Source organism: Lytechinus variegatus, chromosome 7, assembly GCF_018143015.1.
Source record: "Lytechinus variegatus isolate NC3 chromosome 7, Lvar_3.0, whole genome shotgun sequence".
Taxonomy (NCBI): Eukaryota; Metazoa; Echinodermata; class Echinoidea; order Temnopleuroida; family Toxopneustidae; genus Lytechinus; species Lytechinus variegatus.
Window position 1 is genome coordinate 4,576,145 of NC_054746.1, and position 137,882 is coordinate 4,714,026.

The 137,882-nt window shown below is 35.7% G+C and overlaps 1 protein-coding gene across 6 annotated transcripts; it reads left to right on the forward strand.

Moving 5' to 3' along the window:
- The first annotated feature begins 6,583 nt into the window (after positions 1–6,583).
- LOC121418260 (EH domain-binding protein 1-like) lies at positions 6,584–99,977 on the forward strand. Of its 6 annotated transcripts, XM_041612021.1 has the most exons (24): positions 6,584–6,835; positions 10,140–10,255; positions 34,099–34,358; positions 37,013–37,213; positions 52,912–52,969; positions 53,774–53,869; positions 54,207–54,263; positions 55,810–55,991; positions 57,969–58,189; positions 65,080–65,371; positions 65,631–65,904; positions 69,471–69,679; positions 72,525–72,573; positions 73,574–74,254; positions 74,952–75,071; positions 79,121–79,259; positions 82,385–82,423; positions 87,409–87,570; positions 88,793–88,926; positions 89,590–89,710; positions 93,341–93,434; positions 94,983–95,056; positions 97,914–98,028; positions 99,235–99,977. In XM_041612021.1, exons 4-24 carry the CDS (start codon positions 37,110–37,112, stop codon positions 99,323–99,325), a joined length of 3,312 nt encoding a protein of 1,103 aa, XP_041467955.1. In that variant the 5' UTR covers positions 6,584–6,835; positions 10,140–10,255; positions 34,099–34,358; positions 37,013–37,109; the 3' UTR covers positions 99,326–99,977. The 6 variants fall into 6 exon arrangements, with proteins under 6 accessions (XP_041467955.1, XP_041467954.1, XP_041467957.1 ...); XM_041612020.1 differs by lacking the exon at positions 10,140–10,255; XM_041612023.1 differs by lacking the exon at positions 10,140–10,255 and having other exon boundaries at positions 79,124–79,259.
- The last annotated feature ends 37,905 nt before the right edge of the window (positions 99,978–137,882 follow it).

Consider the following 137,882-nt stretch of genomic DNA (forward strand, 5'->3'; position numbering starts at 1 on the left):
GATCGCAAGCTCAATCCAACTTCCAGCCAACTGAGCCATGTGAGCCAAGTCAGTAGAGTTGCAGGACGTGTAAGTAAATGATAAACAATGCGCATAAGCAGTAGCAAAGCACACTTTCTCAGATGCTATATGGCAAAAAGTAAAAAGCGCATGCATGAGTCACAGATCGGATCGCAAGGTGTGCGATGTCGAGGCTTATGACTGCCTTGCGATTCATCTCCCCTCACTCAGTCGCAAGCCAGTCGCTGACCAGTCTTGTGATGCATGGCCTTAAGAGACAGAATTTAGTCAGATCAGCTGAGGCGGAGCTCAGCTAGGCTAGACAGCTGGCAGCCGTCTGTTTCGAGGAGTTTTTTAACATTTTTTTTTTTAATTTCTCCTCGTCCACAGACGGCTCGCTATCGTGCAGCCACCATAAGGGGACTTGCAATGCCAAATCCCCCTGTCGGGGCTCTTCAATTTTTGTCTTTAATGATTAAAAATATTGAGAAATAATGTGCCTAAAGTGTGAATTAATATTCCCTCTTGGCATTAATTGCCAAAAAACGGAGAAAAATAAAGTTAAAAGGAACAAAAACAGTGACTTACCTCGGCTGTCGCGCAAATTCACTTCCCCGTTTTATACAATCTTAAGTACGTAAACATATGGCCATTGAGTCCCCTGTACAGATCGCGCTAGAACTTCGGTCTCTGTATTTGGTGAGTGAAGCCAAGGGAGTTCATCTGAACAACCAACATAAGAGACCGAAGCTTTTGGTCTAAGCTAGGCTAGACAGCTGGCAGCCGTCTGTTTCAAGGACTTTTAAAAACATTTTTTAATCTTTTTAATTTCTCCTCGTACACAGATGGCTTGCTATATCGTGTAGACCAAAAGCTTCGGTCTCTGTTATGTTGGTTGTTCCGCTGAATTCGTTGGCTCCACTCACCAAATACAGAGACCGAAGTTATAGCGCGATCTGTAAGGGGGACTCAATGGCCATATGGTTATGTATTAAGTTCAGATAAAACAGGGAAGTGAAGTTGTGCGACAGCCGAAGTAAGTCACTGTTTTTCCCCTTTTGAATTTATTTCTTCCCGTTTTGGTACATTTCAGCCAATTAGGGGACTTATAATGGAAAATTCCCCCATCGGGGCTCGTCGATTTTTGTCTTTATTTTATAAATATCTAAAAAGAACTGTACCAAACTAAAGATTATTATTCCATTTTGGGCTGAAATGCACCAAAACAAGAAAAAATAAACTTAAAAGGGGAAAAAACAGTGACTTAATGTACTTCGGCTGTCGTGCAACTTAACTTCCCTGTTTTATCAGAACTTATCATACACATATATGGCCATTGAGTCCCCTGTACAGATCGAGCTAGAACTTTGGTCTCTGTATTTGGTGCATGGAGCCAACAGAGTTCAGCGGAATAACCAACGTAACAGAGACTGAAGCTTTTGGTCTAAGCCAGGCAAGAGTTCCATATGCACCCCCCACTAAAATTGAAAATAAAAACACGGAAAAGCTTCTGAATAATATATCCCGCCCTAATATAGAACATTTAGATGGGGGAGTGGAATACGGTACCGTAATATGGCTTTATTCCCTCAAATTTCGAGCAGGATCTAGTGCGTGTAATCATCCATAGTCATAGACATCGGTTTATTTAGTCAGTAATGCGTCTGTCAGTCGAAATAGTCGAACTATCGGCTGATAATCGTATACCCATTTCGGTATCAGCTCTTCTTGCTAGCATAGCGGGAAGAGGTCTTGACTACAGATAAAACGAGCAAAAGAAAAATGAAAGAAAAATCTGAAGTGAATGGGGGCAGGGGTACTCGACAAAAAAAGTGGTAGGTATTGTAAAAAGGAGGGTCCTCCAGCTTCAGAGCTACAAATGTTTGTGAAAACGGGGGTCCTTGGAACGGGTCGCCTGGGTGTGAAATGCGTATGCAATAATGCAACCCTATTGAACATGCATACATGTACATGCATGCAGCTAGCCCGGCGGCACAGACGGGGGTGTGCTCTGTGGCCCGGGGGGGGGGGGGGGGGGGGAGGGGGCTCCTAGAGAATAAAAATCATTTAATAATGTATGCTTATTCAACCTTATAAGGAGTATAAAGAATAAATATGTTGAACTTCAAGACTATTTGTATTATAAATTGACATTTGTGCCATAACAGAAACATTGTTAGATAATAGCATAATTAAGTAGTATGACTATGTTACCGTCGGGATCATAATCTTGACGAGGAAGGTACTTACACTGAGACTAGCAGAGGAGGTGTACTGCTACTTGTAAGAAGAAACTTAAACCCATCACCGTACTGGGAAGGAGAAACTGATGCAGAAATTTCTTGTACTTTCCATCCTAACCCCAAGACTGATATTCTGATTGGAGCTGTATATTGGCCTGAATGTGGTGGTGAATCTAACTTGGACAAAATATGTAATACTTTCTCTAAAATCAATACAAGCCATGTCATAATAGTTGGAGACTTCAACTTTAGAGATATTGATTGGGACAAAGGAGAAGCACATACCCCTCTTTCTTGTAAGTTTTTTTAAACTGTGGAAGAAAATCTTCTTTTCCAGATGGTGAAGGACCCACTATGAGGCCAAAATATTCTTGACCTGGCATATACTGGAAACCCAGATATGGTACATTCTGTAACTGTTGGTGACAAGCTGGGATCTAGTGACCACAACAGTGTTCTGTTGGATCTGAGGATACCTGTACCTCGTATAGCCTTGTTTGAATGCAAAATGTACTTGTACTCTAAGGGAGATTATAAATCTTTATCAAATGAAGTGAAATCTACAGACTGGACAAAGTTATTCAACTTCAAGAGGGTAAATGAATGCTGGACGATACTAAAACACAAATGCCATGAATGGATTGAAAAGTACATTCCAACAAAGACAATGAAGTCAGGTCAACGGCGTAAGCCTCCATGGATCTAGCCCTATCGAGCCCTAAATCATGTATGGGATAAAACTTCATTTCCGACATTTCTACAATGTTGATTTCATTTTTAAACAAGAATTTCATTTAAAAACAAGAAAAATATTATGAAAGATGGAGAAAAATTGCCATGATGTTTACGTCGCCATCTTGTTTCCTTTGCTTTTCGCCAAAGCGACAGGACGTATACATTATCCTTCTTCCAGCTGAAGGAAGTTTCGGCAAACATTGTAATGATGCGATATTTGCCAACTTCTCGGAAATCCTAATGGTTCGGTGTGTGAGGTTAGTACAGGAATAGCATACTAACTTCACACTAGTGTGAGGGGAGCTGAGCCTGAGTCCTGAAGTGAATGACAAAGTCACAGTAGAGAGATGGAGAGTAACATTCCAATCTGTCAAACTTGCGACGATTTGGCAATCTACACATATTGAGCAGGATCCTGGAGTCGGCAAATAATACTTACATGTAGTAGCCTGCACCTGCAGGAACAAAATTTTCAAGTGGACAGGGGCTCTAACTATTTTATCAGCATCTCTGGTTTTTATTTATCTGAATGACTGTATTAAAGTCTGTAACAATATAGCGACACAAGATGATGACGACACAGCAATAGAAGGAGTGAACAAGATTATGATATTCATGTAACCTTGTTCTCTGCTACTACTCCCTGTGTGGGGAAATAAGGTTGGCAATGTCTGGCTTATTTTCTCTTGTTCTTTGGACAAATGCTTGAGTTTTTGACTTTGTCTAGTTTCTATTTACCACTACTCATTGTATAACTTGACACTTAAGTAAATTGAATTCTTTGAATTATTTTTTCTAAATTAAAAATAGAGATTGAAAAATGACAATTTTCTTGAAAGATTACTTTTCACCAATAGAGGGCCTACACAAAAATATGTCCAAAATTCAAGTATATGGGCCTAGTTCATGAAACTTGGACATAAGGGTGATCAAGTATTACTGAACACCGTGCATGAGTTTAAGAGTCATATGACCAAGGTCAAAGGTCATTTAGGCTCAATGAACTTTGGCCATATTTGTTTTGGGTTTTTTGTTGATTTCCATCATAGTTTTGAAAATTTATGGATCTGGTTCATGAAACTTGGACATAAGAGTAATCAAGTATCACTGAACATCCTATGTGAGTTTCAGGTCACATGCCCAAGGTCAAAGGTCATTTAGGGTCAATGACCAAAGTTTTTTATTGTCCTATGAATTGTGTTTTTTTTTGTAAATAACTATTCAATAGTTCTTTTTCAAAGCCAGCACTGCTGTTATATTGAATGATGTAATGCATGTAAGACTGCCAGAGGTGATCCACTTGTTGAAATGTCATCATAACTTAGGAAGCATATGGATATAATTCATAAAACTTAGACATAAGGTAAATCAAGTATTACTAAACATCCTGCCCGAGTTCCAGGTCATATGACCAAGGTCAAAGGTTATAGGGTCAATGAAGTTTGGCCATGTTTGGGGTTTTTGTTGATTCCATCATTACTTTGAAAGTTTATGGATCTGGTTTTTTTTCAACTTGCTCTCTCATTTCTTTACATCATCGTCAATTTTGGTTCTTTCTACACGGTGCGGATAATCTTTGGGTAATACCACACGTCGCATTTCATAAGTTGGGTATGCAAAAAGGGTGGCGGATGAAATTTTTTCCACACGGTGCCATGGATAAATTGTTGCTACATCACAGCATCTTGACCAAATTTATTGAGTAAGATCTCATTTTGAAGCTATACTACATGTATATCAGGAACATAAACTATAGCACATTAAGTTTGAAGTTTAACAGGGGTGGCTGAGCCGATGGATACGGTGAATAATTGAATATTAATTATTGAAACTTAATTAACAACTTAATATAATATGTAAGTCTGACTTCCTACCACATACTGTATTTCTAGGCAGTTTAAAAGCAGGGATTAACTAAATATTATGTAAATTTGACAACTTTGAAAATATGCAGGAATGAAATACATGAGTATGTCAGCTCTGATATGCAACATAATCAATTAGTTACCTGGAGAAATTTGGTTAATTATCTATTTTATCTTAATTTTTAGTACAAATGTTTTGTATCATTGCAACAAACCCATGATGTAGTCGTTTTTCCAAAAATATACAGTGATAGGCATTTTGGGGGCAAAAATGTGAAATTAAATGTTATTGATTAGTGTAATTAATATGCATACAGATCTAAGTATCGATTACTAGATTAAAACTGCAAAATATGAGGGTGATCCAATGTTACATTAACTGTTGACAATATGTGCAGCAGGTCCTTTTTGAGAAAAAACACTTTTAAAAATTCATATTTACATTGACGTCTATGTAATGATCAGCTGTTACCTAGTCATTTTAAGAAAAAATAAAGGTATTTGAGTTGAGACTTAAAACACCTATAAGTATAACACATCATTTTTTTTTGGACGATTTTTTATCCTATTCGCGAAATTGGACCACCATATGACATGTGACCACTTGTGTTTCTGAGGATGATTACATGTAGGTCAAAAGTCATCTAGGGGTCAAAAGATCATACTGCATATTTCATTCCTTTTTTTGGGGGGGGGGAACCAATGTGCAACAAAAAACTGCAAAATAAATTTGTCTTTATTATGTTTTTCTATATTTTAGGGGACCAGTAAATTCTAGGTTTGAACCAGTAATAAAAAAAGAAAAACTGGGATTCTACTTGTGTGACATTGACATGAACAGGTTGAAACAGTAGGAAAAAAGGCTGAGTGTGGAGCCCTGGTATATATGAATTTAAAAATACAAAATAATTTTTAAACAATATGTTGTCAATTTAGTTTGTTTCGTTCAAAAATAACAAAATGCTTTTGCATTGAATTCGAGTTTTGTCCGAGAGCCGACAGCCTCTAGAGTCCATCTCTAATTGATCTTCCAGTCATGTCTGCCATTATCATAAGGGCACTTTCCCCATGGCTCATTACAATGAAAACACTTGTGACTCGTCCTCAGTTTGGCTCAGAGCAGTCATCTCCTGTGCTTTGCTCTCCTTTTATGTGATCATAATCTGTAGTGGAGTCACATTAATGCTAAGGCAGACATTCTATGATTCTTAACTAGCTATTATTGATAGTTCATCTTGAGATGAACATCACAATATTATATTCTGGTTTGGGATCTTGGATGGTTGGATCATTTGCATTTTTTATGCAGGGGACATGTTCTGTTTTCACATGTATATCGCCTGTATACAATGTTGATCAGGACTCGAGAGTGACCTGTTGTTTTGGGAATAACACTACATTCGTAGATAATATCTGTTATGAGCACAGTTCCTTGAAGTGGGCTGTGGCATATTCAGGAAACTACAAGTGATTTTTTTCCCTTAATTTCACACACTAACATATTGCATGAATAATGAATTCTCCAGGTATTGGTAATACTCTCGACGTCATCGTAGATCTGTAGATGGTATCAAAACTTCTCGATAGGCGTATTTCACTTTCAGCAAGCATTATTTCCTGTTATTCCCATACGCTGCTACCCATTTTACGTGTGTCTTCAAACTCGAGCAGCATGCCATTTTAGTTGGCCGAAAAGTTTTTTTTTTACTCCCTTTCTGTTCTCCTTTTCCCTACAGAGACTGGATTGCAGCTGTCACGTGCTCAGGTACAGCAGTAGAGTAAAGAGGAAGGGGACAATTTTCACTCTAGTCGACGCTGATGCTGTGTTGTTGAGGAGCTCATTTATCGCATGCGTGCTGAATACTGCCCTGAACATTTGACGTACACCCACTGTTGGACTAGCTGGATATTTTTTATGCTCTGTCCGAGACTGCTGGATAATAACCAGGCGATTGATACTAGATCCTGGAGGATCATGGGGAGTTAGATCAGGTATGTTTCTTCATTCTCCGTAGTCATGTGGCAAATATAATATTTAGTTCAAAATTGCAAGAGATGTTTAGATAGGTAAAACTATTAAAGCTTGTGTATAGTTTTGGTAAATCCACCAAAATGCACCTATCACTATTCCAATTCATTGCTAGCTAATATGAATGGATATGCCCTATAACAGTTATGATGTGGAGGATATGAAATCAAAATCTGTTTTACAGGATAAATTTTGCGATTTTACATGGAAATTTAACTTGATCGGGTCACCCGATCAAATTAAAATATCTGTGTGTTTTTGTTTTTCAATTAAATCCTATTCCAAATCATGGAATGGGCTGAAACTTTCAAGATATGTTCTTTGTCTGTAACTTTTGGATATTTAATCACTAAATTTATAAGATAAGTGCTTGAATGCCCATTTTTTAAATTTAAAACAAGCATCGCCGAGAGAGGGCGCTATATATCCAAGATTTGAATATTTGAAATTTTCTCAGAGAAGTGCAGTTGGAAAAATATCTAACGGTCTCTACGCTTCAGTAAGACTGTCATATTAGATGATATTCGATTATCAATCACATTATTGACCCTTTACCAAAGCTATACACAGGCTTTAACAACCAAGATTACATCTTGCGACATCGATGCCACCTCGTTTGTCTTGATTTCAAGAAAGTCTTGTCATTTCCTTTGCTACATTTATTTATAGGTATTTACATCATGTAATGTACTACATGTAGGCCTATATTGTTGATGGGAACTTGCCAGTTTTAAGCTGGAGGTTTATGTATGTGTCGAGTAGAAATAGGCAATAGCATACAATTTTCATGCAGATTTTGCTTTTATGCTCCTGGTCGTCCGTGGACTCTTCCTCATGGGATTATTTTTGTTTGGAGAGTTGCAGATTAAAATGCATATTGCTGCATGCATGTACATGTAGTATGTAATCATTGACTATATAAAAGGCATGAGGACCTGCACAGGTGATGCATTTCGTAGTTCATTGGTAGTGTTAGAAGGTGGTTTCAAACCGCCTCGATCACAAGAATCCCCGTTAAATTACGAGAACTTTTTAAGGCTAAAAAATACCCGTTAATTATTCCTGCATTCACACCGCCCCGAAACACATCCTTCGGGATAAGTTCCCGAAGTTACGAGCATGCGCAGTGTGGTCTGATAAGCAGGCAAGGCGGGAGATTCAAAATCACTAGCCCAGCAGCCACCCACGCCGCCGCGCCCAACGACACGCTGGGATAAAAGTTCCCGTAATTTGCTTTCACATCGCCAAAATACCTGCGACCTTGGAAAAATCCCCACGAAAGTTCTCGTAATTTCGCCAAGTACCTACTATTTAGCGGGTATTTTCTTTCGGGGAAATTACGCGTAGTTTGCTTTCACATTACCAAAATACCTGGTATTTTCTGATCGGGGTAAATTTCCCGATCAGAGAATACCTGGAACTGGCGAACTTCGAGGCGGTCTGAAACCGCCTAGAGTTATACTGCAGCTACATGTACAGTCGCACCAACAAAACTGACTGATGATAATGCTATTCAAAATAATGTAATAGCTTTGATTGGTCTACTGTCAGTTTTATGATACTTATATAGGCCTATATTTTTTATGGCTTTCATTTTGTACTTTAGGAGTGAAAAAAAATAGGAGGGAAGAGTAATTCATCTCTGTTCTTGCTCTTTCATTTGTAATTGAATGTGATGGTTGCAGTACCCATAATTCTGGTGCATTTCTTTGTGAACATACTGTAGTCTTGCAGAGGATAAGCAGTAGGAACGTTCATTAATTTTCCAATTGTAATTTTTAAAGTGTCTCTCGTGCATGACTAACTCTATTATTGTTTAATGTTTGCAGCTGTCTTTTGTTATGTCTGATGAATAGGTAGCTTTCTATTCTTTATTTTAAGTTCAACCATGGGTAGTGTTTCACAAAACATTTCTTCTTTGGGCTTCACTTACAAATTTTCTCTCAGCCAGTCAGATGCAAGAATTTCACTAGCCTAGGACAATTTTGTTTCTTGAAAGAAACCCAGACATAAGGATGCCTGCCCTGCTTGTAGTGTATGATATTCATAAGACAAATGATGGTTACAGGCAACTACTAGATGATTCTATATGATTCATAAGTGATGCATTAAATAAATGACTGCAGAGTCACATCCCTTTTTAGTTCGCCCTGCATGACTTAGTTGTAATAACATACTTCAAATTTTGCGACATTCTTGGTTTACCAGGAGGCAAATAGAAGTCTACGTAGCTCTAAGACCATTTCAAGTACTGAAATGACCATGACTGATATTTTTGTAATCTTCAATACATGTGTATTGTGCAGAGCTGGTAATAGAAAAAAAATAATAAATTGTAAGAGATGAATGGAATGTCATCTGGGGGCATTGGCATGTTCAACATCTTGGCTCCATATCACAATACTTTGCAATCAATCACTAAATGGCAATGGCGAATCAAGATCATTGTTGCATGCCCAGTTTGTTTTAAACACCAACCAGGAACCAACTTTTTTTCTTTCATATTCGCAATCAATCGCAAGTCTCTATGTTGTGGGGCCCTGAACTGATTTTGGATTGCTTCCGAATATGTAATTACAGTTAACTCTCAGATAGACTAATGAGAAATTAGACTATATAATTTGACCAATGTTAATTGTCATTATATCATTATGGATCTAGATCTGGAGCAGTCACATTAACTGAACTTATTAACTGAAAAAAAAAAATAAAAATAAAAAAAATAAGCTGAAAAACGATCACACTGAAGATCACTAACACAGATAAGCGCACATGTATGGGACAAGTGTATGTATGTATTATTCTTGCATGGAAAATGACTCGGCATCATACCAGATTTTTGTGCTTGTCTTAGCTAATTTTTCTAACCAATTATACCTACAAAATTTCTTCCAGAATGCTTAAATGGCACATTTTTTTAAAATTCAAATACCTACAAATGTACATGTACTGCACATACACCTGGGCGGTCATTTGATTGGATACTGTATGAACTAATTTTGAAATGGTGACCAGTGACCACAACTAGTTAAAGATAACTTGATATTTGCAATCATAAAATACAGCTGTATGCTGTTTAGTAGGCTTGAGTTGATGATATGAGATATATGACATTTCGGTAACTCGATGTTTTACCTTTAGGGCACATCCTCTTCACTTTATAAAATGAGGAACTAAAGAGTATTGGATTATTCCTGGCCAGTTTCATGTTACAGGATATTTGGAGCAGTCTTAATATCCCTTCCTGTCTTCTTCCATTCATGGCAGGGCATGATCTGAAAAATGAGATACAGTAGTGAGCTTCGTAATAACCTTCTTCCCTGTCTTGATGGTATCAGTAAAGGCCATTGTTTGGGATCATCGGTCAGGCTTGTGCAAGTGAGGTAGCATATTATTTATTGAATTTTAAGACTATTACTGTGACTACACAATTAGGTATATTTTTATATTGATGTAAGTTGACATTACATGACTTCTTACAGTGTATTTGTATGCCTGTATTATTGCATTATCAGTCAGATCAGGATCAAGCTACACTGCATTTGTAATTAGTGTGTAAAACACTTGTATGTGTTTTGGGGAACATTGTATGTACTTAATGTTTGTTTCTCTTGATCATGTTACTCAGTCTTGCATGTGTATGTATGTATAATAGGCCTACATGTACTATCAGTGGTAATGGCAAAAAATGTATGATCTCTAACATTCACATGCATGTTGTGACTCTAGCAGTGCTGAGACGTGGGGTGATTTCAAGTTCGGTGTTGGCCTTGGTGTTGGTGTCAGGGTGACCAGACGTCCCGTATTTCCCGGGATCGTCCCGTTTTTTGCTCCTTTGTCCCGGCGTCCCGACAAACCTTCTCGGGACGCCTATTTGTCCCGTATTTCAGAATAATGAACAAAATATAGTTAATACATTTAAAAGTGACGAATTTTCATCAAAATTACCAACATATGGCGAAGAAGAGGCAACAATTTTATAACATTGACAACTGTAAACTTTTGCAAGTTCTGCGGTAATTTTCTTGCTAATGCAGCCTACTAGCTATTGGCTTGTAGGATCGGAGCAGATTCTCAACGATGAAAACAATCTCACGTACATGATAAAAAGTTTTTCCACCAAAAAAAATCACACAATCGGCGGCAAATGATTTATATTTATATTATGGATTATCAGATTACTGATTTGGTGATGTATATCGGAGGTGCAACTTTTTGAGTTTTCATAAGTAGATCTAGCTGTTTCAGCTTTCGTTTAATTGAGCCGTGTGATCATGATGGGAGAGATGATATGCCTGTGTATGATGCAGCGATGTTTCATCTAATTTTTAAAGTTTGACAATATGTTTCACCTTGAAATTTTATTCATTTCTAAAACATTTAATTTTTTTTATTAAAAAATATATATTAAAAAACAACAATTATTATGATTTTTGTTTGATGATTGGATTTTTTTTTGTTTACTTGGAGTTTGAACTTTGGTCCCCTTTCTTTCTTTCTTTTTTTCTTTATTTAATAATCCTGTATCCTTCCTGATTGCCCTTTTCTTCCATCTACCTTTATTTCCTATCTTTCTTTCCTGATCCTTTCTCTCTCTCTCTCTGTTCATTTTTCTTTCTGTCGTTCATTCTCTAATTTCCTTCTTTTTAAAAATTTTCCTTTTCTTTGCTTCCTTTCCCTTCCTCTCCTTTTTCTTTATGTTATTTCTCAGTCTCCCGTTATTTTCTCTTTTTTCCATTTTAAATCTCATCCATTCTTTCCTCCCATGACCTCTCTTGGATCCTTTTAATTCTTTCATTCTTTATTTTATGTTTTCTTCTAATTCTTTTCCCTTATTTTCCCTTTCTTCCTGTTTTTCTTCTAGTTGTTTCTTTCAAAGAATGAAGGAATCATTTTTCTTTCCTTCATTCTTTCGTTCCTTCCTCATTTTTCTTACTTTTTTCCTTTCTCTCCTTTATTGTTTCTTTCACACATTTATTCATCCTCCCTTCCTTTCACTTTTTTCCTTTCCTTTATTTTTCTTTCACACATTTATTCATCCTCCCTTCCTTTCTTTCTTTCTTTCTATATTCATTCTTAAAGAATGATGGAAACCCCTTTTCTCTTTTATCCTTTCATTTTTCTTTTATTCTAACTTTCTTTTATTTTGTTTTATTTTTTCTTTCAATCATTTACCCCTTCATTTTTTCCTTTCTTTCTTCTCAATTCATTTCTTTTCTTTCGTCCTTTCTTTCTCTCCTTCATTCTTTCGTTCACTCTCCCTTCCAACTCTATACATTTTTTTTCACAAGTCTAATACCTTGGTCACATTTGCTCTACGGCGAGTCGAAAACAGCTGTTTTAAAATTTTTTGTCCACCGACATAATACAGGTGGTTCGAATTACAATTAATAAAACGGCTGTTTTCGACTCTTCGTACGGCCGCCGTAGAGCAAATGTGACCAAGGTATAACACTGTGTAGCCTTCTTTGTTGATCTTTTTTTTTGTTATAAGATCTGGCTAGCTCGTGCAGCGCGCTTTGTCGATTGTCCCGTATTTCATTTTGTAAAATCTGGTCACCCTGGTTGGTGTTGAAATTTTGATTGCTTCCCCTAGCTCCAAAACTTATTCAGAGTTTGTAAAACTGATCCAGGGCTCTGTAACACAAAGGTTTGCGATGAATAGCAAATATGAAAGAAAACTTCTGATTGGTTCCTAGTCAGTATTTTGCGCCAAACGCGCGTGTAACATTGATCTTGATTGGTCAGTTCATTTAGCGATTGATCGCTAATCTTTGTGTTACGGAGTCCAGATCACATTATTGACATCTAAACAACGAGTGAGTGACTTTTCGGGACCATCCTCATTTTATGTTTGGTGTTATAATCGTGTAAAAATTTACCCAACACCAACACCAAAAGGTCAACACTGAACTTGAAATCACCCATTGTTACCTTGGTTATTATACCAAGGTTTTTACCTGACTGCTAAGAAAGCATGAATGCCTGTGAGCAAGCAACCAGGGGACCAATGGCTTAAGGTCCTCTCCGAGGGACCTGGTAATGAGGATAAATGCCTCACCAAAGGGCCCTAGCACACCACTTGGGAATCAAACCTGGGTCACCGGAATCTGAAACCCCCGCTCTACTGACTGAGCTATTGCGTTATACTCAGATGAGATGTGAAATGCAAAGTTATGCATGATGGGTAACCATCCACCTGGGTGGAAAGTGGCAAATACAGTGCAAATGTCTTGTCAATGGACAATGGTATTATGTTATTATTTGACTTATCTTTTAGAAATTAATTTCTAATTCTATGCTAAAGTTCATCTTGGAAGCCACCCATTTACATATGATATTTCCATATGTTTGCTAGTGAAGTAGACCTTCTAAACAAGTGTAAACCCCTATGTAAATAAGCCAGAAAAAAATCTGTTTGTAGGGGGAGGGGTTGCTTTAAATGTTTGAACACATCACATGCCTCAACCAGCAAAGATTACCCTTTTGCATGTTTTTCTGGTTGCATGTGTCCAGCAATATAGTTTTTTGGGCATTCATGTTGCGAGAAAACAATCATAAACTTTATCTAAACTAAAAGCAGCATACAAGCATGTTTTCTGACATTTCAAAGAATCCTACCTACATTTACATGTAGACGTGTACATTAATACTCATGTACTACCAAGGAGTTACCCTGGGGAGGCCAGTCAAATATATTGCTGTACACACGTGTGACAAAAAAACGTATTTAAAGGGATGTTTTTTCAGTTTTGGACGTGGTCCGTGCTTGGACTCATTAAGGGTATCAAAACAACGATTTTCAAGAAAAGGGGTGGTTTTAAAGACTGGTCAATGGTCAATCGCGGGGTCAACATAATTAGGGTATATTTTTTCCCCCAAAGCTATTTTTTCTAAAGACTTGCCAAACGTGTTCAGGGTATGTTTTTTCCCTCGCCAAGCTTTTTTTCATATTTTGGCGACAACTTGTTTAGGGACCAAAATGTGTAAATAAAGCTTGGGAAAAACTTGTTTATTGGGGTTATTTCACACATAGAATAACCCGTTTAGGGGGTGTTTGGAAATTACTTGGTCATGCATGTGTACAGAAATTTATTTGACTGGCCCCGCCCCCCCCCCCCAACTCCCCGGGGAGTTAGGCCCACTCCTTGGTACTACTGTCTCTACTACCCACCCTGAACATTGCAAACAAGCAAAATCAATTCTCTTTCTCGTTTCAATACATTGTGAAGAAAGCTGACATCATCAAGATGTCCCAGATCACCTATAAATCTACATCAACTACATTATGATTGTTTCCTTTTTAACATGATAAGGCACAAGGGTTTTTAGACGATGACACATTGATGACATCCAATCATGTATTTTTACAAGTTCCATGATACACAACTGCAAGTGACCTTGTCATGACCCGAATGCTGGTGGACTTAAAAAGAGTTTATGAATCATCATCAATCAATAATGTGCTGCTCAATGGGAAGGCCATTTCATATCTGCATCTAATTTGCTTGATAAATCATATGTGTGTGTGTCTACCTGGCCTAAGCTACACTGTATATGTATGTATGTGCTCATCTCTCGGTGAGTGTCACTGTTTGTTCTTTATTTTGTGGGTAGGGAATAATCAGCACTTGAATCTGTCTCAGTCTACTGATAGTCTCGAGGATCAGACTTAGATTTCGCTCATTAATCAATGTATGAGCTTCATTACATAGCCAGCATGTTCAGTAGAGCTCCCCTATATTCCTGATGTCTCATCTTTGGAGTTGAGTATGGAGGTAATGCCTACCTACTTGTAGCCTCTCGTCGAGGCCCTGTCGGCTGCTATCCGAGCGAACATGGCAAAGCAAGGAATATAGCGAAGCAGAGCACCACGAGACAGGGGCTCTTGACATCTGAGCCGAAGTTCACCGACCTTCTTTTGTTATTTTATTGTTTTTACCAATATTCCAACCAAAAATCATCCAATGAGAGCGCGGGCTGCTATGATGTTATATTGAATATTCATGAGTTCATCTTGAATGGTGACTTGTGGATTCTTGGCGAAGAGTGATGACGAAATATCAAAGAGCATTGAATATGCCTCTAAAATGCTGAATATTGACCGATTTATGGATCTGCAAGTCGATGAAATTAGATCTGCACTGAAAGGACGAGATGTTTTTGTAAATCTACGCACAGGATATTGAGAAAAAATGTAATTTTTCATGCGATTCCACGATGCGTCGATTATCGATATCCACTGTGCAGTGAAGGAGTACTGGAGTGGAGTTGCTTCCCCTTGACTCGAGTCTGACCAGCAACTGACCAGTATCTCCCGGGAAGTTTCGGGGCGGTGATGGGTCAGTACTACATGTAGTACACGTAGTAGTAGTAGTACCAATACTTGTAACATTTTGCTGGTGATATCCCCCTTTAGTGTCCCGCAATTAAATGAATCCCCTGCAGAATAGTGGACTATGATATTATTCCAAATCCTGGACGAAACAGCTTTGACATTTCATTGGTTTACTAGGTGACCGGTAATATCATGACTCATGTATATTCATTAGGAAGACGTTCCTCATGAATATATAATTCAGCTTAGATGTCAAGAGGCCCTGGCTCGCGCCAGGCCTAATCCGCTCTGCGAAGTAGGGAATCCGTTGCTACGCTCGGGAAGCAGCTGCCAGGGCCTCGACAAGAGGCTAACCTACTTGTAGATCTGCATGTGCAGCATTATTAGCTTATTTTACTAGCTTCTGTGTTAGCTTAATTGCGCAGAGATCTAATGTTGTCAGTTAGAGTAATAACAGGATTGGATTTCAGTTCGGAAGTTTTGCTTCTAAAAAATTGAAATTGGTTCGGACATCGGATCGGCAGATATTCAAAAACAAAAAAATACATTAAATTTTGTGGTTGGCCGGCACGTGGACAAATGCTGCAAGCTACACTGATTGACAGAATTTGTTTTGATCTCCGACAAAAGCGGAGGAAGAAAATGATGATTTGTTTTGATCTTTTAAATAATCGGAGGAAGGAGAAGAAGATAATGATGATGCAGCGTGCGACACTATACCGCCAATCAACAATAGTCCTCTTCTCTACAACATTGTGGTGGTGGCAGAGGCAATCGTAAACTCTTAGAGGTCGCATTACTTCCAGAAATAGATGCACTACAATCTGAAGTTGCTTACGATATTCACCTTCTCTACAACATCATGGTGATGGCGGAGGCAATCGTAAACTCTTAGACGTTGCATTACTTCCGGAAATAGATGCACTACAATCTGAAGTTGCTTACGATATTCACCTTCTCTACAACATCGTGGTGGTGGCAGAGGCAATCGCAAACTCTTTGAGGTCGCATTACTTCCAGAAATAGATGCACTACAATCTGAAGTTGCTTACGATATTCACCTTCTCTACAACATCATGGTGATGGCGGAGGCAATCGTAAACTCTTAGAGGTTGCATTACTTCCGGAAATAGACACACTACAATCTGAAGTTGTTTCTGATGATATTCACCTTCTCTAACACTGTGGTGATGGTGGAGGCAATCGTAAACTCTTTAGAGGTAGCATGACTTACCGAAAAAGACTCGCTGCTATCTGAAGATGTTTAATGTGATATTCACCTACATGTAATCTGACAACATTGTGGTGATTGCGGCGGCAATCGTAAACACTAACTTGTCGCAGCTAGAGATCATTCCTAGAGAATATTGATATCTATTTTGAATCGCTAGCACCTAAATTCAAAATATTTTTTAAACATGATCCAGCGATCAGTTAACCTAAGGTTAAGATTTTGAAATGTCATAACTTAGCAAAATATGGACCTAGTTCCTGAAACTTGGACATAAAGGTAATCAGGTATTACTGAACATCTTGCGTAAGTTTCAAGTCACATGACCGAGGTCAAAGGTCACTTAGGGTCAATGAACTTTGGCCAAGTGGGGGGTATCTGTTGAATTACCATCATTACTTTGAATGTGTATGGATCTGATTCATGAAACTTGGACATTGATCATGTGACCTGAACTCACACAGGATGTTAAATGATACATGTACTTGATTACTATAAGATTGGCTATATGAAAAAAATGAGGGAATATAAGCAACTATTGGGTGCTGATATATATTTGAATCCTTTGTCATCATATATTCTAATATTGTACGATAATTTGAATTGGGACTGTATTGAAGATAACCATCATGTAGGGCATCAACACTAATGCAGCTGTATGGCAGTGCTGAATTTGTGCAATATTTATGTTGAGCGCAGCACCACGCAGCAACTGCATTGGCAATTCTCCATACAGTCGTAATGGATTAGAGTTTCATTCATTGTGTGTATAGTATTAACTCTACTGCTGTCTGTGAAAGAGATTAGGATTAATCCCACCTCAGCTTGGTGATATCACTCCCAGACATGGGTGCTGGCATACTAATATGACCCTTGACCTTGTCATAAGGGACCATGATTCATGTATTCTGCTTCCTGCTATAGCCATCACAACTTGTTGCCAGTGGCCAATATGCTGTCTTTCCGTTGCCAATATATCAAAACATAATACATGTACAGAGGTTATCAACAGTAGCTGTGTTTGCAAACTTTGCCCAAATCGTGTTTATTGTTTAGATTGTATTTTTTCACACCTGGGGATGGGTGAAGGGGGCGTCACCTTGCCTACCTCATAACTTTATGAATATTTGAAACCATAGACATTGGAATGATTATATAATGTTGACTGGTCCTTGAGGGGAACATCAAATATATTGCCCACAAAAGAATCATGTAAAACGAGGGCAATATGGTTCTTTTAAGGGCAATAAGTGAAAGGTCATGTAAGGTCATTGAACTTTGGCCATTTTAGAGGTAGGCCTAATTATTAGATTGCTGTGATAACTTTCAAAGTCTAAAGATATAGTGTATAAAATGTGGATATAAGGGTAATAAAGTATCACTGACAAGCTTAAGGTCATAAATCAGGGTCAAATATCAATGAACGTAGTATTGTATCATTATATGAATGGTGTTTTTTGTGAATACATATGTAATTATTTTATAGTAGTTTTCAGAGTCAGCACTGCTGCTGTATTGAATCGCTTGATGCAGGTGAGACCGCCAGAGGCATTCCACTTGTTTTTTTTTCTTTCGAGAAGATGCTTTTTTTTCTTTCCAGAAGATGCTTTTTTTTCTTTCCAGAAGATGCTTTTTTTTTCTACAGGCCTATTTGCTTCATCATGATTTTTTTACACCATCATTCTTACAACTGCAAAGAATTTTGCTCCTGAAATTTTACAGAAATGAAAATCAGGCCTGATGAAAATCAAAGAAAAAAAATCATAGGCACTGATAGATATTTAATGGGGAAATGTTAACATCTATCAAAAGAAATTGTGCTCTTTGCATTCTTTTATCCCATTCTTTTTTAAATAGAAAAGGCAGGTTCAATCCATTAGTGAATAATTTCTTGTGCTTGTTTCCTTGAGTGATGTCTCTAAAGTGATCTTGTCCTTGGTCCTTGAAAACCCAGAGGTCTTATCACTCTACCCTTGACAGTAATGGCTGTAGTGCTGATTTTAATGATACAAAGTTCACTGTGGGTTATCAGAGCTTCCTCATGCAATACCGGTGAACATTCAATTCAACAGTCATGGTGATGAGAGGACATGGTTTGTGAATTATCTGGATGATACTCAAATTGGCAATGTCACCATCTAGGTAATACAAGAGTTTTATGCTTTCTTGTGGTTTGTGAGAAAATTTATGTAGGTCCTGATATTGCATGTTTATGGGATACATGTAGGTAGCCTAAGGCCTAAGGGTGTGTTCAATGCTGATTTTCAAATTCAAACTGCAACATGAATCATGATTGAAAACTCAATTAGAAAACACAGAACACAAATACAATTAAGTGGTGGACTGTACAGTGCCCCTCAAAAAAAAGTTGTATATGTTGATCGTCTTTAAAAGTTTGTGTAGGCTTCCACTGCGAGAGCAAGTTCAAAGACATTTCGAAACTCAATTGTGTTCAATGTCTCATTCGCAATGCTTAAGGTCGTAAAATTTTCAGCTGATCGCGTTCACAAATGTGTGTTTTTCGACGTTAAATTTTACTCGGAATCATGATTAGAAAGACATTTTTACGACCGTGAATGGAGGACATTGAAAACATCCTTTGTTTCACATTATATCCGCATTTCGTAATCACGTTTCATGTTGCCGTTTGAATTCGGAAACCGACATTGAACACACCCTTAGTATTTTCTTATCAATGCTGATGTTGCTTCTTGTTGCATTTTTGTGTAGACTCTAGAATTGATAGGTAGAAGTGAGACAGAGGAGGTCTATTTCTAAAGAGACAATTTTCAGTATGATTTGAGATTGTAGATATTTAGTGAGTAAATGTGTATGTAGGGAAAGCGATTTGCCGAATCACAGAAAACGGACAGAATTCACGGAATCAGCCTTTTGAAATGGAAAGTGGCTTTTCAAACGGGAAATCACGGATAACATTTTTTTTTCTCAAAATGCACAGAATGCATGTGTGTTGCTGCCCTCTGCATTCAATTATAATATCATATCACAATATTCCTCAAACCTAAAATGGTGGATAGGCAAAAGTTGTCAACTGCTCAAAACAATGTCCAAAACAATGTCCAAAAAGTTCCCAAATCAGTGATAAAATCTCATTTAACCACAAAATATTTTTAATAATGTGTAAGGTAATGATGTATTAATTTTTATGTTTCTTTAAATAGTTTTTGTGCTGGATTGTTATTGATTTAAATCGATTTTAAAGCATTGCTAGTTCAGTGGCAGTTACAAAGTTTGACCAGTGTGAGCATTTTGACATAGCTACTCATTGCATACTGATTTTCTATGTAAATGGAATTGTCACTTTTTTATGTACACAAATCCGTTTTCAGACATGCTGAAACGGAATTTAAGATTTTTTTAAACGGAATAGGCAGTATTTTGAGATGGAAAATCACTATCCCTATACATGTACACCTAAGAAGCAAGTTAATATAGATTGTACCTTTGAAAGCAGAACTGAAGTAAATCGACACTTTGCAGAAGATAAATTCTACAAGATATCTATCTGATGGATGTTGCAATCATAAAGCTGTTTGTAAATTATAAACAAATGTAAATGCTACTGTTGACCCTTTTCTCTGGATCTTTAATCAGAAGCAGTGACAATTTGGGGTAGGCCTACATCCCGGGAGGGCCACTTCCATTCACGAGTGGATACCATGCGCGACCATGGGGTCTCGAAAAGCACCCTAAGCACGTAATTTCCATATTCTGAAAATGCACCCCTTAACAAGTATTGGCGTGTGAAACCCTACCCTTAACAAGTATTGGAAACAAAACGATACTCTTGGCAAATATTCCCTAAAATGAACCCCTTAACCAGTACAGGAATGTTTTATTGTTACGGTTCTTTCGGTCGTCGGCTTTACCTTATTTGATTTAGTACGACCCCACCTTCTACACCTCGCGCAAATCGGACTCTAAACACGTAGTGTTGGGGCAAAAAGGACATCCTTTATAAGACATTTTAATTTTGTCTCATCATCCCCGCAAATTCGACCCTATACACGTAATTTTCCTAGTGAAATAGATACCCTTTTTTCATTATTTTTGCGTTTTTGACACCCTTATCACGTTACGTACGTAACGTGCGCTATCGTGAAAAAGACATCCTTTTTACGTGTTTTTTTGGTCGCGCATGGTATCCACTCGTCAATGTAAGTGGCCCCCCCGTGCCTACATGTGGATATCATTTACCACAAGAAAGGGTCATTCTTGCGCAACGTTGCTTGTACACGTACACTTTAGTTTTAATGAAACATGGCTCCTTGATTCGCCATTCTAGAAAAATTCCAGGCCCAACAAATTAGAACCGGTTTAACTACATGTATGAAAGGATTAAATATTGAAAGAAGATACAGTACAATATATTTCTCCTCACATTCAATATTTGTGTTATTGTGGAATGCCTGTCAATTCTTTAGATGTGATTGCGAGATATAAGATACTTTGCAGATGAAATTTGGGTAAATACATGTGATAAGATTCACATATGTAATTTGACCATGTACAGTGTTAATTCTGTGTCAATCTTAAAATTTCAGGCTGCTAGATTTTCATTCTGGAGACACATGACACATGACTCATCACGAAGAATAGGTGATTGATTCATGTTTCCATCTACAACTTGATGCTTTATCACAGAAAGCCAGACACTGGTATGCCATTTGAGATGCTCAGTGATTCTGAAATGTGCCAATATTATTCAATGCTATGATATTACCCCAATTCATGGAGCTTGGCTTACTCCTAGGTGGAATGAGTAATTTTATGATTTTCTTACAGTGCTGTCAGATCAACCCTATCTAATCATGCCCAAGGGAGACCGATGATTGGCATGTTGATGTATATCTCCTTTAGAAATCTCATAATTTGAGGTGCGAAATGGGCAGTGAGGGAGAAAACCCCCGCTTGGGTTGGCTCGCAGACGTGTCTATCCCACCTTAGACGATCCAGCCGTTGTGGATGGATGATGGTAGCAGGAATCAATACAATCGATGTCATAATTGAAAAATAAAGATGAAAACTTCCTCCTAACTAGAGTCCTCTCTGGGGTGATCCATATCATATACTGCAGCCTGGTTCATGAAGCATCTTGTCAGTGATTTTCACTGGTGAATTCATTCTAAGCCAATCAAATACAAGGATTTCACTAGCTTATAACTGATGACAGTGAAAAACGGCTGATTTTTGTTTCATGAGACGATGCTCCCCTGGAGATTGGTTCAGATGGATCTGGGCGTGACTGGAATTGTGTAGTTGTCTCTTCAGGACTTGGAGTGTGATCAATTCAGAAAATGGGCTGCATCTTGTGTAATGATTAAATAGTCGATCAAATAGTTGAGATTTTGTGCATTCATATTTTGCACCATGACCCTTGTGGAATGTGAATGGCTGTATGATTGAAAGTGAAGAAGCCTGGATTTATGGAACTTATCTAATAATCATTGGAATCGTTACTTGCTTTGCTCTACTTGCATTAACCCCAACGTTTTTTGTACTTGAAAAAAATCTAGAACACTATTGGCTATGTTTTTAAGTTTTTGATGGAATTTCTTGAGAAAGGCAACATCAGTGTGCAACATTGAGTGGTACATGTACACACCACTATCTTTACATGTAAATCTGTTTGTTATTCAGTGCACTGTGATGTCAAAGAACTGAGTAAAACAAGAAAAGCATGGACTGAAAATTGGATTTAAAGGGTAGATGTAGTTTGAAAACATGATTTGAATGAAACATTGGTGGGCGGGGGAATGAAAAAGTGATATATATTTGTAAAGATGATGATGATGATGCTGATAATGACAATGACAACAGTTAACAAGATACATTTTGCTTCTCAGTGTGTTGTAACTGTAGTGGTTTGTCATTTGCTAATTTGGCCATTTTCTAAATATTACAAATTGAAAAATCAAAGCAATTGATTTATTGATTCCACAGAATACATTATTTAGATACTATACAATAGACATGCAAGGGATGTCTCGTTGCTGATGTCATAACAATAGCAATGAGTATGATGGGATATTATACTGATCAAGGACTCATTCTCTTTGAAAACAAATAAGCTTGAACCTTGAGACAATTGTTTACCTCAGAGATCAAAATCCCTTCAAACTATTATGTTCTCTTGATGGGATTGTTTGCTTTTCTTGAAATGAATCACATTGTGTATATTAACCTTCATGATGGTATAGTTTGTCAATGATACTATGGCAAGGGCTATGAGACTTGTAGTTCTAATGGATTCTGTTTTTTCAGGTTTTTATCATTTTTGCCCTTTTTACACAGGATTTTCTTAACCCCGGACTATCGCTAACCCCGTACTATCCTTAACCCCGTACTATTTTTGTTTCCTTTTCACACATGCCAAATTGTTATTGCTAACCCGGATAAGGAATGCTTGCTTTTTACACACGAAACTCGCTAACCCCGGACTAGTGGTTTTTGTCGATCATTCGTAGTACAAGTGCTTCACTCGTACACTTTTTACACACGCTACAATTTCCTTAACCCCGTACTATTGGTGGGGCCAAATTGCCATTTAGCCCCACCTATAGTACGGGGTTAAGCTTAGCCCACTTTCGTTTTACACATGCGATCTTAACCCCGTACTATTGCTCTTAGCACCGCAATTGGTGGGATAACCCTGCTTTTTTGCAGGGCCAAATAATCCCGTACTATAGGTGGGGTTAGCCCACTTTGCAAAAACGCTGTGTAAAACGAAAGTGGGCTAAGCTTAACCCCGTACTATAGGTGGGGCTAAATTGCCATTTAGCCCCACCAATAGTACGGGGTTAAGGAAATTTTAGCCTGTCTAAAAAGGGTATTTGAAAGGATACTGACAAATGCAAGGTTCAAAATGTTGGATGGCAACCAATAAAACTCACATGTACACACTACAGCTATATTACTTAGATCATGCATCCTACTAGAACGATGAAGTGAAGTATGTACTAAGAGCCAGGGTTTCTTGGATTGGAATTATCTGAACTTTGTACCCACTTTTCATTCATCCAGTCTTCAGTGTTTTGATCTACCACACACCTTTGTCTACCAGTAATAATAATATATTGATTAGTTTTTGCCAGCACACATGATTGACTGTTGTTATGCATGCATGTACAGTACATTGATAATATTACTCATACGTTGCCATATTAGGAAGAAATCACAATATCAAGTGCCCTCTTCCTGGTAATATAATTTTCACTCTGTATAGTTTTATTTATATCCCTTACTTAAGATTGTTGTATTGAGAGCGTACACAAGGAGAAAAAGAATAGTTTTACTACGATAAACGTTTGCCGTGTTATAGTTCATTTTCCTTGCTGACGTTACGCATAGTCCAGTTTTTCCCTTGGGAAAAAGTGAACTATACGTTTTTTTTTACCTCGCGAGGTGTGCGGTGCGATGCGAGCAGAGCGCTACTCAGCCAAACGGTACTCTCCGCTGCATGCCACGGGAAACTTTCGGCGAGCTGCACTAACCAGGTGCGCTCGCTGAACAGACGATCCATACTTCAAGACTTATTGTTTTCTCAACTTCTCGACGATTGTTCTATATCAACTTATTAAAAATCGTTTCGCTGTAAAATGGTATGAGTGGAAGGGATATAAAACAAATATACAATGACCCATTCTCGGAACCGGCTAAAACTATTCGCACTCAGGAACATCACATAATACTATTCTCCCTCGGGCCGATGGCCCTTCGATGCGAATAGTTTTAGCCAGATCCTCGAGTGTCATTGCATATTTGTATAATATATATTTTTTTAATTGTGAGGTGTTGCGATATTTTGCCCAGTGGATTAGTCTCCAGACTTTGAAACAGAGGGTCGTGGGTTTGAATCCCAGCCATGGCGTAATTTCCTTCGGCAAGAAATTTATCCACATTGTGCCGTACTCGACCCAGGTGAGGTGAATGGGTACCCTGTAGGATTTATTCCTTGAACGCTTTAGCGCCTATTAATATGGTGGCTTAGCTACAGCCGGGGAAAAAATATGATACCAAGTATCAAAACGCAGTTGAGTATTTGCACATAGTAACTACGCTATATAAATGGACATATTATTATTATCATATATTCTTCATGGGTGAAAAAGATATGATTCGCTGTGTGCTATTTTTCCTGCTTCCATTTATTCTATATTTCATGTACATATTCAACCTGACGATGTAACTTCATGTACAGGAGCTGTCTTTCAACATACATTTTTTTTATTCATAGGATATTTAAAGCTGAATCAACCTCTAGTTTGTTTGACATTATCAGATATTAGTAAGAATTTGTAATTGTATTTTTTGAAGGCAAGTCTATTTTATATAAACTCTGATATTCCTGAAATATTTTCCCATACATGTAAATCATAATCGCTTTCCCCTGTTCTTTAATCGCATATTCCCAAATAAATACTCATACACCAGTATTGATCGATCATTTGTGAAAAAAAAATACTAGGAAGAGTTTGTGGTACCTAGGATTTACATGCATAACCCACATGTTAGTCGTATCCCTGAATATATTTAGTGTCAGCTGGTAATTAAAAACATCCAGGGGCAATGATGTTCAGATATTTTGCGTGGGGGTGTTGAGACCTACAATATTATGTAGAGTAATTGTGACATAGTTTTTTTTCTTCATTGAATTTTAGGGTATTAAAGAGTTACTGAACCAGAATTCTCATTTTTATATCCTTTTTTTCTTTCTCTTCCTTTTAATTTTTATCTTTTTGTCTTTTTTCCACAAGAAAATCGTAGGATGGCACCCCCCATCTTGTGGCACTGCTCCTAAAGACAACTACATGTATTTACCCTCTCTTGAACTATTGAAATAAGACCAATAACTGGTGAAACCCAAGTCATGTAGGACCTGATATCTAAGCCTCATTTCCTTTTCTAGTGTGTCTTTGGCCGTGTATATGCTTCCATTTTTCAGGCCAGAATCAGCGTTTCCATACGTGATTAGTCCAAAACATGGTTGCGTCCATGCTTTCATTTAAATAACATTTCAAAACGCCGATCGTAAACTCACAAAAAGGTGCGTTTTAAAACGTTTCACCAGAATCAGGCTTTCTGGGGAAGTATGAACAAAACCACAATCGTAAAACGTGTTTAAATGACATCATTTGGTACATGCTTCAGGTGAGATGAAAATCCGTGGGCAAATGTCGCATTGCTCCATGGTCGCATGTTACATCCATGTAATAACAACACTCGGAAAAAAAATCGAAAAAAGGCGCGCACAATTTGACCTCGCTTTCCCGCTCAACAAAAATTACTATGCAAAGTCAGCTAGAGATCGCGATTTCGCCTCTGAAAAGTTAAACATAAACAGCTCTCCCAGAACCACGTTTACAATCAGCGTTTTGAATTGATGTTTAAAAACGCTGATTCTGTCCTTGCAATGGAAGCATAAACACACCCTTTAATAGGTGATCATGAATCTGTGATATTAAAACCCCATACCCTCCTTGACACAGAGCTCAGTGTTGCAGTTGTCTAGCTCAAAACGATAGATGGGTCAAGCACAATTCATGGTCATCTAGCTAGTTGCTCTATGTGTAATTTGCACACTGTCCCCCCAATTCCACCCCCTCCACATCAGTAATTAATTTGAAAGATGATACAGGTCATTGTCACATTTCTGAACTTCGGCTAAAACTATCAGGCCTGCAATGTTATTCCATTTCATTGGTTTCATATATAAAACCTCACTAATGGGCAACTCCAAAAGTGTCGTACATTTTGACAACAATTTCTGGTTTCCTAGCCGAATGCTTGAGCAATAAAATAGTCTTTTTTTGTCAATGATAAAGCGAATGTGGGTAGTCATGTGAAAGACTGATAACCAACACAAAAAAAAAATCATTATGGGTAAATTATGGCTGAAAATGTGTGTCATACGGGATGCAGAAATCATTATATCCCGTAAGACACGCAACATTTTGAGCTCTAATTCACCTATGGACAACATATTTTTGTTGGTTGTCAGTTCGAGGTTCGAGCCCTGGTCATGTTATTCAGATGGTGACATTAAAGATCAGTCCCAGACGTAAATTATATCTGATTGATACACGTCTGACAAAAACTCAAATACACACACACACTTCATTGACACCTGCAGACCGTTTCATCAACATTTTTGTCTGACAAGTTGTCAGATCTGACATATTTCCTTGATTCTGATTGGCTGAAAGGGAATTTTACTATAGTAACTGTCAGATAAAATGGGACTTGTCGGATAAAACGTCCGACAAGTCCTTTCATGAAATGCTCCCCTGGTCTGCACTTACTTCTGTTCAAGCGATTCGCCCATCGACATTTCGCTGGGTAAGAGATGTCAGTGTGAAAAGGTACATTTTTTTCTTCACCAGGTAATCTAGGAATGCGTGCCAAAGAAGTTTGTTGCATCAAAATGAAGAGAGGGGTATTACTTAAAGAGATTCTTGCATAACAACTTATTGCGGATTATGAGGAAGATGGTCTCATACTTGTATGGTCAATTATTCCAGACCTAGTCCTTTTGCCAAACATCTAAATCATGGTTTTTAAATTAACTTTGAAACTGATGACAGATTGATTTGTCTTAACATTGCTTAAATCACAGTGGGATTGAGTGGGGTAAATGGCTTTTGTATAGTAAATGTACATGTATTGTGCCTATTAAAGAAATAGACTTAATTCTATGAAATAGTGAGTTTGATATCAGGCCATCTAAATTAAACACTAGAATGTATCATTTTCAGACCATTGCTGAATGCTGATAAAGCTTAAAAATGGCCTTTAAGAGAATTTTTAATTGTATGTTCACTATTTGTTTAGTCTGCTGGGCAAACCCTTCACTTGAGTTACGGGTCTGAATGTGCAGCCTACTCATGCCTTGTGTGCCAAAGGCAACAGCAAGATTTGTATGTGCTAGTCTTTGCGTGGAGGCACACTTGTTGATCAAAGTTCCAATCAGGGTCTGTGCCTGCAGACTAGTATTTGTTTGCTGTGAGGAACATATTTGTAACAATCAAAAAGTGAACTAGTCTGACAGTGAGTTTATATCTGAATAAGATAAAATGGATTCCACCCCTTCTAAAAGTTGCATAGTACATAAGTACATATAAAATCCTTGACTATTAAATTACATTTTATTCATCTTGTATTTCTTTTTTTATCTTTCCTATTTGGCAAACACTTGTGGTGTGGTGATTGCTTTTGACTGTAATTTTAATGCAGATATATGTATCAAAATATATATTTTTTTTACTATCATAAACAGTAAATGAATAACAGATGAATAAAAATGTCAGATCTATGCTAAAGATGAAAATGAGAACTTCATATCTAATGGAGATAGTTTCCAAGTCACTGACAAACAAAAAAAATCAATACCGGTACACCATCTCTATAAATTGTAAGTTATTTGTTGAAAATGTAAGAGCTTCCGCGGCCTTGATTTCTGTTAGTTATTGAAGTCCCCCTTCCCCATTTACTTGATGAACCAAGAGAGATGATGTTTATCTCAGTTGAGTTTCTTCTCGGTTAACCCAGTTTCCTCTTGCTAATGTGCTCAGAAAGGGAGGGAGATGTGTATCTTCTCAATACTGTATGTTCCAGATGATAGCTCTAGGCATCCAAGAACACAACATGTTGACCCACTCTGGGGGCATACAGTAGTTTGAAGGTTGTGTTTGCAACTGACAGAGAAACACATCTTCATCAATAATAACAAAAACATTAAATATTTAGAATTGACGGGGGGGGGGGGGTGTACGAACATGTATCTCAAACTGTTGATTGTGTTACCGGTATATGATAAAAGAAACATCACTTTGTGTATGTAATTCACTTCAAAGTGCATATTGAGAGAATCTGAGAGAAACCGAAAACATTATTAAGGGATTCATATTAAATAGTTTTAAAAACACGAGTAAAGAAATATTGGTATTCACCTAAAAAAAAACAATATAAAAGAAAGTTACACGCATTGATGTGTAACAATTCCTACATGTACATGTACAATAAGTGAAGAAGATCATGTATATTGTACAGACACCTATCAAGTAAAGTTCTAATATGATTTTAGTAATTCTGCTGATGTGCTTTTAAGTGGAAGTTTTATGAGCCTGGGGGGGGGGCAGTTTCACGAAGATTTAAAAGTATGGCTTAGAGCCGCACTTAAATACCGAGTTGCATACGGTATAAAAGGCTTGACCGCATTGGTCAGATCGTGTGATGAGGACGTGCACTAATGTGAATCTATCAATGAGATTGCGTGTTGCATATCATGTAAGCGTCGGCATTTAAGTGCAACTTAAGTCATTCTTAAATCTTTGTGAAACACCCCCCAGAGTAGATGTATTTCTGTCAATAATGCTGTTGTGTACTGTACATACAAATTCTGTTGTAGATGGATCTGCATTCTGGCTGTATTTTTGGCTTTGCTGATAAATTCTTCTTATCTTCACTGAAATCTGCTAATTAATATTTATCACTATGCAATCATTAAAGTAGCCAGGGGGCTGTTTTATAAAGCTGTTAAGAGCGACTTCAAGAATGACTGGCGAACTTTTCTTACGTGCTTATCCATCGTTAATGAATTTACCATTTTCCCCCGCATTTTCCACAAGAAAGGATCACCAGTCGTTCTTCAAGTTTCTCTTAATTTATGAACAGCTTTATGAAACACCCACCAGGGTTGATGTGATTATATCATTTCTCCTTTCAATAGTTGCAACATATTTGACTTCTAATGACTAATCTAATGATATTGGTTACAGCGATTCTTTTTCCTCATTCACTTTCAGTGTAATACTTTCTCCAGGCATCTTAGTTTCTCTGTAAGTACTGTTTCAACCACCTTCTAAATTGGCTGTTGTTGATAGACAAGATATTTACAATCCAGATGCGTGTTTATGCTGGATAGGTTGAGTTCAGAGGTTGAATTTGCATGATCAATAAAGTCAGATGAGTTTTTACCTTCATTTGAATTTCAAACCTATTAGTTTTTCTTTGATTTAGGATGCATATTCTTTTCTGCTTAACTGGGAAGTGTGTCATAAAGCTGTCCATGTATACATGCACAACAGGTAACCTGTATTAAATGAGATACACCCCCTATTCAGTGGGAGTAATTCAAATTTCCAGTTACTCCAATGGTGGCAATATTTGAATTTATTTTCATACTTCACAAGATAGCAACAATAATGTAATACAAGAAATACATTTGATTACATACAAAATACAAAGATGATGGCAATAAATAAAGTGAAATATAAAGGAACCTGCATAAAAAGCAGAGCTTGTAATGTCTGCAGGTTCCTTAAAGTAATTATGTAATTAGTACTCAAGGAGATCGGACACTAAAAAAAAAATCAGACTACAAAGGAAAGGCCAAAATTAGCGTATAATCGCGGCGTAAAGAATTAGAGGGAAAGTGCAGAAAATGTGAAATTAGAGGGTATGAGCAAAGAATGAAAAAATTCAAAACTATACCGCATTATACCTTTAAAAAGGTACAAATCAAATGCATTATATACATGTATATCTAATATACATATTCAGCCAGTGCGTCATTACGGGGTCCATAACTGGACAAATGAAATGATTTCAGTTTACATTTAAACATACTAAAGGATAAACAGCTAGTTATTTTGATTGGAAGATGATTCCAAAACCTTGGTCCTTCAAATATGGGGGGGGGGGGCACATTGAAATTTGAATTATAATTTTGTACAGCAGCGAATGAGAGAGGGTCATGTTGTCCCACTCTAGAGGGACCAGATATCTCATAAAAATTACTCTGTGTAAATGTGTCCATTATTAAAGCATATCTTTAGCTTTAAAGGGTCAATAATTATACTCGAGTATCATTATACATTCCAATGTTAACAACTCGTAATAGCCATTTGATCTTTTTTTCGACCGCCGAATCTCTGTTAGCATTTGAATATTCAAATAAATCATACCTAGCACCCCCTCTGTGTGGTTTGTTTATCATTTGTATGTTAAGAATTTTATAGGGATGTTATATAAAGTTAATCGCATAAAATATATATTAAGAAGCTACAGGGAAATTGAATAAAAAAATTTTAAACATAAAAAAATGCAAACCCCCCTAAAATGTGAAGGTTGATAACCACATTCTTGAAAGAGTTCAAAATTTCAAATACTTGGGCAAGTGGATTGAGTAGTCGCTTACCTGGCAAAAACAAGTTGATGCAAATAGCAAGAAAATAGGTAGACTAAGAAAGTACGTAACTCGATAGTACTAAACTTCTACATGTAGCTAATTAGTTTTATAGCTAATGCCTTGAACACCTCACTATAACTATTGCAGCCTTTCCTGAACTTAAAGGAGAATGAAACCTTTGGAACAAGATCGCTTGTGTGAAAACAGAAAAATCAAAGAAACAGATCAACGAAAGTTTGAGAAAAATCGGACAAATAATGAGAAAGTTATGAGCATTTGAATATTGCGATCACTAATGCTATGGAGATAGCGAATTGGCAATGTGACAAAGATGTGTGATGTCACTTGTGAACAACTCTCCCCATTACTTTAGTATATATTTCTCTAGAATTGCCTCTTTTATCACATATATCCATAAATCATGTGTTCTGTCTACATGAGGGCATGTAATACATATTTTTTAAGAATACATCATGGATAAAGAGTTTGTATCATCATAACAAAAAGCAAAAGAGAGACATTTTGAGGGTATTTTATAGTCCACCAAAGGGAAAGTTGTTCATCAGTGACATCACACATCCTTGTCGCATTGCCAATGTGAGGATCTCCATAGCATTAGTGATTGCAATATTCAAATGCTAATAACTTTCTCACTATTTGTCCGAGTTTTCTCAAACTTTCTTTATTCTTATTCTTTGATTTTTCTGTTTCTACACAAGCCTATTTGTTCTAAAGGTTTCATTCCCCTTTAACTGTTCACAATACTTTTCAGTTCACCACTAATAAATATCCATATAGATTTAGTTTCCTTTTGACAGTATAACTACAGTTTGTCTCTAGTGGAACATTTTCATTTGACACCAGCAAACATGAATATAGATTGGTTTACGATGAGTCATTAATCATGTCATAACTTATCATGATATCAGGCCTGCCTATCCCTTGCCTGACAGCCTGCCAAACTGTCCCTTCTGTTATTTGCAAGGTGATACCATGGGATACCCATTTAAACTGAACGGTTGCCATGAATACGGACATCAGACGTAATCGTAGAGTCATAGCAAGTACACTCACTGTAATTCAATGAAATGCAATGTGATGGGGATCTGCCAGCCGTGATTATGTATGAACGTGAGGTTGGGTTTTCAAACCGTGAACGATAGAGCGTAGTTTGATGTCTCTTGCTGGGTGTACAGTGTGTATCATAAAAGAGTTACTTAGGTTGGGTTTTTAAATCATGTAGGATAGAGCAAAGTTATGTCTCTTGCTTAATGTACAGTGTGTATCATAAAAAAGTGTCACAGGTTGGGTTTTCAAATCATGAAGTAGAAAGCACAGTTATGTCCCTTGCTTAATGTACAGTGTGTATCAAAAAGGAACTTGGGTTTGGTTTTCAAGCCATGAAGAATAAGGCTTAGTTATTTCTCTTGTTTGATGACAGTGTGTATCATAAAAGAGTGAGTGAGGTTGTGGATAGATTTCAAATTCCTGTGCCTTTCTGAAACCATATAAGCTTTTAAAGGTCAAGTTCACACCAGAAAAATGTGTACTTAAATAGAGAAAAATCAAACTAGCATAATGCATAAACTTTCATCAAAATTGGATGTAAAATAAGAAAGATATGAAATGTTCAAAGTTTCGCTATTTTCACAAAATAGTGACATGCACCATTCAGCAACACACAAATGAGACAGTCGATATCCCTCACTCACTATTCCTTTTTTTTTTTAATCCACAATTTATTGTTCGAAATAGACCTGAAGTGAATGATCGTGGGCCCGGCAGCCGCTGTGCAGCGCTAGATCGACAAGGCTCTATCCCTTTAGTCGTTGAACGCCAAACAGGGTAGCAGCAACTCCCATCTTTTAACGTCTTTTGGTCTGATGCGGCCGTGTTTGAACCCCCGACCTCCCGGTTGTGAGACGGACGCTCTACCAACTGTTTGAATTTTAGAATATTTCATTCTTTCTACAACTTTCAAAAGGCCGATTCCGTGAATTCCGTCTGTTTTCTGCGATTGCAGAAAATCACTGTCCCTAGAAGGACCAACTAGACTCAACCATACAGTGCGTCCCGGAAAAACGAAACCGAGATTTAGCGATCATTTATCACTTAATCATAAATAAAATAGACAAATGACCTACCAATTTAAAGCTTAGAATCCCCTCTTTCATCTGATATTACCTAGATTATTTCTTATTCACGCATGAGTGAGCAAAAACAATTTGAAGAAAGGATACCAAAAACTCATTTGGCGGGGGGTATCTGGGTTTCAAAAAGAAAACCACATTTCTGAAAAGTTCAATATCTGCTCTTTAATTTGGTACCTAAATTACAGAAAATGGTCAAGAAATAACAAAGTTCTGGTCATTTGAAATAAGGCTTTAATTTCAATAATTTCATAAAATGAAGAGGTTCTCCAGGCTGGCTTTCTAACTCACTCGACACTCCGTTTTGTTGACTATCAGCCATGCATTAAATCTTTTGTTCACCATGCGAAAGCTTCTGTGGGAAACCGGTGAAAACACGTTTATCTCATGAAATTATGGAAATACAAGCCTTATTTCAAATGACCAGAACTTTTTTATTTCTTGATCAAGCAGGTGCCAAATTGACCTTTCATGTGATGGGTCAAACAGCGTACTAAAGCTGCACTAATGAAAGTGGGAAATCAACAAATAATCAGCTTTATTTTTGACAGTGAATAGTGCACCGCTAATCATGTTGTGTTTTGTGATTGAGTTTTCAATCATGATATATGTTGCCATTTCAATTTGAGACCCGACATTGAACACACCCTTAGGCGAATATAAAGGCATCCTATTCTGTGCAGATAATTACAGAATGAATTTGTGTGTACTTTCGTACTGTACGCCATAAATATTCACAATTATTGTGATTATCATCATTATTACGATTGTTCTTTTTATTATCATTATTATTTTTTAATATTCTACCATTGATTTCCATCTTAGTATATTTTCTCTTCACTCTCTATAATAGCCTATGTGGTTGAAAAATACTGTTCTCATTAGTTTCTTATTATTTTCAATCTTTATTTTTTATCATTATTTGTACGTTACTACACATTGGGTTTTTTGTAATTTTTAATTAATTTATGGGATCATTAGATTCACCCTTGGTTTCCTAAATTCTTTAATATAAAGTCAATCTCTCTTGGGTTTCAATTAACATACAAAAATTTCTTTTAATTGATTGGCAAAATAAGAGGTACATGGATTTTTTGAGTGCATTCATTGATGCAAGTTGTATATATATTAATCTAATATTGTGAATGCGTTCAATGACACTATTGATTTACCCTGAGGAATGGCCCTCACGCAGCCTCTCTAATCTCCATTCATATCATCTCCCAATGCATGCGGGCTCTATTGTATTAACCAATAACAAATTTTTCATTTGACTCCCATCTCGTGTATGCATACAGGACTGGCTTTGACTGAGAGGTTGGGGCTTATTACACAGTCAACGCCACATCCTTTCAATACATCCTCGCCGTCCTCACGAGGAGCTAATTAAGTGTGTGATCACAGGGGAGAGCCGTCACAGGTGTCCCGTCGCTTCACACGCTACCTGTGATAAAGACATGAGAGGGGTCATCGAGTGACCTGGTCATCTCTTGACGGATTGTGAGCCTCTTTGAGTCACCGCGGAGGAGGCCGGTCAGTCCAGTTCTCACACGTACAGGTAAGGGGTGCAGGCCGGGCAAGGAGGTTGTAACAAACATGTAGATTTATGCATGGTGTTACGCTAGCTATTGCCTTGAATCGTACTATGTAATTAGGTGTGGACACTGTCTGTTCAGTATTGATCTATTGCATACCTACATGTTGGAAAGCTCCCCTATGTTATCCAGGAATAATGAGTTTGATGAATTGCAGCAGTTACATTCTGTTGCCTTTGAGATTGTCAGTTGAATGCATCATTTGAAGACATTTTTTGGTCAGTTATAATTGATAATGTCGTGATCTGATGAAAAACAAATATTTGACAACAGGCTCAAAGTGAAGATACATGTATATTCAATGATCCAATATTCCCCCAAACTTAGCTCCCTTTGCAGAGCATGTTGAGCCCAGCGCACAAACATGATCAAACAATTTTCTAACAAAATCACATTTTGTATTTAAGTTCAAGAAGTAAAACCATTAAATTTGAGGTTCAGCTTAGTACGGTTAAAATCCGAATACTGCTTTGCTGCAAGCCTCATGGTCGAAGCAAATCCAAAATAGCTTTAAGACATCCAATCAGGAGGTCTTTATGTTTTAAAATTAATTTTGCTTTTATAACGTATAGAGAAACTAGAAAGACACTGGAAATTTTATTTCAATATTCGTACTATGAGGAGCTTTGATTGTTGGGTTAGAGCTTTTGTACCAAAGGTTATTACAATTTCTTTGAAAATTGCATCCCTGGGCTAATAAATCAAATTTGGCGCCATTCCACACCACCACGCGCCAGTTGGGAGGCAGTTTGAGCCTCTGCACACCACGAGGCACCTTATTGGCGACACTAGGCGCCACAGCCGCTTTGCAATGGCACAAAATGGTGCCGGCCCAGTGGACTCCTGGTATAAGAGAACTGAGAAGGGAATATGCAAAAATGGTGTAAAGGGGACGGAGACGGGGACATTTGGGAAGGTTTTTTTTTTAAACATCCTAGACAAGATCAGGACAGGATAGGTCTGTCCTCATGCCAGAGTAGCACAGGAAGTGGTTATTTCTACAGGACATACTTTCAGATTAGTCTTAATTACTTGTGAAAGGGATGAGGTAGAGAAATCCATAATATACTATCAGTCTCTGATGACCCTGGGTAGCGTTTCATCAATATTTTTGTCCGACAAGTTGTCGGATCTGACAACTTTCCTTTCTTTTGATTGGCTCAGAAGCACTGTTACCATGGTAACTGTCGGATAAAACAGGATTCGTCGGATAAAACGTCTGACAAATCCTTTCATGAAACACTCCTATCGTCAGTGTGGATAGTGATTGGGATGTCCATGGACACTGATTTTGTGAGATCTTTTGTCGGGGGGGGGGGGGGGGTTGGATGTGATTAGACTACATTCTCCCATAGGCTGCAGTAGAGCTCCCCCCCCTGTTTGCTCATTCTACAGGCGCACTGACAAAAATGACTCCAAATGATGGATGGTTACCTGTATGTCATTGGGTGATTCAAGTTCAGTGTTGGTGTTAGAAGCACTTTGGGATTGTGTTTCCTAGCCACAAAAAAACCTAGTTTGAGATTCCACAAATGATCCAGTCAGCTTGACACCTAGAGAATGACTCTTTAAAACCAACTTCATTTCATGTTTGGTGCAATGCTATATAAAACTTGTCTAACACCAACACCGAAAGGTCATCACCGAACTTGAAGTCACTCATTGGAAAGAACGTTTTAACTTTTTTAATAGGTGGGATTGGAATTTTCAATGTTGAGACTGTAGTACATGTATTTCATCTGTCAGACAGCATAGCATGTTTACTGTAATATTGTTTGAGTTTTCATGGCTCAAGAAAAAATTCTGAGTTCCGTACCACAAAGGTTTATAGCAATTGATCATACGCTTGTTTTTATGATTGATTTTACAGTGTAGTCAATCGTAGAAAAATTGCTCTATGTTCATTGCTAAGCTTTGTGTTAAATTATACTACATAGTTTACCTAAGGCATATTCAAGGGTAATGTGAATCTTAACGCTTACTCTAGCGAATTAATAACAAACAAGGTTCAAGTATTTTACAGAAGCTACATTTACAACATTTCATTTGCTTAGATGAAATGATTTTTTTTTATTTGTTGTTGCAGATTTTTTTTAAACATTTGATGTGCAAGAAAGTAAACAAGAAAAGTAGGGGGGAAAGGGGAAACATGGGATATGGGTTTTCTCGACTGATTTTCAAAAATATATTTCTAAATTGACGAGATGTTGTCTTTTGAAATTAGTTCATTTTATCAAGGGAGAAGCATTTGCCATATAGATTTTAACCAGTTCTATTGATGAGGTGGTCTTTTACGTGTAAACTGTATAGAAAGTGTCATATCCGGTTTTTTTACATTTCTACATGTACATCTGTGACTGAGAGAGAATGGTGAAACCAACGGCATCAACTATGCTGAAGTGTGTGGGGAGTGTGCAAGTTGCAGTTTCATTCAGTTGAAAACCAAGTTATAGTTGCCATAGTATGTGAATTTTATTTTTAATAAGAACAAGGATTTCATTTTCATTATATAATTGCACTAACAGCTTGATTATTTTCATGTTGGGCATTAAACTGTATTCATCTTATTCTAGAGGTTTTTTTTAATGATTTGTCTCCTTTTCTTACCATTTTGTAGTCTGTGGACAACATATCTTCGATTGAGACTGAATTCATCTCTTTTGCCTGCTTGGCGATAAAAGACTCTGGAAAGGACACCTTCGAATTAAATCGTAATGGCCTCTGTGTGGAAGAGACTGCAGAGGGTCGGCAAGAGAGCTGCCAAGTTCAAGTTCACCGGTTCGCTTCATGAGTTGGCCGTGGAGGCTACCAAAAAGTGGTAAGTATTTCCAGGATGGAAGGTGGTAGGATAATAGGGAGGTTTGGGTCACATATCAGACATGTCAGCGTGGAGATGACTTTAGCCGACCATCATCTGCTTTATGTTGATAGCGTATTAAGATGGTGGAGCAGAGCATCGCAAGACATGGAGCTTACAAAAGCAGGACGGTCATTTTGCTTTATTTCTTTCCTTGATCATTCGGGGATATCCATGTTCACATGAATAGTGACTGTACAGGTGACCGCAAACCTTATGATTGGTCTGCGACCCGATTTCAGAATAAAATGTAGTAGAATTGGATGCTAATATTGACACTTGGAATATCTTATTTTGTAATGTTCGAAATCATCGTACGAATACCTATGTTCAAATCTGTGACTATGCTATCATCCTTCATTGAATAAAAGCAAATTTGATATCTAGTCGCAATGACGTCATAGCAGTCGTACGATTGGCTACGATTTGAAACTAATTTGGCCTTTACTCCAAAATAAAGGTGTGCAATCTTTCAAAATGGTTATATTAATATTCTTTCAATAAATTTAACCACAAATAAAATGATATGTTCCATTTACATTTTCAGAAAATGAGCAAAGTGAGATTTGTTCCAAAATTGGATCGCGAACACGTCGTAAGGTGTGTGGTGGCCTTAACAGTTGGTATTAGTCTTGGTTGCTCATGCACAAGAGACACTGCAATAGACATAAAGGCCCTACCACATTGTTCCATGCAAGCCTTGAATGTGACTTCTTTTGCAACTTGCAGGTCACCCACATTGAGTGTATCTCACACATGCAGTTGCCTGCAGGAGAACACGCGAGTCTGATTTTCCTGCAGAAAAGTTTTGAACAGGCTTGACACTTTGTTGCTGGTGAGTTGCAGGTGATTGCCCGCAAATCACCCACAAGGCTGGTGGCGGCGTCAACATCAAATTTTAACCGAAGGTTAAGTTTTTGAAATGACAGCATAACGTAGAAATTATATAGTTCATTATGGTCAATCAAGTATTACTAAATATCCTGCTTGAGTTTCAGGTCACATGATTAAGGTCAAAGGTCATTTAGGGTCAATGAACTTAGACCTTGTTGGGGGAGTCAATATCGATATAAAAAAATGTTTTGTTGATAGTTTATATGCATGTACATTTCAATTCGAGAGTGTGAAATCTAGGGCATCAGACAGTTTTGGTGACTCATGAATGCAGCACAATCGATTAGTAAAAACTTCTAAAATCTCTTTATAGATTATTTAATTCTATCCAATTAAGGAATGGAATATCCTATCCGGATATCATTTGAAGAATAATGCAACTGTAAATGTTATTGTAATGGCATTCATCTAAAGGAATACTGCTAAAAGATTTGTAATTGTACCACAATATATACACAACAAAAAAGTAAGTCCCCCCGAAATAAAATTGCTGAAACTTTTGAACGGAATTATTTTAAGATATGATATTTCGAAAGTGGTTTTCTACACTCATTGGGCAACTCCTGGGAAAATATGAGATTGATCGGTTGAGTCATGCATGAGTAATCAAAGATTGAATTAAAAATGACCATTTTTGAAAGTCACAAGTGTCGTGTTTCACATTGCGCAAGTACAATGTTGGACAAAAATTGTTTTTTTTAGGTGAATTTTATGGTGTTATACTGGTTTATCCATCATTTAAGCCACTCCACACACAATTTTGATATCGTATGTTCATGGTTTAGTGAGCACATTGTATTGCAGGGGCCGCGGAAGCGGGGGGGGTTTAAGCCCCCCCCCACTTTTTTTCAAAAAACATGTACAAAAATGTAAAAATGACCATACGATTGTGATTTTTTGCATGGTCAGCCCCCACCCTCCCACTTTTGGCTCAGCCCCCCCCCCCCCCACTTTGAAAACTGTTCCTTGGTCCCTGTATTGTGACGGGTTATGGTAGTATCCTTTACAACTTGCTAGATTATGTTAAAATTTGAAAATGTTGGTGGCTCCCCCGATTATAGGCCCCTCCCCCATTTTAAAATTCTGGGTCCACCACTAATTTGTCCATAAATTAAACTGATCATGAGAAATTGTTACGAAAAGAATACATTTATGCCGTATAAAAAGTATTCATTCCTAAGTTTTCGAATGTGCTCGCTCAACCATGAAAATGTTTTAAGTTCGGAAAGTGTGTGGTGATAGAAATGATGGATGATAAAACAAAAATATTTGAAACCGAATTTGCCCTCAATATTCACTTTATTACCCTTTAAAATGAGTCTGTGACATTGAAAATACCAATTTTCACACTTTGATGCGTGCTCACTCATCCATGAATGAACATATCGATTTCATTTTTGCGCAGAATTCTGCCCTTAGGTTGATAAACATTACTGCCAAATGACATTGCTAAAGACAGCCTTGAAAAAAAGTTCCACCATATTGAATGAGGGGTTACTTATTCTTAAACATATGCACCCATAATGTACACAATTCTATGAGAGAAGAAGTCAAAATTTTCACAAATATGAAATGAGGGTTTGTTTCATGGACGGTTTTTGCTACTTCTGCCAACAGTTATTTCATGAAACTTCGCACATGGCTTCAGAGTAACACTATCCAAAAGGCGCGCACACCAAAATAACCATTCAACACAGAGTGGGGCCAAGGCTTTGAACTTTCTTCTCATTTGCATAATTTTCGAATATTGTGTGCTCACTGATGCATTAAACATCGGGATTTTCATAAAAATCAAATCAAATGAACTATGCAAGGAGGTTTTCAACAGATATCCATAGTTACGAATTGCATTTTTTCCAATAACGTAAAAAAGAGAGCATCACATTCCACATGTTCATTCAAGCGTGAATGTTTAATTAAACGCCTTTGAATCATTGAAGCATGTTAAATGGTCGTGAACATAACGAAAAAGTTGAGAAAAGATCATTTTCAGTTCCCAAAATGAAACAATACTTGCCTATGATATTTGAAAATCGTATTTTTTGTTTTTATTAAATGTTCATTGAACCGTGAAACGATGAATATTGTTGAAGATACTCTTCCCCAAAATAACTGTCATCATATTCTTTCATTCTTACTGATATAAATGTGTAAAAAAGCCAATTATTGCAAATTTGGACTTGTGTTTATTCAACCGTGAAATTTAGCCGAAAAAGTTGTATCGTACTTTAGAAAGTACCTTTTACAAGCCTTCTGACTATTTTTCATGATAAGAATATGGAATTAGTTCCAATAAAATGGAATCAAAGTCATGATTTTTGGCTTGTGACTTTCGAAAAGTGACATTTTTGCCTTCTTACGGTGCTCACTGAAGCATGTCGCAAAATAAGTCCACAACATTTACTCAGAGGGTAGCTTATAAAATTACCTACACGCTCATGTAAAAATATACATAAAAACTCCATTGGTTGGGAAATTATTGATGTTTGTTTAAGGGGGACTTACTTTTTTTGTTGTGTATATATGTAGAATATACACATTTTGTTGAGTTGATCTCTCTGTCTTGCACTGTGTTTGACATTTAACGCAAGCTTTTGGAGTGATAAAGATCAATGATTTCCTGAACAAGAATGCTCCATAGTTCCTATGTACTATAAATAATCCCAGCATCATCCTAATATAGCTCTCTGTTCTTTTCTATGATGTGAGTAAGTTGGCTCTCAATCAGCTGACTGTATTCAATATTCCCAAAATAAACCTGTCAAATCATTACAGTGCTCCCTCTGGTGTTTAAGATTGTCATTTCTGAATTTTTTTTTTCTAGGCAGCACAGCCATTCAGTGACTTTTTTCTAGCAGTTTCAGATGACTGGGGTGAAATTTGTAGTTGTTTTTTTTGTGATGGTGGTGGTAGTGGGGTAGATGGGGTGGGGGCTTTCTTTTTTTTCTTTTTTTTTTGAAGATGCTGAATTTAGAATTATCTTCATTTTATAATGAAATCATATCCATGGCATTACAAATTTTTGTTGATATTATTTATTTATTTTCTTTTTTGCTTTCATGTTTTATTTTCATAACGAACTGACATTGCAGAAGTTTGAGGCAATGGATTTTGTATAGTTTGTTTGAAAATCTATTATTTGATCATATAATATTGGGCATACCTTTGAAAAAATAAAGGAAAATGGGAAAGCTGTATTTTTTTCTTATTAACTTATTTATGGAATACAATGGAATATAATTCCTCAATTCACAAAACAGCCATCAATCAAATATACAATAGAATGCTCATCAAGATGGGTATGAAGCAAGTTTGGTTTCAGCAACAGGTTTATAATAATTAAAATCATGGGTAGCAAGAGCTACCCCATTAACCCTCTATAGCCTCAGCTATTTTGAAATTGCATTGCCGGGGGGGGGGGGGGGTGGCTTATTTGCCGCCCCCCCCCCCCCACCAGATTCGGGTAGAAGTTCATGATAAAAATTGATGCATACATCACCATGATGTAATCTCCAAAATTGGATAGTTAATTGTCCTATTAAAAAATACAGAAGTAGATGAAAGGAACTCTCAGCAAGAGTACACTGATTTGTAGAAGATTGCCCTCTTGTGTTCAGATTATGTACAGTCTCCAACACAGTGCTCGTTGTACACAACATCCAACAGGCTCTCTCCTATTGTTGACGATTTGGAACCATTTGATTTAGGAGAAGACTGACCTCTAGTGTCTGTAACTGAGAAGTCTAGTACCTTGCAGTGAAATTAGGTTAAAAAATGATCTAGTTCAGAATAATTGATGCCCTTTCTTGTGATTCTTTTGGCAGTAGTTGATTTAAGATAAAAAGTTTACAAAAAAAATCATGGTCAGGTTAACACATTTCATTCTTTAGTTCATTTTAATATTTATTTATTCATGTTTTCCTTCTAAAGTTTGTTCAACACTCTTGTTTGTTTTTTTTTGTACATTTACAATACTTTAAGTTCAGACCAAGTATGTATTCATCTACTGGTAGCAATTTGTATGTATGATGAAGTGAACGGTCATCGACATTTATTGTTCAAACAAATGTTCTTTTCCCCTCTCTTCAGTAAAGAAGTGGAGGCTTCTTCAAATGAGACACATATTTGGGAATTCTATTAAAAGTCTTTCCTCTATTATCCTGCAGAGTATGAAATGAAAAGTGGATACTATAGATTGAACTGCTAAGTCTTTGATAGTCATGGTTATTACCTTAATCCTGTTTAATGTCCCCCAATCCCTGGCATTAAAAATTGTGTGAACTACTGGGTATTTCATCAAAGAGAACACACCTTTGCGATGAGTAGGGGTGAGAGGTTGTTAAAGATTTCAAGCAACATCATTTTATGATCCATTCACAAGACTTTCACATCATCCCCCCCTCTCTCTCTGTCTCTCACCATCTCTAGGTTTCTCTATCTTTTTTGAGTTGTGGTAAGATGCAGAGGGTGTTTAAGAAACAAGTGCGCTAATCTGAACTAACAAATAAGAAATAAGAGTTATCCCCTTCACCCTATCAACCCACTCACTTCCTTGATGCACCCACCATCCAGCACCCTTTTAGCTTCCCACTCACTCACCCTTGGGAGATGAGATTCACAATGGCTGTTCCATTGCCTGGGGAATTCAAATGACGTTTCTCTGCACCGCAAGAGATCTTTATTCTTTTCCCTTTCTATTGTGTCATCTTCTCCTTCATGAAGACCATCAACTACCCCCTATTGTAGGGGCTAATAACCACTTCTCACACCAGCAGGGACTGTGCAGTGGTGACGAGATGGGTAATTACTGAAAGAAGAGTCCTTTGCATTCAAGTCTCCTTCTTTTTCTTCTTCTTTCTTTTTTTTTCTTCTATTTCTTCTTCTTCCTCTTCCTCTTCCTCTTTTTCTTCTTCGTCTTCTTCTCCTCCTCCTTTTTTTCCCATCTTTATCTGTCTTCTCCTTCTTTTCTTCTTTCATCATCCCCTTCTTCTTCTTCATCTTTTTCTTTTTCCCATCTTTATCTCTCTTTTTAGTTATCTTACCAGTTAGCTCATCTTTTTTCAGATGTTAGAGCTCATCTCAGCTGAAACATAATTTCTCTGAAGCATTTCACGAAACAAGTATTTACATACTAATGAAATCCATGCATTTGATTGGCTGGGACCAGATTTGTCAGTGAAAAATCAACCGACAAGATGCTTCATGGACTACTGGACCTAGTAAGGTCCACGGTGAAACACACCACATGACACAGAATATGAATAAGGCTTTCGCCCTTTCCTGGATCTGTGATATCTTCCAGTAACATCTTGACAATGAATAAATATAATGAAAACATTGATAGAAGAGACATTTCTCTTCTTCCACAGTTTCTCCAAATATACATGGCTTTTGTTTGGTATTGGTTTCATGTTTGAGATATTTTATTTATTTCTGGGCCCCGTCTTACAAAGAGTTACGATTGATCCGATCAATCGCAACTATGGACGGCCAGCAATGTCAACATCTATTATGCATGTTTGTTCAAAATATTTTCTAGCTATGATGTATGTTCATGCATTCATTGTTTTCTTGAAAAATCGCTGCGCTTCTCTTTGCATATAAAGGACATTGTGCAAATTTTTCGTAGAAAAAATATGTCACTGATGGATTTCCATAGAGTTATGATTGATCGGATCAATCGTAACTCTTTGTAAGACGGGGCCCTGAATGATAAGCTAGAGATTTGCTAGAGAGCAGTAATTAATGATGTAATTGCCATATCTGATAGGTCTATTTTCAATTTATTTCAGCCACCATCACTAACATGGATTTAGTCGATTCCAAAACACAATAGATTTATTACTTATTTTGACTGCCTTCACAGACATTATCCATCCCTTCCAAATCGTGCTATTATATTTGTTTTGATTGGATTCTGTTGCCTTTTTCTTACAATGTTAAATGCCCCAGGTACATTGTCGTGCATCTGGATCACAGCATATTGAAACAAAAATGACCTGGGGCAGGTGTAGAGTTTGAATGACATTCTGTGATATAAATAATTTAACGACCATTTATCTATTGATCCCTTGTGAGTACTAGAGATGCTTGTGGCTTTCATCCATATAATTAATATCTGACATATTTTGATTGATAATGTGTTGAAATTATGGGTATTCATGTCATTTTGTCCTTATCCGATTTCCACCTGTAAAGTCCTATTCAGTGCATTAGATTCACCCGTCTTAATACAATGTAGGTAATTGAAGGGGATGACCATCGATATACTGATCCCATCAATTTAATGAAGACCTCTTGTATTGTTAACATGAGATCAAGGATTTTCTATCAATAAAAAGAGGATGTAAACAACTTCAGTACGAATAAAAAAATAAATTTCAATTTAGTTCAGCCGGAGTACAGCACTTATCTTCTCAAAGAATCTGAATATTTTAGTTTTCATTGCTTTTATAAAGTGGACAGAGGTAAAATTAAAAACATACAAGTTTCCTCTATCCCTGAAATTATAAATGATTTGGAGTTATCTTTATAAAGAGATTGTTTTTTCCTATTTGGATAGATGTGGATAGTAAAAAGTATAGTTTGGAAATATACTTTAAAAGGATTGTCCGGGCTGAAAATATTTATATCTATAATACATAGAGTAGAATTCACTGAGCAAAATGCTGAAAATTTCATCAAAATCGGATAACAAATAATAAAGTTATTGAAGTTTAAAGTTTACCAATATTTTGTGAAAACAGTTGTCATGAATATTCATTTGGTGGGCTGATGATGTCACATCCCCAATTTCCATTTTCTTATGTTATTACATAAAATCATATTTTTTAAAATTATTTCATATGTGTGTGAATAATATGTCTCCCTTATGATAAAATAAGTTGCAGCAATAAATATCTAATGCACTAAATCAGTTGTCAATCCAATTTTTCTAGTTCTTGGAAGTTCTTGGGTCGCTTGGTACAGTGGTTAGAGCATTGGACTCATAATCGCAAGGTTGTGAGTTCGAATCCCAACTCTGCCATTGTCTCCACTTTAATAAAAAGGCCCGCGAGTGATATCTGTCTTCTATAACATCAGCCACTATGACTGATTAACCTAGACGTAAAATGTTTCATTGGTAATTGGTTATATACCAGCTTGGCGTTTACCAGCAATATGCTGTCCTGCCGAGTTCCTACGGGAGTTACTACAAACAAAAAAAGTTGAATAAACTTGTATTATACTTCATATAATAAAATACAAAAGAACAAGTGGGAATGTGACATCATCACCACACCTAATGAATATTCATGACAACTGTTTTCACAAAATATTGCTAAAGATTAAAATTCAATAACTTTGTTATTTGTTATCCGATTTTGGTGGAAGAGCCGTGGTGTAGTGGTTCTGACTCTCGCCTTGTAAACAGAGGGTTGTGTGTTCGAATCCCATCGCGGCCTAGCGTCTTTTGGCAAGGCGTTAATCCACACTTTGCCACTCTCGACCCAGGTGCTAAATGGGTACCCGGTAGGATGCGAAAGATATTGTATGTTTGATTTTGCCAGCGCCATAATGTGGCTGCGACGAATGCAATGACCGGGGTAATAATGTGCCGTAACGCTTTGGGCCATTCTGGGAAAAGCGCTTTATAAATATTGGCTATTATTTTTAATATTATTTTCGGCATTGTGCTCAGTGAATTCTACTCTCTATTTATTAAGCTATAAATAGTTTCAGCTTGGACCATCCCTTTAATTTTGAGAATGAATGATATTGTGGAATCTGTAATTGAATATTTTTTGAGTAGCATTGCATCATGATGAGTGTTTGAAATTCTGGCATACTAGATGGTTGAATCACCCATCCATTTCCAACCAGGGATGGGTGATTAAAAGAATCTTGTAGGAATCTTAAAAAGGAAGGAAGAAGACCTCATTGTGAAGGAATGTAGTAGCCATTGTCCAGTTTTTGGCGAGTGACCATCAAGTGGACAAAGAGCGATACACATGACAGCTCATCTAGCTCTCAGAGGTATCGATCGGCTAGTAGCTCCTTTCATTTCTTCATGCTGCGATGCCCATTCATCAAACCCCCTTCTTTTCTTTGTTTCTATCTTCCTTTGTGATGGAAGGAGGGATGGTCTACTGATGATGCCCAACCAAGAAGGGTATGGGGGGGGGAGCCCACAAGCCACAATAAAAGAGTTATAATCAATCGCACAAAAGTCCCGTGAATAGATTTGAATAGGGATAATAAAAGGAAAGCAATTGAAAGGAGGATGGTTTCATCTGGCTTCCTGAAGAATGCTGACCCTACAATCTTGGTTTGATTCACAGGATTAATGCCTAAGCTGATGTACAATGCAGATTAGCAGTCTTAAAAAAAAAAAGAAGAAAGCTGAGATTGTAAGTTGGCGAAGGAAAATGAGTGATGGAAAGCTTCAGTAATGTCCGATTGGCCTCTAAAAAGTGTCTCTCCTTCTAACAGGTGTGTGGATTTTGGCCGCTGGCCTGGGCCCTGGGGATAATTTACACCTCTATCAGCTTACATATCAAATAAATATACTTCACATTACCTTTTCTTTTGCAAGGTGACTCATCCCTTTAAATGATAAAATCCCTTCCTTAAGGACGTTATGCTACGAGGTCATAAGATAGTGACGTCTTCAGAATGTTACATCCCCATTATTATGACCACTAGCAAGAGTTGATCGAAAACAGCCGTTTTAACATTTTTTTGTACCAGCTACATATAGGTGGTTTGAATAAAATGACTGTAGAGCGGTAGAGCAAATGTGACCAAGCCAAGCTATTAATGATTAAAACCATATGAATTTTGCTGGAAATGGAATTATTTCTTCTCTTGAATGAATGGAGAATGAGAATGGGAAGACTGGAGTCATGAAACTATTAGTTCATTTTCTTCATAGTACCGCAGGCAGTATCACTGTGAATTTTCATACTGTAGCAGCTTTGATAGGAAGGATCTTCACAATGCGCCTTTCTTGTGAACTAGATATCATTTGATGAAAACTATTATTAAAAGTTTAAATTAAACTATTAATGCAGACTCAAAGCCAGGGGCACTCTTTTAGCATAAAAAATAATTAAACACCTATGATCATTCACAGTATTGCTCCAAGTTTGATTTTCTTTAACAAGATGAATTCTTTCAGAATTCTGAAAATTGTCTTATGAGAAATATTCTTGTATCTTTTCTTGTAAATTTTCTGAAAATTGTCTTATGAGAAATATTCTTGTATCTTTTCTTGTAAATTTTCTTGTAAATGTCGCTGAGCACGTATGGTGTCAGCGCAAGAATAATGCTTAAAGTTAAAAACGGCGCATAAATATCCCTTTGTGAAAGAAAACATATCGAGATAAAAGGTATTCTGAAAATTTTCTTATCTTTGCGTTCTTTTAACTTCCTTGGAAAAAACAAGAAAATTTACAAGAGGTAGGGGGTTATTGTAACTTATTGTTGCATGCGATATTTGTCTGTCTGCAATAATTATTTCTTGCTGCATTCCGCAAGAACATCATGTCTTTCAAAGGGAGACATTCCAAAGACATTATAACGATGGATTGGTAGACTTTTCAGCAATAAAAAATTGAAATTATGCCTCATATCAACAATGCGCTTCATTCTATTGGTTGACCTAAGCATATAACAAGCTTGATGATTGGTTGATAATGAAAAATTGGGCGTGTCAGAGATAACATAGGGGATGTCCTTACAGAGATTAGACAATTTTCAGAATGCCAAGTTAAGAGAATTTTAGCAAGCTGTTCTCTCGCTGACTTACAAGAAAAGATAAGACAATTTTCAGATTACCACCCCAGACAATATTTGTTCATTCTGCCGTATCAAGTGGAGGATCCCACTCATGACCGCTTCTGGATCTTTCATTTTCCAGCCTATCTCTTTCCTTTCTTGATAATTATAGTACTAAGGTTTTATATAGTGCAAATTACAGTTAGCATTCTAAAAATATGGAATTAGAGGAAGAAAGAAAAATAAAATATTGAACTTACATATGTCATCACCTTTCATTTCTTTTTTTTTTAATGCCAAAAGTAAACTCATATAAAAATATGTTTTATCTGACAGTTACCTAGGAACTGTGCTTATCAGCCAATTATGATCTAAGAAAATTGTCAGATCTGACAACTTGTCGGACAACAAGCATTGATGAACTGATCCCCTGAAATCAATTCAGTGATGAACCAAATCAGAAGTCAGTGATGTCTTTAGTTTGAAGCAGAAGAATGTTTGCATCACAACATTATATTTTGATTAATCTGGACAGCTAACATTCTTCAGGAAAATTCATTGTAGATTAAAAAAAAAAACATTGATTACTTCCTGTTGCTCTAGTATGCTCTCTTGTATCCTGATTTCAAGAAAAGAGATTTCCCAATTGTTCAGGTTCAAGACCATGGGTTTTATTTTGAAAAGACTTCTAATTTGTGAGTCTCTCTTTCTCTCTTCCTCTCCGCCCACTGGGTCTGAACAATTGGCAATCAAGGTCCTACTTCAAGATCATCAGCATGAATAGTAGGATCAGTATTGCCTTCATTAGGTTTCAGATTATTCCTGGGAAAACCTCAAAATAATACTTAATTGAGAAGTAAGAATAGAATCCATACCTCGACACATCTGACATCCTTCATATTTTTCATTTCCTTCTAGACATATTTATTTCAAGTGTTCTCTTGAACAATTGAAACCCGTCAAGTTTTCATGGTGTTTGAAATAATTTATGACATCATTGCATGGAAAATATCTTGTATATTGACTTTGGAGTCTTGAATTTTACCCTATTTTTTGTTTCTTATTTCTACTGTTAAATCTAAGCCAATTGCTGATAAAGTGCCCCTTTTTCAGCTAATTTTTCCAAAAAAAATGTATGTAATTTACATTTTACCATGGATAATTATTTGTTAAACATGATGGATGTACAGTTACAATCTAATCATGTGATTTTTTGTTTTGTTTACAGAGTATGGGGTCTCATTAATTCCAATCATAAAGAAAAATGTCTCAAAGCAAGAGCCAATATTCCCCCTGAAATTGCAGCTACAAACAGAGTAGCTGCAATCAGAACCTGTGGGATCACTTAGAAGCCCTCTGTGTGGGTCGCATTAATTCCAATCATAAATTAATTGATACAAAAAAATGTCTCAAAGCAAGAGCCAATATTCCTCCTGACATTGCAGCTCCAAACAGAGCGAGTCTTTTTGGGTCAGAACCTGTGGGATCGTTTAGGAGCCCTCTGTATGTGATTTAGGGTCTGTTTTCAACAGTTGTTCTGGCTAAAAACCTGGTGTGCCTACACAAGAACAGTGAGGATTACCATTGTAAAAGGTGAATACTTTCTAAACCAGCCCCGGGGTACACACTGCATGGAAGGTCCCATGTGCTTCTAATACAGCAGCACCCTTTCATTATCACTAACACAGCAATAAGTAGATGGAACTAGGGGGGAAAGGAAGGGGAAGGGGAGGGGGTTACAACTAATGCATGAAATATCAAACCCTACATTTTTTTTTCCATCGGGTGAGAATCAATTTGACCAATTATTTCCAACAATTATTCCATGGAAGTTTGCCGGCCGAGAACACCGGTTTGTAATACTGCACGCTTGCTAGAAATGTATCCGCTTCTGCATTGTGCTTAAGTGTCAGAAACCCAGTATACTATTGCAAACGATCGTGACGCTGGCCAAAAAATCCCCATCGCCCGTTGTACATCAGTGGGCCTTGTGTCAACACTGAAGTAGTTTTCGTGCGGAATGTCGGAAACAGCTTGTCAATTTGTCAATCAATCTTGCAATTGGCAACACCTGGGCTTATCTAGACCAGTCACTATTGTGACATTGACCAAATCTATAGGTGTCATGACATTTGAAAATTGAATTGATGGCGGCAACTCTTTGAAATTTAAGTACCTGTGTTCATTTATTACTGACTTAATACTGTATTCATTCCAGAAAAGTTCTTTTGACTAGACAGAAAATAAAATTCACACTCTGTGACTGTATGAAACCATAAAAATGATTGTATTCATTAACCATTTCAATTTTAAAAAGAAATATCTTCTTTTTTATTCTTGCATTAATCTCCTAATAGTACTACCCATTTGGAATAAATCTTTGTTGAATACTATCAATACTTTCCATGTTGTTTTCCTTTTTGAAACTTTGTATTTGACCTGCGACTCTCTTAAAAAGACATCATTACAATATAATATGACCACTGTTCCAGAATGAAGTTTTGTGGTATCTTTCAAATATAGTTAGTTTTGATCAAATCCTGTTTTTTTTTAGGTTATGGCTCTATGGAATCAAGGTATTGAGTATATATAACTGTTAACAGCAACTTGAAGCATTCTAAATCATTCAGCTTTGGATAGTGTAATGATTTAGCTTGTATCTACAATTGTCATTTCCCTTAAGATCTTCCTTGTATAGACATTTGAAACCAAACAGTACCTCAAATAGTGAAATGGGACTTAGCAGATAAGAAGATTCTTATTTGCTTTTTCTTCTCAAAATTTTGTATTATCTGTTTTAATCAGGTAATCTCTTATTGTGCAGAAACATATCCCCATAAGACAAGCTAATCACCATTGTCCACATTAGAATTGGAGCTTAGTGCTAAGGATCAAGAAAAGAATTAGTCCAGATCTTCAAATCCCCACCATCCACTTCAAATACTTGTATATGAACCCTTCTGTTAAAGGTTTAGGACCTTTCTCTGTGATGAGAACGCATTGTAATGGAGACATCATTGGACTGTGAAAAATTGGTTCATTATAAGTTCCAAACTGTATCACTTTTGATCCAGGAAAAAAAAATTCACAGGAGCTTGGGGTGATTTTGCCTCCATAATGCTCAAAATAGGCCAGGAAATAAATCAATTTTGAAAAAAAATGGAAAATCCACATTTACCTCAATATTAAAGCTTATCCAATGTAGCAGATGTAGGCAGTAGGTTGTGGAAAGTAACCCCCGAAAATAAAATGAAAAAAATTTTGCCGGGTTTGATCCAAACATTATTCTTTCTTCTTGAAATCATGTTCTGTTTGTTGTTAGTCATATTTGCAGTCCATCACATACATTTTTTCTCTTAATGTAAGGTTGTTCGCAGTTTGTAAAACCCTAATGAATTTATAAAAACTGCGTGATGAAATTTTCCTCCGAAGTTGATCGGTGATTGCGAGAATGTGAGCATGAGAGAGAGTGAAAAGAGAGAGATGCATTCATGATTTGTTTTGGGTTGATTAATTTTTTTTTTTGGGGGGGGTCTAATTGGTAAAAAATGAGAAAATCTCTACCTTGCAATCTCATTAGAAATGTAAGCATCTTTTTGATATAAGACACCAGGGCCCTGTTGTACAAAGAGTTACGATTCATTCGATCAATCGTAACTCTATGGAAATCCATTAGTGTCATAATTTTTTCTACGAAAACTTTGCACAATGTCCTTTTCATGCAAAGAGAAGCGCAGTGAATTTTCAAGAAAACAATTAATACATGAAGATACATCACAGCTAGAAAATATTTTGAACAAACATGCATAATAGATTTTGACGTTGCTGGCCATCCATAGTTGCGATTGATCGGATCAATCGTAACTCTTTGTACAACAGGGCCCAGATATTAGCAGTCTCATCCCCCATTGGCTTCAACATCCTCTTACTCTGGGATGAGATCTTGAGGTTGTAATAGGATTCTAGGTGTTTGATATCAAACCCACCAGCTAGCACTGACTCTGCTGGATTCTAATCCTATCAAAGTTTTAGACAATTTAAGATGATTGCCTTCCCTGATCAACTGCTTGTAAGACTATCCCTTCTGTAATTGTTTGCAAACATGGGAATTAGCACCAAATTAGAGATGTTTGTGGTAATAAGCACATATTTCATTGAGACTGAAGTGTTTAAGACTGTATTAGCCAAGTATTAGACGTAAAATAGGATATGTGTTGACTTAACACCCTCACCTGCAGGGTGTAACACCGAAGCAGATTGGGTTATACAAACAAGCATTTACTCTGGTTTTATTCCAAAGATGGCTTTATTCCGTTTATCTTCAAGATTACTGATATCCCCTATTCTATTGTGCTGCACTTAAATACCATATAACATGTTCTTCAACTGGTTTTCTCAATTTGATGTAATGAGCTTTATGTTATTGGCAATTGTTACCTGGGTGGTCTTGCCCTTTTCAACAAATTTGTACAAATGATAACAATTACTTAAATGTTATAATGTCTGGTTGATGAAATAGTTGTCATTGTTGTGAGCTCATTGAAAAACTGGTAAATCTGATCAATGATATTTAAATCCACTGAATCAAGTGTCGCTTCTGTCAGAGTTAAGTCTGGATCTATACTCTGGTGTAGCTCTAAGAAATGCAGTCAGAATTAATCATTACTATTATATGAATTTATAAATTGAATTTTAGATGGTCAAGTACTGTTAAAGGTTTTATGATTTTTCTTGATTATATATGTTTGTAGCGAGTCTGACATTCAAAGTTTGTCAGTTTATCAATTTTCAGTTGATAAATTTAGAAAACTAAAAAACACTTCCATTTTGATGAGTATCCAAATTTGTCACTTTTCTGCCATAAGGAGCAATTCTTACATGTTTACTTTGGGTTGTATTTTACCAAAGACTATTCAATTTCAAGATGTCAATTCTTCTCTTAAGAAAGTGAAATTCCTTAAATTCTTATTTTTCCTTGTTTTATTTTTGAATACTCTGTGTTTCAGGCAACCAGATAGATTGTGTGTAATATGGACAAGAAGGGGCAGAAAGAAATCCACTGAGGTGAGTATAGATTATAATATCACATACTTTGTCTGTTTTTTTTCCACTGGATCATATATTAACTGTTGTCTATTATGGGTACTTTGCATTATTATTATACTATATTGATCTGATTAGAGATTTGATAAATGGATTGTATTTGCTGATAAATAAAAGCATAAAATATGGAGATAAAAACATGATCATTGGGAATCTTTTTGAGATAAAAATCTTATCAAACATCGGTTTTAGATGGGAATCTTTTTGAGATAAAAATCTTATTATCAAACAGCGGGTTTAGATGTGAACTTGCTTCAAATCTGATAGAGTACGTTAAAATCAGTAGTGCCCCCAAATAAAATTCTGATTTTTTTTCTTATTATGTGATCATTACAATTGATTCCTGCTCAGTAGATATTGTCTTCAAGGTATGACTGTTGCAACGGATGCAAAATAATTCATTTAGACCCTCCATAAGATTATACACTGTGGAATCGGCAGAATTTACTTTTATCAACAAAACAAATCCTTTAAAGCCTGCCTCCACACTACATGGGAGGCTCAAAATTTCTATTTTAGTATTGATACCACTGTTCAGAATTGTGTTCGATTTTTATGGGTTGGAGTATTCATATCAAATGATTTTTCAGTTTCTTTGAAAATCAACTCACAATAGATCATGTACTGTGTGCTATAAAGCTTAAGAGATTCCCCCCTAATTTTGAGTGGGTGTGAGTAGAAATAATGATTGCCTTTTTTTCATTTCTGTATGTGTATTTATGAATTTTTTCATATTCTTATTTTTTTCTGGTGTTTATTTTGCAGCTTCACAAGTGGGTACCCGGAATCAAAGACCCATACAAAGGGACGGTAACATGGACCGTACCGGAGAATTTGGAAATCACCGTTACATTATTCAGAGTAAGTTCATATCATTTCTCTCGTGTAAATGATAATAATGATTATGATAATGATAATATCACGGAGCGTTGTGGCCCAGTGGATTGGTCTGCAGACTTTGAAACAGAGGGTCGTGGGTTCAAATCCCAGCCATGGTGTAGTGTAGTGTAGGTACCCATTACTTCACCTTGGTCAGGTGCAGGCACACTGTAGATGAATTCCTTGCTGAAGGGAAAATTTTGTAGATCTTATTCACTTTTGACCATTTGAAGATTCGAGACTGTCTAGATGCCTATGTATCGTCCCACTATGTTTTGAAAGTGATGTTTAATACCTATTTTATTTTTTGTGATTTCAGGAAAATCGAGCCGATGCTCCGTTTGAGGACAAAGAGTGGCTCTTTGTTTTAGAAGATGTAAGTAATGCTGTGGTCCACGAAACAGAATTCATGTTATTGCTGGGTACATTTTCTATGACAAAACAGAATTTCCGTTTAAGATCACAAGATTGAAATGGAATAACAGGTTTTCAGAAATGGAAAATGTCCTGAGCCACTAAGAGCTGAATTTTACCATCAACTCTTTTAACATGTTGCTGTCACCAATTGGCACTAGATGATACACATAGGCCCGTATTATGAAGTCAGGTTTAACTTAAACTCGAGTTTAAAATTGTGGTTTAAGTATGGATAGCCAATTGTTACATAAATCACTAACAGTAGAGATATAATATTTCAGCTCTTTTGGCTCTCAAATCATTCATAATTGTCTAGGAAGTATAAATAGATGATTGTCTTCACCATCGATGAATTAGGAAAGAGCGCAGTATTACAAAAGAATCATACAACTTAATAAAAATTTTGACACTTTTGGCTTCCCATAATTTTAGCACAGAGTAAGACCATGGTCTAAGTTAGACTTGACTTCAGAATATGGGCAATAAAGTCCATAGATCTATGATATCTCTGCTTTTAAGTTCCTGTCTGTCTGACGTGTTTGACCTGATTTTGTGTTGTTACGTACATGTAGGTCTACTCACAAGGAAAAGAATCTAGGTACATGGCATTGCTTGTATGTTTTCCATGGTCATGAAATACTTTGTATGTCCATCTCAGTTGAGTATTAATGAGAAAAAGGGCTTGATTCCATTTATATCCTTCCTGTTTCATTCCAATGATTTGAAATTGGTTTAAACGATCATCTTGAAACTTTGATTGTTCAATCCATTTTAATGTAAGTCATACAAAATGAGACATTTTTTTTATTCTTCTCATGTCCATTATTTTGTTGCTACCTTGTCTGGAAGTTGCCTTTAAACACTACCAAAATCCATGAAGGATTGATTGGAACGTTTTTGTGACTAAATTGTACAAAAATTATGAAAGATATTGTACAATCATTACACAAAATATCATATTTTTCCTTTTGTATCATAAAATGCAAAAGGAGTATGGTTAAGCAAGTCGAATTAGTAAAATCAGTGCTGATTTTCAAGGGGGATGTTCTCACTTGATTCCAGTAATAAAGATGATTTCTAAAAGCAATTGTTTCAAAATTTTGCTGAAATAAATATGTGGGTATATGCTGTATAGATACCGCAGTGTGATCCTTGCGTAATGCCTCATTTGTGGTGATGAAGATGGTGAAGTCAAAGGTCATCTAGGTGTCAAAAGATCAAATGATTAAACATGTCTTCATTTCCTTATTTTCATATAAATTTAGTTTACACTTCTAGCAAATGATCATTAGGTATCGTCACGTTTAATTCCTACAAAGCTTACATCAAATGCCATCTTGGGGTCAAGAGGTCATTTTGCATGTTTGTTTATTGATAGTGAAATCAGGCGAGACACGTGGTATTCCAACCACCTTGTTATTTAAAGTTTTTGTTGAAGAATTATAGAACAATTCCTCATCTTTTGGAAGAAAAATGATTTGATAATTTTTCTTTATGATATGCAGGAAGCGAAGAAAGGCAAGCGTCGCGTGCTAGCGCAAGGTGTAATTAACATGAAAGACTTTGCTAGTATGGTACCTACGCAAGAAAGACAGAGGATAACATTAAAACCTGTTAGTAAGAAGATTGTCAGTGCATCTCTAGAGCTCACCGTTTCCTGTATGCTACTGAGAGAAGGGGCTGCAACGTAAGTCTTCATCATTATTTGGGAGTTAATTCTAGATTAAATTTGTTGATTTGAATCGGTAGAAAAAAAAACATAACGCTGCAAATTTCATCGAAATCGGATGTAAAAATAAGAAAGTTATGACATTTTCAAGTTCCGCTTATTTTTCACAAAAGAGTTAAATGCACAAACTCAGTAATATGCAAATGAGAGAGTCGATGATGTCCATCACTCACTATTTTCTTTTGTATTTTATTGTTTGAATAATACAATATTAGAATTTTTACAGATTTGACCATAAACTGTTAAAATAATGGTAATTCCACATGTTCAGGGAGAAATAAAACTTTGTTTCATTTGACAAGTAGGAGAAAATGAGAATATTTCATATAATAAAATTAAAAAGAAAAAGTGTGTGGGTGACGTCATCAGTCTGCCAATTTGCTTACCGACCAGGATGTGCATATAACTGTTTTGTGAAATTAAGCAAATCTCTAAAAATGTCATAACTTTCTTATTTTACATCCAATTTTGATGAAATTTTCAGTGTTTTGCTTGTTGGATTTTTCTCCTTTATTTCAAATCAACTTTTTGTTGGGATGGACTTGTCCTTTAAGGATGCAACTCTTATGACGCTCTTTATATTTGGCATATATTGTTATTTCTCAGTCCTTGCAATCCCCAATTTATCATCCTTAATGCATTCTCCAGAGCTGCACAACCTGGATGGTAATTTGTCATCATAATACTGGAAGTTAATTGTTTTCTGCTTTGACAATCCATACACACTTGTAAAATAATGGCATCATACTCTCTCTTGATTAAGATAAGAGAACGCTTTAGTCATACTTGACATTAGATTCCGTGTCATTAAAGTTGCTCTGCAGATTTCAAGCTGTTTATTATCTAATCTTATATATATCAGTTGTAAGAACTATCCCCTAATGTACGAGCAATGCTCATTAAATTCAGTAACCTTGTTTGAGATCTATAGCTTAATGCATTTTTGCCCCTGGAAAATCTGTTTCTTTTTGTTAAAAATGATATTTGTATGCCAAAGGTAGTCCTTTTCCCCAGAATAATGTTGAATTAGAGACTTTAAAACATATTTTGAAATATATATGTTCATGGTATGAGAATGGTGCCTTCGTGGAATAATATACAACTAATGCATGACACCAAAGGTATTTAGGATTATTTGCACAAAGACAAGGCAAAGCCAAGTTTGTTTGGACTCTTCTGAATTTAAAGAGAGTAGCTACTTTACTCATGTCCAATTGATATATGCTCATTATTTTGTATTACATGTATGATAAATACATAGAGTTAGGTGGTCAAAGTACTTCTTACTAGTAACTCTCGTACTTCCGAGTGCTTTTGTTTATCATTGGAATGTTACTTTTGCTTGGAGCCAAAATAATAAAATAAAGGCTAGTCATGTGCTTCAAATAATCATTTGATTAAGATCCATATTACAGACCTGCCAACCATTACGTTTTTGGCGCATTTAGTACGTTTTTGCAACCAAAACATGGCAGTACGTTTTTTCTTTAAAAAATATGTTTTTGTAAAAAAAAATATTTTTTTTTTAAATCATAATTTATTGAGCAAAATCATCTCTATATGTCTCTGTTTCATAAAACTTACACAACTATGGTTTATATTACATCATTGTAATTTCAGGTAACTTGTTTTTTGTTTCAATAATTTTGTTAAAACCAGGGTGAGAGGTACACATGATTAATTTTTTTTTCATCTGCAAGAGCAGTGCGCATTTTAGCTTGAATGCAGCTTGAGCGCTGCGATGAGCGAGTGTGCCACACATTTTATTATGAAATACACTTTTGGGGAAAAATACACTTTTTCATTCCCAGAGGTTGGCAGGTCTGATATTAGCATCTTATGATTATCAGTATTTTCCAATTGAGTCGTTCTTACTACCATGATGCAGAGAACATTGCCTGTGAATATCCCAACTTTTTATCCATTTACTTTCAGTGATGATGATATGCAGAGTCTTGCCAGTATTCTTAGCTTTCACCAACCAGACATCGCCGATCTCAATGATTTCGATGACGAGGACGACGAGTTTGATCGCGAGATCCTCACATCGGAGACGATCACTGCATTGGCTAGTCAGTATACCTTCATGGGACCGGACGATAATACAGAGGATCCGTTCAGTGCTTTAGATGCTTTAGAAGAGGAAGAATATACAGGTAAATAAGATGAGATGATGATGGGCATGGTGGCAGTGTTGGGTCTTTGTGGTCTAGTGTTTATGACTCTCGTCTTCCAATCTGGGGGACGTGACTCGATTCCTAGCCATGGCGTGTTTTCCTTCAGCAAGAAATTGACCCACGTTGCGCTGCACTCAACCCAGGTGAGGTGAATGGGTTCCCAGTAGGAAGGAATTCCTCAAATTTTTGAATGCCTAGTTAGCAAACCTAAAGCCAGGGAAATGATAGCAGGGTCCCTTGGGAGAACAGTTTTCAGAACTGTAGCGGCTACCCTGGGTAAATACACCATTATTATTATTAGTAGTAGTTGAAGTATATAAGTAGGGGATGGGCTTTATAGTATATCATTTATTCATTTCCACAAAATTAAGTTATGTACAAATCAATGCACAAATTCAGATTGAACTTGGTGGTGGACCAATAAAAGGCTTGTCAGGCGTGCTTTGATGGTCCAAATTGACTATTGATTCTAAACTAAGAAAAAGGGATTAATCTAACTACAGTTAACTTTAGGCCTACACATTAAAGCCAAATGGTGGTGGTGGTGATGATGATGATGATGATGTTGACGGTGACGACAATGACGATGGAGTAGATGATGATGGAGAAGATGATGATGTTGATAATGATGAGGACTGTTATTCTGATACTGATATTGATTTTCGAAATTGCATTTAAATTTTCTTTACCCCTTAGCAATGTGTAATATATCCAGCAATACTACATGCATACCTGGCTATTTACATAGCTTTTCTCAGTCTTTTTCATTCCTCTCTTTCCAAAATCTTCATTAGAAATTGAGAATTATTAATGTACTACTACTAATTTCATGTGTGAACTCCTTTTTTCCATAATTAAGTGTAAGTGACTTTATATATTGTGACAGATGTATGAAGAGAACAGTGGTAGGCGTAGCTTAAATCGAGGTTCCCCAGAGCTATTGGAAGGGTAGATAGCTCTGGGGAACCTTGATTTAAGCTACGCCTACCATTGTTCTCTTCATCCATTTCTGTCACAAAATATTTAATAAAAGAGTTGGCAAAGCTGTTGTACATGTATAACTTCACACACACATATATGTGTACATATTATGACTGACATTCAATTCGTTTATGTTTTGATTTCAAATCTCTGATTTATACTATGGGTGCTCGCCTGTAGTAAATTTTTTTCACTTCTGTTAGCGTAGACATCATTATATTTGTATTGGAATAGAACCAATTTCTGAGTCAGATCTTGGTATTGTTCTCCAGTGATCAAGGTTTAGAGGCTGAGTCTGACTGCCGTCCAGAAATCCATATTGATCTGTTGTTATGAAAGCCTAAATCGGTGCCTACTGCTGTTTAGCACTCGGCTGCAAAGCCGCTATGAATTATTAATGAGTTTTCTGGAATGGGTCTCGCAGATTTCAATAAGCAGTGCTAATTCTGAGAGGCACGCCAGCTATGTTTCCTTGTTTGAAATCAATAATTTTGTTTGTTTAGTTTGTTTTGTCGAACGCCCATCTGAGGAAAAGGAGTCCGTCATCAAGGTGGCGAAAATTGGCAAGATTGAATCCCCTCCTATAATCCACTTTAATTCAATTTTCAACCAATTACTAAAAGCGTTAATCTGTGTTTTCGTATTGGTCTGCCATTTGAAATGAATTAAGATTTATTTGAATTAATTGTGATTTTATAAGGCAGACTTGTTTGAATGTGAAGACATAATTCGTGAATGATAAAGTAGCTGAATTGATATTGATTGTTAAAAGGGAACTAAAATTTAAAGTTAACAGACTCCCACCTCTGTGACTGATTGTTATTTCTAATATTTTCCCCTGAAAATTTACCAGTCATACTATAAAAAGGATTTTAACAATAACAGATATAAAAAGGATTTTAAATACATGATATTGAACTGCATAAAAAAGGTTGAATATTGTCTGTGATTTTTTTTTTATTTTGGATACCATCAGGTTAAGATATAAAACTTTTACAAGATATAACTTTAATATTATAACTTTTTTATACATTGCTGCTAAATGATATTTGCCTAGGCAGTTAATCACAAATTCAACTTCTTTTTTGTATTTTTTTCTGGTTTATCTATGAAAACTGATTTACTTATGAAATACGTACAGGTGCCCCCCCCCCAAAGAAAATGAATAATGAGAAGGAAAATCACTTTTTGAATCACACCCACTGACCTTCACCACTATTTATTTTTGCCATTTTTGCTTGAAATCTTAGGATCTGGGTATACAGGTATGTTGTAAAATTCAAGGGGCGCTGATTAATGATACTTTAATTTGAACATTCCGAAACAGATATAAGACATTTGTAATGATCTCCGTATGTAGGACTTAGAGAGATCTCTAAATCCTGAAATTTCTAAAGCATGTTTGCTGTTGTGTAAGGACAATGCATTTTTCATGTAACATAATTGATGTATATAATTCCCGACTCATTTATTAGGATTTGCTGGCATATTCCTTGTGATTTTTTAAGTTCAAATGAGTTTGGCTGTCAGTTAACAGACTGTTGGACTGCTTGTTATAGCTATTTATTTTGTCTGATTTGATAGAAAGGTAAGAGGATTTGGTCAGAGCGATTCTTTCTCATCTAATTCTTCATACTTAAGCAGTATGCTTCAATGCTCTTGTCCTCCCATTTATTTTCCCCGTTTGCTCTCCTTCTCTGTCTCTCTTCACTCTCCATCTCTTTATCTTCCTTTCACACCCTCACTCTTTCATTCGTTCACTCTATCGTGTACTGTCACTCTCTTTATCATTTTATTCCTTATTGACTCTTTTTTTTTTGGTTTTTTATTAAAAACTCATTCTTATTACATAGTTAAACTCTAATTTCTTTCTGCCTCTTTCCATCTTTCTGTTTTTTTTTTTTTCAATTGCTGTCATTTAAGAGAATTATCGCTGTCTATCCATGTATTTCCTCATCTGAGTCTTAAAAAAATATCTATTTTTTTCTTTAAGTTAGACTAGCACATGGAGATCTGTATTTCACCCCTGTCTGTACTTTCCCTTCTTCTCTCTTTATTATTTGGAGGGAGTATAGAGTCTAAAAGAGAGGGGAAAAGGAACATAAAATTTATTTGAGAGTGGAAAGATCAAAAGAGTGAAAAAAAAGAGGGTATATGGTGCAGTGAATGGGAGAGATTTAGTCAGTGGCACACAATAGTATGAGAGGCATTATGTAATCAGCCCTAGATCTATCTTATTCATATTGGGGCTTCCTATTCAATCAAACTACTTTTCAATAGATGCCTGACTGAAAAGATGGGGAGGCGTTGGCCTCATCACTTTCTTCTATCCCACCCCCCCCCCCTCCCATCAGAATCACTTTTCCCCTTCTTTTTTTCTAATTTCTCAAGTAGAGTTACATCTGAGTGGACAAAGCGTACAATGTGTCGGATCGTGTTCTTTGTCTCTTGACTTGAGTTTGGTGATTGTAGTGACCAGAGAGTGACCATAGAGTGACCATTACAATAGATGATCCCCACTCCTAAAGCGGCTTTACACCCCACATTACCCTGCATGTTAGGGCTGCTGCGGACTAGATCCTATTGTCCGAGTCATCTTGAAAGGTTTTGATTGAAACTTTACAATTCACTTTTTATTATAACCCCTCCTATCCTTCTTTCTTTCTCTCTCCCTCTCTCTCTCTCTCTCTCTTTCTCTCTTTCTCCCTCATCTTGTCAAAAAATAATGGGGAAGGGGGAAAAAAAACTATCATGAAATGAAAAAGCTTAAGGCACTTGCAACACTGTCAGTTTGTATGCTTTCACCCTCCATGTCCTGTGTGTATCTAAATTGATTATTTTCAGATTTAGTGCATTATGGATGCTGATTATTGTTGGTCATTATATCATAATCTTTTTCTCCCTCAGGGGGATAAAAAGAAAAGGGTTGCTAACATCTTTCTTCACTCTCCCTTATCCGCTGTCACCTGCTTTTTTAAGTTTTTAAGTACAAAATGGAAACCATGGAAATTGGTAAAAACCATCATGGCCCCCATTAGTTTAGAAGAATAAAGAAATGAACAGATGCACGTTTTTAAATCTGGGATTTATCCGTGAAATAAAGAAAGCTGAATTTTTAATGTTCATTATGTAAGCTAATCCTTACTCTGGGAACAAAAAGACATTTTAAACTTGGTAAGAAAACTAATTGAAAGGGGGGGAATAGAAGTGCTTGTTACTTTTTTCTCTCCAGTTATATGGCAAAACTAACCCTTTTGGTCACTAGATGTGTACCATTAATTTTGAAGAAAAATAATTTTCACATCAGTGGATTTTTATCCTTGCAATTGTCCCCTTTTTAGTCGATACATTTTTTATTTAGAATGACTGAATTAAAAAAATTAATGTCTGTAACCAATTGATGGAATTAAGCCTTGCTATTAATCCTTTTCACCACAAAACCAGTTTATGAAGGGATTAGTAAGCATGTGGTCTAAATATTGGTTTAGTCTATTTGCTGAAATAAAATAAAAAGTGCTGTTTTATTTGTCTGGTAATTTTTGGGGGTCTTTTCGAGCTGAAGGAAATTAAATGAATTTCAAATTCTAATGAAGTACCAACTTCAAAGTTTTATATCAATGTACATTATGCTAACTCTAAAAACTACTAAAAGAGAAATTCTTAGATAATATGCAGAAATTTGCACCTAATGAGCTCCTTATGTGTTCAACCCTCAAAATAAAATAAAATGGTCTTGCCTTTACAAATTACAAATGTAATGTAATGCTTAAACTGTACATTGAGAGAAGGTACCCTTATTGTTATTCTTTTTAGTTCATGTTTGTCATGGGTGGAAATCCCAGGGGGGACACAATATCAAATGCCCCCCTACTATTTGTGGTCTTTTATGATGGTAAGAAATACGTCATTCAAAATGAAATTAAAACAACATGTATTTTAGGACAAGATATGACCTTGCTTTTGGGAAGGTAACTTTTTTTTTTTGCTTATCACAATTTATTTTCGTCAAAACGACCTGAAATTTGGGATGATAACCTTTTTTTTTGTCAAATTTTCCAGCCCCTTGTTCCCCCTACCTTTTGGGAGAGATTTCTGCCCCTGATGTTTGTGGCTTTTGTTCTTTCTCAATGACATTTTTTCTATCTCATAAAATGATAAACAGTGAAAGTTATAAAATATTGTGGTATATCAGATCGATCCCATTAAAAAAGGTTTTAATGTGCATTTTATTGCCTTTTCAAACGGTAATTTTGAAAAGTTAGAACTACTTTGAGTTGTCTGTGTCTTTTTTTCTCCATAAAGTTATTTCATCCATGCTTTCTCCTTATTGTTCACTTTTGTAATGTTTTTTTTTCTTCATGGAACTCCCTTTCACTGCATCTCCACATTTCTGGTGATAATCCACCCCCTCCCCCTACTTCATCTAAAGTCATTACTGCACATCTGAAAGGTTCCTTTAATTGCAATATTTCATGCTGGTTCCCTCATCTTACGTCCTTACTGCACTGCTGAAAGGTTCCCTCAAAGTGCAATATTCCATGCTGGTTCCCCTTCATTGTACGTCCGTACTGCACTGGCTGAAAGGTTCTCTCAAAGTGCAATATTTCATGCTGGCGTCCTCATCTTACGTCCTTACTGCACTGCTGAAAGGTTCTCTCAAAGTGCAATATTTCATGCTGGTTCCCTCATCTTACGTCCTTACTGCACTGCTGAAAGGTTCTCTCAAAGTGCAATATTCCATGCTGGTTCCCTCATCTTACGTCCTTACTGCACTGCTGAAAGGTTCTCTCAAAGTGCAATATTCCATGCTGGTTCCCTCATCTTACATCCTTACTGCACTGTTGAAAGGTTCTCTCAAAGTGCAATATTCCATGCTGGTTCCCTTATCTTATGTCCTCACTGCAATATTTCATGCTGGTTCCCTCATCTTACGTCCTTACTGCACTGCTGAAAGGTTCTCTCAAAGTGCAATATTCCATGCTGGTTCCCTCATCTTACGTCCTTACTGCACTGCTGAAAGGTTCTCTCAAAGTGCAATATTTCATGCTGGTTCCCTCATCTTACGTCCTTACTGCATTGCTGAAAGGTTCCCTCAAAGTGCAATATTTCATGCTGGTTCCCTCATCTTACGCCCTTACTGCACTGCTGAAAGGTTCCCTCAAAGTGCAATATTTCATGCTGGTTTTCACTTTACACCGACTAGCCACACAAACACCACTAAGTAGTGAAACAGTAGCACTAGATTGAAATGTAGCTGGTTTCCCCAAGAATCTGGTCACAGGGTCTCGGGTTTCCATCAGGGGTGGAATAACAAGTGGCCAAAAGTACAACTCACTCTTGGAGGGGTAGAAAATAAAGGGTTAGATTCTGCATTCAAGGTTGCAGATTTTTTGAATTCTCATGACCATATGAATATGAAATGCAGAGAGAAGAAGTTGAGTGAAGAGAATTTTGAGAGTTACTAACTTTCTAGTATTTTGTATTTGTTTAAAGGAAACTCATGAGCTGTGTGTATGAATGGATGGATGGATGGATGGATGGATGGAAGGCTGCAAACACTCACACATTGAGCTTGAGACTCACACATTTCACCCATTTCTCACTGTCTCACATTAATGGAGAAATTTCTCCCGCACAAATCTGAATCAAATAAAAATGAAAAATAAGCATTTTAAATAAAAAGCCGACAAACCCCCAAACCCTGGAACCGCTGAAAGACTTGTGAAGGTTTTCCCGCCTTTTGTGGAAAGCCTTCGATCTCATTTTGATTGAGGGAGGGGGGGATTAAGACAATTATATACCTTATCTATCTTTCATCAGTCATATAATAATCGGTAAAGCACAATTTCATTAATTTCATCACATATAATCTAATCTCATTGATGTAGGTGACCCTTTCCTAAAATGTGACTCTCGCGGTCGACCGACACGTCTGGATGCCTCCTTCAACAGTGACTCTGCTGATGCTTTAGGAGAATCTTTCGAACATGGTGAGGGTTTCGATGATTTTGAGTATGACGGAGGAGCTAACTACCAACAGGAACTAAGAGAAAGAGATGAGGATATATCGCCCTCATCGGATTCTACCACTCCAACTGTTTCATTAACCCCTAGTACACCTGTAGCCTCAACAGATTTTGGAACTCCTTATATGGTAGCCGATGCAGCAGATTTTGATGAGTGAGTTTCACAATTTATTTCTGTCATGGAGCTAAACCACAAACGATTCCCGTTATTTTAATATAATATTTTATTTTTTAAGATGTTATATGACACTGATTACATTTTGATAGGTTTCAATGAGATAAACTTTCATTATACGAGCTAGTATAACTTCTTTCTTTAATCGGCCTTAAGTTCACAATGGCTTCATTTGCAATACATATTTATTAATAGAGTAACAATGTTCTCTGTTTCTCATGGCTTTTTTATCGAGCAGTGCAGACAAGAAGCAGCGGAAACGAAAAGCACCCCAACCTCCAAACGACGGCGGCACCAACTCGTCCCCGTCCTCTCCCCAGCCCCCCAAACAGAAAGACGGTGGATGGGCTACGGCGGGAACCACTGAACCTGTAAGTAGCAGTTCTCCATCCCCCACTCACTCTACGTCCTCGATTGTGGCAGCCTCCAGACAGTCTCCCATTCCAATGGAGGGAGACAATGAAGAAGAAGAAGAAGTCCAGGAGAAGCCAATCCCCAGTCCTAGATCTTGGGTAACATACTTGCACATAAAACACACAGATAGCATGTGCATGGTGTTGTTCACCTAATTTTCATTTTCTTTCTTGTCTGCACATTTTTGGAGTTTTATATTGGTTGGTGTATGGTATTTCTTTCTTTTTGGGGATCATCAAGTTCTTTGCATGTTTGGTCAGTTTCACCTTGTGGGAAGTTTATCTCCTTTTCTGTTTACCCATCCCTCTTATATTTATGTCAAATATTCAGATTTTAAAAAAAAGTAATTTAATCACGTAGATTTGTGTTTTGTCTTATGTTTCTTGAAAGCATAAATAAGCAACAAGATGTAACATTTCAAAGAACCTGATCATTATTATGAAAGTTCTTTCAAATGTTACATCTATCTTGTCTTGGGGTTATAACATATGCCATTGTTCGGTTGTTTTATATTCATTGTTTGCACAAGGTTTGATTTATATATATTATGAAATGATTGTACTAGTCATCTTGTCCTTAATGATATATGTATAACTCCTATTATATCAAATTGTAAACAATATCTTTAACCCATAAAGGACTTGGGCTATTTGAATAATATTGGTTACTGGGAGGATAGGGGCATGGTGTCTCTCCCTTTTCATCTCGGCTGCCTTTCGTGTGTCGCTTATTCTTTTTAGTATAAACTTCAAGCCATATTTTTTTTAAGATCCAAAATTTTTTTTTTTAAGGACAAGTCCACCCCAACAAACACTTGATTTGAATAAAAAAAGAAAAAATTTCAACAAGAACAACACTGAAATTTCATCAAAATAGCATGTAAAATAAGAAAGTTATGGCATTTTAAAGTTTCGCTTCATTTTACAAAACACTTATATGCACATCTCGGTCGGTATGCAATGAGGAACTGATGACATCACTCACTCACTATTTCTTTTGTATTTTATTATATGAAAGAAGAAATACGTTTATTTTCTCGTCATTGTCTTGTGAAATGAAGTTTCATTCCTCCCTGAACATTATTTTAACATTTTGTGCTTCAGGCAAGGAGGTCCTAATCGTCAAATTCGTAAAAATTGAAATATTGTATAATTAAAACAATAAAAAACAAAAGAAATAGTGAGTGACATCATCGACTCTCTCATTTGGATGTAACTGGCTCGTTCATATAACTATTTTGTTAAAAATAAGCAAAACTTTGAAATGTCATAACTTTCTTATTTTACATCCGATTTTGATGAAATTTTCAGTATTGTGCTTGTCTGATTTTCTCTATTGATTCAAATCAACATGTCAGGCAGTCTATTAGGATTAAAGGGATGCTCCAGGCTGAAAATAGTAGTGTCAGTAGACAGGTCCTTAAAAAGTGGCTTCTTTCATCTAAAGAGATATTCATGACTAGAGAGGTTTGCATATTTAATGAGCTTGATGCAAACCAAAACACCTATTTTGATTATGTTGATTATGATTATTTGATTTGATTATGCTGCTCTAAATATACATCAAATCTCATGATTTTGGTATCATTGTAAAGAAGAAGAATTATTCTTTCAGGTCATGTGTTTGAATTGATTTAAAGATTGTGTGATGTAATTGACATTTTGATCTAAATATGCTACAAAATAATTATTTTCACCTGAAAAAGTTAAAATTTTTCACTTTATTTTTGTTTGAGCCCAAAATATCTGAATATCTGTGCTTTAAAATGGTATAGGTTTCAAAACAAGAATTTGTTTAATCGGGTCAAGATCACACTTTTCATTGGCCAAGTACATTAAGCAGCTTGAAAACAAAGATACTGCACTCTGATTCTATGATATGAAATGAGGTTAGTTCATTTTTGCTTCCTCCAAAAATTAAATATATTGCTTTGGCAACTGATTGAGTGCATTTAGATATTTATTGCTGCAACTTATTTCATAAGAAGGGAGACATACATTCACACATGTATGAAAAATTAAACAATTATGATTTCTTGTATAACATAAGAAAATGGAAAGTGGGGATGTGACATCGTCAGCCCACTCATTGAATATTCATGACGGTGTGCATGTAACTGTTTCCACGATATATTGCTTAACTCTAAAATGCAATGACTTTGCTAGTTGTTACCAGATTTTGATGGAATTTTCTGCGTTTTGCTCTGTGAATTTTGCTCTATTTATCACGTAAATATTTTCAGCCCGGAGTATCCCTTTTGGTATACTAGTATCACACATCATTCTTTATCTATGTCGAACACAGTTTGTTTTGATATTCAGTGTTCAATATATAGTTTCTTACTATCTCTGGAACATATCAGTAACTAGATAATAATTATCTTGAAACTTGAACTTGTGTGAAATTAAGGCACTTAAAGCTTGTGTATAGTTTTGGTAAATCCACCAAAATGCACCTATCACTATTCCAATTCATTGCTAGCTAATATGAATGGATATGCCCTATAACAGTTATGATGTGGAGGATATGAAATGAAAATGTGTTTTACAGGATAAATTTTGCGATTTTACATGGAAATTTAACTTGATCGGGTCACCCGATCAAATTAAAATATCTGTGTGTTTTTGTCTTTCAATTAAATCCTATTCCAAATCATGGAATGGGCTGAAACTTTCAAGATATGTTCTTTGTCTGTAACTTTTGGATATCTAATCACTAAATTTATAAGAGAAGTGCTTGAATGCCCATTTTTAAAATTTAAAACAAGCATCACCGAGAGAGGGCGCTATATATCCAAGATTTGAATATTTGAAATTTTCTCAGAGAAGTGCAGTTGGAAAAATATCTAACGGTCTCTACGCTTCAGTAAGACTGTCATATTAGATGATATTCGATTATCAATCACATTATTGACCCTTTACCAAAGCTATGCACAGGCTTTAAGAACTTTGCCTATAACTACAAGAATCATGAGATTCATTGTATGGCCTTGAAACTATCATTTGATACGGCAATTACATATTGCACACAATAAGCTATTCATTTAAATTTTGTACCCACGGTACTGTATTATCATCGGATCACACACATAAAAACACACCAAAATACTAATTCAAGTCTTGATTTTTTTTCTTTGACTTATCTTAGTCTACTTTCATTGTATTTCATGTAATACATCCTAGATATGAACATAGAAAGTGTTTTCCATTCTTTTTTTTAGATGTTATAAATTTATGAAATTTGCATGATATAATTTTAATTTTCCAACTTGGGCAGACTTCCACATGTTTTTGTTTGTGTTTTGTATTTGTTTCTTTTTATAATGAGATTAAAAAAAAACATTCCCTGAAATCTATTCCTTTACTTGACAGATATAAACCAAATGAAATTTTTATTGATTTCATTCAACCCATTTTTTTTCTTTGGATAACTGCCGACTGCCTTTTTTTCATATTTTTCATATTCATAAATAATTTCATATTTTTTCTTGATTTGTGTTGATCATGCTATCTCTCCATGAGACTTGAATTTTAATGAATACTATTTGTTATCAATTTATTGAATATCTTTGTTTACTCCATGCATACTTTTAATCTGTAAAGACATGGTAGAAATAAATCATTGATTTAAAGGTAGAGAAACATAATGTATCAATCCCACACAGACTTCTGCAAGTCCTAGCCGACGACGTTCTAGCGAGGGAAGAGAGAGTCCTTTAAAGTCCAACAAGAATGCACCAAGCCAGCAGCTGTTGCTATGGTGTCAAGAGGTCACCAAAGGTTATCGAGGGGTCAAGGTCACCAACCTGACAACCTCTTGGAGGAATGGTTTGGCTTTTTGTGCAATCATCCATCGTCATCGGCCAGACTTAATGTGAGTGGATGGGGGTAGTCTTTCACAAGCCACTATATAATCTTGGCTTTCTTTTCAAATTCATGATCTCCCTACTTTCTTCATGTCTTTTGAGGTAATAATTTTGTAATAATTTTCAACGAAGTGCTGTACTGTCCTGTGTAAAAGTCTGCCAAAGTCTTTTTTGTGCAGCTCAGACTTAAAGAAAAAGTGGCTCAAATTGTGTTGCGATACCAAAAAAAATTATTCCTTGGTCATAGAAATTTTGTTGTTGACTGTAGGTGATGATGTCTGGTATCAGTGGTATTTTTGGAGAAAATATTTGTTTCAGATAGAAGAGTTTATTTTTTATATCAATAAAGGTAAAGTGAATGGTTTAATATCATGAATGATATCAGACAGGCTTTCACATGATGATATTATTTCATTGTGTTGGGGTAAGTCGTGCCTCCAAGAGTAAATTTTAAAAGGACAAGTCCACCCCAACAAAAAATTATTTGAATAAAAAGAGAAAAATTAGTCACGCATAACATTTCATCAAAATCGGATGTAAAATAAGAAATTTATGACATTTCTAATTTGTGCTTTATTTCATAAAACAGTTATATGCACATTCTGGTCTGTATGCAAATGAGGGGACTGATGACATTGCTTACTGTTTCTTTTGTATTTTACTATATGAAATATCTCCATTTTCTCCTTATTGTCATGAGAAACAAGGTTTCATTTCTCCATGAACCTGTGGAATTACCATTGTTTGAACAATCGTAGTCCAACCAAGATTGACATTATTGTCAAATTTGTGAAAATTGAAATTTTGTGTAATTCAAATAATAAAAAACAAAAGAAATATTGAGTGACATCATCAACTCTCTCATTTGCATATCACCGAGTTGTGCATATATCACTGTTTTGTGAAAAATAAGCGAAACTTTAAAATTTCATAACTTTCTTATTTTGCATCCGAATTTGATGAAATTTTCAGTGTTATGCTTATTTAATTTATCTGTATTTATTCAAATCAACATTTTTCTGGGGGTGGACTTGCCCTTTAAGAAAGGCAGAAGTAATTCTCAAAGTCTTTAAGGTATGCTTCTGAGATTGAAAATGGTTTATTTCATGAGTGATGGATATTATTGAGTTATTATTTCATTTTTAGTAGTATTTCTATTAATAATGTGGTGTTCATGTTGTTTTTTCTTGTTAAGGGTTTGAATTCAAGCACTCTGTGATGGGTTGTTATAGCAGTAGTTTGAAATTGAAGTCTTATAACATAACCAACTCCGTCATAGATATTTATAGTTCTTGAGCAGGTTTTCAGGAATACATGAAATGATACCCTTTAATAAATTTTGTATGGTTGCTTTAGTCATTAAAGAACTGTACACCTTACAATCGTACTGTGACCTGATTAGAAGTGGAAGGGTTTTTTTTCTTCTTTTTGTTGTTAAATTGTATCAAGGGAAGTCATACATTTATTCTTATAACAGACCTGCCAACCAGTACGTTTTTGGCGTATTTAGTACGTTTTTGCAACCAAAATATGGCAGTACGTTTTTTCTTTTAAAAATGGTATTTTGTTGAGAAAAATCATCTCTTTACATACATACATAACAGGTACTTATATAACGATTTATGTCTCTATTTCATAAAACTTACATAAATATGGTTATTAGATCAATGTTATTTCAGGTAACTTAATTTTTTTTTCAATCATTTTGTTAAAACCAGGGTGAGATATACACATGTTTAAATGTTTTTTTTTTCATCTGCAACAGCAGTGCGCATTTTAGCTTGCATGCAGCTTGAGCGGCGCGATGAGCGAGTGCGCCAATATGAAAATATTATGAAATGGGGAAAAATTTGGGGGGAAAATACAGGGTTTTTTTTCACAGACTACAATTTTTCATTGCCAGAGGCAGGCGGGTCTGCTATAAGGTTTCTACTAACAGCAACTAGCTAATTTTCAAGTGGGTCCTGCATTCCCTATTAACCATCGTAGTATAATCAAGATGGGGATTGAACCTGTGATCTTCTGTCCATGAAAAAGGCACTCTACCACTGAGCCACCGAACAGAACTTGATTTCTGATCTTCGTGATACAATAACAATTAATGGTTTGCTGGTATATGAAACTGATAGGGCTTATATGTTTGAAACTAAAAGCTGACAAATAGCTCCTATCTTGAATTTAGTATTCCTTTATTAAAAAGCTGGAATGAGATGATCCCTATGTAAGATACTTAATGGTATTTGTTTCAAAATGAGATGAGAGAGAGTGTAAGGTATGTAGTAGGCTACTTTATTGGGATAGTAGGTAGGTAGGTAGGTAGGTAGAGAGGATGAAACTGATTGATTTCTTGATAAATAGCCTTATAAGTGAGGGCACGAGTACCATGATTGCGATGTGATGAGCTACTTAATGAAGTCCTTTTAACTGTACCAATACCTCGGGGGATCCCCCTATCCGGTTACAGTGACCGCGATGTCATAATGGCAGCAAATTGTATCCTCCCAGATCGGCAAATCGGCGGCGGGCGAAGGGAGCGCCGAGTCTCCGCAGCCAAGCTTGGGAAGTCAGCGCCGAGCCAGTGCCAGGGGGGCGTGAAAGTTGATCCCTCTCCAAAAATGATTTTGCTGATGAGTTAGTATTGACTGGGACTGGTGGAATAACACTTGCACTTTGTGTGTTCCACCCAGCTGCCAAACAAGTAGGAGGCGCCGGGGGCGTGCTCCAACATTAACAAAGAATACAGCTCAGTACGGTGTTTGCAAGATTTACCAAAATTAATTGATATTTAACCGTTCGTCCTTTTTTCCTCCCCCTCTTTCCTCCTCTCCTTTCTTTTTGTTTGCCTTATTGCAGAGAGTTTTCATCACTGTCACAACATGATATAAAGGGCAATAACAAGAAGGTTTGTTTTTACAAGTCAAGTTTTATTGTAGCAGCGTAATATTGCATGTGCGGTTTCAGGGCTTGGGTTCCGTTCAACTCTGACATTATAAACACCACAGCTTCTCTACTCGATGTCCTAGAAATACCCTTTCCATTAAAGTTGTTTTTCTTTCTTGCCTCTGAAATATTATTTTATGCTTTTAACAATGTGGAGTTAGTGCTTCGAGCACTGAACAATAGCATTTCCTCTCCTATGTGTTATTTTACAGTTTACTGCTTAATGTCTTTACGCCGTTAGTTGTCACTTCAAATCTTGTATCATCAAATTTGGTTATCAATTATTAGAACAAATAATAAACATAGAAGTAGAAACATCAAACAAAAAACGAAAATCATATTTAGTGAAATACTGCAACATAAACTGTCGCAATTTTCTCATGATGATAATTTGTTATTGTTGCTGTTTGATTTGAGATGAATATATACATAGCTGATGGTTTTATTGTATTTATTTTGTACCTTATCACAAGTCACTGATTGCAATTATTTGTTATTTTGGATTATTATGTAAACCAGGAAACAGAATTAGTATCATCTTCCCTGTATCTCTTTGTGTAACCCACCAGAAAACTACACAGGATGTAATCAGACTATGACAGAAGAAAGGGAATACATAAATTTATACTGATTAAACCTGTCGTATTACCCACTTGTATTAATTTCTTTTATCCTACTTTTCATGGTTTTAATAACTCAGAGGACATTAGCTTCTTATGAATCATGATTCTTTGAATTGTTTTTGTTCTATCCTTGATAAATAATTCCAATAAACTCCTGTGAACATACAAGTATATTTTAATGGGGAGAAACATATTATAACTAAGATACACTGTATTATTAAAATGTAATGAAATAGTCCCAAAATATTTTAGAATTAACAAATAACAAGTTTTGCCTAAAAAAGTTCCATTTATCCTAAATAAACTGCCAAATTTGTCTTTTAACATGAAATCCTACAGGCTTTTGATGCCGCTGCCGCCTGTGGCATTCCAAGACTTCTTGACCCCCAAGACATGGTCCTTTTGGCCGTACCGGACAAACTTGCCGTCATGACTTATCTCTTTCAACTGAGGGCGCACTTTACCGGCCATGAACTGGAAGTCAAAAGGATTGGTCGTACAACCAAAAAGAGCACATACATTGTTGGGAACTACTCGTCAGACAAATCCATGCCAGAAGATGTATTTGCTCAGGAAACAAATGCCATCCATGACAACAGGGTTGTAGCAAATGGAGAGAGGACAGAAAATGGAGAAGAGGTTGTTTCAAATGGAGTTCCAAAGAGCCCAGGCTCGCCAACCGAATCAGGACCCAATAGTGGGAAGAATTCCCCAAAGGATGGTGAAGACAAGGTAGAAGGAGTGGAAAACATAAACACTAAGAACTCGGACAGCAACGGGCATGCGGACCAGTCAAGAAGTGCTACCAGTAGCAATGTGGAGATGAGACTCCCAAAGCAAACATCAAAAGATAAAGAAGCAGAATCAAATGGTGTTGACTCTGATAAGAGCAGGACTCTTGCGGATGCTCCTGCAGAGAACGGGAGGAGCCCTATAGGAGCTGGTGGAGACCAGGTGTGGATCAGAGCTTCTGCTGTTGCCAAGAAAGACACTAAAGGAGATCTGGAAGCCAGTCAGAAGGTAGGCCAAATTCACCAACTACATCTCCTGAATGATTTGCTGTGTGAATATTACAATGTTAAAGTCATCCACGTCCACTATTAGACCCCGAGACTCTGCCTCATAGTGTTAAATAGTCGGTTATGTTAGATCATTCATTAGATTCTATGATCCTCTCAGGTTTATTAGACAGTTCAATAGTTTGCAATGTTTGATCAATGTTAGCTAGCTTTTTGCTGTTTGCAATGTCCTTTTCTATAAATTCAGACCATGGACAATATTGATTACAGGCTTTCCTGGAAGAACACCATTTTTTTCAGATGTTCCTTTCCTTTTTCTTCCTACAGATTTGCCAATCAGGGTAGTGTTTCACAAGTTTTTGAGGATGACTTATTATGGCACTTATCATATCACCATGTTGGTCAGGTTATGCCTGTATGACATGCGCCATTGTGCAGTCACCAACAAAGCTATGACATGATAGTCTCACTTCAATCCTTGTGAAACACCCCCTGCCCGTCTTGAACCTATGTATCTATCAATGATTCCCATTTTGCAGGACTTAACTTTCTTTTCTCTCTTCCTCTGTATACCCATGATCTGTCAAGAGTCAGAAAGGCGTTACTCAACCCTCTTGATTTAATGCCCTTTTGACTCTTAACAGATGTTTTGTTTGCTGATGTTTCCCTTGTACTTCTTGTCTTACTTGTCCATGTAGTCCAAACAGGAGGATTTAAAGGAGCGAGCTAAACGATTACTCGAGCTAGCTCGGAAGGAGGCAGCAGTTAAAAGAGCAACTCTGAAGAGAGAACAGTCGCGAGATGGAGATGCTAACGAGGTAAAGGCTCATACCTACATTCAGAAAGGCCATTTAACTCGTTTGCCTTTTGGAGAACCTTGTATAAAACCTTTGAAGCTACAGATAGTGGTTGGAACTATCTGGAATCGGTAGGTCCATGTATAAAACCTTTGAAGCTACAGATCGTGGCTGGAACTATCTGGAATCGGTAGGTCCATGTATAAAACCTTTGAAGCTACAGATCGTGGCTAGAACTATCTGGAATCGGTAGGTCTATGAATATAACCTTTGAAGCTACAGATAGTGATTGGAACTATCTGGAATCGGTAGGTCCATGTATAAAACCTTTGAAGCTACAGATAGTGGCTGGAACTATCTGGAATTGGTAGGTCCATGAATAAAACCTTTGAAACCACATATAGTGATTGGAACTATCTGAAATTGGTAGGTCTATGAATAAAACCTTTGAAGCTGCAGATAGTGATTGGAACTATCTGGTATTGGTAGGTCCATGAATAAAACCAATGAAACTACAAATAATGGTTGGAACTGTCTGAAATTGGTAGGTCCATGAATAAAACCAATGAAACTACAGATTATGGTTGGAACTGTCTGAAATTGGTAGGTCTATGCATAAAAGCTACATGTATGAAACTACAGAAAATGGTTGGAACTGTCTCAAATTCGTAGGTCCATGTATAAATTATAACCTAATAAAATAGAGAAAGTTGGTGGATGGAACCATCTGGAATCTGAAGGTTCACATACAAAATGCATGGAAGTACAGCATTAAAAGTCAATGGAGGAACAATTATCTTGATTTCCACCTCAGTTATGGGATTGAAAGTAAAAAAAAAAAAAAAAAAACAGATAGGGTAAGGCATATCTGGTTGTTGGAGAAAAGCTTTCAACTGTGTTCTGTACAATCCCATGTGAAAAATAAAAATTGCTAGACAAAAAACATTTTGTCTTAGAAAAATGTGGAGCAATTAACTATAAGTAGCTGAATAGGGTAAGTGGTGCATTGGACCACGGACCTATTAGAGATGGACTCTCATCAAAATTGTTAATGAATTTACTGACATGTGACCGTGAATGAATAGCATTCTCTTCATTTTTTCTGCTTTCATCCTCCCGTGTTCCGCCGTCTATTTGACCATGAGTTGAAAGATGCAGCTCGTGATTAGACATTGATATTGCACAAACAAATCACTTAAATCCTGGAAAATTGATGTGCAGATCTGGTCTTTGGCAATCTTAGTTCCAAATTTTTTATAATAAAAATGTATGGATGTTTTAAGATGGAGGCAATATTGTGATTGATTGTCTATTATTTATAATCCCATTTTTCAAATTTTCCTTCTAATATTTTAGAAATACATGGCTCATATCGTGTAGAGAGCGTTTATCTCTTAATGTGTTTGAGCTCATTATGTGCGTGCGGAAGTGTGTGGATCAGATGATAACATATTCATGTCACAAAATTGCCTGCTTAATTTTGCTGCTTCAAATCTAAAGCATGTTGATTGAACAGCGTTTTCGAACACAGGGCATCAGCCAACAAAATCAGACTAGGAAAGCTGCGCCTTTGTAAATAATCAGTTGCGCCTTGATAATAATAATAGGCATTTATATAGTGCCATCTATCTAGAAATATTCTATTCCAAAGCACGTTGTTATTATTACCCCTGCTTTAGCTCGAGCTGCCTTTCAGCACTCGTGCATTCAAGGAATTAATCCTACCGGGTACCCATTCTCCTCACCTGGGTCGAGTGCAGCACAATGTGGATAAATTTCTTGCTGAAGGAAATTACGCCATGGCTGGGATTCAAACCCACGACCCTCTGTTACAAAGTCAGAAGACTTATCCACTGGGCCACAACGCTCCACCTTGATATTCGCTATTGTCAAAACACCTGTAGGCCTATGTTCTCATTAAGATGCACAATTACCAACCACGTTTAATCATATGTTCGTTTTAAATTCTTTCATTCATAATTATCCTACGAGAACTTCAACAAATGTTCATTTATTAAACCCAATAACCGCTTTAGCTCATAGGTCAATAAGACATACTGGTCCTGATACCTGGAATAATATACCCATAACAATACGTTACGCTTCTACATTGAATAAATTTAAGTTCGATTTCAACATTTTATTATTAACAGCTATTCGATCTAAGTCATTGTTTTTGTTTTTGTTTTTTTTGTTTGTTTAATACTTACAAAAAATAAATAAATTACTATCTTTCGATACACGGCTGACATATCATCATTATAATTATGTAATATTATTTATTTTTATATCTTTGTGGCATGCTTGATGTTTCTCATTTTGGCCCTGCTGCGTATATGGAGAATGTAAATGTTATTTTATTTTTATTTAAAAAAAAAAAAAAGACGAACTCAGGGCCGTATAGTCATTTCTTGAGGGGTGTCCTTTTCAAGCCTCTGTGCTTATGACTGTCCCCTCCCATGTAATGATTGTTCTGATATTTAAATATTGTTAATTCGTTCTATGTTGTATGTTCAATTGTTGCATGGAAATAAAATAATCAATCACATGGCGGCGGATCTCATTCAATTAAAGAAATGATAGCGTTGAATGTCCATCTCTAATAGGTCCATTATTGGACTAAAACATTGAAATGGGTGAGGACGGGGTAAAATGATAAATTATAATTTGAAATATTGAATATGTGATGAGAGAGGGGAAGCAAGGAGCGAGTCAATGAGAGAGAGGGAGAGAGAGAGAATGACGGGGGGTATCATGAGTAATTCATTTTTATTTATTTCTCACAGAGAAAGAAAGAAATAATCTGACTGAAGGGCAGGCTAAATGAGTTCAGGATCTCAAACACAAACAGCTGCGTTGATTGTGGGTTAAAGATGAAAAGACAGAAATATGATGATATATATAGGTCAATCGGATTTTGATATCCTAAAGATTGCAGAGATTACCTTTTTAATTATCGTCAGTATGACCTTCACTGTACTCATATCTTGCAATTCAAGATGATGGAATGTGTTCAGTATTATGACTTTTCTTTTCTTCATAGTGATGAATACAGTATACTAAAAGTTAAGGAATATATGGGATCATCTCTCATTTTTCCTTCTCTGAATGAACAATATGATTTTTTGAGTCATTCAGGATTTTTAACACATAGCCAGGAGACTTGATATCTGGGATATATTATTTTTTATTACTTTCAATGATATTGAATGGTTTGCACCCGATTCTGGTATGTAATCGCTTCATATACATCAGTGATATTGATATATGAAGCCCGTGATGAAAGAAGATATTAGGTACATGTAAAATGGTTACGTTTACGTCATTTAACTAAATGGATGATCAACCAATAATTCTAAGATTACATGCATGGATGACGTATGGATTGCAAATAAAATATTGCACTGATTTGGTATTGCTTCTGATGGTTGACATGTATAATAGTTGTGTTCTGTGATGTTATTTTCAAGCTTTTTATTTTTTGTAGACTTTTGTTTACCCGTGATTTAGGAATAGGGAGATTTTTATAAGTAATTGCCATTTCAGTGTTTTATCCTTTCCTGTTATTAGTATGTTATCCCAGAGTGGTATCTTGGTTGCCTGCTGTATGTGTGTGTGAATAATCTTAAAGCATTACAATATATATATTTTTTCTATTACTTTCTTAGCAAATGAATCAATCCTGACATTTCCATGCTATTCCAATATTTATGATTTAATATTTGCCTCTCTCTGTTTCTTTTCCTTTCTCTTGCTCTCTCTTGCTCTATCTCTCTCTCTATTTTGCTTTCTCTCTTTTTTCTTTCCTCCTACCTTCTCTCTTTTGTTTTCTCCTCCCATTATCTTTATCTTGTGAAAGAAGTGGATGATTTTGATTTAAACCAAAATGAATAGTACAAAAAATATAATTATTTTTGATCATATAAATATGTTGAATCATACTGATATTACCCATAATGTTAAAATTATATCATTGAACTATTGTATTGAACTGTGATATCAACGATTTAAAATGTTCAAGCATTTTATTAGTGAATGTCTGAAATGTTCACTCTCTCTGTTTGATTAAGCAGGAGGAAGAGAAGCGGAAAGAAGAGTTGAAAATAAGAGCCAGAAAATTGATAGCAGAAGCCCGTGGTAGCATTAATAAACCTCAAATAGAAGGGATTGATGAAATGACTGAAGCCGTCAAGGAACAAGCCACAATAGGTAAGATACCCCCCCCCTCTTTCATTTACTTTCATTTGCTTTTTATATGCTATGCACTTAACATCTAAATATTCTTTTGTGCAAACCAAATTTGTGTATATGATATGGAAAGTGGCTTTATTCAAAATTGAATTTAATTTTCTCCTTGTTGATCACATTTCTTGTTATTTGTATTGTTTCTTATTAAGGTGTTCACCAAATACCAAATTTATATGGAAGGAAATACAACAAATAGAACATCAATGTCAGCCTCAAAATGTACTACTTTCATGTTTTTATATCTCATGCTTGAAAGCATGAATGTCAAGGATTAAATCTTGGGAATATAGAGTTATCCTGTAATGAAGAAAGTCTCCTAAGAGAAAATAATAATGAGGATAGTTAGGTGGAAGTGAAGCACTACAAATAGGAACACAAGCAAAAATAATTACTCTTTGTTATATATAAATGATCTCTTGATTTTGAAGGTGAAATGATTCTGGAATATTTGTTGTTGTTTTTTTTGTCTCACCTGCATAGCAGAGTGAGACTATAGGTGTCGCTTTTTTTGATGGTGGCGGCGTCAACAAATCTTGAAATCTTGAAATGACAGCATAACTTACAAAGTATGTGGACCTAGTTCATGAAACCTAACCATAAGGGTAGTCAAATATTACTATTCTGCCCTAGTTTTAAGTCGCATGACCAAGGTCAAAGGTCATTTAGGGTCAATTAACTTTGACCAAGTTGGGGGGTATTATTGAATTACCATCATAAAATATTATTCATATAACTTTGACATAAGAGTAATCAAGTATCACTGAATATCCTGTGCGAGTTTCAGGTCACATGATCAAGGTCAAAGGTCATTTAAGATCAATGAACTTTGACCAAGTTGGGGTTATTTGTTGAATTACCATCATAACTTTAAAAGTTTATGGATCTAATTCATTAAACTTGGACAAAAGAGTAATCAAGTATCACTTAACATCCTGTGCAAGTTTTAGGTCAAATGACCAAGGTCAAAGGTCACTTAAGGTCAATGAACTTTGACCATGTTTGGGGTATTTGTTGAATTACCATCATAACTCTGAAAGTGTATTGTTTTAGTTCATAAAACTTGAACATAAGAGTAATCAGGAATTACTGAATATCCTCTGCGGGTTTCAGGTCACATGACCAAGGTCAAAGGTCATTTAAGGTTAATGAGCTTTGGCCATGTTGGAGGTAATTATTAAATTGCTGTCATAACTTAAAAAGTTTATGGATATAGTTTATGGAATGTGGACATACGGGTAATCAAGTAATACTGGCAAGCCTTAAGTCACATTATCAAGGTCAAATATCATTTAGGGTCAATGCAGTTTACAAGAATGATGCTTTTTGTTAATTATTTTATAGTAGTTTTCAAAGTCAGCACTGCTGCTATATTGAATCGCATAATGTTTCACATCAGCTTGTATATCTCAAGAAATCTGAAATAAAATAAATGGTAGAATTAAGATTTTTTTATCAGAATATTCTGACTGAATTGGTAATATTGTCTAGCATTTGTAAGCTTCAACACCCTCTTTTTGGCAGTTTTAAAGTCAATTTGAACATTCTAAAAATGACCATAGTATCAAGAATTCTAGCATTATTCTCTTGTGAAAACTTGGAACACGAATGAAAACTACATGCATGTGAAGGATTTTGTCAATGGGGTGAATTTCTAAGGAGTGTAGAGCCTCCCCTGGGGATTTGAATTGCATGGAGTGTGCTAGAAAAGTAGTTCTAACTGCCACTTTACAATAGTGCAGCTTCACATAACCAGCATTAGCCTCTCAAAATCGTACAAATCTTATCAGATTTACTGGGGAGAATAGATTAATTCTCTTTGAAATGAGAGAGAGAGATACATTGTTTGATTCCTACATTCCAACAAGAATTCTTCCTTCATTCACAAAATAGGACATAAACTTATAGTGGAAGAAGGAAGAATCAGATGAGAAGAAAGGAACAGAGACTATACAGTGTTATCCGCACTTTCAGATGTTGAATTTTCGTACCTTTTTCTTTTGTTTGCTTGGCGTTGCTGGGGAGTTGTACAAGCTACTTATATGGGTTTTTTTTTTTTTGCTTAACAAAAGAGTAAGAGGTGGACCAGGTAGTGGATATGAATGGAGATTAGTTGGACTAGTGAGTTTAGAAGCTCCCGTAGTACTCTCCCCGATTCCCAGGTCATTCGGTTTATTTCATGTTTCACGCAAGATTATAGAATATATTCCCATGGGATACGAGACAGGGTGTCTTGAGGAATCACTACCTGTTAAGTCCCGTTTATGTTTTATCATGTCTCCTCCCCTTTCTTTTATTTTAAAGGAAGAGATAATTATGTATATTTTCAAATAAAGAATGCAGGGAGAAGATGACAGCTTTTAAAATCTTTTGGGGGGAATGGGTCAATTGCACGATTATTTACATTTTATTTATATATTCTATGCATGTATACATGCCTGGTCTATTCCTTATGAATTTTAATAGTGTACTGATTGAGCATTCTAAATGAAATGCTGCACTTTGCCACTTTGGTAGTTGATGAATGATAGAAAAAAAAACATCATTGACACAACTTTTCATGTGTATAATGCAACTTTTAATTCTGAATATATGGTGTTTTTTTTTTTGGGGGGTAGCATTTCACATTTTGTCAGTTCATGTACATATAAACATTATTCTGTCAGTGTTTGAATTTTTTACAAGAACCTATTTTTTTTATAAAGTGAGATTCAATTCTTAAGTTTGACACTAATTGCTCTATTTCATTGCATGTCATTTCAGATTTTATCTACACATGACACTCCATAACTATTAATGAGTGTGATTATAGTTTATTTCATTTCATGAATAGATAGATTTTAAGTTGATTTTTTTTTCATTCTTTGTTTGCTATATTTGATCAATATAATATTTACTCATGTCAGTTTGTTTTCATGTTATGCTGACACTTTATTAACTTAATATCAAATCATGAGTTGTTTTTCACTCAACCTTCTAGAAGTCTTCTAATCTATTTTCAACTCTTTTATTTTGTTTTCGTTATTTTTTGTTGTTTTGATGAAATCAATTTGGACCTTTCTGTTATCCCTATGCCCTGCTTGCCTTAGGTCTTGGTTACAACTTTTATCAATATGGTGGTCAGTGTGGTAAGAGATATTTATTAACATGGCATGTGCTCATATATTATTTTTGGCTCATATTTGCTTCAGTATTTATCAAATATCAGTCATGTCAGTGTAGCGTATTCACTAAAGCCCTTGTGCAGAATCCTGTCACGCTGTAATCATTATGGAAAGCAGTATATAGTGTGTCGGAATGGTAATTAAAGAAATTAATTAAGAGGTCATTAGCCAGCATGGATTGATTGGGTATATTAACTTCTAAAGTACCTTTGTCACATACATGCACAGGTAGCAAGAGAATGGCCTTTTTCGACCATCATTCAAACAAGAAAAATATGTGTAGGAATGAAATTGTATTGAACTTAAGAGGATAATTCTACACATGGTATTCAAAATGTGCTACCAAACAATTTTTTTTAAACTCTCGGATTTCGGTACAAAATCGGTACAAGTAACAAAACAATTGGTGAAAATCATTCTCAATATTATAGTTAACAAAAAAAAAATTATTTCAAACTTGAATCAATTCCTTTGTCATCATGTTGTTAATTTTTTTTATGTATTACACTGTTCTTTATTTCGATATATTATATTGTTTTATGACTGTTAGTGTTCCTGGATTTAATTTTTATCAATTTGAAATGAGAAAATGTTATTCAAAGGACTGAAGATCAAGCAGTGCTTAGTACTTGTAGTAGCTTGTGAAAAATCAATATATTCCATGGCCCGTATTCTGAAGTCGGGTTTAAGTTAAACTCAGGTTTAAACTTGTGGTTTAAGTATGGGAAGCCAAACGTATCAAATTTGTTATGAAGTTGTATGTTTCTTATGTTTACTGTGCTCTTTCCTGATTCATTGATGGTGAAGCCAATAATTTTTTTTATACTTCCTAGACAATTATGAATGATTTAAGAGCCGAAAGAGCTGAAGTATGATGTCTCTACTCTTAGTGATTTATGTGACAATTGGCTCGCCATACTTAAACCACAACTTTAAACCCGAGTCTAAGTTAAACCCGACTTCAGAATATGGGCCCATATGTTTCCACACACATTACATGCTGTTAGTTTTAGCCATACTAACAAATTTTATTGGTTTTCAGGGATAAATATCACCTACATTTATGCAGTTTAATCTTTGGCACATAAGTCATTGCATATAAAAAAAAAAGTTGCTAAAAGTAACTTGTGTATGTCATATTGCGATGAAAATGGGAAAGTTTATAGAAGAAATTGCAAGTTAAATATAACAAAGCAAAAAACGTGATTGTAATATCATTAAACATGGTTGTAATATCATTAAACTTGATTTCAGAATGCTAATTTACCTGAACAGATAACAGTGAAAAGATAATCAGATAATCAACCAATAGACGTTGATTGTTGAAAGTTGAATAGTTTTTTTTTGTTGGGGGGAATTGTCTGTATACTCATTTTAGGCATTGATTTTTAGTTCAGTTTGTAGTAGTATATGTATTCAAATATTTTTCTTTAATTGATTTGTAAGAATTGAAAGTAAAATGTGCTGTACATTTCAAATCTTGCAATGCCATTCCAACAACTTTTGACCAAGCCTCATTATTATAGAGTCACTGTGTAAATCTTTGCAAAAATATGTAGTTTCATGCCATAATGTACCTTTACCTGATTGAGAAAACATACTGTGAATATTCGTGTTGGTTTTCTTAAGATATATTTCTATTCATTAATGTAGAAGACTGGAGAACAACAATGAAATACTTATATTCTGTATATATTTCATATTTGAGATCCTGTTGAGAAATGATTTTATAGCCATATTATACCTGAATTCTAGACGTTGTATCCCTCAAAAGACTATACTCTTTTCCTACCATAGAAGACTAGAGGCTGATTCCGTACCTAAAAATCATTGTGGAAAGTTGACTTGCATGATGAAAATCTGTGATAACTCTGGAAATGCTCACCTGATTTATTATGAAGAATACTTCAAAATATGTGCAAGATCTGAAACAATACAGTTGTGTCGTTTTAGGGTTGAATTCAAACTATATATATCTACACCCTACAGAATGATTACATAGATTGACTACCATTAAAATATCAACTATAGCCCCTCCACTTTCTCTTTCACGATATGTCTTTAATATATGATCAAGTTTATTCTCCATGTTAGCCTGTAAACCAACATTCTTTCATCATGACATTTCCCTAAATAATGTCATTTTGTTCTTCAAATTGAGAAAAATTATTTTCTATACACTAATGCTAGCTCAAAATCTCCTTGTCATTACATGTACATTTCCATGTGTTAATCATATTTCATAAACCATGACTACAGAATCATGGTGTTTATTGTTTCAGGGGGGGTGCATAACAGATTTCTGATTTCTGCCTAAATGGTGAATTCTGCTCACTGTATTTTTTTCATCCATTATATCAAATGAGATAAATGACACAACCATTTATGAGGGGTTTATTATTTTTTATTTTATTGAAATTTGATTTCTTTGTACCTAGAAGTGTTAATTTTTGTGGGTTTTGTGAAATTAATGAAGAAGAAAAAACACTCTTAAATTAATGTATTCTCATATGAATATCAAGTGATTTATTTATAATTCAAATCGTGTATGTGTATTCAACTGAAGCGTTATATGGGTTTGTCATTTAATATTCATATAAAGATTGTACACTATGTTGTAGGAAGAAAAAAAAGGGAAACATAGAAATTAATTCTATATTTCTGATATATCCATAATTTTCTCAAAAATATCATTTTATAGACATGAGACTATTTTTAAAAGAGTTTGTATTGAAATGAGACCAAGCCCTGCATGTAATAATCAAGGCTAATTGAAGACCCCCATTTTGTAATTGCATGCCTCTATCCACAAAGAGTGGGTATTTATTTGTACTAATTAATTCCAGTTATTTACATAATCCACTTACTCATTCATTAAGATCTGATATCATGAATGTTCATACATATGTTACTTGTAATAATACTTGAATCTAACATGAGTATTTATGTGTATGGTACAAAGAAAGTGTTTCTCTAGATCTGAACTTTTTTTTATTTTTGTTGAAATCATGTGTGTTCACTATGTTTTGTAGTAGGTGCACTAATGAAAGTTTGAAACACTGAACAGTGCGTGACATTTTACCCTTTCTCTCGCCTTCTATTTTCTTCCTATCTCTATACTTATCTCCCCCCCTCTCTCTCTCCCTGTTTCTTTTTTTACTTCCTCTTTCTTACCCTTTCTCTCTCCTGTCTTCTTCCTATCTCTATACTTATCTCCCCCTTCTCTCTCTCCCTGTTTCTTTTTTACTTCCTCTTTCTTACCCTTTCTCTCTCCTTCAGTCTTCTTCCTATCACTATACTTATCTCCCCCTTCTCTCTCTCTCTCTCTCTCACTGTTTTTTTTATTCCTCTTTCTTACACTTTTTCTCTCCTTCAATCTTCTTCCTATCTCTTTACTTGTCTCCCCCTTCTTTCTCTTTCTGTTTCTTTTTTTAACTTTCTCTTTCTTACTCTTTCTCTCTCCCTATACATTCTTCCTATCTCTATACTTAGCTCCCCCTTCTCTCTCTCTCTTTCCTTTTTTTTTCTTCCTCTTTCTTCCTCTTTCTCTATCTCATTCAATATTTCTCCTTACCCTTCATAGAAATCTTAATTTTGTCCAGTCTGCTACTTCTGTTCTTTATCTTCCAATATATCTTTTAGTCTCTCTTTATGTTATTTTCCCTCACTCTGTATTGAGCTGTATTTCCCTGTGTGCCCCTTTCTGCTCCTTCTATTGCACTTACTTTATGGTGATGGTGCGATATTACTTCATTTAAATTCTATGAAAGCTTAGCTGCAACTTTTATAGTGATATTTTTTTTCATCAGACTGACATTTTCTGACACTCATTTCACCTTATTTAGTAATTGTTTATTGCCCGAACACACCTAGATTATGATTCACATTATCCCTCCAGTCTCCAGTTTTCTTTCTTATTACTTGTCTCGATATTTTGTGCATTCTAGATATATTCTCTCTCTAGTAGTTTCAAGTAACTAATGAGAATTCTTCCCCTGCAGATGTTAGTGAGCAAAAACTTAAGAAGTGAAAATTGTGTCTTTATTCCTTGGCATGGATATGATTTTTCTTTGAAAATCTTGTGTAAAATATTTTTCCTTCTAATATTTGTTTAAAATTGGATATGAGATGCATATAAATTTCCAGTTAAAGGAGGAAGTATGATTTGGATGCTGCTAATGTGTGCATGACCCAATGGTGATACAAAAAAATACATGTCACTGTGAAATGTTAATTTCCTTCAATAATGTATCAGTATCAAGATGTTAGATGTTTTACATGATTTACTTATTGAATTTTTCGGTCGGCTATATTTAGGCTGATAAAGAGGGCTGTAGTTATTCTCGCATTAACTTCATTTGGAGCTTGAATGGAACATTTAACATAATTTTTAATTATCAAATTAGATAAGCTTATAGAGTTGTAAATAGATAGATTTATCTATACTGTACTTTTCATCATTTGCTCTGGAACATTAGATAACAAAGAGAACAACCAGACTTTTTTAAAATGATTTCTCAAGCAGGAAATCTGATTGAAGATATATTCAATTTCATGTAAAGCCAAATAAGAGAAGGTCATAGATGCTTGTATACAAATAATTATAAAAAAAGAGAAGGTCATTGAAATCATTTTCTTTCTGTACAAAGAAATGAATAATCAGATGGTGATTATGATTCCTAAAGATATTCTAAAGTTTAAAAGTTAGCATTTTCTTTATGAAATTTAAACAATACCTGGCCAAATTTGTTTCATGTATCCTTCATACTGAAGTATTTTGTTACTGATAAACTCATTGTATCTTTTCTCCGATGTTATGATGACAAATGATGTCTTTTTGTATCACATCCATAAAGTATGTGTCACATATGGACATTTAGCTATGATTGGAGTGTTCCCAATGATATTCCTATCCAGCTATGATGTATGATATTCCTATCACTCCTTAGGTGAGAAGACAGGAACAGATGGACAACCGCTGGCCAGCCCCGACCAACCCTCACCGGTCAGCCCTGATGATAATCAAATCACCAAGGGGTTGACCAAGGGTATAGCGGTCAAGACACCGCTCCAATCCTTCACCAATCTTGTCCAGCCGGTACAGAGAAAAGGTTAGAGTTTTATGAGGGTCTGTATGTGGATGGACATCATTGACTGGACACGTTGATCCAGATGGGCTGGTGGTATATTGATGTGAGAGAATGATGTTATCTTGGCCAATATAACAAGATGAAAATGGACTTTTAATGAGAGATAATCCTTAAGGAGTTTTTTTTCCAACACTTGTGAAAATTTGTACCAATAATACCTAATGCATTTCCATACTTTATTGTAGGATAAAATGCAGTGTTGACCACAAAAAAAATTGCTGAAGGGCATAGGTGCCATGGCAGGGATTGAACCCTAGACTCTCATGTATCAAGTCAGGTGCTTTTACCCTCCTGGCCACTACACCTTCATGAGGAGGAAATATTTTTCTCAGTCGTAATCAGAGTTATGACGGACTTTCATTTTGTGTAACTTACACCATCTTTTTCTTTATCAATTTGAAGGAATTAACACTAATGTCAGTCTTAAAAAAGAAGCACTGGGAGAAATTACATATTTTTTGGTGGGTTCATGTATTCCGAAAGGCAACCATGATTTTATAGGCAATTGGGTAGACCTTTTGTCTTATTGGCCCGTATTCTGAAGTCGGGTTTAATTAAAACTCAGATTTAAGTATGAATAGCCAATTGTTACATAAATCACTAACAGTAGAGATATAATATGTCACCTCATTTGGTTCTCAAATCATTCATAATTGCGTAGGAAGTATGAATAGATGATAGTCTTCACCATCGATGAATCAGGAAAGAGCACAGTAAACGTAAGAAACATACAACTTCTTGATAACAATGTTGACACTTTGGCTTCCCATAATTTTAGCACAGAGTTAGACCACGGTCTAAATTAAACCCGACTTCAGAATACGGGCCATTGAGTTGAATGTATTTTGGGAAAGTGCACACCATTCATGAGTTGCATAGATTGACTGAAAGTTGAAATATCATATCTTAAGGCCTGGTCACACCGCCCGAGCGTTGTTGGAGTGGTAGGGAGAGGGGGTCGAATTTCGCTCACAAAATTGGGGAAAAAATAGAAAACAAAAAAAAGGCAATCAAAATTGAAAATGGTGAACGGTAGCGAGCGGTGATGATTTTTTCTCTCCGCTCCAACAACGCTTGGGCGGTGTGACCAGGCCTTTAAGGCTGTCAAGCTTCTACCTGTCCAAGAATTATATCCTGTATGTTAGTCAAGAGAGGTAAGTTGTTCCCTCTTTTCTTCTTTTAGCCAAGACTCCAGATGACTCATCCGATGAGGCCAGGACACCAGATGGACAGACCAAAGAAGAAATCAAGGATTCAGAAGAGAAAGATCAACAAGTGGAGAAGAGCAAAGAAGGAACAGACGATCTCATGGATGAAGTAAGAATAATTTTTTTTCAACTCTCATCAAATTATCTCCACAAGCTTGATTGTAAGGATTTGTATTTCAAGATATCTTGTTGAATATGTTGTTGGAAAAGAATCACAAGTCATTCTACCAGTGCTATTATTGTGAAATGTAAATGACATGTTTCAAGGAATTTATTTTTCTTTGATTGTTTTACGGATGTTGTTTTTGTTGTTTTAGTATTGTTTTATAGATTTTGTTAGTGTTACAGTGAAAACCAAGTCATTGAGTGCTGAATACTCCATATTACAGGCTTGCCACTGAGATTTCTTAGTTCCCGTTGTCAATGGGTTAAGCCAATGTTTAATGTGGCTTTGATTAGTCAGGTCATTTGAATTTTCTACTGGTTAGGATTTGAGAAAGCAAATAGTCGGTGCTTTTCCCTGACAACTGAGCCAATCAGATGCACTGATATCGGTAATGCATGAAAACAGTTTTCAATGAAAACATCTATTTGCTCCATGAAAAGCTTGCTTGGGGAGCAATTCATGGAAAGATTTGTCAGTGAATTTGACTGAGTTATTTGCTCTGAGCCAATCAGATGTACGGATTTCAGTAGCTTGTAACAGTTTTCAGTGAAAATCACCAACTCGTTGTTTCATGAAATGCTCACAATTTTCATATCAAACTGATAGGATCTCCAAGAGACAAGTGAATACATCCTGGGTGAATACTCTGCCCTGGATCGGGAACAGAAGCAGATTGATGAGAGGGCGGCATTCGTCGAGAAAGCGCTTCGGCAGGCCATGGAGGAAGGTCAGTCCACACAAATCACATTCATTTATCACTTTGCTCAATGACGCCATACTACTGGAAATGCCATAGCAAGATGTAACTAATGTGCTACTAATGGGTAGTTTGTGTGTAATATTCCTTTACCTGCTAAACCAATGACAGAGAGAGAGAGAAAAAAAATCAAATTTCGGCCTCTCAAAGTCCCCAATAATGACCTGTTTGTGTAATGACTCATCCAAAACAATTTTTTTTACCTGTTCATATTCTCTGGTCAAGGAGAATGCCTTGATTGTAACAAAAATGATTTTTTTTTTCTTGTTTGGTTATGGGAAGAATCCTTTTCATGATATGTTTTAAAATGTAAGTAAAAAAGAAAAAACCTCAAAGATTTTTCAGGTTTAATTGGAGGTTTGGTGTATTCTGAGTGTGCATGTACACTGGTCAGGTCAAGCCTCTTTGTATTGTTCAACCAGAAGCCATCGGCAACCATCAAACCTTCGTCCTTTTTTATAGAATCAGTGAGGGAGTGGAGAAAGACCAATGAAAGAACCCAAGCATTGCCTCAATGGCCTTAAGAGAAGGGCCTTGCATTACCCTATTACAGCTACCCTCATTCACTACACTCCTCTATGGGGCTAATTACAGCAATCAACCCAGCTAACGTTTCGGTCGGCCTTTCTCTGTCACAAACTCCCCGTCCACTTGCCTCCAAATAGTTAATCCAGCAATTTGCGATGATAAATGCAGGATGATTGCATACACCCATAATTGGCGCGTCTCGTAAGATATAATTCGGTATTCATGTACCTTGTCAAAATGCACAAATTGCTGAAGATTTCAGATGTCAAAATCTTCTGGTTGAAACCATGGGAGGGGGAACATGCTGTGCACATTTTGGTGTATAATCCAGTTCATTCTTGGTCCTCCTGGGACCACTATGACTGCTTCTCTAACAGTCTTCCCAACGCCTCAGGACCTATGTTAAATGTCTCCATTGATGCACTTACATAAAGGGTCTATCTCTTGTGAGGAGTTTAGTCCTGTGTGCATTTGGCTTCAATCCTTTTAAAGATAGGGAGTAGACTGTATCCATTTTACAAAGGGATTTCCTTGCCTTTGAAAGCCAGGTGCCCCAGGTGCTGATATTTCAGGGTTTTATGTAGATATATATAGCAATGTATGCCATTCAGAAAGCCTTGTGATTGACATACAACATTAAGAAAATATGCATGTATTTATTGTTTGTTTGTTTTGTCTTAGAATTATGGAATTGAATAAATACATAATTGAATGGAAATTAAATGAGATGAAATGAGATGAGTTGAAATTATGTGAATCAAAATTAAGAGAATTGTAATGAATGAATGAAAGTACCTGCATTAATCAGTTGTAATCATTCAAATTTTTCGTGTATGTTTCTTGTTTTAAAGGGCAAGTCCACCTCAACAAAAAGTTGATTTGAAAAAAGGGAGAAAAATCCAACAAGCAAATCACTGAAAATTTCATCAAAATCGGATGTAAAATAAGAAAGTTATGACATTTTAAAGTTTCACTTAATTTCACAAAACAGTAATATATCGGTAAGCAAATTGGTAGACTGATGACGTCACCCACTAACTACTTCTTTTGTATTTTATTATATGAAATATTCTAATTTTCTCCTCGTCAAGTGAAACAGTTTTTTTTCTCCCTAAACATGTGGAATTACCATTATTTTAACAGTTTATGGTTAAGTTAAGTTAGTCCTTTTTGTTAAATCTGTAAAAATTGAAATATTATATTATTCAAACAATAAAAAACAAAAGAAATATTGAGTAATGGACATCATTGACTCTCTCATTTGCATATCGCTGAGTTGTAAATTTAACTGTTTCATGAAAAATAAGTGAAACTTAAAAATATCTTAAATTTCTTATTTTACATCCGATTTTCGTTTGATTTTTTCTATCGATTTAAATCGACAATTTTCTGGGGTGGACTTTTCCTTTAATGATAGAGATAATGTTCAATGAAACAAAAAAGGGAAATGTGATGTGTAACAATATCTGATAGAATGAACACAAATGAGCTCATGGAAAGGTTGGTTGGTTGGGCTTGGAGGATACTGCTGTGGAAGAAGTGGTAAAGAGTAAAAAGTGGTTTGAGATGGATGGGCAGACCTGACAACCAGTACGTTTTTGCCACCAAAATATGGCAGTTTTTCTTTTAAAAAATGTGTTTTTGTAAAAAAAAAAAAAAAAATTTTTGCTTTTATTACAAAATCGTAATTTATTGAGAAAAATCATCTCTATATCTATTTATTTCATAAAACTTACTGAAAGAAATGATGATTATACTCATGGTGATTATGATGATGATGATGATGACTTAATAAAATCATAATATTTTATTAAATTCCAATTTACAAAGTTTAGGCAAACCTGCTTTATTAGATCCATCTGTATAATAGAGACCACAAGTTTGTCTTCCCTGTGATAAGAATTCTACATTGAAACATGTCCATAAAACCAGTCTTCCTGCCTCCCTTTAGATGATCTTTATATACAGTTTTCATTGTAGTATCATATCTTAAGTGCCAACTCTCCCTTTAAGTAGTAATCTTATCTTTTTAAAAGTAACAATATCTGTGATATCAAGGTCTATTTTTAGGTGCTCAATGGGTAAAGATATTGCTTATTCTTTATTCACAACAGATATTTGAAAAGTTTTCTAACCCTATCACATGATGTTATTGCAATGTTGTCTATGTCGGAATGGAATAAAGGAATCATGTCATAGACCCGTTTTTTATGACCAGCTTTTATTAACCTTTCATGTAAAGGTTTGCCTGTTGGAAAAAAAATAATAATTACATGTAAAATCATTACAAACTAACAAAGAAATAAATGTCTAATACCAGATTATAGTTGTCACCAGCTGAAATTGCCTATCACTATGTTAAGTGTTCTAACCTTGAGAAAGTAATTACTACACAAAAGGAGAGTCAAAAATCAACTCTGTGTGTATATTTTGTACGTAAATGTACCTTCGCTTGAAATATCTGAATTACTCTGGCATTATACATGGAATGTTTATACAGGTCATTGGTAGTTTTTTTAGTAGGTCAGACAAAGGGTTGCTTCAGTTTGGGTGTTTCATGGTTTTTGCGGCAAGATACAGATTACAGATTTTTTTAAAACTACTTGCAGAATTTTTTTTTTTTGGGGGGGGGGTGGTTAATGAAAATGATCAAAGCTTGATATGTAGCTCTAAATGTGACCTCTATGTGAACTATGAATGAATGTCAAGAGAGAATGGGTTGTTGTTTTTTCTAATATTTTTTATGAAGCGCTAGGTTGGTGAATGAGAGCTTAGAAGCAATATTACTTGAATTATTTGTCAGTTTAGTAGTAATATTCACATGAAAAGCTTGTAATTTCCCTTTTTTTTCAGCCATCTCGTGGATTTATGATGTTTTTTTCTATTTTTTTCTTTTGACCAAATCATTTTCAGGATTCAAGAACTTCTAGCTTCCTCATTTTATTGAACATCTCTCACTGGTTTATACTGCATATTTTTTTCCTAGATTAATGGTGATAAAGTTATTTTCAGGATATATCACTGATTTTTGTTTAAAAAAATAATCATGAATGTTATGAATGTGTTTTATAGGTACGGATGATGAAGCAGCTCTTATGCAGGAATGGTTTGAATTGGTCAACAAGAAAAATGCTCTCATCAGACGGCAGGAGCAGCTTAATGTCATGTGAGTTATTTCTTAAGGCCTTCCCATTATTGAAGTTTAATAACTACTGAAAAATATTATGCGTGATACCTGTAATTATGCCACAAATATGTTATATTCCCTCTCCCTGTCTTCAAGGGGCGATTTTCAGTAGGATCGATCTATTCTCTTTTGGGGGGGATTACAAGATTCAATTGCTACAAAAATATTATCTTTTCTCTTCATTTATTTAGGTTTTTAATGTTTCATGGGCACATATATTTGTAAATAATTAAAAATTAACCTTGTTAACCCAAATGTGTATATGACCATTTTCAATTAATTTGTATCATATATCTAGTGTAAAATGTAGGGATTGGTAATTACATGTTTACATACACTTTGCTTTAAAAAACAATAATAGTCTATACAATTAAAATCATTCTTAAAAAGTACTAATTATTTCTCAACCAAATAGATATTTGGGTAAGTTCTGATAATATATTGACAACTTGGGTAAGAAGGTTTTAGGAAATTGTGCCCTTCTTTAAGGCGCTGTCACACCTTGGCGTTTTAGACAGCGTATGCCCGACGTATCAAAATTTTTCTAAAACGTCGGCATACGCTGAACTTTGTTGGTTTTTTTCAACTCTGAGCGTATACTTAGCGTATTCATAACGAGTTAGACGTATACATAACGTATTAGTAACTTATATCGAACGCTTTGTTAACTTATAAGTAACGTATTCCAACGAATGCTTAGCGTATTGCTGGCGTACACAACTTATGCCCTACGATAGCCTAACTTACGCATAGCGCGCGGCAGTGTATCGCTGACGAACACGTGTCGTAGCCTATAAAAAGGCTGCCGCTCGACTATTCAAATCATAACCGCACGATACATCACCGTATCAACACCACCGCCATGTCGAAGAAAACTCTTGTGAACCCCACCTTTATATACCAATTCCTATAAACGTTGTCAATACGCCATTATACGGTAGCTGTAAGTTATAAACACGTTCAGTAAGTTTTGTGGTCGTCCGAGCACGTCTTCATACGTCAATATACGTTGGAGTTAAGTTACACATACGTTCAAAGCACGTTACTCATAGGTTAGAAGTAAGTTTTAGGGTACGCTGGACATTATCTCGACATACATCGACTTATGAGTAACTTACGAGTAACGTGTGTCAACGTGTATCAACGATCGCTTAACTTGCCTACAACTTATGACCCGCATATGCGGGACTTATCAGCCATACGCTGGCATACGTCGAAAAATTTTGTGCTTGCACAAAATTTTTCGACGACCTCGCCGTATGACGACATATACCAGCGTGTTTTAGCGTACTCTTAACGTATGCAAAACTTACCCGTAACGTATTCGACGTACGCCAGCGTATTCGCCAAATTCCTCATACGTCGGGCATACGCTGTCTAAAACGCCAAGGTGTGACAGCGCCTTTAGTACCATACCAACCAAGTATGTTTCAACAGAGATGTAACTATTTCTTCAACTGTTTTGCTCTGATGATTTATGTGTTGATTGTTATATTTTGTGTTACTGTCTCTTTGTTGATTATACAGGGAGAAAGAGCATGATCTTGAGAGAAGATATGAAATGCTTAATCAAGAACTCAGAAAGATGATGGAAATCGGAGGTAAGCATCAAGCTTGTATCAACGTTTCAAGACCTGCGTCCCGTAATACAAAAGTTAGCAATTAATCGTACGCTTGATTTTTACGATTGATTGTATGATGTATAGTCAATGCAATCAATCGTAGAAAAATGTCATTGCTAAGCTTTGTGTTACGGGCCTCTTGAGAGCGTTGCATGAACATTTTTGTCCAACAAGTTGTCAGGTCTGACGTCTTTCCTCGATCGTTATTGGCTTAGAAGCACTGTTTCCATAGTAACTGTCAGATAAAACAGTACTTGTTGGATAAAAATGTCTTACAAGTCCTTTCATGAAGTGCTAACCCGTAATTATGGCTTTCTGAGCTCAAGAACACAAATTTTAACAATCTTGCTACATTGCAAGAGCCAATCAGGATCATCGTTGCAAATGCATTTTATTCAAAACACTGTCCAGGGACCAATCAGAGTTGCTCTCTTATTTGCTCTCCTTCACAAACCTCTGTGTTAGAGGTCATTGACATTCAAAGCTACCATCCATGCCATTATGTACACCATGCAGCCAGCAGTAAAGTTATCAAACACTCATCAGGATTAAGGGAGAATGAAAACCTTTAAAACAAGTTAGATAGAGTGAAAACAAAAACAAAAATCAAAGAATGAATAATAACACACAGTTTCGAGCTTTTGAATGTTGTGATCATTGAATGTTATTTAGATGCTCCCATTGGCAATGTGACCAAAATCTGCGATGTCATTTTTATAATTCCCAAATACATGTAGCGCTTGTAAATGTTTACTTGATTCTTACTTTTGTCAAAATTATCCATAGATCAGGGGACCGTTTCATGACAGTTGTCAGCACTGACAAGTTGTCTTTCTCCGACAGTTACCATAGTAACAGTCAGAGGCCAGTGCCTTTCAGCCAATCAAAACCAAGGATTTCACTGAAGTTGTCGGTAGTGACAATTTAGTCAGTGCTGACAACATTCATGAAACACCCACCTGGTAGGTGTTTCATAAAGCTGTTCGTAAAGTTAAGAACGACTTTACGCACAACTGGAATCTGTTCTTGGATCATAACTCAATTACATAGGGATATCAGATAGCACAAGAATGGATCACCAGTCGTGCGTAAAGTCATTTGTATCTTACAAACAGCTTTATGAAACGCCCCCCAGAAAACATCTCTAGATGAGTCATGTTCTTTTTATGGGAGGTACGAATGTCATAGAGGTTTCACAAAATATATCATTGACATTAAGTTTTTATTATCATTAGAATGAGCAAAGATATATGTTTTGGTGTACATGTATATTTTCAGTGTACAGAGGGGAGAGTTGAACATGTGTAACATTGCAAAACTTGGTCGCATTGCCAATGGGAGGATTTCTAAAGCATTAGTGATCTAAACATTGAAATCCTTATAGATATCTCTACTTTTTTGCAAAATGTTTTCAAACTTCCATTTATTGTATTCCATGATTTTTCTGATTTTACACAAGCTGAGTTTATGCAGAGATTTTGTTTTCCTTTAAATTCCTTTTTCTCCGGCGACATTTACAAAGTGTATGTTAATGCAGTTGTTGATAATGAAATTTGAAAAACTGAGTCTCAGTTACATGCACGCTCTGCATTATGCAGATGATGCTTTCAGCTGGAAAGGTTCCTGACCAAGTTAGTAAGAAATCTGAAATATTCATATTTTCATCAGTAGGTATTGCATATTTATCTTCCTTATTAGTTGAAAGTCATGTATGTTTCAACAACATGTGAATATTTTCAATCACAGTCATCAACATATTAAGTACTGTAGGCAAAATTTTCATTTTCTATTTGTGATAGTACATATATTCTGTTTGTCTCATTGTTACATCATCTTGAACGTCTTCACAACTCATGGTAGAAATCGTGTATGATGTTACCGTCAGTGTCAAGTTATACTGCAGATCATTATTCAAAGCAATTTTCATCATCCAGGGCCTTTTATCATAAAACTCAGCAATTGATCATAAGGATGGAGTTTTACAACTGATCATATACAATAATCAACGCAATCAGTTGTAGAAATAAGCCTCACGATCAATCACTAAGCTTTATGTTAAAAGGCCCCAATCGCCGTAATATCTCCTAATCATCCTCATCAACTTACAGTAAAAAATGTCTTACACTACCATCATTGTTCTTTGTAAGCATCTTTTTAATCAACCCATTGAATGCATTTTGATGCTTTATTTTCAATTGGTCTAATGCCAATTTGTCCTATCACCAATTCGTTGACTATCATTTGGTGTACCATCAGGTCATACACTGGCCCGTTGCATAAAACTTTTGCCATAAAAAACTCTGGCAAATAAAAAAAAATCTGGCAAACAAAATTATGCCATTCAAAATTACACATTAAAAAAACTATGGCAAAAAATTTGCCATAGTTTTTCTATGGCAAAAGTTCCATTCACCATTTCGTCTAATAACCAGTTGGTTCAAGGGAGTACCGAAGCGATGACGTCAGTTGCCAGGGTGTCCTGGTGACCTTGGTGTCAATTGAGTGAAACGAATGAAAATAAAATGGATATTAGACCAACTGTTTGTGAGACGAAATGGTCATAGACGAACTGGTGATAAGACGAAGTGGTCGTTCGACTAAATGTTGATGGACGGAATGGCATTAGACTAAATGCAGGTAGACCATGTGATGAGTTGACGAGTTGGCAATAGGCGAATTTACCCATTTTAATTCATTATAGCATGTTTTCCATAAATCTTGGTTCAAGTATCTCAGTAATAAATCAAGTATCTCAGTTATAGCGCTTGATTGGTTATCCATTATAAACATACATATAAAATTGATAATCTATTTCTCCCTTTTTCATGATGGACAGATTGGCAGAAGACGGAGGAGGAGAGACAAAGGGAGGCTCTACTGTTAGAAGATCTTGTGATCCTTGTCAATAAACGTGATGAGCTTGTTATGGAACTCGATGCCCAGGAACGAGAGTAAGTAAACCTTCTGCTTCAATTCAAACCAACTGCATAGTTCTCTGATGTAGATGTTACATAAAGGACAGAAATATTGCGTTCCCCTCCTTATTGTTTGTGAATTTATTTCTGTTATAAATATATCCAGAAAGACTGCTATTAATATATCCAGAAAGGCTGCTATTAATATATCCAGAAAGACTGCTATTAATATATCCAGAAAGACTGCTATTAATATATCCAGAAAGACTGCTACTAATATATCCAGAAAGACTGCTTACATCATTCCTTGTTTATAAAAGCATCACTACTCTGTTTTTTAGTGTTAACAAAGAACAGAATTTAGCTACAAAAATATCTATTTATGTTTTCTGTTTTTTTTTACTCAGTAAAAAACATATTTTTTTGTTTACATCATCAGCTTGCTTCAAGCAAGTACAAAATAAATTTACACATTTTTCTTTCATGAATTCCATAAAGCAAACCTTTTTTTTTGTTTTGTACAGGATGTAAGGAAGGCCCAAATTGAATGTTTACAAATCGAATCTTTTTATGCCTTATATCTTCGCATGTTGAAAGTCTTGATTTTAAAAAGATGTGGGGTTTGTGTGGCCACAGGTCAATGGTTGCAGGCAGCATTACATGCATTAAGTACTCATGATAGCTAGAAGACAAGTCAAGGGATTTGACTCATTAATCTACATGGGGAGTGATGAAAATCAAGTAGATTTGGGGATCACTAGGTCAAAGGTCACACTTGTCATTATTTCGGTGTTTTAAGGCCACTGCACTCCTTACCACCCGGTCTGCGACTGAGTGAGGGGAGATGTGATGTCACAGCTCTTGTCAGCTTGAGAGTCGCAGACCGGTCAGAGACAAGTAGCAAGGAAAATCGTAAGGATTTGACGAATCCTTATGACTGGATCGCAAGCTCAATCCAACTTCCAGCAGAGTTGCATGATGCCTATTATGATAAACAATGCGCATACGCAGTAGAAGCACATTTTCTCAGTTGATGTGGCAAAAAGCAAAAAGCGCATGCGTGAGTCGCAGACAGCATGGTAGTCGGATCGCAAGGTGTGCGGTGTCGAGGCTTATGACTACCTTGCGATTCATCTCCCCTCACTCAGTCCCAATCCAGTCGCAGACCAGTCGGGTCGTAAGGTGTGCGGTGGCCTTTAGAAGTAACGTGTTTAATATTCTTGCTCTTCTCTTTCAATACAGGGCTGAGGAGGAGGCAAATTACTTGGAGAATGCTTTACTTCGAAGACGGAATAAAGGATCGATAAAAGATGAGAAGTGCAGTATTCAATGAGGAAAACAAACGGATCATGACACGTTCGTACATAAACTGATTGCTAATAGTTAAACAATTGCAGTCAGAGTTTATGAAGTATATATGGACAAGTGAAAATGCGAACAAATATCTACCTGTGATGAAATTTCCTAAGAATACTGATTTGTTGTTAAAATTCACATTTTCTATGTGATTCCCGTGTGTAAAGACTCAAATATGTAAGGATTGCATCTTGTGATGTAAAATTGGTTTTGTATGAAGGAGGGTTAGTCACATACAATTAGCTTCAAATGTGATTAAAAACAAAGGGGTACGTATGAACTAAAGAAAGGAAAATTGCTTGTTTAAGAGAGTGAAAGAAGTTCTTTCCTTTTTTTGGGGGGGGGGGCCTGTGCATGATGGTTTTTATCTTTAAAGGTACTAAACAGCCAGATTATTGCAAAACCAGAGTTATGAATGAATGAATGAATGGATGGATGGGTGGGTGGGTGAGTAGTGAAGAAGTGAGTGAGTGAAGAAGTGATTGAGTGAATGAATTATTATACCAAATAATAGACTACAGAAGTTAATCAGAGTGAAGGAAAATCTTTATCAATTAACATTTCAGATTGAATATGTGACGCATAATAACTTAATCATTTACTAAATTGCTGATTGCCATTTTTTGTTTGTTTATAAAAAAAAAACAATATTTTTGTTTCATTTTTCTTTGAAGAAAAGTAAGCTTTATGTAGTATACATTAAACATGTAAAGTTATTTGATTGCCTTGTACTTTTGAAATGAATTTCCTACTTTCGTGAAGTACTTTTTGTTCTGACAGTTTGATTGGCAAACCATTTAGTATTTTGTACATGATTTGAAATTGTACATGTTTTTCTTAAATACAGCTAAGTTGTACAATTTGAAACTGATATTATTTGTGCCTTTTCTGAATCGGATTTGGTTAAAGGTATTTAAAGTTGATATTTTGTATACACATGTTGTTTGGGAGTATTAGTGTACATGGTGATATAATGCAAAGGTGTAATATTTTATGTTTAGGTCAAGTATTACCATTGCCAGCTATTGACGTGTCATAAACAAGACATGATTGCGAGATCGAAATAGAATAACACACACTCTGCAGTGTATGGAATAAAAACATTTCCATAGTTTTAGCAATATCATAGATTATTTCTTTTAATTTCTGAAACAATGATTTCCAACAATCCATTACAAGCAATTTATGGTTGGAGAAGCAAAGGATTATTTTTGAAATGCCACTTTTCTAGTTTGTCTGATATATTGATAGATAGAAGCAAAAGTTGATAGGTTTATATCAATTTTCTACATTTTTCTCAAACATTTGTGTACTTCTTTGAAGATAAAAAAAGTTAAATATTTTATGGCGTACATGTATATACATGTACCTGGTTACTAGAAATGTCTATTAGATTCAAACATTTAGTAAAGAAGATATTGTAATGAAATATTTTGTTGGAAATATTTGTATATATGATTATTATTGAATTTTGTTTTGCCTGGTATTTAAATAAGTGGACATTGTTACATTTTTGATAGAGGTGCATATCGTATAAAAATATTGTATATAAAATACTCTATATTTGTTGGTGAGAGGAAAAGTTGATCTCTGATGGTTGATATTGATAGATGTGTTTATGTGGATTAAAGAGAGAAAGACATAGAAATACAGAGAAAAGAGAGAGGGCGCGTGTGAGTGAGTGTGTGTGTGTGAGGGAGAGAGAAGGTATGTGTGAGGGAGAGTGAAGGAATGAGAGAGGGAGAGAGAGAGAGAGAGTAGATGGGGGTTATAGTGAGTAAGGGGAAACTTGGTCTTTATGGTTGTACATTTGTTTTATGTAAAGTGCTGAAAAGTATTCACCTAAATGTGCAACAACCTAAAAAAAGCTATTTATTTTGTAGTTATTAGACCCTGCTATTAAATAGTCAACGTAGCTAACAGTGGTGGATGCAAGCTAATGATTCAATTGATAGTAAAGTATTTGATTATTTCCATCATTATCTTTATATTATTATTACATTGAAATCCATGCCAAATTTATTAACCATCTACAACCTAAATGGATGTTATGAAAATTATACTGGTTGTCCTACAATGTAATCACGGCATTTGGGTTTGGGGACTTACTGGTTGTTAACGTATTATATTACATAGGTCATGTAGATTCGAATCAGTGATAGGTCAATACGCCATCACGTGACCATGGCTGCGAGGATCGCATTTGTTATATTCTAGGTTTTGACGTCACCTCAGGGAATATACCGCGTTGTATTTTCAATTGCGGCGTTATATCCACTAAGGTGACGTCACTCGCTGCATACAAGTTGCGCAACAAGGTAGTTGATGTACGCGCTAGTGTTAACGCGTCGATTGCATGAAGAACGCGCTTAATGTATTTTAAAAAAAAAACTATTATGACGTAGATGGATCAGAGCAGTAGCAAGAATTTCGGGTTTGAGCCGGATAATGAATACAATTTCTGATGGCGAATCCACATATACTATATAATATAACAGATATTGCCTGGTCTATCGTTTTAATAAATAACATTTCAACTCCCCTCCGAAGCTATATTTTTTCCCTCGGGATAATATTTTCCCTCAGCGCTGCGCGCTTCGGGCAAAATATATTCCCTTGGGAAAAATATAACTCCGTCGGGGAGAGGAAATGTTATATTCAAACTTTAGGTAGGCAATATCTGTATAATATGACATGGTATGTGATCATATCGTATGTTTATAAATGGATAACATATTACTTTAACTTGAAAATAAAGTATAGATATACTGGGATGTAGTAACTTGTTCATGTTGTAGCATAATCTGCAAAAAAGTTATCAAATTTTTAAAAGTTTGTATGAGAGTGTTCATGTAATAACATCCAAACAAACCAATTTCTCTTATGATTAACATTGGGTGATATCAAGTGTAGTGCTGAACACTGATGGATGGTGATGCAGGATGCACACTGGTGTCAATGTTCCCTGTGAGGAAAGACTGTTGTTTGGATTAAAACCACTTTATTTTGCACTGTTAGTTATGATTTTTTTTATCATTTTGTTAACCCAAAAATCTGTTTTTAGCTCAGCTCTTCACCCTGCATTTTGCCCGAATAAACCAAACACTTAGCACCTATACTCAACACCATACACTTAATATTGAACTTGAAATCTATTATAGTCGTCATTCATATATGTATAGTTCTTGCCATTTGTTCTTCCCCATATTTGTTACAAAAGTAAATTAAATCTATTATTTTCTCCTATTACCTGAAAAATCTTATGTTTTTGTTTATGTAATTTACAATTTATTTGTTATTGTATGACTGTGGATTTACCATGTCTATTCTTGACTTCACTCTCGTAAATCATTCTAATTCATTATGTGTGGAATATGTGACAGGGTCAATGTTTGCATTAGGTTAGAATCTTTCTTTTTTTTCAATTTCCGGGCTATCCCTTCACCTCACCTGGGTTGAGTGCAGCTCAGTGGGGATACGTTTTCTGTTTGAAAGAAAACATGCCATTGCTGGGATTCGAACCCATGACATACAGTTTGAATGATGAGGGTCTGAACCACTAGACTGTGATGTGCCCATGTGTTGTGGTTTCATCTTTCAATATCTTAGTCAAAATGACTAAGACACAACTCTCTCCTATAAATTGAAATACATTCTGATGGAAGTTAACCAGGGTTTGTTTTATCCCCTTTTTAATTTGCCCTGTCTGACCAATTTGTGCCTTTGTGTTATTTATTGATAAGGTGTGTGTGTATGTATCCTATTTCATTGTAATAGTAACAGGTTGATTATGATTGATCCATATGAAAGGTCAGAATCTTTTTCAATTCATTCAGTTTCCTTTTAACAAAAATAGTCTTTTTTTGTCACGCGAGTTTGATGACATTCAGCTTCAGGATGTTTTGATGAAGGTGATTATAATTGGGATGTGTCCAATGCCAGTTTCCAAATTTAAACAGCAACATAAATCATGATTGAAAATGTGATTACAAAGCGCAGAAATAATGAGAAACAAAGGGTTTGTTCATTGTCCTCCATTCCGGATCTTTAAAGTAAATGTCTTTCAAATCATGATTCAAAAGAAAAATTAATTGTCAAAGAAGATGTGTTTGTAAACGCGATTAGCTCAGATTTTATGACCTACAGCATTGCAAATGGGACATTGAACACGACTGAGTTTCGAATTGTTTATAAATTTGCTCTCATAGTGGAAACCTACACAAGTAAGTTGATCTTGTGATGGGTCATACAGTGCACCAAAATTGCCCTAGCGAAAGTAGGAAATTTAAAGATGATCAACAAATTGTTGGCTTTATGTTTTCAACAGTGAACAGCTGATCTTGTTTGTGTTGTGTGTATTATAATTGTTTTCAATCATGATTCCTGTTGATGTTCAAACCTGAAAATGAACACGGAACACACCCTCGAGTTTGTGTATGGCTTTATTAAGTGAATAAAGAGAGGATATTTGTTGTTTGTCAGGTCTGATAGAAATAATAAAGCAAGTAGGAAAAAAAATAACAGAGCTTTATATAGGGTTGGGGTTACCGATGCAATATGGCTTTATTTTAGATTTAGGGTTAGTTTGGGATAGGGTATAAGTGTTAAATCCTAAATTGAAGTTGGTCATCTTATTAGTGTATGGTATTAACAGCGGAGCAATTTTTGCCAGAGCATTTGTCATGGAATCATAAAAGTAGTTTATATTTTGGATGAGATAAAGACTCAATGCAAAAGTGATTCTGCGCTCATTGGCAACGCTTGCACTATTACATGGCAGCAATTTTTTAATTAAAAAAAAAATCATTTTTTAAATTTAATTTAATAGGCATTGGAAAAAATCAATAAAACAAACAAGCAGAGTACTGTGCATGAAAGAAAACTTATTGATTTTTGTGTGGTTTTAATGCAATGAAAAGAGAAGTTATAATTGGAGAGTTCTACCTTGTCAAAATGTAATTTTCAAAATATCTAACAAATATACTGTGCCAAAATCAAGCTCCCGGTAAAAACTATAGGCATCAATGTTTTCTGTAGTTTGACGAATGCTCATTATTATGATTATACCTTGATCATAAAGTCATCCTGAATTATTGTGAACTAAAGTTACTCTTTTAGTCAATCTATTCATGTTAACTATCATGGGTAGCTCCATTTGTAGTAAGCATTATGAATGTCAAGGCTTCAACATGCTTCTTAGTGCTTGTGATTTAGACGGCTTTGTCATGTTCAATGTATGAACAATTATATGTAATGGATACAGAATTTAAACCGTTTGTCTTTCTGTGCTTATAAGGGAGTAGTGATGTGGTTCTAGAAACGTTCAGATCGTCCAAATATTACCTTTCATTATGCGTAGGATAATGATTTTATACTCCGTGGATGTAACTAATGCAAAAAAATTTCTTTACTGATCATTAATGTATGAACCCATTTTTATGTAATATATATATGGGTGAAATGTAAACTACTTTGCAACATTCATACACAAATGACTATTTTGCCTTACACTTATGTTGACTTATTTCATTTCTTCAGGGAGAAATATAAACCAATTGAACTTCTACCGATCGTCCAGTTCAGTAGTAGAACATGTTGTATATGAAATACTTTTTGTGATCTACAAACTGTATTAGATAGTGGATTGTTCATGTTGATGAATTTATCTCTTGTTGTGATAGTAAGATTAAGCAACAAATTTGCAAGAAACTCTGAAAATGCTTTACGTTGTCACACAGATAGGTATTTATGTATACTCCTTATGTTGTATTATCATTGTATGCAGCACTTAGCATGCAGGCACAGTCAAATTGCAATAAGAAATAAAAGGTGGTTGGAGAAATTGCTAACAAAGTCTCTTTTTATTGCACTTTCCTATTTCTTTGTGTTGAGACGTTTTCCTGTGATTTTTTTTATGATTTTTTTTTTATGATAGTGTATTCACCTCTGCCATTTCCCCTTGTATCATTAATGAACTCTCATTTGTCCGGTCATTTAAAGGGGAATCCAGCCTTGGCCATAAAAGGTTGTGTTGGGAAGGAGAAAATGAATTAAACAGAATGGCAAAAGTTTCAAAGAAATCGGACAAGCAATAAGAAAGTTATAGCTGCTTTAAAATTGAGATCACTAATAGTATGTAGATTTCAAATTGGCAACTGGGTAGGTAAATTATGACAAGGGCAAGGAAAACTTTTCCATAGGCCATGTACTTTATTGTCAGGGATTTGTGGTTTTCTCCTAAGTACCCATTCCCCTGGGGCAGTAATCTTAATATAATCCAGGTAGTATATTGTTTTATGTCCTCTTGAAAGAAAAAAATATAATTTGAAATAAAACTTTGGAGGAAAAATGACATTTTAGCCATAATATGTAATGGAGTACATGGAAGAGTTGTCCTTGCCTTACATCACTATGACATCCCATATGAGGCCAATTTGAAGTCTCCATGGGTATAGTGATTACCAATATTTACAACTTTTAAAAATTCATAACTTTCTTGTTGTTTGTCCAATATTGTTCAAACTTTCACCTATCAACTTGTCTGATTTTTCTTTTTCGTATAAAAACAAGTTTACATTGGTTGGATTCCCCTTTAAAAATCCCACTTTGTAGGCTCAATGATTTATGCATGAACAAAAAGGTAAAAGCATTGTTTTCTTTGTCTGCAACAGAACAGGAAATAAATCAATTTTTAAAAAGGTTCTTGATCAACCTTTTAGATTTTACCCAAATGGTAGGGTATACCAAGTAATAAAAAAGTTGTTTTCTGTTAGTAGTAGGCCTTCCTTTATCAGCAGTTTCTATGGAAACCCTGACAGCTTTAGGATATGAAAATGGACATATCCTGCTTCTGCTTCTGAAAGGAAATAACCCTTGAAATAAACATTAATGAATATCAAGAAGGGGTGTGTTAAGAAACCAATGGTTAAGAAAGATGACACTCAATGTAGACATTTTTTGCCCCCCCCCCTCCCCTTTCTGAAGAATCATGAAAGAAATGTGGACCCTTACCCCCCCTTTCAGAATACAATGAAAATGCAATAAGAATGGCCGAACGCAAAATGACAATATTTTGGGGGTAAATTTTGGACAATGCGATTACTCCTGGGCCGAGCACTGATTTTGTTAGATGAGGGGGGAGATAACAAGGTAGCATTGAAAAGCCTGTGCGTTCGACCAATTATTATCCATTTATCTAATTGAACTTGTGATTAAATAGATTGATTTCTTGTTAACCTCTCCCCGGTCTCACGGAGGTTTTATTTTGTTTGAGAGTGATTAACACGAGGGGTTCGCGTCCATGTGCCTATCAGTTTCAATTAGATTGATGGCAAAGGTTCTAAAGGCCACCACTTCACATCGGCATGTCTTTGAACTCCAGTCATATGGGGGGCAGGTTATACACCCTCTTTTTCCCCCAATATCGTTCTGATACATCGCGGCCCTTCTGTCACTTCTTACTTCTGCAAGAAGGGAACTCAAACTTCAAAGACGACCGACTTGGGCAAGAACACACGCCATACGTGTACTAATCACACTCCCACTAGATCCATCTCTTTAACGCCAACCCTTTTATATCGCGTTTTCGAACTTGCCCCCCAACCACAATAACGTAAACCTGACACCCTTTCCAATGAGCCAAGAATCAGTTCTTTGCCGTGTCATAATATTCTAGAAGAAAAGAGAGGCCAGGCTTTATTCAACTGACTATTATGGGAAGTATACATTCCCTTCAAGTTCGACATACGGAACGTGAATACACCAACACATTAAGGGTAACGATACCACACCTCGAGTAATCAGCGATCTTTTCTATGGTAGCTGAATAGCCCCCCTCCCTTTCGGACCTCGAAAGAAAAGATGCAGGCATGAGGCGCACACCACCACCCATTTTCTTCTCATCCGCTACCCGGCGACGTTCCATACACTTTCCCTCCTTCCACGGGCACCCAGCCGCCGGGCTGAAATTCATTTACCATTCATAGAGGCACGCATGGATGCCGAGTGAAATATAGAAACCACCTCGGAAAAAAAAGACCATTCCCCAATCACACAATTGCGTTTCCATTGCAAAATTATTTTTGGGGGGAGTTTCATTCCACAATTGAATTCATAGCCATAATAATGGGCGGATATACCACGCACAAAGACGTTTGCTAGCGATATGGTTGAATTAGTTAATGAATTTGTCTGAATTGTTGAATGAGGGCTCTCATGTTGTATATGTCATGGATATATTTTGGATGCCCGCAGGATATTTTCTATGTTTGGTGTGCGCTCCCCCCGTCCCCATTCTCACCCTATGCATCCCACCGGTACAGAAATGTTTCACTAAGATTGCTCAGTTAGGTTAGACTAAGAGAGCGGGTTTGATTTGATGTATTAGTCCGCATGTTAGATGAATATGTCACGATGTTACGAAACTCAGGCGAGAATCAAAGGGATAGGAATGATTAACGTACATGTCGTCTGTTATCCGTCGAGATTCGTCATGATCTTAGAAAGAAAGCTGAAATAGCTCTGGGCAAATTAGGAATTCAATCAATGAAAGACCGAAAACCAAATCAAAACAAAACAAAAACTTGAACATTTTCTGAAGTATACTATGCGTTTTTTCCCCCACCATCTATAGCAGAGAGATACGCTAAAACAAGTGGCATCGAATGTCTTGATTAAAAGGGGTTGTCCCGTAACTAATTGGAGAAAAGCTGATAAGAATTCGCGCGCGTGCTTCTTCATCAAATTTATCTAAATCGCATTATATGAGCGGGCTGCAGAATTATGTGCCTAATAAATTAGTATTTCCGACTCATTTGTCGTTCCCGTTTACCTCTCTATCCATGAGCCCGCTCACTGCGTCGAAACCTGGAAACTACTGGCGCCTTAACTTTCCCGCCAGTTGGTATCCATAGTCGCATGTTTTCTCTGCAAGGGAGATGGGAGAAATCCAGTTAATGACAATATACAATTCGTATGTTACAAAGTAAATCTATTTCTACAACATAGATTCTCATGTATTTTCTTCATTCAAGACCTATTTTATTTGGATAGAACGTTGTCTTTTGTTATTGCATTTAACCATGGCGTAAGGGCTAAGGGGGAGAGGGGGGGTAGGGCTTCAATACTCGGCAATGTATTCGGCTGAAAGAAACCAAGCATGCATGCACTATTTAGTGGCAAGTAATTTTCCACGTTTATGAACAATATGAAAAGAACGGTACAACAGTTTAGATCAATGCGACAGACTTTTAACTTGGCAGTGACGAACTGTGATTAATAAAATAGGTTCAAGCAAATTTCGGAAGCATTTTGACAGCACGCGTGTATATTGGACAGAACACACGCACCGTTCTCCGCCTGAGCGTTAGCCGTATTCGGAGACAGAAATCCGATGATTAAAATATCTGACGTCGACTTAGTACACTGACTGAAGTTGAGAGCACCCGAACATGCCGAATGAAAGTGGGAAAAGCATGTTTACATGTTAATCTAGTTAGAATGCTGAGTATGCAAAATATACGTGTAGAGAATCGTGAAGATAGTGTATACAACAAATGAATATTAGCATAACTTTATTTCCACGATTAAAAAATAAATAGATACCACAGCTTAACACAAATACTTTATTTAAACTGATTTTTATTTTAGTGTGGGCTGTCTCGAAGGATGATATGTTTTTGCATTTTCCCCCTATTTTCGAATACACACACATCTTCGTCATCCAGCAGTCGCGCGTGTATTTCATTTGATTGAGTTTTAAAAAAAATATCATTACACATTGGTCCATTTTTATCATATTTTTTTCTCAATATTATGCACAGTGAAAAGAGTAATTTTTTTGAGGGGGGCTATGGTATGTAGGCGTATGAAGGTTTGAGTGGCTTTTGCGTGCTAGGGGGTGTGGTATATTATATGTTCTCATACAGTGCCCCTCATTTTTTCCATGAATAAACTAGTAACACGTTCAACAAAGATCACCTCATCTGTTTGTGTTTTCTGCATCATCAGCCCCCCCCCCCCCCTGTTTTCTTATTTTCGAAACCGCTCAGCGACCCCGTATCCGATTTTCTTTTCATATTTAATCATTATGAAGTTATTTTTTCATCTTTATTTTGTGTGACGCTCTGTTCTTTCTGGGAAATTAACTGTCAATTAACCAGTCAACGTCATAACTCCCATGCAAGATATGTTGAAAAGAGGCTTTATAGCGTATAATCAAATCAATTTTTCTTCTTTTTATAGCACACCTGATAAAACTGTAACTTTCAACATGTTCAAGCCAACGACAAAAAATGTCACAAAGACTGTCTTGTACACACAGTAACTTGAAAACAAAGATATATAGAATTTGATATCAATAATGACGATTAAGGTAATGAAACAAACGAGAATTGAATTGACAGAATCACACAATCTTGTGGCGGTTGACGTATGTATGTATGTATATTCAATTTTTTTTTATTTGGATTCTATTTTTTATGCAAACAATATACATTATTTTAAAGCGAGTTTTGCGTTTATAAGGCCCTTTTATCCCAGGCCCAAAACGATTCTACGAAACTTCGCTTTGGAAAAGTAACATAATCATCGAATTATAATCATGATAATGGTATTTTGGTTCAGACTGTCCTATATTCACTTTATGCATAGGGAAATGCGCACACTATTTTTTTTCACCACGCAGTTGAAATAACCATGATATTTAAATACAATTACCACTCGAAATACTTACTTTTTGCTAATTATTCCTTAATGATAAATCCAAAGAAGTCGTAGATCTGATATAACATATCAATGATAATTCCTAGTTCAACGTCGATCTAAGATTTACTATAGCACACGCTAGCAGCAAATTGGAATTTTTGTGAGAATTTGTCGACTTTGTTCTACACTTAAATACTACCTTACCCTTACGTTTCAGACAAGCTGGGAGTTATTTTAGGCTATGTTTTTGATCGGATAGACTGTGTCTAATGCGGTTTGGTATCTCCATATAGACTTTATACGGATAAGGTTTTTTTTCTGACTATAGTATATGCATACATGCAGGCCGCATGGTTGTTCCGCGCCATTTCTAATCCATCCAAGCCGGGGTAAGCCGGGAAAAGGACCCAAATCCTCGTCGAGGAGAGTATAAGTATCTTGATCTTAGGCTGCGTTTATGCGACCTCAACCCAGAATCATGATTGGAATCACGATTTGAATCATGATTCAAAACAGCAACATGAATCACGATCCGACAGAATCAGCGTTTATACGACCATCTTTCTAACGCTGTTTCTCCCTGAATTCGGGCCGATCCAGTGCGCATCACAGTGCGCAGTTTGACCCAGGAAGTATAGGTCAACATTTTCGCGCGTGTTTCTAACTTCACGTCGGCTGCTAGATTTTAGCTGCCACCGGAGCTAACGCGCGATCGTTTGTGCAAGTGCAACTCGGCTTCCGAAAAATAAATCTTTTACTTCCAGAATTCCGTGTATTGTACCTCGTATTGTTTTTGTTTACTTGTATTCAATCTTGTCGGTTCATCAAAAATGGTGTTCGGTAGCCGTAGTACTGGGCACGAATTCTGTTAATTTTGTCTCGACAGGCGGTGCCACATCTCCGTTGAAATCCCTCCCTTGCAAGCGCCGCTGAAAGGGACTCGTAGATCGTCTTATATTTCTGTGAATCCCGGTAAGGGATGCTTGTGCTTCAGGCTGAGCTCAAAGCACAAGCAGAGCCCTGAGTTCGTCGTCAGTCCAATTTGTGCCTTTGGAACTTGAAGACATGATTGATGAAAACAGTGAAATCAGGGTGACCAGACGTCCCGTATTTCCCGGGATTGTCCCGTATTTCAGAATATTGAACAAAATGTAGTTAATACATTTGAAAGTGACGAATTTTCATTAAATAACCAACAGCTGACGAAGCAGGGACAACAATTAAATCGATAACTGTAAACTTTTGCAAGTTCTGCGATGATTTCTTGCTAATACATTGCAAACGAACTGGCCTCCTGCCTGTGTGTGGCAGGCTACTAGCTAGGCATGGAGGATCGAAGCAAATTCTCAATGGTGCAAACACCTCACATGATAAACAGTTTTTCTACCAAAATAATCACAAAATCGGCGGGAAATTCTTATAATTATACTATGGATTCTCAGTTTAATGATTTGGAGATGTAATCGGAGGAAAATGTTATTGACTTTTCATAGATCTAGTTTCAGCTTTCGTTTTGAGTCTTGGTGTGCACGATGCCGCGATGTTTCATCTAATTTTTAAGTTTGACAATATGTTTCACTTTGAAATTTTATTCATTTCTAAAACATTTTGTTTAAAATTTTAAAAATACATTTAATAAAGTTATGATTTTTATTAGATGATTGGATTTTTTTGTTTACTTGAAGTTTGAACTTTTCCCTTTTCTTTATTTTATATATACCCTATCCTTTCTGCTTGCCCTTTTTTGTTCCATCTATCTTTATTTCCTATCTTTCTTTCCTCGACATTTTCTTTTCTCTCTCTCTCTCTCTCTGTTCATTTTTCTTTCTTTCCTTCTTTATCCAATATACTTTTTTATTTCCTTCATTCTTTCTTTCCTTATAATTACCTTGGCTTCCTTCTCTCTTCGTCTCCTGTTTCTTTTCGTTCTTTCTCTCCTTCCATTATTTTCTATTTTTCGTTCTCTTCCCCTTCATTCTTCCCTTCCATTCTTTATTCCTTTCTTCATTTTTCCCTTCTCATTCTTTTCCCTTATTTTTATTTTCTTTATATTGTTTCTTTCTTTCAAAGAATGAAGGAAACATGTTTATTTCCTTCATTCTTTCTTTCCTCCTACTTTTTCTCACCTTTCCCCCTTTTTAATTGTCTCCTTTATTTTGCGAGACATTTATTCATCTTCCCTTCCTTCCTTTCTTTCTTTCTATATTCATTTCAAAGAATGACGGAAACCTTTTTTATCTCTTTTATTATTTCTTTCATCCTTTTATTCTAACTTTCTGTTATTTTTTCTGTTTTCTTTCCTTCCCAATCATCTCTTTTCTTTCTCTCCTTCATTCTTTCGTTCACCTTCCCTTCTAATTTATATTTTTTTCAAAAGTCTTATTATTATACTATGGATTCTCAGAAGCCCACACTTTGTGTGGGCTTCTTTGTTGATCTTCGTTTGTCAATTGTCCCGTATTTCATTTTGTGAAATCTGGTCACCCTGAGTGAAATATACAAATGACGCTACAGTACAACCCCGGGGTACAATACACAGAATGATAATTCCTAAATGCACATGACAATTGGCATATACCGGTACTAGTACACTGGCAATCTGCTACACGAAAATTAACCTGCACGAAACACAGCGCGCGCCTTTGAGTCGAACCCGGAAGAAGCACGACACAATGACGTCATAGAATCATGATTCAAATCACGATATCGTTTATACGACCCTTTTCGTTCGTGATTCTACAGAAACGTCTTTCCAAACGCCCCTTTTTCCGTGTTTCATGTTTGTGATTTGAAAGACGTTTATTTCCAATTTCGACTAAACGCAATCGTGATTCTGCAGAATCGTGATTTGAATCATGATTCTAATCATGATTCTAGGGTAAAAAAGTGTCGAATAAACGCACCCTTATTATACCCCTCGCATCGGGAAAAGAGAAATAATATAAAACGAAGATAATACGACTTAAGACATCATCGATATCAAGTTCAGTATTTTAAGGCACAAATTAATGACATATAGAGCAAGGAGAGAACCTCACATCGTCTGTTCTCATCTGAAAATATTTAGTTATATTTTAGATTGTATCTGATTCTGTAGAAATATGCAGCATTTGCAACTAAGTAAACAATTACAATGACAAAAGGATTGCTCTCCATGTTTGTATATGTTATATTCAGATGCTTAGTATAAAAGATAAGATTGCTGACATTACTTTTCTTGGAGGTAACAAACAGTGTCACCTGCTTCGATTCCATGGTTATCTTTGTCATATCACTAGTTCTTTTTGGTAGACTTTTGATGTTTTACTTTGAATAGAATCGCTGCCCTTAGATTTAGCCAGAGCGGAAAACAAACAGCATTAAAATGAATTTTATTGTAATGTCTGTTATCCTAATGTATGTCTCGTTCAATCGCAATATTAAAAATTCTACAAAATTGACTGAAAAAAGTAATGTAGAAAAAAAAATTACAAAAAAAAGAAAGTCGGTATTTCATTGATGATACGTAGTTTCTATGTGAATGTGTACTAGTATCTGTTTCAGGGGTAACATTCATTTTACAAAAATTTACTGGAAAAATAATGTAGAAAACATTTATACAAAAAAAGTACTTAATTGACGCTACACGAAAAAGAAAATCATTGTTTCTATATGTGGGTGTGTAACTGTTTAATAAACCGTATAAGGGTTATGAACCAACCACCAATTTTGAGTCAATGGTTTCCTTAAATACCTTCACAAAGCTCTTTGAATATTTATCGGCATGATATGTGATCAATGTGAACAATTAAAGTCGAATTTTGACCACCACAAACCTCGCGTTTTATTACTTTAGACTTTTTGTTAAAGAGTTTATATGACTTCCCGTTAATGGACACCCTCCTGTGAATTTGCAACTTTCGTTTGAAAGATGGTATATGGCCTACTACATAATTACACGCAGATGTGCCGCCTCTGTTATACACGTGGCGTCATCTTGAAATGCCATTCTTCTCCTTAACTTTCCAAATGCTGCACATGGAGGCGAGCCTCAAATCTTTTCCTCGTGAATGCCGTTCTTCTCGTTACATTTGAACTTGTAATATTCAATAAAAACATCGTGGGTTGAATTGTCCTACTGCTAGAAGCTCCATAATCTAGCAATTAGCCATACTTTGGGGTACCTAGACCCTATGCATAACAGCGGGTGGTGCTAATCATTGCTGGGCGCCATTTCTACTTCCTAATGCACACTGAGTGCTTTATTTTACCAACATTTCTTCTTCGCTTTACCAAAACTTTCCTCTCACGTTTCCCTTTTAAAAATGTCATTTATCTGTCATTCCTTCTTCCCACATAAATTCCCACCCCCACAAACACACTCACCCTACGAGTCTTTTTTTATCTTCTTATTTTCGTATTTTTTCGTCGTTCTTAAAATATCTTGCATTACCATCAATATCATCAAGTTGAGTTGTTTTGCATCATTCATCATTCTAATACCTTCTCTCTCCATCCTCTTTTCATCAATTCAAACTATTTCATCTCTTTACCTTCTCTATTAATCATATTTTACATCGAACTTACCTTTTTCTTATCTTACGAAGATGTCTTATCTTATCTTGTGATATTCTATAAATAAATCAATCAATGTCATTTTTTCAAAAACTAATTTTGTCATACCCATATTTCTTTCCAGATTCTTACATAATTCTATAATGGTCGCCACCCCCCCCTACAACAATTCAATTTCTTTAATATTTTTCTCTTCTCTTCTCGCATCATATTCTGCTCTCTTTCTCTCTACCTCACAAACACACGCATTTCCTCACGCATACGTACGCACACATACCCACGCTCATCGAATCCTGCTCTCTTTCTCTCTTCCTCACGTATACACACCCCATTTCCTCACGCATACGTACGCACACATACCCACGCTCACCGAACCCAGTCTCTCAAACGATGCAGTTCTCTTTCACACACACACACACACTAGTCTTACTTACACTGCCTCATGTACTTTCACACATACACACACAAATTCTCTCATATACACTCTCACACATGCACGCACTCACGCTTATATACACGCAAACCTATAAACCACCCACATACACTTACGCACTCCCTCACGCACATTTACTCACACCCTAGCACACACACACACACATATCTTCATCTACTCCCACACCTTCACCCACACGCACTCCTCACCCTCTCTCTCTCCCCCTCTCACACACTCTCTCTCTCTCTCTTTCCTCCACTGATCCACTTTCCCTTTTTTTCTGAACCCCTCTCTTTCCCTCTTTATCTTTTTCCTCCCAAATTTCCTTCCGCTTTTTTTTCACATTTGCCTTTCCCGCTATCACGCCTACAGAGAAACAGAGTCATATTTTCCATTTTATCATCTTTCCCCTTTTTTTTTCTTTCTTTCTTTCCTTTTCTTTTTTTTTTTACTCCATCATACATTCACAATGGTTTAAAAGCCTGACGGGATCTGGTGGATTTGTGGCCATTAGTGGCGGTATTTTGTCAATCTGTTACAGAAAGCCACCCGTGGAAGTAGTGAAAAGCTGGAATTGATGTACATTGTTCCGACACGGTACTCTAAAAAGTCACCTTCGGGTTATTGCAGTAAATGCAAGGCAAGACGAATTCAGTATGAATATTTTAAATAGTAATTTACAAGGGAAAGAGAAAGAATCTAAAGATAAAGGTATTGTGCCTTCAAATTATTGTGTAGACTTGTGGTCTATTACATCGCTGCTTCTTTCGACTCGAGCTTCAGTGAAAGAAAATATATATGTGTAAACTGCTTTCTCGTCTTTCTGTCGCTTTCTTGAAACGGCTTTAAGTAGAAATCGCAACGGAGTGTGAGTAATGAGTTACCGCGATGAAATATGTCATGAAAAATATTCATATTTACGTAGATATTATCAGCCAGTAATCGAATATAATTCTTGACAATTCTTACTCACTAAAAAAATTCTTAATACAGCAACTTTGAATATGGTCATGCCGATTCAGTTACAATTCAATAATAATTGCCATCTGTTAGGTCAGACGAGAATCATTTATTTATGGAGATATACATGATTTCGCGATTTTGCAATAGAGATACCTGCATACCTTTAATAATTATTCTGGCTGCTAAGCATGGTCATAAGCCAAAGCGCTGGGCAAGTAGACGAAATGGACAAACCGTCATTTTTTATCGTCTTTATAGATGATTAATGGCTTTTATTTTATCGGGTATTGTTGATTATACACTTGAATGAGAAATAGTAAGACCTCTCATTCCACCGGAAGTAATTTGTTCCTACTTTTGAAAAAAGTTAACTCATGCCTTTAAAGAAAAATGCCATTTTCATCTTGTATTGACGCATCAGAAAAATCAATCTAAAACAAGGTTATGTAATATAAATTTATGCGACGAGAACCCTTGACATTTATTTATGACAAGCATTTAGTTTAAGTTATTTTTTATGTTTAAGGACTGCATTCTTTACCATACATACTTATTAATTCCCTCTTCTCTTATCATGCTTATGGGATTGCGATTATTCTATAGAGCACTTTGAAAATGTATATTGCATAGTATATAGATTCAAAATTAGCACTATATAGCGTGGAACGCTCCCTCCGCCCAACCAATAACCTGCCGTGTGAGACCTGTAATTTATTTTTTTTTCTCATTATTTGATTTACAAAACTGCCATCTGCGAAAAAAAAAGTTACAGTATTCAGTAAAATTATTTCTTCATTTTTCTTTGGCATTCATCCGTACACTCCCTCTCTTCTATTTTTCGTGACTATTTTGCTTATTTCATTGTATTGTTTTTACTTCCATCATTATTTTCTGTCATTCATGTACAAAGTCTGTTCAAAGAGTGCTAATATGTACCCCTTGGTCCGTTATATAACAACCTTGTATCTGGAATTCCATCGCCTTTCCATTGACCTTCTGATGACAATACAAATACAACAACGATTAAGAAGATTCTACATGCGAAAGGGTCAGAGAGGGGGGTTTATACAGTAGTAGGGGCATGTTGGGAAAAATGGAACATTAGAATTGAAGTTTAATCTTTCCATATGAATTATTTATATTGAGACTACCATTTCCATTAAAAAAATAAAACTAAAATTAAGGTATATAGCGTCTTTTCTTAATCATAAACCAGATAGTTTTTCACTGCATACAGTTTATGTTTTGTTCTGTCAAAAGAAATCACATTTACCTTACATTGCATATAGAATTCAACAATGTTGTTTATCACGCTTTTCAAAGCCAAATATTGTTATAATAACCTCAATTTTTCTAATTAAATTTCAATTCCATTTCAAAAACTTTAATCATTTCATCGCAACTAAGTCGTGTTTTTTTCTCTGCCAAATTCCATTTTCTTCCATCATTTATTGTTCTATCACAAAATAAGGGTCAAAGAAATTAGAAGCCAGCGAGAAGAAAAGGAACCACTTGCTAATGAGATGAGGGTGTTACTGATACCAAAGGCAATGCTTTTAAGAGTGTCTCCGTTTTGAATGGAAGCGACTCGGCTAGGAGGTGAGAAGCCGGTTGTTGGTTTCGATATGAAAAAAAGAGAACCAGAATATAGAATCTGTGAGAAAAGTGAAGAAAATAATGAGTTAATGGAAGATGGGTTTTAAGAACATGGAAGACAACGCCACAATGGTGCACCATGGAGTAAATACAACTGAATCAATCAGGAACCGAAGATTCGCGACTGGACTCTGGATACACCATTTTACGTTTACATTTATGCTATTGTATTTGTTATGCATTCATGAAGTTCGAACAAATCTAATGTAACAAGTGTGAACCTGTCCGATATTACATGTTTGAACAGCTATCATATTTCACAGATTTAATTCTGATATTTTCTTTATATGGAAAATAAGAAAAAAAATCTACATCTTCGTCTTGCTTTTTTCTAATGCAAAATTTTAAGTGATCCTCTCATTATTGGTTTTCCGTTCACAAACTATTTTTTTTTGGCTAGCGCAGCGTAACAACATCTTGCCATATCAAACTTAGACCAGAATAAAACCAACATGGGCCATTCTTCATATCTTCTACAAGATATTGCGTGTGGATATGTAAACCTTATCTGGTTGCATGTGCGGTGCAGTGGTATTTATTTTTCTCTCTCCTTGCCGCGCCACTTATCTACAGGATTAATACAATCCTTTTAGCAAACCTTTCCACTATCTTGGAAAGGGACACACCTGGCTCTGCATTCCACATTCAACACTTCGTCTCTGTTATCTAATTGATGTACTGAAAACTGATTGGTTGGATTTCCATCACATGACATGCGTATATTTTGTTATATTGCACGATCGTGAGATATAACTTCAATGTCCGAACGTACGAATAATCCCGCATACGACATGGCAAATTAAATTTCATTACTTTTGTTTTAAAAATGATGTTTTATGCCAAGACTTATAATGAGAGGATAAGTAATTTTCATAACTTTCTCGAGGTGAAAGATAAAAAAATACATGTCTTTCTCCAAATTATCATTTTATTAATTTCAGAAAACTTTATTGTATAAAAAAAAATCACATTTCTTTGCGTGAAAATTGCTAATTTATTTTATAGTGAATCTGTAAATGTCACATTCCTCGTGTGGTTTATTTCACATTGAACTTTGACCTCGGTGTAACAAAACTCTATATACTTGAAATAATATAGTAACATATGTGAGTAATATAAAGGAGAGAGGAGGGGACTACATATACCCACCATTTGAAGACTGCCATGCAATCTCCGCCAGAATTTGAAATCTACAGTATTATATAAAATTTGCAAAATAATTGAGAAGCGAAAAGAAGAGAGAGACTTATGAACGTCATTTGACTCCTTTCATTTCATATTAAATCCTGAAAGTGAAATATTAGTGATATTGAATCCAGGAATTATGTTGTACTTTTACGTTGTCAAATGATTTTCGAAAGGCAAGGACGTGTTGATGCCTAGGGAAATAATATATAAAAGATTCTGGTTTTGGAATGAATTTCTGATGCACGTAATTTTCAAGAAAAAATAAGAATTATTGTTCTTATCCATTCAATCCCTTAAAGAATGTTGCACTCAGGCTGTCGGTAGATCGTCTTCACCTACAGCGAGGGACTAATACCTGTTGTTTTCCGGAGAATATTATCCTATAAAAGCACAAAGATTATACCTGATTTCTTTATTATGCCTATAGTAATCTATGGATAATCATGTCCTGTTCTCCCGACCAATTTGTTTTCCAACAATGTTTTGTAAAACTTTCAACTGAAATTATTATTTTTCACGTCTTGTTAACTATTTTTTATGAATTTGAAATTTTATATATTTTTTTTAATTTGGGTTCCAAAAACACAATTCTTTTAAGATTTGAAGTTGCAAACTTATTGTTAGTATAACTTTGATTCTAGCTATTAACAACGATTGCAATTTCCAAAAAAAAAATACATTTCGGTCAAGATTTTCTCGACAGTTTTATTTATCATTGAACGATATCAAAGTATCATTTCATGCAATATTTTTTGTTTCATAGCATCTATAGAACTGCCTTGTTATGTTTGACATACTCCATTATAAGATTATGTTATTTACACTATATATATTTCTAACGTGGAATTGTACAATGCGCCATGCGTATAATTTTATAAACACATAACAAGGTATACGTAGAGAGAGAATGTATAGCATCGTTATTACTTCGAATTTTAATTCGGCATGATCCACGTGAAACGTATTAAGAAATCAAACAAAATTAATTCATTTCAAACTTAACTTTTGTTGTGATTGTTTCCGAAAGGGGTTTTAAGGCATGGGGTTAAATGGACAATGAACTAATTCCATAAAGCTTACTTCTCTCCTCGGAAATTAACCTTTAACGATAAATATTCAAGACACCCTTGTCATTGACGTCAGATGCTGCCTTTTGAATACTGACTGTAATGATAGGCCTACATATGACCAATCTAACACTAACAACTGACAAACCGTGTCTGTATAGAGCTGTATATATATTCCCTTAAGATGATTTTAAGAGGGATGCTGCTATATCATTCATTGGTATCGAGATGACTGAGACCTTTTATTTCATGTTAACTCTTTTTTGAGAAACGTCGGACAATCACGGCATACCGCAGGCTAATTTTTGTGAGAATTTGCACACAAAAAAGTACTCTCGTATCATGCATTATTTCCGCCTTCAACGGGAATAAAACAGGAAAATGACTAGTATACATTTCCCGAGTATTCTCCCCAGGGATAAACTCTGTATAAAGTACGACATTGATTCGTCGTCTTGAGATGCGTCCCTCCATCCTTCCCCTCATCCTCCTCCTTCTCCTCCTATTCTAGCATGCCTAAAGAAAACACTCACCACGGAAGAGAAAAGACAAGAAGTATCTTCGGCCGTGGATGGAAAGCATGAGTGCGAGATCTTATCGCTGTTCCCTCGGGAGTCGCCGGCCAGCAGCGCCACGATAGAGCTGTTCACTTCTGTCTCCAAGACAAGACGTGAAAAAGAAATAGAGAAATGGGGGGAGTTGAGAAAGCGACTAAAGGAGAGAGAGTGAGAGAAAGAGAGAATAATATTGAAGGATGATCAGAGGAAGATATAAAGTGACCGCGGGAAAATACGTAAATAGAGACACACAGTCGAAATAGAAATTGAAAAGTAAGAAGGGTGAAATAAATTGAATGGTTTTTGTGGGGTTGAGAGAGAACAAAATATTCTTAAGTCAGGCAGTGGATGTTGGTAAATAATAGTGCGAGCTTTTAGCGAATCTTAAAATGGTGAGTCAAAGAATATAGGCATCAGAACATGTTTGGTAAAAGGTTGTTATTTACTTGTCTCTTCATGCGAATATTATTGGACATTTTTTTACCAGGTCAGTTTTTGTGTGTTATACATCGATAAAAATTGTAGAAATTGATAAGCCGATGTTTTCACTTTTTACACTTAGGGACTGGAAGATAATGCTGTTCGTGGCTCGTTTTTTTTCTCTTCAAATTCTGATTAGTATTCAACATATTTCATTTTTTTTGTAGAAATAGGAGAACATTATAAATCTTGAGAGAGAGGGGGATTTAATCTTAATCTTATATTCATGAGACCAATTCCACCACTCTTGATACAATGCATCTCATTCAAATGACATCTAATGGTACAACTATTGCTCTTTTCTGAAAAGAACGAGTATTATTTTCAATTCAGGAAATCATTGCCGATGTTTACTACTAGTCATGAATGCCCTTCGCTTATTAATCTCTCTTATACGTCTTACGCCACATTTTAGTCTTTAATCACCTTGTTTCTTTATTTTCTTCAAGGTGAAATCATATCAAATGGCTTTTATATATTTATTACATCTTTAAAAAAAACACATTATCAATTATTTTCTATACTTTTGAATGATATTTCAATTTGCAGTGTAAATACCACCTTGATAAACAAAATGAAAATAGTTGTAAATATATCCTTTGCAAAGATGACGGGGTTTTTTTTCCAAATAAATCAGTCCTATATAATTTCACAGAAGAACTGATCTATTAATATGAATAACATTTTTCTGTGTTGTATTGATTTAATTCGCTTGAATTTATTCAATTTATTTGTATTTCGTGTAAAATGAAGAATGAAATTAAACGGAAAGAAAAATAAGCACCCTTTGAATTCTATGTTGTTATGATCATTCAATGTCCAGTGAATACAACCAGTAGTGATAAGATACAGAAGTGTGACGTCACGTCCATTCATTCAATGGTATCTTGTTAAAAAAAAATCAGATGATTCAAATATCTCAGACAGCTTTGAATTTGTCAACAAATGAAGTCCCTCCGGCGGTAACAAACCGCTTACCCACCCAACCTTGGTGCAATGTTCCGTTTGGAACCCATTTCATGTTGTAACCATGATGATAAAAATAAAACGATGTCGCTGTAACGTACACAAAATCTTATCGCTTTCTAATTATTGTTTCCTACATAATTTTATCTACAGCGAATTATTTAACTTTTTTATCTTCGTGCTTGTTAGATACTCAGATTGCACATACCCACATCTGAATGTATACCTTGATCTGGTTTGAAGTGAACATTTACATGGGGTTTTTGTCGTTATAACACCCTAGCAACCATCGTTAAAATCTGAAAAACACATATATTCAGCAGAAACATTCAATGCTTAATCACATGAAGAGAATGTTTGTAAACAAAGTCCTCTTACACACCATAACATGACCTTAAAATGACTTCCTAAATCCACAGATCGGAAACAGAATGCATGTTTGAACATCGACTAATTCGGATTTAGCATCCGTAATGACATTGTCATTAGAATTAGTATACATTTGTTTAGCTATAATCAATGAGCGGGGGTTATTTGGAGGAGGAGGAGTTGGAGGGGGGAAGTATTGGCTAAGCAAAAACGATCGGCTTTAACCAGGGAAAGCAGATTATAACCTCGGAGGAGTAATCGGTCGAGGAGTGACTGTGTATGCCGCCATGGCCACTTCATCGCCGCTCCAGCAGCCCGCTGAAGCAAACTTCAAAATCTACCCAAGCACGCACTGTTAAGCGAGGCTACCGTTAGGATATTCATTTTGCCTGAAAACTGTTGCCGCTTTTTTGTTTCTTTCAACTTCTCCCTATCCTGTGTATGAAGTCCCGCCTGTTTGAGCGACTGTTAGCACTAAGCGCATTAACCGGGTTTGTGATGAAGATTTCTAACCGTGATTTACCGAAGATAATCGCATCAGAGAATTGTTACAATTATCGATATTACCAGGCATGCACCATGGAGTGATATTTGGGTGTTTTTGGTTTTGTTTTTATTTATTGTAGCTCTGAATTCAGCGTACTGAATTTTTTTAAATACGGAGAAAGTCAATTTTAGAATAAAAACCAATATTCATGGCATTGAGGATTAACCGTAGCACAACCTTCGATTATTGTGTATTTATTTGTATTAATGAATTACAATACACTTTACCGTAATCGAATGTGAATCCTCGCAATTCACCGTAAACCATAAAAATTTGTTCTTTTGGATGTTTAAGATGAAATCAGTTCCTGAATTCTTGTATGCGTTATAATTTAATTCCTGTTTCTAAAGTGTGTTATTTTTTTGTATTCATCAGTCTCGTATCATGGCCATACGCAGCGGGGATAGGCGTACAGTTCCACACCCCTCCCCCTCAAATTTAGAAAAATTAACATTTTACGAATACGAGAATAAAAATGAGATAAAACATGTGTGTATGTATTTTAAACCATTTGAACACGTTGAATAATAGGCTGTAATATGAGACTCTACAGACAAACCAAGATATAAAGCAAAACACAAAGTGAATAAAACAACCGTATAGAAAGAAACAAGTTAATCAAATTTTCGCCCTTAGGGCTTCATCAGGAAACATATATAAATATATGCTGTGTATATATTTATATATACACAGCAAAAACTGTGGTGTTAACCGCCGTGTACATAGAGGACCACACCAGTTATTTTACACCGGTGTTAAATTGGTGGTGTTAGTTTTACACCTATAGGTGTTATTACAACACCTTTTGTTGTTACATTTACACTCTTTGCTGTTATGTTTAATCTCTAGGGTGTAATTTTAACACCTCCGGGTGTGGTTCTCTATTAACACCAATTGGTGTCAGTCTTAACACCGCAGTTTTTGCAGTGTATATATATATATATATATATATTATACATATATACACACATATATATAACTAAATGCTAAAGATGAATTATTGAATATTTCCCAAAGATACAGGCAACAACTTAACTACTGACACTGAAAAAAAAGGAAATCAGTTTGATTTTTTTTACTTCTATGTTGCTGTTTTTCCATGGTTTATACCAGGAAAGTGGGAGGTTTGAATTCCAAATCGTAAAATATTCATAGTTTTTCCTCATGCGATACATCAGGAAAACCCTGTTCGGGCGAAGTATGTCTCAATTCTGCAGCGGCTTTTAATGACAGCGTATATGGCTAGGGATTATATGGCTTTTACGAGGGATTAGAGGTATATGAATATCAAAAAGGTGCCTATTTTATATGCAAATGACGGAAAATTATTTCACTCTTCCACCAAGAAGCTCAAGATAGTACGTAGAGGGAAGGAGATTTCAACAGGCTTTCCAGTGTCTTCTGTTTTTCTATCATGGTGGGTTTATTAGAGGCAGCCACGCCGATACGGTAAGAATAGATTTTTTGCAAATAATTTTACAGCGACTTTACAACTGCCTTCACTAACATACATGGATTTGCATGTAATTTGCTATGGGCAATATTTCTAAATCTCTTTATTCTAGCACCGACTATTCACTCTATAATGGTGACAGAAAATGTTGGTAAATATTCATGAACACGAAAACCAAATCAAACTGAGTGCATTGAATTTTTTTCATTAAGACTGTATGATGATATCACATCTCCAAACTGATTTCATTCATTATTTGCCATTTTGAAGAACATGCATCCAACATAAACAAATCCGAAATAAATTTTAAATCAAATGTCGAAAATGCAAGGGGATTCTAAAAAACATTGCCTTGCATGCTTTATATCCATCGTAATGTGTAATAAAAAAAAGATGCTTCATTTTGATTTTTTTAATTACTTAAAATAAACATACAAATTCTTATACAAATATTCACATCACAGAATAAAGAATAAGAAAAATGAGAGTGGTGAACTAGAAATATGAATTATGAATAGAAAAATAACATAATAAAATAAGGGGAAAATGCACACGCGCACACACACCCTCACGCATGCGAACAAACAGAAAAAACACCACAAAACTCACTTGCTATAAAATCTTCTTTTCTAATGATCCTGCATGTACAAATTGAACAATAATTGAGGAAATATACACAACAAAAACTGTGGTGTTAACCGGTGTACATAGAGGACCACACCAGTTTTTTTACACCGGTGTTAAATTGGTGGTGTTAGTTTTACACCTATAGGTGTTATTACAACATCTTTGGTTGTTACATTTACACTCTTTGGTGTTATGTTCAATCTCTAGGGTGTAATTTTAACACCTCAGGGTGTGGTCCAATTGGTGTCAGTTTTAACACCACAGTTTTTACAGTGTAACTACTACGACAGAGGAAACCAAACAAGAGTGCGAAAATATACATGTAATATAAAAATTCTATCTGTATATTTAGAATTATATTACCTCATGCATTCAAACAATAGCTTACATAATTAAAGAAAAGGTAAAATCGGGGAGAAACGTAGAATCAGGAGAGTGGGTTTGTATGAAAACAAAAAAATGAATTGTTCCAAAATATATTGGATGTCTATCATTTAGTATTTTGAAAATTGACAGTTGGGTTGCGAGTATTTGTTCCAGTCATTAAATATAATTTGTGGAGCTCAAAATTTAATGTATTTATTAACATGTCGAGAGTAGAGAGAAAAAAATATGTTTGAAGCGTTGAAAAATGTGGAAAAAAATGATAAAGTGCAGTTGAAGAAATGCAGCCATCATTAATGTAAATTTTACACAACAATGGACCAAACGCGTTACCTTGTGGAACGCCTCAATTGATATCTACTTTAGATAAGTATTGGTATACATTATGTAAAGGGGGTTATTACAATGGGGATTTTGCGTGCTATCAAACCCTGAGCAAATGATAGACGGATATACACCGTGTCACATGATGCAGTTTTGACCAATCAGTGATTGTAATCTTGTTATGAAGTGTACTAATATTCATATTGTTATCGCTTAATGATTTATTATATTTTCCATCAGGTAATGAATGTAATGAATTACATATCTCTGGTACAACCATAATGATTAAGACAGACTGAATCATTTTGTGCAGGGAAAAAGCAAGTAGAGAAAAAGAGAACAAAAATAAAGGCTAACATGAGAGTGATAGTAAGTGAAAGAAGGAAGAAAAACCAAGTTTTGCGTCGACCGGAGTTAAGTTTTGAAGAAAACGTCCTTGTATTTCACTGCCGCACGTTGTTTCTTATCCTTCTGCATGACATCATTCTCCATATAGCTCAATCAAATTGAAGTACGGTTAGATAATCATCACGAACTCGTCTCCTTCACCATGGCACATGTATAAATGCATCTCAATGTGGTTTTAATCAGTCGAGCTCATCTTTGAAGACATGCACGAGAGACACATAACGGGGGCTAATGATATGGCTCCCTTGTTTATTGGTATTATGGGAAAACAATTTAATATAAAGTAAATGTTCAATAACTGTACTGCTCGAACAATATTTTTGAATTAAACTCATAAATCAGATGCAGGGGTGTTTTGGGGGCGAAATACTTGTATTCAATTCAAGTCGATTCAATCAGTGGTTTATTAAGTATAAATATAAAAATATGATAAAAAGTCAAAAGGCTATATAAGATGAACCTGTTTACAACAAAAATATTTCAAGGTTATTCACAAGCAAAATACACAGAACGTACCGGTGTACATGTAAGAAGTTATGGTATGTTTGAAATAGGTAAATAAACACATTTCCTAAAAATTTACTGCAGATTAGAATTCGTTAAGTACAGAATATAATTTAATACACATTATTGAGTGAATAAATCAAACGGGTCGTGTGGTCCAGTGGTTAGAGCATTGGACTCACAATCGCAAGATTGTGAGTTCGAATCCCCACTCTGCCATTGTCACCACTTTGATAAAAAGGCCCGAGAGTAATATCTGTCGTCTAGAAGGTCAGCCACTATGACTTATTAACCTAGATGTAAAATGTTTCCAAGGTAATTGATTACATTCCAGCTTGGCGTTTACCAGCAAAATGCTGTCCTGTCGAGTTCCTACGGGAGTTACCATAAACAGAAACAGAACAGACATTTTAAAAAGTGCTCAAGATTACAATTGGTGAATTGCAATGGAGTCTAAAGAAAGAATTATAACATTTTATTAGGTGCAGCTTGTGGATATTTTTTTTTTCTAATGAAGTATTTTGTATATGATATTTTGTGTTATGCTTTACATTGTAACTTTTGTTAAATTTGAAATTTGGAATGAAAAAGAATAAATGCAATCAATCAATCAATCAAAAGTAAATCTATAAAATATAAAAATAGACTTGTTTGAAATAATGGTAAAATAAACAATACAGAAAAACAAAGTAACGACGCATAATACATTAATCCTTATTCATGTTCATTTCTACGTCTATTTTTGAGATAAATCAATACCCATGGTTGTGCAATATTATATAAACATTGTAGGGCAACGTTTGTTCTTATACAATTTATCTATACATGAAACTGAAATTGGACTACAGTTTATCAGAAAATTCCCCTTGATATTTCATAAAATGGTCGACGCAAGGGAGAAGCATGATGTCATAATATTTCTGTGGTTAGTATACTCCCTCGCTCCAGCGATTCCCATCTATCCCTTTCTCCCGCTCTACGGGGGTCGAGAGATCGCATCTTCTGATTGCCAAGACATCCCTTCGTACTCCTTTCGAAAACCTCTCTCACATAGAGAGACTAGATAAAGAGAGATGCATTGAGCGAAATGAGGAAAATACTGTTGGATGGACACCAAGGTCAGGTGATGAATATAATCCCAAAGACCAGTGTCAAGTGTACGGGTAATCACACCAGGCTTGCTGCAACCTGTTAACAAGAATTTAAATAACACTTTATTCCATCATCATATACACTTAAAGAGATTATTGGCTTGTGACAAAGCGTGTTCTAGGACTTGTTAGCACTCCATTAATCGATTTCGATAGTGAAACGTCGTTTCTTTTGAAATTATGTGATAGTCAAAACGACATTAAACATGCTAAGTATCATAGATGAAAATTATTTACACATGCACTTCTTGGAGATTTTCTTGACAGGAACGGTATTGCATTTAATAGATCATCTAATTTTCTTTATCGTTCTTTAATTATAGATGAGTGTTATTTTTTTCCCACATTGTTAATTCTTTTTGAAATTTTGATATCTTTAGGAATGTTATGTTTGTCTGTACATGCAACTTTAAAGCGTGAGTTGCAGTTATCAGGTATTTAATTTCCTTTAAAATGTTAAGAGAAATTAGCCATTGTGCAGATGTAGATTGTATGATTTCTCTAATTATATTCAACATGGAGGGGTTTTTCCGTCGAAGTTATATAGTCGTGATATTAAAAATCATTTGAACTGCGCTTCCTTTTCAAACGGATGACTGTGAATAAGTGAGACCATGACCAGCAAACAACAAATACGTCCTTCGATTTGCATGTTTTCCTATTGTTGTTTTGTACATTTTCTCCTCGTTTCCCAGCCTTGGGGCGGGAAACAAAAATAAAACCAGCAAATCGCTTCCCCTTTCTATTAGAGTCAATCGTCATTATAGATTTGGAGTAAGCTCGTGAACATTATCTTAACAGTTCTTTCCGAGTTGTGTCCTCTTCATTGAAACTGACTGCCCTTAGCTCGTAGTAAACAACTATTCAAACGACGATCGCACGCGCCTCCAATATCCATACCATCAACAAGACTCCATAGAAATGAAAAGAATATTTGAAGAGACGGGGGTTACTTTTTCCCGCCCTAAATCCAGGTTAATTCGGCTGACGGTTGTTTTCTATGTTGACCCTACACAATTCCTATCATTGCTGTTCCAATATGGCACGAAGGCTTAATTTCAATGAGAGATAATCGCTCATCGCGATTAGAATGTAATTCACTGGATAGTAAGATATTGTTAGGGTGATTGTTGAAATCAAATGTTAAACACAGACTAAGATGGTTTATACCTTCACGGCTTAAAATGGCACGAGAATTACGTAAAAACACCACGGTTGCTAACATGTTTACTACAAAAGGCACTCAGTGTAGAAATCTCTCAGACGCTTTCGCGTGCCGATTCTTCTTGTAAATACCGTAGACTTGATTTTTTTTATGATTATTTATTATTATATGTCAATGTATTCTGATGATTTAATTCTCAGCTTTTTATACACCTCGAGCACTCGACAGAGTGGATTTGGCGCTTGATATGTCGCAATATTATTATCATCATTATTATCATTATTATTATCATTAACATTGTTGTTATTATCATCACTATTATTATTATTACTATTGTCATTATCATTATTTGATTGGTAGTTTATTGCAATGAATGTAATTCGTAATTTTTTAAAAATAAAATCCTCAAATGTTTATGGGGCAACTTAGAAAAATAGAGGGTTTTGAAATCCATATCCTCGTCATCTAAGATTTGAATAGATTCATAGCATACTAAATCAAAGGGAGCGAATGATGTAATCAGTTTCGATTCTATTCAGTTGATGTGCAGTTTTCGTTTTCATTAACAAATAGTCATTTCGGGAATTCTTTTCATTATAATCATCTCTCACAGACAGCAAATTATTCGCGTCGTTCTGTTTATGAAAATGAATGCTTATTTGTCGTTTTTATTAACCTTTTAAAAATATCATAAAATTATTAGAAATTTAATTTATTATGACGATAGTGTTCTAGGGTATTTGTGTGTGTGTATTAAAAGATTGTGGATGAGGGTTTTCAGTGGATGGAATATTTGTGTTTAAGTCTGTCATGACTGTGTAAGGGTTAAGGGCAATGGTGTGAGCGTGCCAGGATTCCATAACTATCGCACACAATCATTGCACGCTTGAGGGTTGTGTGGTGGAGTGGTTAGAGCATTGGACTCATGATCGCAAGGTTGTTAGTTCAAATCCCCACTTCAGCCAATGTTTCCACTTTCATCGTAGAAAGGACCCTAGCGTAATTCCTACCGTCTACAAGGTCTCTGTGACTGATTTATAACGTAGATGCTAAATAAATATCCCCTACGTTACTGGTTACATCAGCTTGGCGTTATGAAGCAGAAACATAGAAAGCTGGTACCATAACAGAAAGAAAGACGAGAATGTGCGTATATAGACAAAAAGTGATTAAGGATATGCTAGATAGGATGTGTGTGCGTACACAGCAAAAACTGTGGTGTTAACCGGCGTACATAGAGGACCACACCAGTTATTTTACACCGGTGTTAAATTGGTGGTGTTAGTTTTACACCTATAGGTGTTATTAAAACACCTTTTGTTGTTGCATTTACACTCTTTGGTGTTATGTTTAATCTCTAGGGTGTAATTTTAACACCTCAGGGTGTGGTCCTCTATTGACACCAATTGGTGTCAGTTTTAACACCGCAGTTTTTACACTGTATATACAAAACGTTGGAGTAAGGGTGAGGGGGTGTTTGGGTATAAATGTGTGTGTGAGTGTGGGTGCGATGGTGTGTGCGCGTCCAATGGTGTGATTTTGGGATGGTGCGTGTGTTTGTGATATAGTATGAATGGATAGGTGGTTGCCTTGGTGGATGAAATGCGTGTTTCTGTTCCGTATGTATTGGTGTGGATGTGCATTAGTATGGGTGGGTGTGCTGTATAAGTGTGTGTGCTAAGGCCCGCGATCGCCATGTTGATATAAGTATAAGTTGTCACTGTATGTATTTATTTATTCTCGGCCCTAATTAAACCAGTTTATTTATGTACATTTCTATCAACGAGTTACAATTATGAAGCTTAGATTCATAAATAAAATTTATAGCAGTCACAAATATTCAAAATGGATAGTATATACCTCTACCGGTATACTTTATAAATAATTGTACTATTCGCGGATAGAATCTACGGACATAATGACATATTTTTACATTTTCATGCACAAAATGCGTACTTTGGCAATATATGTTGCATTATATATTGTTATATCTGTGCGTCATGACTTAAGTTAAAGATTTGCTTCTACAATTTGGCTGTTTAGTTCTTGAAGTAAATACATTGTATGGCGTTCACTACAAAACTAACTCTCTCTCCGATAATAAAACAGAGAGAGTTTTCTTTTTAACTGTTTCGGTTTAGTCCCCCCCCCCCAAAAAAAAAAGGAGGGGGCAATATTTTCTAGTTCAAGACTCTATCATGCCTGCACTCATCGCCATAAAATGAAAGAAATGCGTGTGTCTCCCCTCAATAATGTTAAGGGAAAAAAAATGACAAAAAAAAGCAAAAAACTTCTCATGCATTGTAAGTGCGAGAATTTAGATAATATCAAAAGATAATGATATTTCATGTTTGTCAGTGCTCATAGGCGGCGGAAGCGGGGGACGGGGGTCCTAACCCCTTCTAAATTCTGTGTTGATAACCTTATTTATTTTTTTTTTTTGGGGGGGGCTTCCACTGCCAATGTCAGTGCTTTCTGAAATGCAATATTATATTAAATGAAGCATGATCATCTCTATTAAAATATTTGATCCTTTAATCATAGTGTTAGGCGCCCTAGAAATTTCTATTTATGTCTATATTACTATTTGTTTGTGGGGCTATTCTGTCGTGAATATGGGAAAAAATATCAGTGGTTTAGTATGAATTGACATAAAATAAGTACGATTCCAAGAAAATTAAGTACAATTTTATGTTCTTCTCTGCGAGTCGGGACATATGATATAAATGATTTGTACCACTTGTTTTTGTTAAGCAGGGGTTCAGTGTTGGCATTGCTTGCGGCAATGAGGGAAGTATATCTTTTTAACCCAACTACTTGGAGTGTTTTTGAAGAGGGACCGTTTCACAAAAAGTGCATCCTGATTAGAGCTGACCTCTTCCCCAAAAGGGAAAGTGAGTGGGAAAATATTTGGCGTATTCTACCCACTAACGCCCGGTCCGCACCGTTTCACATGTCCTTCTTCTTCTCGACAATTCTCTTCAAAATCGGAGTTCTGCTCCACTCAACAAAATAATGCAAGAAACACTTAAAATCAAGGAACAATGTGCATCTACTGACTACCCAAACGAATCCAGGGCAGTCACCTACGTTAATTTTTTTTTCTTCCCATTCCCCACTTTTTCCTTCTTTTTTTTTAGTTGCCTACTCTTTTGTATAGTTTTCTTCTTCAGTGAATAGCGACCTCGATGCTACCATTGGCATGTCGAAGTATCTACTTTGAAATTAGGTCTATTGGATTGATGGACATATTTAAACTCGAAAAGCAGTAGTATAAGAGAAGACAGATAACTCGTAAATGAGATTTGGAGTGAATGAGTTAGTGGAAGAGGGGTATAATGAGTGAAAAGTGTCAGTGGGTGTGTATAACTTGGCTGATTTTATTTTTTTCCATATATATATATATATATATATATATATATATATATATATATATATATTACCTGAGAATGTAAGTAAAACACATTGCAAGTTGTGACTCACAACATTAACAAATTTATTAATCAAATTTTCCTATAAGAATCTGTATGTGAGCAACTCATTGCTCAAAACATTTTTTTTTGTAATAGAGATTGGAAATTCGGGGGATTTATTGAATGCTCGGTGTATAATTTCGATGACAAACTCGTACTCCGGCTAAACTTTAAAACTATTCTTGTTACAGTTAAGGAATACACTTGTACCATGTTTTAAATAGTAGTATCCACCCTGTTTTGATTACGACAAAAATCAAGAAGATGTACCACGGTTGCCAGTGGTTTCGCTCATTGATTGGTAGCTCTCGTTAGCGCACAATATTTCTGCCTGGCAGATATTATTCTTCAATATAATCAGTGCACATCTTTGCTATGTCTGTGAGTTGGGACTATGTGTGTTCAGCTGTAATGATCCCTATCCTAGGGGAAATTAATCCACTTGCTTTGATTTTGTCTATACCACGTGACCAATTGGAAGTGAAGTCGGATATCGGTAAGATCGGTTAGGGTTGAAACGTTGGCGGTTCAAAGTTTGATTCGTTGTCAGAGCAATGAATAGCATGGTACAGCTATATTCAATTATTGTCTTACGTTTGATAAAAAAAACCCATAATGTTAATACAGGACAAAAAAAAAATAACATATTTGAGCCACATTCACGATTAAGACCACAACAGATTAACTCTATTAAACATGAAGGGGCTCAGCTTTGGAATAATCTTAACTCACTACTTAAAAGAAAGACTACACTGCAAAAACTCTGGTGTTAATTTAACACCAGTCCGGAATCTATATATGTCCACACCAGAGAAGTGTTAAACAACGCCAGTTTCGTTTTGGTCTAACACCTGATACGTGTTTATACAACACCAATTAGTATTAAAACAGCATCGTTTTGATTCCGAACTGGTGTTGTTTAAATACTTCTCTGGTGTGGACATATATAGATTCCGGGCTGGTGTTAAATCAAAACCGGGATTTTTGCAGTGCACCATTACCTAATTTAAAGCTAGAATTAAACATCTTCTTACCACTTACCAGCGATTCCTTAGAACCAAAACTAAATAAACAGTAATATATTTTGCTTTGGTCTGTTTTGTCATGTAATATAATATTGTAACTCATTTCGTTTAATACACCCATTATTATTTCATTTGTTGTTATTCAAACTGTATTTATTTGCTGTATTTGTATCACTGTAATTTATTTGCCATGGGATCCCCGTACTTTTCAAGCATTTGGCTTTCCTCTTGGGCGTTTGATCCTCACATTTTACAATGTATGATATCTACCGATCTTATCTTTACCTAATAAATAAATTGAATTGAAATTGATTCGTTGTCAGAGGTAGATTTTCCTTGCACTAGAATTCTCGCCGTTTTAAATCCTTCAATTAAGACGATCTTTAAAGGCTCATACATTAAGCTTCATAGATCAAGCTCAAGTTTTCCTTCACATTTAACATTTATTTCCAATTTGATGTCGATCGAGGACCACTGACACGGGTTGCAGTATTTAAAAGTTGATTCCCCTTTTCATTGATAAATGGTAAGACTGAAAAATATTGGTAAATTTGACTTGCATATATTATAGATAAAGATTTTATAAACTGTACGAAAATAATTAACGCTAAATATTATTTTGTCTGTTCAGTGATACCTTCACTTGAGTGTAGGTCTACAGTTTAAATCGTGTCTAATCAATTACCCAATATATCGTATTTCCCATGTATTTTCTTATAACCATATAGTATATTTCGTTGCAAAACGCAATAATTGATTTTATTTTCAATGCGGCTCGACCTGTACCAATGATGAAGTGTCATCAAGAAGATCTACGGACTGATCTCCGGCTATATCACTCATCTAGAATTCAAGTCTTATAAGTAAGTAGCACTTAGTTCTAAAATAGTATCAAATACAGAATACTGATTAATCTTCGATGAGGGATTAGATGGAGGTATGAAGTGTAAATTTCAGGGTTATTCAGCCTGGATCCGAGTTTGTGAACGTGGACATAACGACGTGTATTCCCCGTGAACAAACATAAAAGGGTGAGCAATTTCATTGTGGTGTCGGAAAGGTTTCACATCTCTCACGCTTGTTTTTTGCTTCCCAAAAAGAAGGTCAAAATAAAAGCTTTTGTCCGCCCCTTAATTAAGCTTGGGATTCCATTAGAGTTTTGCTCCCGTAGAGAATACATGTCGGAAGAAAAGACGTTAACAAGATACGCGGTCCACTTAAGCGTTATTGTTCCCCATTTCTAAAAAGATCTTGAGAGTTTTTTGTGGCGTGGCGAAAGAGTGGGTCGTGAGGTAATATCCTGCAAAGTTGGTTTTGCTTTTTCTTCTTTTCCCTTTCTCTTTGGTTCGACGACGATACCCTTTTTCTTTAGCTACCATCGTCTTTTAATCATTTATCTTCTTGTATTCATTATAATGCCGTGCTTGAATGGTTTCCCATCAGTCTCTGATTGCAAGCAGGAAGTTATCTCTTCAAGTCAAATCACACGGGAAAAGTAATTACACTGGCGGGGTAGTTATGTTCAATAAAAACAATCAGAGTTTTGTACTTAAAGGAAATGGGCTTTAGTTACTCCTTTAAGAAATTTTAAATTTATATGATATCTAACCTAATATACGTACGCTTCTGTCTAGAGTAGCTGTCAAAAGGTATGTTGTTGGAAATAAGAATTGATATAAAGGAAGAACTTCAAATTATGAAAACCCTTAATTCTGAAGATTAAAAAATGGCCGTATTATGGCTTGCGTTAATGTGTTGTTGATTTTTTTTTATCTATAGAATGGAATTGCTGGCCATTATAATTTGCCTCTTTATTTGTTTTGTTGCTGATGATTTGACCAGTAGCGTACTGGCTTTTTCGCAAATTCCATCACATTCCTAATGTATTAAACATGGACTTATTTGTCTTGATCATTACATAATTTAACTTGGTACGTAAGTAATCGGGCTCGTTTACAATAATTATAAAGGGCGTTTAACAATGTGGATTTTCTTTTTACCAAGATGCATCATCAAGATCAACGATCGATGATTCTGATCAAGAGAAAATATGGCAAGCTTTATTTTCAAATGTGAGATGGGTATGATATAGGAATCATGACAGTTTAGGAGAGAGTTGATTGAACTTGCCAAGGGGTATATAACTCGTGACGCTACAAATACCACAAAAAAACTCTCGCTTTACTCTTCTTTTATTTCATTTCTTTGCTTCTTGAATACCCCCTTTTTCTCTTTCATCCATAACATGGCCCGCTGATCAAACTAAAAGAAACATGGCAGGCACTCCTGGCACTCTTCAAACCTAACAATATACTCTTCCAGTCTTTATTGAGAATCAAGGAATCCCATTCTAAACAGACATAAAAAACCCCAATCTATTCATGATCACTGAATTGATGCATTTCTAAGGTTTTTGGCACCGTCGTGAAAGTAAAGTGTGGATGGAAAGATCTTGCGATCTGTCATCAGTTTCCTCTCCTTTTTTAGAAAGATTTGTATCCTAAGATTGGTATGTAATAAATGATATTACATCTTTAAAAATATGCGTGATTCGAGGAGATTTATGTCTTTCTTTTAAGTATAGGCTCGCATTGATCATTCTCCTTTGAACCAAACAGATTCAGATTTTCAGATTCAGAGTCAGATTAACATTTATTTGGTATAAGATAAAAATCAAATTACAATAATATAATCTAAAACAACGTAGTAAATAAAATACCAGGATTGCTAAAAAAAGTTAAAAACTTGTAAACAAGCAACCCTCGACATATAAAATCACCAAATACAATGAGAATACAATTACATTAGATACAAAAAAAATATACATGAAATAAATAACGATGTAAATATAACAAGAAAGTCATACGAAAACTTAAGGATTAACTAACATTATAGAAATAGTAAGAATCATTCAGCATAATTTGAATATATCAATAAGTGGCAAGTATTGTGCTCTTTAATTTATTTTTGAATGAAATGTAATTCAAAGTACCCTTTAAATCACTGTTTAGAGAATTCCATTTTTTTATCCCTGAAATCTAATTGATCTATTTTGTAAAAAAGAATTTGTAAATTTTGGAAGCGAAAGTCGCCCTTTTTTCTTGTATCAATTGAGTGATAATTGGAGTTCAAATGAAAACTGTCATACAAAGTACTTGGTAATATGGAGTATTTCAATTTATACATAAATGAAGATGTTCCTTGGGAAAGAATATCTTCAAATTTGAGTAATTTCAAAGATTTAAACAATGGAGATGTGTGTGCCCTGAAGGTGGCGTTGCAGCATAAACGAATAGCCCGTTTTTGAAGTATAAAAAGGGGTTTTAAAAATTTGTCAAATGTTCTTGCCCATACAAGATTACAGTACATTAAGTACGGATATACAAGTGTATAATATAAAGAAAGCATGGCAGAAGATGGTAAAAAATTTCTTAGTTTACACATAACGCCAACATTACATCGAATTTTCTTGGAAATTATTTCAATATGTTTTTCCCATGAAAGATTGTTGTCAATGGTTATACCTAAAAAATTTGCAAATTGAACTTGATATATTTACCGTCCAATTTCAAAGTTATATTTTAAATGACAGTATTTTTTTTATTGCCAAAATTAAAAATCATATATTTGGTTTTTGTATCATTAATTTTCAATTTATTTGCAAAACCAATTAGCAACCTTCTGAAGTTCAGCATTTGCTTCAGAAATCAAGTTTTTCAAATTATTACCTGAATAGAATATGTTCGTGTCGTCAGCATATAATATATAATGTAATTTCTTTGAAGATTCAATAATGTCATTAATAAACAACAAAAATAACAACGGGCCCAGGATACTACCTTGAGGCACACCTTGTCGTATAAAAAGCAGTTCAGAATCAGTTTCATTGTATTTTACAAATTGCTTTCTTTTTGATAAATAACTTTTAAACCATTCCAAGGGAATACCTCTGATTCCATAAAATTTTAGTTTTTGTAATAAGATTTGGTGATCCAGACAATCGAATGCTTTGCTAAGGTCTACGTAGACCCCCAAAGAGCAATTCATTCATTGGTGAACAACTCATTCAATTCAGCTCCTCAATTTAATGACAAGTGTCATATCATATCTTGTTTGTGTGTATTCCGGTGCTCATATAATATCAAATATTCCCGAAGAAGACCAAGGCCCGGACCCACTGCACTTACGGATGCAAAGAGCATGTAAAACGGACAAAATCGTGTCATCCGTTGGAAAACGCAGTACATCTGTTGTGTACTCATTGCATACGCGTGCTTCATACGCTTATCCACCGAGCATCCGTCCACTGTGATTTCATCCGCGCAAAAAGTTTTGAGCTGCACAAAACTTTGAGAACGGATGAACTTTCCGCCGTGCATGATGTAAATCCGCAGCGTATACGAGCAACGATAAATAATTGTTCCATGCCCGTAATCATCCGTTAAACGTCCGCTGTATCTTCTGTACATCCTCTGTGCATCCTCGCAACTCAGATCCACTGAAGCTGAACAACGGAAAGAGGGAGGAAAGATAAGG

Excerpts from the sequence above, each read along its gene's own strand:
- LOC121418260 (XM_041612021.1), top strand. The coding sequence starts at position 37,110 with ATGGCCTCTGTGTGGAAGAGACTGCAGAGGGTCGGCAAGAGAGCTGCC. Across the intron at positions 37,214-52,911 it reads GTGGAGGCTACCAAAAAGTG|GCAACCAGATAGATTGTGTG; the intron begins GTAAGTATTTCC and ends TCTGTGTTTCAG. Across the intron at positions 82,424-87,408 it reads TCAATATGGTGGTCAGTGTG|GTGAGAAGACAGGAACAGAT; the intron begins GTAAGAGATATT and ends ATCACTCCTTAG.